This window comes from Falco punctatus (genome assembly GCF_963210335.1).
Source record: "Falco punctatus genome assembly, chromosome: 4".
NCBI lineage: Eukaryota > Metazoa > Chordata > Aves > Falconiformes > Falconidae > Falco > Falco punctatus.
Genome location: NC_137583.1, coordinates 111,579,715 through 111,708,456, shown reverse-complemented (window position 1 = coordinate 111,708,456; position 128,742 = coordinate 111,579,715). Strand labels below are relative to the sequence as shown.

General features: G+C 43.9%; 2 protein-coding genes and 2 long non-coding RNA genes across 9 annotated transcripts; 2 read left to right on the top strand and 2 right to left on the bottom strand.

The window, feature by feature from the left end:
* Window positions 1-32,278: 32,278 nt before the first annotated feature.
* Window positions 32,279-81,669, bottom strand: LOC308061780. Its single transcript, XR_013927352.1, has 5 exons — window positions 81,536-81,669; window positions 78,843-78,912; window positions 68,985-78,049; window positions 56,822-61,911; window positions 32,279-55,077 (listed from the first exon to the last, which is right to left on the bottom strand). It is a non-coding gene; the product is annotated as an uncharacterized lncRNA (long non-coding RNA).
* IL6 (interleukin 6) lies at window positions 81,537-94,402 on the top strand (the record flags this gene model as incomplete). 2 transcript variants are annotated; one of them, XM_080382208.1, is made up of 4 exons in its annotated part: window positions 81,537-81,803; window positions 81,894-82,007; window positions 82,228-82,374; window positions 84,599-94,402. In XM_080382208.1, 4 exons carry the CDS (start codon window positions 81,537-81,539, stop codon window positions 84,788-84,790), a joined length of 720 nt encoding a protein of 239 aa, XP_080238334.1. In that variant the 3' UTR covers window positions 84,791-94,402. The 2 variants fall into 2 exon arrangements, with proteins under 2 accessions (XP_080238334.1, XP_080238333.1); XM_080382207.1 differs by having other exon boundaries at window positions 81,537-82,007.
* A 144-nt stretch (window positions 94,403-94,546) lies between these two features.
* Window positions 94,547-99,655, bottom strand: TOMM7 (translocase of outer mitochondrial membrane 7). The gene is made up of 3 exons (XM_080382215.1): window positions 99,447-99,655; window positions 95,983-96,031; window positions 94,547-94,772 (listed from the first exon to the last, which is right to left on the bottom strand). The coding sequence occupies exons 1-3, from the start codon at window positions 99,628-99,630 to the stop codon at window positions 94,757-94,759; spliced, it is 249 nt and encodes an 82-aa protein (XP_080238341.1). The 5' UTR covers window positions 99,631-99,655; the 3' UTR covers window positions 94,547-94,756.
* Window positions 99,462-112,558, top strand: LOC308061779. Of its 5 annotated transcripts, XR_013927350.1 has the most exons (5): window positions 99,688-99,897; window positions 100,775-100,842; window positions 105,032-105,067; window positions 109,077-110,578; window positions 111,006-112,558. It is a non-coding gene; the product is annotated as an uncharacterized lncRNA (long non-coding RNA). The 5 variants fall into 5 exon arrangements; XR_013927347.1 differs by lacking the exon at window positions 99,688-99,897 and adding an exon at window positions 99,462-99,594 and having other exon boundaries at window positions 109,077-112,558; XR_013927348.1 differs by having other exon boundaries at window positions 99,677-99,897; window positions 109,077-112,558.
* Window positions 112,559-128,742: the final 16,184 nt, after the last annotated feature.

Sequence of the window (128,742 nt, the reverse complement as noted above, 5' to 3'; positions counted from 1 at the left end):
CCAAGTGTTACATGCTGAGGGAAGGGCATGAATAAAGAACTCTGAATACAACATTTGCTTTTCCTCCACCGTGGTAAACAGATGCCGTTTGACAAAAATAGCTGACATGGAATGCACAGGAGAAGGCTGGCATGCAAAGCGTCCCAGGTGCATGGCTAACAGCCTGCTATTGACTACAGTCCAACTCTTCTCCTCCCTATTCCTAAGCAAGCTCACAAAATAACCAAAGATGAAGTGTAGCCTTGTATAACTGATGTCTATATTCAGATCCTCTCAATGGATGTGAAACCATTTCAGTAGATGCAAAATCTCCTCTAGACACTAAACACCCTTTCTCACACTCCTGGAACTGCCTAAAGCATTTGATACTGTCTCAGAGACTCAGTTCTTTTTCCTGAGAAAAAAAAGCAAGGTCCAGGGTAGCAATCTGAAATGGTCTGAGCTCTTTCTGCAGCAGGGAACTCAAAAAGTAATGAGAGAAAACTGCAGCTTTATCACAAACTTTCAGAGAGCTCTTTTTCAACATCTGCAAGCAATGACTAGATCGAGCAGCTGGCAAACCCAGACTTAAGTTCCAAAGTTGTTACTTGGAAAGTCAGTTGTACCACCTTTCTGAAATCAAGACCTTGCATGGCATCATCTGACAGTCATTCCTGGCTGGCTGAGAAACTTGTCCCTGGTAGATTATCATCTGGTTTTAGTAAACCATGCTTTGATCCTCCATCATCTGGCTATAGCACGCAGTATATGTTGGCAGGAAACTACAGTTACTGTAAAACACCGCCAGGTATCTTCTCAGACACACAGGCTATCACAAGCGTGCCAGACTTTGCTACCACCAGAAGCCATCCTGTTGTACACAGGTCTTTCCTCAGGAGGAACACACAGTGAAGCTCACCATGGACCTGACGCAGTTTCTTCAGCACATTGTCAGAACGTACAATAGAGTTGCAGCTTAAGAACCCCACACAAGTGGCAAGGGGAACATCTACGCTCAGCTGAAGGACTGCGAGCGGTGACAAATTGAAATTACATTTGAAATTGATTCCAACACTTAATTATGCTCACAGTGAAAACTTTGCATTTTAGAAAGGTATTTATAACAACCATTTTAGTCATCTAATTAAAATGTGATTCAGAATACGTAAGCCTGAGAGCCTAACTTCCCTGCGTGTCCAAAGGGAACTATATAACAGTGTGGATACTAGCACATGGCTCAGAGCACCTAAACAGATGCACAGAACCAGACAGTGTAAATATCTATCTTTGCCTTCGTTAGCTTAAGATAACCTAGGGCCATGCTCCAGTTCAGGTTTGTCACCTTCACATCATCACTTTTGCCATAACAAAGAAATGTTGAAGCAGAGCAAATCTCGTTGTGGATGTAGTGAGGATCATACTACTGCAAGACACAACCAGCAGCACAGCTGGAACATCAGCCCACACTTCTGTGCCTTGCTGGCGTGGGATAGGCTTAAGAACGTACTTATGCCCCGCTCAGTGGGGCCTGTAGAAACAGATTTCAGCTGTTACAACAATGCCTTTGCCTCCGGCACGCATCCGTGCGAGGGGTTCCAGCTTCCATTTCCTGAGCATTGCTCATTTCCTGGAACATCTGGAAGTATCACAACCGTCTTCCCCGTTTCTCTGCCAGCCTGTCCTCCAAGGCAAAGGCTTCAAGTGGCTTTCTTTGATTCCCTTTTACTGAAGTTTCTCTGTTATTTCTGGGTAAATACAAACAACCCCCACCTATGCTTCATTTCTTGCCTACTGTCCCATGAAAAAACTTGGCATTACAAAAGATTTGCCTCATGTTTACCATCTACTGACTTGAGTGGCTACTCCTTCGGTCATAAAACTCTTTCTGCACTCTTCTTAGTAGCTGCACAGCTTTGCGGTAACTCTGCAGGCTGCTGTCCAGGATGCCATGCTGCTCTCTTCTCACAGCATCGCAACACTGGTTTGTGCTACTGTAGGCAGGGGCAGGAGGTGTTCACAAGCTGCTGGGACTCCCACGTTGCTGGCAATGGTTGTGCCCCCTCATCCTCCATCCTTGTTATTCTCCTGTTTCATCCCAGCATGAGGGTCAGGAGAAGAAACAACAGACTGGACAGGATTATAATAGGAGCAGAGCAGGCCCTCAAGGTCATCATGGGTAGACGGTTTGCTTTTGCTCTGTATCAATAACAGCACAACTGTTTCAGTTTCACATCTCACTGGCAAAATCAGGGGCAGAACACTGTGAGGCTGCCTTAGCTTTCTGAATGATTGAGCATGTGTTCTCTCTCTGCTCCCAGGTGGCATAAAGCACAATCACTGTCTTTTGTTGATGCTGTTTTGCTTTCTGAAAGACTGAATTCTAAATCCTGGCTTTCAAAAACCCAGTTCACAGCATTCTGCATTTGCTTATTCTGAAGAATGATAGAGGCAGTAATGAAACACCAGCGTGTCAGTCAGTGCAGGGTGACTGCCGGAGTTTTTACACTCAGCCATGCAGAATGCTTTGGTGGACACAGGAAACAGTTTTCTAACCCCTTCGCACACACTTCCCTGCTGGAAATTCTTTACAGGTTGTTTCCCTCACCTGAAGTTTTACAAATGAATCACCAACACGAATCTGAGTCTCCTTATGCAGCTTTTAAACAGCCCAGCTAGAAACTGTTTCATATTCAAGAGAGTCTTAATAGGGAGAAGAGTTAAAGTCTAACACCCATTGACAGGCATTTAGAAAAGCATGTCAGACTACAATGTCACCTTACCTTTGCCCTTGAGGCTGAAGTTTCTGAGAAAAACGCACAGATGTACTCACACAACATACGCACATTGAAACACAACATACGCACATTGAAAGTGTTATTTTTTATTTACTCTTACTTGGCTTTTTTTCAGTATATCCCTTTATGTAAATTCCCTATGTACACCTCAATACGTTTGCAATGGTATTTATATATTTTATAATAAATGGTATTTATTTCATTTTATAATGAAATTTATCTTTTGCAGTGCTATCTCTAAACCGTTGAGCAGTCTACCCATTACTGCCCCTATAAACTGTGTACAGAATATATAAACATCCTGGTTTGTAAATATGCATCAGCCTGGATTATGTCATGGGCAGCAATTAACCTCCATTATAAGCATTTAAAAAAAAAAAAAAAAAAAAAAAAAAAAAAAAGGACTGTCCAGTGCAAAGCTTTATATAAAAAATGGTATGGATAGAGGCACTAGGTTAAAAACAACTGAGTTCCTGTGGCACAGGCAGTCCATCAGCTGAATCACAATAATTGACCGTGTGCATGTTCTTAGCATGCCCCAATTGCAAAGTAAAATGTGTTAGTTTAAACCACCATGAAGGTGCCCGCACCCTCAAACAGTCAATAGGATGCAATGGGCTATTGCAACTTACACTCCACGCCACGTCTTAGGACAGGCTTAACCGTGACCTTGGTATAGCCTGGAAGCTTCCATTGTTACCTGCCAGGTCATAAAGAGCCAGAAGAGCCATTCATTATTATCAGATTATGGTACAGAAAAAAACAAGGATCAAGAACTACCCACCAATGCTGCTTCAAGCAATGAGGCATAAGTATCTGCACCACCTTGGGCTGCCCAAAACAGTGAAATCTGACTGCGTCATGAATTGTGAATCCTGGAATCACATGGTCCACCTCAGCTCCCAGTACTTTCAGAGTAAACAGAGTAAAACTACCTGAAACAGAAACTGACATTTCAAAACTCCCATGAAACATTCTTTTTTGAATTCCAGGTTCACAGTATAAAATTGTTTCATTTTGACTAAACAATTTATCAAACAGATATGCTGAGATTTTATATTAAAATAATGTTGCTACTGTTCCTAGCATCCTTTAATACAATCTAAAACAATGCTTACTTACTCATTTAGTGAAGTAGGTTATTTGATACTACTGAAAAATCTGCCTAATGTTGATAAATCAAGTAAAGCCAGGTGGTCCTTTTCAACCTGATCAAAAGTTTTCACAAAATTCAAAGGGTTTTGTGAGAATTTTTTATTTGGAAAAAAAAATTATGTACTGCTGCAGAGGGAGTGTATTATTCCTTAGTCAAACAGTGAAATTATATACAGAGAGTAGTAAGAGTGCTTATAATGTCTGCTAGCTACAAATGCATCTGTAGGTCTTATCCCTGTACGGATCCATACTTTGCTGGTCTTGGCTTCAGTCCCTTCACTTTAGGCTTTAGTCTTTCCCACACTCCACTTCCTCAAAGATTTCTGGAAACCCAGAGGAGATTTAAACAAGAAAAATAAACTCCTATTAGTCTGAGAAACACAGCTACTTTCTAAAAAGAGACTCAAAATGGAAAGCAGGCTGAATAATCAGAATCTGATTTTATTCAGACAGCTCATTAAATTCTGCAAGTCCTGAATATTCTGCTCCAAGTTATCTCCATCCCAGGAGAGAGAAGTGGTCGCAGACTTTATGCGTATTTCAGAAAGAACTAATACAAGCTGGATGAGAAGCTGGACCATTGGGTCCAAAAGACAACATTCAACAGTCAGTATAATTGGTGTCTGGTTACAAATGGTAGTATTGATGCTGGCACTGTTAAACGTCTTCGTCAGCAAGCTGGAGAGTGGGATGAAGGATGCACCCTCAACAAACACACAGGTCAGACCAATATTATAATCAGCATGTAGAAGGAAACAGTTTTTCTCGTAGGTGTTTGTGAAGCCACTGTGTCCAGTTTTACATCCCTCAGAATAGAAGTGAGATCAAAAAGTTGGAGTAAGCTCAGTGGAGGGCCACCGAGACAGCTGAGCACTTGGCCGGTGAGGCAAGGCTGAGGGAACAGGGCTTGTTCAGTGTGGAAGAGAGACAGCTTCAGGGGACACCTGACAGCACCTGCCGGCCTTGGGGGTTACCGAGAAGATGGGTCCAGGCTTTTTTTGGAGATGCACACTGAAGGGACAAAGAGGCAACAGACAAGTTTCGTCAAGGGAAATTCTGACTGGATGGAAGGAAAATAATTTCAGTGTGAAGGTGGTTAAGCAATGGAAGAGACTATCTGCAAAAAATGGCTGGTCTCCATAAGAGATACTCAAAATTAATTAGACAAGGTTCTGAGCAACCCCATGTAACTTTGAACCTGGCCCTGCTCTGTGCAGGGGCTAGGACTGGATGTCCTCCAGAAGTTCCTTTCAACCTAAATTTTTTTTTGTGATTCTGTGACTCTTTTCATCTATAAAATAAAACAGATTTCTATTTTAAAATACTTTGTATGAATTTGTAAAGGAAGGAAAGCGAACGTCTCAAAATGTAACCTTTAATTTGTACAATCAGGTGAAATGAAATTATTATTTACAATTGAATGTAGGAGTACTCCACAAGCCTTTAATCATGCAAATGACAACTAGTGCTTCCCTTCTTTACAGGTTCATAAGCTGCGCTCATCAACGCAGTATCTGATCAGCTTCTCACAGTGCTCTGAGCAACAGGACTAACATCTGGCATGTCGTTTGTTTCATGGTTACTGGCATTCGCTTCTATCTGTTTAGATCTTGACTCCTTTTGTTAGGGACATTCACATAAACAGGATGTTTCGCTTTCTGCCTGGACCGATATCTCGTACTGATGCAAGTTCTCCTGCAATAGCCATTTTTAGCAAGGTAACATTAAGGGCTGTGATTACCAGCAGACAAAATCAAACCTGTATTCAAAATGACAAAACAAAATGGAATCTTGTCCAGATCCTGCTAGAAAAACTGCTCTCTGTCTCCACTTGATCTGATAGCAGCAAATGTAATTTGCACAGCTGTTCTTCAGGGACTTACACAAAGGCTTCAGGCTCTGGGAAGACCTAACCTTTGTTTCTTTCTGGGCTGATTCTATCTCATTTTTATAAGGTCATAAATCAAGGCTAGAGAGAGAAAATATATTTGGGCTTTTGAATGCAAGAGGAATAAGAAAAAAGCGCTGTCATTTAAAGCAAAGTCCTCCCCCCACCCCTTTTTCTTCCCAAGTGCAAGCTCCCTGCTGTACAAATCAAAAGTATGCACCGAGACAGTGCCTAAATCTTTTATGAAATGGGCCCTTCACTTGCACTTCAATGGAGCTTGCTGTGCATTAGTATTTCTTTTAATGGCAGAAGGAAATAATTCTGTAGTTAGGGCACAGTGCTCCCTGCTGCACCTGGTACTTGGGTTGGAAGCGGGGTGGATGAACTTCTGAAGGGAAAGAGAATTGGTGTTGGTCCCTTTGCGTTGTCTCCTCATGGTCCCTACAGTCCTGTAAGGCTAGAAAACCCGCAGCCCGAGATCCATAAGGCCCCTATACGTAGTCCCTGCATAGCTCTCATGCCCATGCCATGTTGCCTGACCTGCAACGTGACCCGTCCTGCAGCAGGCGTGTGGCAGCATGGGGTAGTTAAGCAATCCAAATCTCAAGCCAAGGTGGGAAGTAAGCCAGCAGAGGTGGCCAAGGTCAACACTGCCGGGTTGCTGAGGGACACGGCTGCATGCCAGCATTCTCCCGCTAGCGGCACATGGAAACCGCCTGGGAAGGTACCGCTGTCTTCCCTGGAGGAAATGCCTCCTGGCATTCCCTCAGCCCCCCAGTGTGCTCGCCCCATGCCTCAAGGACACCCAGGGATTTGGACATGAGATAGTTCATGGACATGCACCAATTTGCCCAGCCATGGAGAACTGGATTCTCTCATGTCAGGCACACGGCTTTCTTACTCCGCTCTCTTCCTTCTCTCCAGCCACTTTGTTGCCTGCACATCCCCCTCCCCCCCCCCCAATCACGAGGCAGAGGATAGACAAGTACTACCTTGTTTCCCCAAATCCTCCTTCTTGCACAATATCCTCTATACCATAGCAGGCATCTCTGCCGTTCCTCACCCTTGTGCAGACATCTGAAGGTTGAAAGAATTGCTTCATGCTTTTCTTAAGTTGTTGACATTCATATAGCCCGGGCAAGACTCACTTCAGATCAATGCAACTCACAAGGGTGCATGCTCACAGACGTATTAGCACCAGCCTTCAAAGCAGCCCCTCAAGCCCAAAAACAACAGGAAAGAAGGCTTCAAAAGATACGTCTACCCCCTCCACAACATAATATCCCATGCTCGCCGCAAACAATAGTAACAGAAAAATGTGCCCTAACAAGATTCAGGGAAGACATTGAAGTAAATTCAGCTGGATTCCCTAGGAAGAACAGACTCCTCCAACATGGAAGAGAGGCTTTTTTCTAAAGGAATGCTTAATAATACAAAAGCTGCAGTACTATCATCCAAATATTTGTTTTTATCTCTGTGCAGGCAAGCCTGGCTCTGTTCAGTCAGATCTTGCTTTACTATATACTTCCAGCGTGGAAACCTTCCCTACCTGTTCTTGAGTTTTATAAACACTCACGCTACCTCTAATACGCATTTCATTGTATTCTTTAGGTATAAACTCCAATTATAGACTGATGGGTAGAGAAGGGAAAAGCCCTCATTTCCTTATACTTTAACCTAGCATATTTTTTAGTGTCTCAGTTGTTGCTTTGGTTTTACCTGGTATCAGTTATGAGATATAAACTGTGCTTAGAATAATTTTTCATTGCTGTTTCTTGAAGCCGCCAGTGAGTTTATTAAAACTGAAAAGGTAATACCCCATGTTATTTTATGTATACTGTTTTTTCTCTTCCAGTTCCTTTTGTCTGAACCAGAAGTCATTGAATCTAATCAGTTTTTAAAATACACATTTAAGGGAAAAACGCACTAGAGGTTGGGTTTTTTTAAGAACTAGATGCACAGCATGATAAAAATATTTCCAACATCATGTTGCAGTATGCTACATTTCTTCCTGTGCTGTTTTTTGTACATTCTGTATCTTATTTTATTTCAGGCTGTTTCTCCGTGTTCAGAAGCAGTTGCTAATGTCTATCAGTACTGAATGTTCTTTGAAGGCTTGTACTGAAGCACGGAGCTCAGATCAAAGTTCATTCATGCTTTCCAGGTGCTACTGCAATGAGGTATTTGTTTTGCTACTGATAATTGTTGAAGTTTGTAATGAGAAAAAATATGTTTTCTCTCTATTCCTCTGCATGTGTTTATCTGTAATATAATGGTAAGGCAGAAGAAAAGCTGTTAGAAATGGCACTGAATATCTTGAATCACAATTTGTTTTCATCTTGTCTACACAGTTTCTGCCCAATCGCTGAAATCTCATTTCCTTCTCTGAAAATTAACAACAAAGAACCACCACAATGTTGGGAAGCTACATGCCATAGCTACTTCCCGCAGTCACCCTGCATTCTCATCTTCTCATGCTAATTTACCCCAAGGTCCGACTGCACAGCTGAGCAATGACTGCCACACCTGCAGGCAGATAGATAGGCAGCCCCCCCCAATAACTTCTGATTCCCACATCTGCCAGTTTAAGGGCTCACTATCTGGAATGTCCTTTCCCGTAATCCTGTTCAGTAAAACATCTTTCATTCTGTTCCAACTTCAAAAGACAACAAAAAGGTATCTTTTAATCTACAGTGACTGGCAGATGGCCGTTCCTTTTCTTGAGTGTAGTTTATCAATGCTGCATCGATGCCATTCTCCCTTTGACATTAGCAACTTGAGTTTGCACAGTGAGGGTTGTTTTTTTTTGCCAGAAATCACATTCCATTGTCTCTGCAAACATTGTCTGTTCTCATTTTCACATAATTGCTGCTTTATTAAGCAAAGTATTTAGAAAGTTCCTCCCAAAACCTTTACACTGAGTGCTTTTCTAAAAACTAAATGCTAACAGAACAACTTCTCTCCCTTCCATCACTACAGGAATGTTAATTAGCAGGGCTGTTTTTCTCATTTTTCTCAATCTTCTCCCCTCATATCTGTATGTGCTAGTTAGACACCATACTGATGTGGGCAGCCTAAGAACCAGAATAGAATAAAGAAATATTAGAACAGCACATTGCCTGTCTTAGTGAAGGTACACGTGAGAAGAAGTTGCAGTGGGAAAGGCACGTGAAAGAGGAAGCAAAGAAATGGAAGAGAATTTTTATGGTTTAGTTTGGGCCTGATCTTGCAAACATCTGCTGCTGAGGTTATACCCTGCTGAATAATTCCACATGGCGCAGAATCATGTTAGAAGGTGACAAGAGTAGAACCAAGCCAATAACAATGCTGAGTCAAGTAAACCCCTGGAGAAAGTTCACATATTCAAAACTATTGTTTCGTTTCATGCGGACAACTGAATGATGCAGCACTGGCACTCACAGACTTTTCCTGGTGCTCTAACTGGCTGCTCAGCTTTAACACAGGCAGACATGGCAGGAACATGCATGAAAATGCAACCTTGGTTGCAGGGGTGCTTGGAGAGCAACTGTTCCAGCAACAATCACTAGCAAGTGACAGCCACCACTAGGAACATGACACCTTTCCAAAGAAGCTGAAGCCAAGAAGCCAGCAGGCTGCCTTGCAATGGGAACGTGGGCACAGAGAAACACAGGCTTTTCCTCCGCACAACTCCTAACGCACAGTCCAACGTCACTCGGGAGAAAGGTGTTTGGACAGGAGGTGAGGCAGCTCAGATCTGAAGGTCTGCTGAGCCAAACCACTAACTAGCATCAACACTTGGTACACCTGCTGCTGCGTGCTGGCTTGCACAACAGCCATCTCGCTCTGTGTGCATGGCTTTTGCGATCTCCCCCTGAATACTACACCTAGTAAATAGCCAGCATAACACTTAGTGCTTACTGCAGCTTTTGACAGACTGAACCCTGGCAAACTTGAGTACAATTCCTCTGAAAGAGTAGAACTTTGCCCACCGAGAAAATTTTCAGGCCATCTCTGTGGCACCCTGCATGCTCTGCTGGAGGGATGGTGAGAGGGAGATCCACAGCATCACAGAGCAACTTGTCACATCGGTATGAGTTCAGATGATGCCTATAGGAGCATTACTCCGTCAAAAGCATACTTCGTGGATATATATTGTAGAGGTGTACTGCAATATACACATGCACTACATACAGTAAACAACGTGGTGGGATTTCTTTGACAGATGTACAGCACTGCCATCAAAACACAGCTCCTTCCAATATGGTGTGAAGGTTGCATATAAATATCCTGTGTCACCTCAAGCGTTTGGCAAACTGCCAATCTTGAGCAGGCATTGTTATCCCCAATGCTGTATTTCTAAAATAATTTTTCGAGAGCACAGAACCATCACATTTCCAAGGTTCACAGTTCATACAATCACAGAGCCACTGAAGCTGGAAGGGACCTCGGGAGGCACCTACACAGCCTCCTGCTGAGGTTTTTTATGGCTCGGCCCAGTTGGGTCCACAGCTTCTCTGGGCAACCTCTTCAGGTTTAACTGTTTTCAGTTGCCTTCTAAAAAAACCCCAAAAACCAAACAAAAAAACCCCAAACACACAAAAGCCCCACAACTTTTTCCATGCTACACAACAGAAAATATTTTTTCTCCTGATTTACTGAAATGGTTTCAATAGATCTGACAAGTGTCAACCAGTCAAACGGAAATTCCAGCAGCAGTTACATAAATGCCTGAAAACAGGCGTGTTTAGAGAGGGAATGCTGATGCTGAGCCACAGCTGTGTCACTACAGGTATTCCTAGACTTAAAAGACACAGTGCTATGTTAGTAACCCTCATCTGAATGACCCCAGGTCAGTTCTACTTGGATGAGATTTACATTTAAGTATCTTCGCAGCAAAGAAAAGGGAGAAATAATTACATCTACATCCATCGCTTAATTTTTAAGCCAATTCATCCATTGTGGTTGTCTCTAATCAAAATGCTACCCCAAAAAAATTTTGCACTAGGTATATCATAGCAGCCAGAGCAATCCCTTCCCCACCTTGTGAAGGAACAGAGCATTTGAGACAGGAGCCTGGGCTGTGCTGAACGCAGTTAAATTTACAGCCAGTTCCCAAAATAGATGTCAAAAGCCCAGCAGGCTCCTCTTTCCTCCATGGTTGCCCACATTGTGGAAACCATTCCACCATCTTTATGCTCATTAGACAGCTCTTCTTCCACCTTCCCCAGCCCAAGCAGGAGTCCTTACCTTCTGAACCCATTCTTAGTCCTGCCAACGCATTCCCTGGTCCCCGAAACTGGCTGGGTTTACCTTGAGAATTTAGCTCTGGCAAGTATCTGCAATACCATGTCATTAATTTGCATAGACATATAGTATAAAATTGGTATATGGCTGCTTTGTAATTTCCAGGCACACATGCCAAGAAGAAACTCAGCCCTACCTGGGGAAGCAGATGTTAAGCCACCGGCATGTGAGCCTAGAGCTGACGGAACAGCGATTCCCATGTTCAGCAGCCGGCAGGCGAAAAAACCCCTGCACCCATCCGGGATGGTAATGAACAAGGAAGTTCTCCTCATCCTTCAGGGGCACAACTGGTGTTGGCACAGTCCTCAAGCCCCACAAAACCTTTCCCTCTCCCCACCTGCAGTATTGCAGAGGGGCTCCAGCCATGGCTCTTAATGTGGGCAACAGCTTTTTCCCCGAGTAAAGGGGACACTTGGGCTTCTAGAGATATTTTGCAGCACCCAAAGGCTCAGAAGCACTAAACACCTCCAGAGTGAAGCACCACGGAGGCGATTGCTACCTGAACCTTCTGCTGTGGTGTCCTGAGTTATACCATGTTCACAGTCAGCCAGCTGGCAAAAAACAGATAGGAATGTAGTTGGCCAGAGAGAGCAGAACTTGCAAGGCAGCTTTCTGCTTTGCATGTCCTCCGAGCCTTCTACCAGCATCACGCAGCTTGGTCTGAGGACAGAGCTGAGAGGAAGCCCTGGCCTCCCAGTCTCAAGGACACAACCCTTCAGCCGATGCAAACACCCCTTCAACAGCAGTTTGCTGCCAGGGGAACTGCCCAGTTCCTGTCATGCTGCAAGAAAATCCCTCTCTCTCTCCCCATCTTTTTCAGCGTGTTTAGAGTGTCAGTCTGAGGGTACCAGCACCCAGGCTTCCTCTCCCAGCTCTCTCCAAAATGCTAGTAATGAAGCAATCAGGACAGTTCAGCAATCAGTGTCTTGAGGTAATCCTTCCTCTTTGGCAGTCGGTAGGAAATAAATTGCTCGCTGGAGCCTGCTACAAATATACCACCCAGGCACAGATAAAATCCCTAAAAAAGGATGTGAAAGACAAAGATTAATCAAGGATCCTGCAGCTATCAGAGGAAGGTATTTTTAATGGGAAAGAAAATGGCTCATTTTCCTGAGCATTTCTCGTGTGATTTTACCTTGATGCAAAATGTAAACACAGAGCCTGGAACCCAAGAGATCTTTCAGAAATTTTCAGTATCGCTAAGCATAGGATTAAAAGAAATTGGAAGTAAATACCGTCCAGTGTATCTGTCTTACATGAAGGTTAGGTGAGGTGAAGGAGAGATAAAAGTGGCCAGGAGAAAGACCATATAAATTTCATCTTTTGACAATCTGAATGGAGAAGCTGGAATGGAAATCAAAAGAGTGAAAGAGCAGCCTCAAAGCACTTATTGACAGCAATAGGTTTAGCTTAGAGAAGGATTCTTGTGCTGCAGATATTTTTGTACATACTTCGCTGATGACTTAATGCATCACAATACTTGTTTTAACTTCCTCCACCGCCTTTTAGGGGAGGATGAACCTGATGCTGGAGCAAAGCACACAGAGGGTCTGGATCAGTGTTTAGGACAATACAGATTTGGAGGGTTTTTGTCTTGTTTGAGGATGAACTTTACCAATTCCTTTCTAGCTATTAGAGGCACCTGTTGGAGCTTGACATATGCATATTCACATTTAAATTCCAGTTCAGTAGGTTTAGAAACCTATCAGCAGAGTGCTGTGTTCAAAACAGTGCCTATTGCTGACCCTTTCTGCATTGGTTTCAAGAAGGCAATAAATGTATTTTTACTCCAACTTCTAACTGCTTCACTTGGCAATTTATCTCATCACTCCTTTAAAAAAGCTGATGAGACTGACAGCTCATTATTATTTTTTATCATCTTCCTAGTGATGATAGCATTAGAATTCATCACCTTGAGAAGACACAGGAATATTCAAGTTGCAGGAACTTTATGTTTAAGGTTATAATTTTGCTTTGAAGCACCACATCCTAAGACTTCAAAAAGAATATTCCTCTGCAGTAAGGAAAGGATGGAGGAAGAGAAAAAATACAGCCACAACCTTGCAAGTTATGGTAGCTGATCTTACAGTATAAAAATACTTCAGAAGCTGTACCTGAATTTATTTTAATATTTACTGAAGTCAAACCCTCTACTATCAAAGATGTAGTAACTGCAGTTTGCAAATGACTCCTGAGTCTTACATCACTGACTATACTTCATCATTCTTTTACTGTGGTACCTTTTTGTCCACCATGTGTTAAAAGCAAGCCAATTGAGATATTATAAAAGAATTTTGTAAGTTTGCTCCCTGGGCTTTCTGCTCTTATTCCCATCAGATGACTAATGCACAAGCAGGACAAACCAAAACCAGTCTCTAATTAGCTAAGCTAATTAGTTCCAGTAAAATAAAACCCAAACCTTTTCACTATTGTAAGGGGGAGGGGGGGGGGGGAAGTAATTTCACTTCCCACTCCTAGTATCCCCAGTTAAAACTGATCTCATCTCCTGGTATTCACACACCTGATAGCCTGCCAACGTTCATGAACCCTGGGAGGTTTAACAGAATCAAGGCAACAGGAAAATCCAGGGGCGTAAAATAGGCAGCAAATATCCAAAGGGATGCTCTCCTTCATGACGAAAGCATGTATGCATGTCTGTAGGTCACCTGTTAGTTGTTTCCAATTCCTTTGCTTGTAGAATGCATTATTCTGATATTATTTTTGCCAAAACCAAGCCTTTATATTTTATTTTTCTTTTGGCCTACATGAAAGGAAATGGAAGTTTTTAAAAATGAATGCTACGAGTCTAGTTTTCATTCATTACTTAGTAGTCAACTAGAAAAAAGGCACAGATCACCTGGATTCTTTGGGAGTTGTCTTTTCACCAGTGACGTATGTGTGACACGGACTGTGCTGCACCAGCCCTTCCCCAGGACAGCTTACACCTTCCGACGAAGCACAGGTGTTTCATCGCCACGTGCCCAGCTCCACCGTATCTGAGCCTGCTGCTCCCAGCAGAGACCCTGGGCTGTACTGGGGCAGAATACCAGCGGGTGCACAAGGGCCGGCGTGTGCAGGGGAAGGCAGCAAAGGTGGCCGGTGCCAGGGCATGGAAGAGAAGTGGTGGGGAGGGAGCCTGGGATCTTCACTGCCTGGGTCCAGGTGTCCCACCGCTGAGGGAAGGCTGTGGCAGGAAAGCAGGGGACTGGGCCAGACTGGGCAGGTGAGTGGACATGGAGAGGAGACATCAGACAAAGATTGCTTGGTTGGTTGGAGATACCAATGACATCTTCAGAAAGGCAGGGAAGGGAAGTTCCCAGAGCAGCCAAGCTTGTCTCCAGTTTTGTCTCCTTTGTGCTCTCTGCTGTGGCTGGGTGATGTCATTCCCTCTTCCTCCCCCCTCTGCTTTTGTAGTGAAGTGACATCCTCGGCTCCAGACCGGACAAGGGCAGAGCAGGCTGTGTGATTATTTCCTTCCCAAGGCAGGTCAGGTCTCCGTCACCGAGTGTCAGACTGGGGCTGTTATGAGACTTTTCAAGGCCACCAACACAGAGATGATGAAGGACCTCTGTCTCCAGTGGCAGAGGAGCTGCTGTGCTTCTGCTACGTGGCTTCGGCAATTTCTGTGCCCAACACATCATCCTGAGAGAGAGGAAAGCGGAAAGATGTGTTCACAAGGGAAACTCTGCCCTGTGGTCAGGGGCTGTCCCCATGGTTTGAAGAAATGGGAGACACACCTCTCCAGTATACCCAAGAAGCCAGCTCAGTGTTTCCTCTAGTTCGCCTGGTTTCTCTTCAAATATTAATTTGGAAATCCCGCATTCCTAATACATGTGCTTCACACTCGAAGAAGCCTTTACGAAAGGGGAAATGGCAGCCTGGCTAGCTGGGAGATGTGGAGGTTAGTCCAGCAGAAATGGGTTGGTAATTTCAGGCCAACTTTATCCTCAGCCTGACAAAAATTGCTGCTTGTATTTAGCATAAACCCAATATCATTTAGGTTCCCTTGGCTGGATCTGTCCTACACATCTGTGTTTCAGGCTGTGGTTGTAGCACAGAGCAGCTGCACAGCCCCACGTTCACCCTTGCAGGACTCATTTCAGTGGTTTTTTGTTTGGTTTGTTTGGTTTGGGGGTTTTTTTGTTAGTTTGTTTGTTTTGTTTTGTTTTGTTTTGTTTTGTTTTGTTTTTTTGCGGGGGGGCTTTTCAAACTAGTTACTTTCAGAGGAAACTTAACCAGGTGCTGTGATCCACATGTACAGAGAGGAAAATATACTTTAAGCCTTGATGGGAAAGCCAAATGAATGACTGGGGGCATTCATGAAGAACCAGACTAAGCCTGCTTTGGAGTAAAGGGGCAGATTGCATCAGTAGAGGTGTGGGGCTCCAGCACTGACATCTCTGATCTGTGGGCACACTCCTGTCACGCACACACACACACCCTAAACTGAATAATTCATAGAAGAGGGAAAAGGGCAGTGATACCTTTCTCTCCTTGTCTTTGCTTTGAGCTACAGCCTTGAGAACATAAAAAGAGCAGTCTGGGGAACAAGGCAGCTGTGCAGTTCAGGAGCAGTAAGTACAAAATAGGTAAGCAGGAACTTCTGGCACATGTGACTGTTAACCAGCCTCCTTTAGTTAGTACAAATTCAGCGAGCAAGCAAAGTAAAAAGACAAAGCAAGCCAAAAAAACCAAGGCAAGCAAAAAGGAGCATGGATAAGGGAGAGAAAGTAGGACCTGTTGCATCCCATAAACAGTGGTGTTAAGGCACTTGGGACAAACACTAAGATCATTACAGGAAAATTTAGCTGCTGAAGCCAAAAGAAGACCTGAGAACACATTTGAAATACCAGAAAGAAGCCTGCTAGACAACTCATGGTAGGAGAGACTAGGAGAAATAAGGATAAACTATCATTACCTAATATACAAACAGAGTATGAAATGCCGCTTGCATCCAGAAACATATTTTTAAATAATCTTCCTCATATTACACAATTATAAAGCTTTTAAAAAGCCTTGCAGTTCAGTGGTGTTTTTTAACTGTAAATCACTATGTGTGTCAGTAGCACTGCAACTGCATAAACCAAACCTCAGCTGTTAAATGAGCAGAATCCCATCCAATCTGATGTGCAATTTAACTTGTCTGGTGAAAGCCTCCCATCTGTCTTGTTCCCAGGTTACTGGGAGGCGACGGCTCATAACTACAGCCCTGCATGTGCAGATAGAAACGTGACTGAGTGATGCTTTAAAAAAGATGCCTACCAAGCCACCTTTCCTGCTGCTTGCAGCGTGTCTTGTCTGCCCCTCACCCAGCTGTGAAACCATTGCCCAGAGCAGGACGCACGGCTGGCCCCGAGGTCAGAGAGACGCGGGCAGGCACCCCACCGTGGGCTGCAGCCATTCCCCTCCCCCCCAAGACAGCTGCACGGTTTTTGCCAGGGCCAAGGATTGCTGGCATTAGCAGTCGGCAGGGCAGGAGGGTTGCTGAGCCCCAAAGTGCTGCAGGCAGCCTCAGGGGGTTGTTCTTGGTGTCAGGCAAGGGCTGTGTGCTGGGGAGAGGAGCAAACCTCACAGGCCTAAGCAGTGACCGGGAAGGACAAAAAGATTCAGCCTGGAGCCAAAGCTCAGCTAAATATAGCTATGTTTCAAGCATGCAAACCACTACACTAAAATACCCAACATACTGCAGCTAGCTGCACCATTCTGAGACAGGGGACAGGATACCTTTTCCTAAGACCGATGATTTTCTTAGTTACTTCTTTCTTTTTTCCATTTCTGTGAGAATTTGTGCCGTTTTAAACACCATTTAAGTGGAAATGTCAAGTACTAGCAAACCACGCCATGGCGCCTAACACAACGGAGGGTAAGGCTGGTTCTCCAGCATGTTGCTACACAAAAACCCTACAGCACTGTAGAAGAACAACAGTAATCAATAAAACACTATTGCGTGTGGCACTTAAAAGGCAGTATTCTTCAGAGAGCAGCATTTAGAGAATAGACTTCTTCCGTGAGCATGCTGGTACTCAGACTTCATCAAATAAAAGCACTATCGGATAAATTAGTTTATGTTTGGTGAAGCCTTTGAAGAAATATGGCATTGTGTATATGGGTGCCAGCTGTTATTTGTTTCAGGAGTAGTGGGGCATATTCTGCATTGGACTGTGCCAGTACAATCCCCTTTGGCTTCAACCATGAGATCTGAATAAAGACAGGGTGTAAGATCAGAACTAAATTTGGCCTTTAAACTTTAAGAATTCTGCTTTTACCATCTGTCATCTCCTCCTGACTTTAAATTCTACCCCAAAGCAGAGAAAAGAAACTTTTCTTATACAAACAAGAGGTATATCACACCCTCAGAAAGCAGTTCTCCCTTGCCTACGATTTCCACACAAGCCATAAACCAGTACAAGATATTCTGAAGGAGAAGCAAGCTCAGGCAGCTCAGAGACACACAAAACATGAAAATGGCAGAAGTACTACAGAACAGTGGTATGGACAACAGGGGAGTTATTACACTATGAAAGATGCGTACCCAGACTAAGCTGGCTCCTAACAGTTCTGCACAAAAATCGTCATTAGACACATCTGTGCCGATGTCAAAAGATGAGACAGATAAACACGCTAAAATGCAACCCATGCAGTCCCGTAAGTGTACTTGAGAGGATTGTGTTGAGGCAGGAAAATACTGGCTAGAAAGCTACCAATAAATATAAATCCTCCTAGAAAAATAATGTTAGATATCACCTCTAGTCTCCTTAGTATTTATACCCTCCTTTAAGCTGGCCTTCACATATTTCTTAGACAAAAAGCTGAGTGTAAAGCTCTCCAGTACACCTATAAAGCAGGATGCCGCAACTCCAAACCAAGTGAGGTGTCTCTAGAGGGTTCCCAGGCTTTAGGCTGGTTTTGTCCTCCAGAGAGGCATCGTAAGGGTGGGAACAGGCAGACACCTCCTTGCCAGCAAACATGGTGTCACCGGTAGCAGTCCCTACCCACACAATTGTGCCTCTACACTGTAGTGAGACCCACAATTCATCTAAGGAGGACACCACCTAAGCCATCCATTCGACATCTGCACACAGATGTTTGGAAAGCTCTGGTATTTCTGTTCCCACCATGAGTGGCAGGCATCCTTCTGTGCATGAAGTCAGTACAGATCTCCATTCTTCGGAAAGGACACAAATAATTATATATATTATTTCATCATAATTATAGAAGATACCTATATATACTGCACATTATGTCAACTGTTAACTGCTTAGAGCTTGCCTCTACTTGCAAGACAAGTGCATAAATTAAGAAAATTAAATTATTTAGAAAACATTGTTAATTTAAAATTCTATTTTTAATAACCCTAAGAAAGGACAATCTGATATCAGAGAAAGAATAACTTATTTCAAGATAAACCAGTATGGCTGATTCCAAAATAAAAGACTGGCCCTGTACAAAGTTTAGCCTGAGTATCCTAGGATTAATAATCCCAAAGGCTCTGCAAGTATGTATATACACCTCTCTGTCCATCCAGCTGCATAATCACTCCACAGAACCTCAAAGAAAGCAACATATTTTTTTCTAACAAATGCAAAGAGTGAAACCAATCAGATAATCCAAAAAGGCCAAATTATGAAAAATGTATTTCATTACTGAACCAAAAGGCAGGAAACTGGAAACACAGATTATTACCTTGGGAGACTCAAGAAGCCTTTCTTTTACTACATTGACTATCCCCATGCATTACTCATCACAGATGCCGAATTAGACAGTTTTCATCTCCGGTCACTCCTAGGCAAGCCGCAGCAGCCCACCGAGCCAGCGAGAGGACACAGGGCTGGCGTGGCACGGGTGTGCGGTGGGGATGAGGAGTGGCCCCAGCCCACCTCCACCTTTCTTCAACAGGAGCAGTTATCCCCGGTGAGCAGGCTCGGGGGCACAGCACGTTTGGTCTCCTGCCTGCAGGAGCAGGGACGAGTTTTGCTTCTCCCTGAAAGACAAGTTGTGCCATTTCAGGCCCTGATGCTTGCCTACCGTTACAAAAGCAACTCCTTGTAGGATTTTATTCTAGGCTTCTTCATATTCTTGCATCGCTCGGATGTCTGGAGGAAGGTCAGAGGGGTAGGAGCAAATAAAAGATTAAAGACAGATTAAAAGGCCCCGAGGATCCTTTACTAATCTGACAGATAAAGGCACATCCTAACACCATGCCTCGTATGTGCACCATCACCTGAGCTTTGCCCCTGTGGCCTTGGGTGCTGCTTGCCCAACATTTCTGCTGGTGCCCACACCCCCTGCTGCCTTCCTCTCCCAGCAGCTATGGTTCCCTTTCTCCCCTGCAAAGGCCTCTGTTATCATCCTCTTTCTTCTTTTCTTCCTGTTGCAGTGTGTCATTTTTAAAGGGCTGTCCTGGGAGTCTGGGAAGAACTAAGGCCATATCCATGTGTGCACATGTCCGCATGCGTGTGACGGTCCCCCGCTCTCAGGGGCGGAAGACATGCCTTGTCCTCCACTGCAATCTGAGTGAGTAAGCAGTGGAAGAGCGCCCAGCCTTGGCGACGTGTGAGCTCCTACGACTGAAGCAGGGGAGCAGCAGCGGTTGGGGGTTGAAGCCCCTGGTGAATCCCCCCCAGCATCCCAACAACTCCCATGTCCTGGGGTGTCAGTTCACAGCCCAGCACCCTGGATGGCACCAGCCCTGGAGATAAGCTGAGCAGGACACACGCAGGCCGGCCCATTTCTTTGCCACTGATATTTCAGAACCGGCATTTCCCCGTTAATTTTAGCTTGCTTTACCAGTTGATCCCAAGAGTGGGGGAAATTCTGTTTTTTCTCTTAACACTGTTATACAATATTGTGTTGAACTGCATACATACAGCCAGAGGGAAAACTAAGCTTAGCAAGTACTTCTTCTTGGCAATCAGTTCTGAAACAGATGTTCAGCTGTCGTAAGATGTATTGTGGTAGTGGGCTGGGCCCTAGTACAGTGCACAGCCAAGGATGTAGTGACAATTGTACAGGATTAATTAAACTTCCTGAATGACCTCACTTAAAGGCTCTGCAGAGGCCAGATAAGAATCACACAGCTTGGCCAAGAGCCTTAAAAGGGAAAGGAAAGGGAGGGAAAAGGACTTGCCGTAAATGTGCACTTCTTTCTCCGGTTCGGGTTGTGGAGCAGCACCTGCAGGGCCTGGCAGAGAGGGGAGCACCGCTGCTGCTGCTCTTGCTTAGTTTAAACAAAAAGAGCTGAAGGGGTCAGAGGTGCAAGCAGACGGCCACAGGCAGCCCTGCAACCTCACAGCAGCACGCGCAGTCAGGTCCCTCCCCCCACTTCCCCAGCAGTCCTGCTGCCCTCGCTCCGTGTGCTGCACTTGCACAGCACTCCCCATCCACTCCAGGATCCCAGGGCACAGAGGGACCCACCAACACAAAGCCAGGGGCACCTCTGCTGCAAATAATGTAGTGTCCTAGCTCGCTCCCTCATCAATGCATCGAACTCTGGCTCAGTCCAGCCGACAATCATCATCCCACAGTCTGAAAACACGAAAGAAACCATTAGAGAATTGGCTTCTTCCTCCTATATCAATCTTCCAACGCTACCCTAGTTGGCTTTGCAACCTGACAACACCCCACAGATGCCCACTTGCCACTTCGCAGGATACACAAGCCATACAACACGGCGTCATGCTACTAAAACCGCATCTGGCAGGTGGCAGTGCAGCACTTGGGCACCCTGAACTGCAGAGGTACTCCAAAAAAATTACATCTTAGGTCATGAAGGAAACACACAGATACTAGGGAGTTTAACAGGGCCAGAACATGAACTTGAGCACTGCCCATACTGTTAATGTTGCATTTTCAACAGGCTCCCTGGCCTGGTTGTGTCTCCCAGGCAATGCCCAGACTTACTTGAGGGGACACCACCATGTAGTGACTATTCTTAAGAGAGAAGACGGACAAGGCTGCCTTGCACTGGAGGGAAAGAAATCGTCCATCAGCTGAGCAGCAACGCCTTGGGATGAGCAGGACATGGCCCATTTTACTTGCACATCAGGGTGACCATGCAAGGCCCAGAGATGTCCCCTGGTGCTGTTCTCTGGACACGAGCCACTTCACACACCTTCACTTGGGAACAAGGGATGGCCCCTGGGGGCAGATGCCTCTAGCAGCATGGATGTAGCCGAAGGTATTCAAGTGCTCAGCTTCCTTTGATTTCAGGCACACAAGTGCCTTCAAAAATAGAGGCTGAATTTTACCATAATGCTGGCAGTATGATTTCATGTCACAGCTAATGTTATGCTCCACTGGGGTGGTCCTGCTCTCCACCACCCTCACATCAGTTTTGGTGGCTCCATTTTCCATCACACCAAGCAAGTTGCCAAGCAAGGGCATGATCACTAGGTGTCTGGCTAGGGAAGCAGTGTGGCATACAGTCAAAGACTGTGTGAAAGAGAAAGGGGATGCTCCTTTCCACAGCAGGCAACAGATGGGTTATCTTAGATGTAAGAAGTGCAGCTGGAGAAATGAGATTTGCAGTTCTTAGGGAATAACACAGCTGCTGCTCTTCTCTGCACCAGTGGTACTTGCTGTGTCCTACAATGCCTGGAGAACACATGCTGCTATAGAGCTTGGTTCACACACCTTTTCTTCCCACCAGCATCCTGTTACGGCAATGCGCACCAAGTGCCAAATGAAGTTCTTAGGCTCTACTCGCACAGCCCTGATGCTGACCTCAAAAGGGGGGTTGCCCACAGAAACTACGGAAAGAAGGGTTTGGAAAATTATCCACAGAATGGAAAATACTCTCCTGTGAAAATTACATTTCTCAATGTGGGAAATACCTTTGGCCTTTCCTACCCACAATCCTGAACAGGAAAACAGTGTGTCAGGAGAGTGATTACAGAGGAATGTTTGGTCGTCTTAATGTTTTTAATATTACACGTCCAATGTATGCACATGTTGTTCTTACTGTGTTATATGTAATACAAAGAGTTGTGAAATACTGCTGAGAAGCTCAGAGACTGGAAGAGTTAAATAACTTGTTGAAGTCCCACAGCAAGCTGCTGATAAGAATCAAAACCAGAATCCATATAAAACAGCAAAAAAAGAGCAGAAACCAAAGTGATTGGCAAGATGCCTATCTATTTCAAAGGGACCACAATTTAATCCCTGGAGTCTTGACTTCTAACCTGCCCTACTTGTGGCACAGCAGATTATCAGCTGGGAAACTGCTGGTTTCAGGCTGATCAGCATGACAAAGCATGTGACATGCATCTTGATAAGCAAGTTACGATAAATGTACTTTTAAATACAGTTTAACAAAGTAGGTCTAGTAGACACTAGAACCATCGGAAGTGTGGTGAAAATGTTTTCCTAGATTTATCTGCTTTATGTGATCCAGGATCTGAATCTCTGCCATTCTTACACAGCCCAAGAGTCCAGAAAATTTATCATTTGCTCCAGCAAAATACAGTAAGTTTCCTTCCCAAATAAGGAGTTTGCCCCATGGAATTTAGAACAGCATATTCAAATAGGGCTAAACAATTTCATTTAATCTTTAACGTGAGTTTAATTATTGCATGGCTTGATCTCCTGAGTTTTCCCCTCACAATTAGACACCACAAGGAAGTAACCAAAGACAAGAAGAAAGGAAGAGCTGTGGATGTCACCATGCTCATCATGGGGCATCGCTCCTCAGTAAAATAATAAAATAGCCAAAAAAAAGCTGTGCTGCTTCTGTGGCAAAATGAGACTAAGAGGAGAGCCATCCGTATTTGACCACACACATGTTGCAGGAAGGGAGTGGCCAGCCTGGGTACCAAAACACCCCTGCCCTTGAGCACCGCTGAAGCACGGGCAAGCAAGCCAGCCTTCCTCTCCCAGGCTGACCCTTCCCGAGCAAGAGGCAGGAGCAGAACTGCCTCAAGCAGCCCCAGAGAGATGCTTGCTTTGTCCCTGCCCTAGGCCAGCTCTGGCCCCATGCTGGGAACATGTGAGCCAAGCTGCCAGCAGGAGACAAGGATGGCTGGGGATAGCAGCAAACACTGAGCCCACACCAGAGGGCCCGATGGGCAGCGCTCCATTTTCTCTGCAGGATGGGAAATAGCAGTATCACATCCTCTGCGTGGTCACAAAGTAACCACGTCTGTGCCCTGTGCTGTTTGCTGTTAAAAAGATCCTATTCTTGGAAAAGAATGCTGCAGAACGCACATTTTCTACTTTGTTTTCCGCCTATTAGCTTTAATTCCTTTACAAGGACCCACACGGACACACGTAGTGACTTTGTACAGATTCACAGCCGAATACTTTCTGCACAATGCCCAGGCTTTACCTGTAGTAACATCTCAACTTTAAAAGTAACAATAGAGGGGAAAAAAATAATAATTAAACTATAAATCAGTTGTGAAAACAAGCACATTAACCTGCTTACAGTGGAGCAACAGAGCATGCTCTTTGCCATGGACAGAAGATCTGGAAGCAGGGTCCAGCTCCTGAGCAGGTGTCTCCAGCAGTGCCAACACACCACAAATTAATCCACTGTAAACCCAAGGTTAAAAGGCTGATCTACGTCCTGCGGCAGGACAACGGTTGCAGAGGCCCTTCTCAGTCTAGAGATTCAGGTGGAAACACCTCCAGGGTTTAGAGATCCTTAATTCCAGCTCAGGCCTGTGATTATAAATGTATAGTTTTCTGCTTTTTCTTACAATATAAAACCTCTGCAGTTCAAACAATTGTTTGATCCATAGGACTCACAGTGTACAAACATGATCCTTCAGGACTTATTCAGACAAAGTTCTCACAACCTCAACAGAGATTTTCACTAAGTGATTAAAGCAATTATTTGCCTTTTGTATGGTTTTAAAATTATATTGACAACAAAACAAGCAACAATAAAGTACATTGAAAACTCAAGGAGAATTTAGATAAAAAACAACTTCATCATCTGTGTTCAAATTGTCTTGCATGAGATGAGACAAAAACCCTAGGAACGGCCCAGAACTGAGCATTTTCAGATTTAGGAGAAAAAAAAGGAAAGAAAGAAAAGTTAAGTGAATTTCTTCCACTATTGTGTTCTGGTTTTTGGGGGGCTTTTTTGCTGGGTTTTTTTTTTTTTTTTCTTTCCTGAACTTTTTTACTTAAAAAAAAAGAATAATTTGATCAGTAAAAAAACCAGTTTTGCTAAGAAAATTCCATCCCAGACTTGACAAAGCAATTTTGATGCTATTTTGGACAAGCCCCTATGCAAAATGAATGCTTTCCTAACCTCCACCTCTGGGCTTTTCCATCAGCTTTCTGTGGCACACCGATGTCTCTGGCACGAGCTGAGCACACAGCTCCATCTGGCTGAAGCCTGCCCTGTGCTGCAGAGTCCCAGTGCTGTCCCTGCGCACACCGACTGCCAGGCACCACCGACAAGCTTCGGCTATTGCCTGACTGCATGCCACGATGCTGCTCCAGAAACCCCCGGGACTTTTTCAGTGTGTGTTAACACAGGAAGGCAGCTAAGTTCCCCCGTGATCATCACTGGCACCTGCTGAGCAGCCCCCTCTCTGGGGTGTCCCATGGATTTAATCTATCATTAGATAAGATCGGGCCCGTTCCAGTCAAGAAGAAAGTATTACATACACAGCATCCGCGTGAAAGATTCCCAGGTTCTCTCATGGCCGAAGGAGTCAACATTCTATTATACCAATATAATATTTTTGTAACCTAGAAAGCAATTATTTTAGTATTGAAGCCTGACATCATAGATAATAATCTTTAATGTCAAAAGCAAATTACGACAAATAGGTAAGGCACTAATGGAACAGATGCTCTCTGCAGGCAGAAGGAGGGTATGTTGCTCCAAGTAGCTATGTCCTCCCCCTCCCCCAGTAAGCTATATTAACTGCTCTGACAGCTCTTTGTGACAGATAACAACCCCACTAACAAGCACCTGACCCGAAGTACCTGTTAAAAGTGTCACTGTCACTCCAGTGGGAGCTCTGCTTAATGCTGCTCTCCAGGTGAGGTGGATCAGCTCAGCACAAACAGACCGTTTGGTCCGCTCCTCTCCTGCAGCCTTCTCTCAATGAGCCATGCTCCTGCTTTTCCATGTCCTACAGTGTGCTTGGTTTTCCTGCTACACTCCTTAGAGATGCTGGCAGGATACAGTCCCAGTTCTGAGGAACTGGGAAGCCCTCTCACATTTGCCAACAGAAGTTGTGGAATAGGGTATCAAAGCTTTTAAATTGACATTGCCTAAGAGTTCCCAAATGCTTTCACTATTTCAGTTAAAAACAAGAGTGAGGTAGCAAAATACTTCAGATCGCACTTCCCAGGAAGAGGCAGAAAGCACATTCAGCTTTTCCAGTCTTCCTTCCCTTTAACAGCACGTTCTGCCCCTTGGGGCTTGGGTTAGCAGCAGTACCCCGCTCACCAAACACGGGTGCAGTGCAATGCGTCTGTGAGAAGCTGTGACGAGCACGGTACAGGGTGAGGTGAGGGCAGCAAAAGAAGGTAGGAACCGACTGGGGTTTTATTCTCTAGGTATTAGTTCTGCCAGCTAGCATAAATTTAAAGAAGAAACAAAACAGCAGTCAGTCAGAGGGAAACACCTGCAGCTCTTAGGGAGTCCCTCAGCTTTGAAGTTGAACTTCTTTGTTTCACCAGTTTAAATTAAGCAATTAGTCAGTAATCTGCTGCCGATTTTTTTTAGCATGCCTCCCAAACAAATGTTACCCATAAGCCTTTGATAAGACTATGGTACAGAAAGGGCACATCAGAAATAGCTCCAAAATTTGTTGTTGTCACATCTAAGGGATAAAAAGCCTTTTCTCTGCTGCAGGGGTGGGGAAAAGCAGAGTATTTGAATCAAATTAGCCTGCTGGGTACCTAAGAAATATAAGTGCATGCGGAGCGTATTGACCACATACTGTTCCTGCAGGGGGTTGATAGGGAACATATGTGAAGACTTGATGATGCTGGAAGGATCTGGAGATTCCCTCCTCCCTGCCAGCGAGCTTTCTTTTGGCTGCACAGTTTGAACCTGATTCAGTCCCTCTACTCCCGTGATCTGCACCACCACGCCTGTGCAACCAGTGCTAGATTTCCCTCATGAAAGCAAGAAGTTTTACATAATCTGTCTCCTGGAAACATTCATCTCAGCAGTGCTCTCCCTCCCATGGGTGTCTTCTCAAAATCCTGCTGCTCTCGCTCTCCATTTGTTAATCCCCCAGATAATTCTGCATGTGCTTAAGTGATGCCTGGGAATAGGAAACTTTCTCCGGTGGGGAAAGAGAAAAAGAAGTTAAAGAGAGAAAAAAAGAAGGTAAAGCTTATTTTAAAATGTGTTTTTTTTTTTGTTAATGTCTGGGTGACAGAGTCCATTGAGACAACACTGACTGCATATTTCTTAGGCAGTAGCTAGCACCAAAGTCCCAGCCCTGTTCCCCTTAGACCAGGGAGCTTTGTGGAACAGAAGACTTTTCCCGTGAGACTCCACTTCTCAGGAAGGTTTATTTCCCCACAGACTGAGATCTAAGACCACATGCCTAGGAAGCAGAGAAGGGAGCCTTCCCCTCCGTCTTAACCCTTCATACCACACAAACCACCAACCTACTAACTTCCCTGACCTGCCGTGTTTGCCCCAGCTGCACATCACGCTTTCCAGGACACTAGAAAGACCATGGGAACATTTCATGAACATTTTGAGGGCATGTGCTGTGCTGTCATGTTTATGGCTTTAAACATCCTCAATATCTCACACCAAGCAAAAGCTAAACCAGGCCTCAGTCGCAGCATGCACTGTATCTTACTGTATCACAGACCCCACAGGGCCCACACAATCAAAATCAGTCGCATTCACTGACACCTACATCCCTTGGATACCTCCACACCAACAAAAGTCGCTCAGTCCTCTGTCTGCATTGAACCCACTGGGTTAATTTTAAAGCTATCTTTGAATTATCATGACAACAGCAAATGGAAAACCTTAAGCTTCTCTGCTGAGGATTTAAAGAGGGCAAATATGGCATAATTATAACAGGAGTCACAATTCCTAGCAGAAAGAACTTTTTAAAACCACAGGTAGGTGTACTTTTCAATTTTTTAAAAGCACGTAAGGATTGAAGATAGAGCTAGATTCACATGCAATGACAAAATAAAACTGGCCCAAATCCACAAAAAATGGAGACAGAGAAATGCAAAGTTACATCTCTGCACATCTGTTTTACCTCCCCAGGTGGAGGAGCCACTGCTGCCTCTGCCACCTCCCTCCATCACCTCTGTCTGCTTGTGAGAGATGGGCAAGTGCAAGCGGCTTTGCCAGGCCAGGTCTGAAGAAGCTCTGGGTGGCCTTGAGTGGAAGTGGCAGACACTTTCCTCTGCCTCATGCAGTCCTGCTTTTGGGTTTATGCCTGGAGACCTGGTGGACTTAGCCCCCGTGTCCCAGAAAGGTTGCATTGCATCTTGCCTGCAGGCCCTTGGCAGGGGGAAGCAGAAGATTTTCCAGAGGAAAGCCGCCCCAACAAACAGCCTCTTGGGAAGAAAGTCAGGCTCAGATTTAGGTCTGTGGTCATAAATCGAGAATAGAGGGGAAACTCAAAGAGCTGTAAGAGCAACATTTGCAGGGTAAGCATGCTGCATCCCCTGCTTCACCACAGGATAGCTGTCACCTCCATGGTGACATCCCCTGCAGCTTAGCCCACTGCTGCTGGGCTTTAGTTCTCTGTCTCCTTCTGCTAGTGTCTGGCTTAGGTGAGACCAGTCCTGAAAGTATTAGGGCACCGTGGTCCCTCCGGGACTCTCTTGCCCACCATGTGCCAATGCCGAAATGCCTGTCCAGCTGACACGTCCCAGGAGCGGGGCTCTTCGCTCCATGGTTTGCACCAAATCTCACCCACTTCCAACCATCTACAGGATGGCCATAGCCTAGTTTATCTGGTGGACAAGATTTCAGCACAAAAAGCACAATCATTTGTAACTGAGTTGATTGATTTGTACTTGACAACATGTAAATGGTTCAGAGTAGCTACACGGGTCTTCCTCAGTGCTGCACATAAAGGTCTTAACTGCTTGAAAGCTTAGCTCGGCTTCCTGCCCCCTCCCCCCCCAGCTAAACTCTCAATATTGACTACTATTAGGAAAATGGCTTCTCCTACAGCTCTGGGCCATATGGCTGCGTTATTATTATTACCAGAATTAAGGACTTCAGCCATCTGCCGAGCCATCAGCAACCATTCCCTGCCTGTCCCCTACCCCAGCTCCACCACTGCAGGCTGCTCCAGGAGCAGAGCGTGTGCCCAGGAGAGGAGAGATTTCTGCAGGCAGCCTCGGAGCTGTGACCAAGGTGGGCTGGCTATGCCACCAATTATTGCTTCAGAATGGGCCAAGCTTCTCAGGAAGCTGAGACACCTCCTTTCTCTGCATATGAGATAAGGCTGGCACCAAAGGCGGTGAACAAATTTGGCCTTGTTAGCAAAGCTGCCATTCCTCTCTCACTCCATTAAGACCAGTATTCCTGAATTTGAGGCTAACCACAAAAATCTGAATTTTTGCAAAGCCTCTTCTCTTATATCGGAACGAACAGTATCACCAACACACTTTGAAATCACCTGGAAATGTAAACTTCTGGCAAGGAGAAAAATCAGACCACATGATTTTATTATTTTTATAAAATCTCAGTTGCCATAGTTTGCAGGTGAAGAGTCTTCAATTTTACATATGCAAATCAGGCTATTCATAGGAGCCATTATTAAATAGATTGTACACAACACAGCCTAAATACAGTCCAGTCAGCATTAATGAAAAAAATTGCAGATGAGGTAAAACAGAAGGACCTCAGCCTGGCAACACAGAGAGCCACAACTAAGGAAGCACCAACATTGCATCTCAGGTGACCAATCTCTAACTTTTCAAATTTTGTTCTGCATTTAAATATTTTATTAATAATTTATTCTAATGCCATCTCAAGTGAATAATGAATGCTATCAGAATTGGGGTTTTAAAAGCCTCCAACAACAAAGGAATACCAGACTCCTATAGGTCAGCCTGCCCTGGGTATTAAAACTCAGAACACCTGTTTTAAGCAGAAAACATCTCTATAGTGGATTCCCCAAAGGCTATTCAGCCAACTACAGCAATTTTATGTTTACCTTGAAAGCAGTCATTAGTATAGGCTAATGATGTATAAAAACATCCCTACAACCTGTGGTTATGAGCTAAATAATTTCTATAGTCTCAAATGAATTCAGTAGGAAATCCTGTAATAAGAACAAGAGCATTATAAATAACAATTACATACAAGCAAAATGCACCAAAGGAACAGACAGGGTAGGATATTCCTGAAGGTCCCGACAACTTTTTTTTGACTGCTACAATTTTTCCTGTCCCTCCAAAACAGAATAATGGGTGTTTCTCAGGTTTTCTACATAACTTGCTTCCAAAGCAAAAAAAAACCCCACAACACCTCAACGAATCCGGTACATGGTCCTTTTATACCATCCTGCTTGCATGACTACAGCGTTAAACAAATCACACATTTTGGATGCGGCCATGCCGGATGGCCTTGTGGCTGTTGCTGATCACAAGTGTAACACTGCCAGGTTTTGGCCCAGCAGCTACTCAGGTTCTTTAACAAAAAATCAAGACAAGTTTCAAGTAAGAGTCATTCAGCCAAAGCATCATCAACGCATTACTGTTCTGAAAGGTGAAAAGAGGTGATCAAGGAAATTGAACCAAGAGACAAAAGGCTGCTGTCTGGCACTCTTTTCCTGGATGCAGTTGAAGCAGCAACACCCCTAAGAATTCAGTATTCAGTAGTGCAACCAGAACTGCCCAGCGTAACAGAGTATCATAAATATCCAATGTATAGATGGCTGAGATCTTACTACTGCAACTCTGCTTCTGCAAGGATCAAAGCACTCTGAAATGGATCAAATGAATAATTAATAACCATTGCCTGTACACCACCAGTATGAAATTGCTCATTTAGTTCTAATCAAAGTTAAATCTCGGTTTTCCAAGACCAGACTTTTTATAATTTTTACTGCAAAACTCCACTATTTTGAAGATGTTTTTCCAATGCCATTTACGGTTTGTTTTTCATGACATCCTGGAAAAGTTTCTCTTCATTGCTTGCCTCACACAGGTGAATTACACAGCAGTACCAATCTGCAGGATGCAAACCATAAACACAGTAGTCTGTCAGAAATGCAACAGCTGCCGAGCAACTTGACTGAGTAGCACCTACACCTCAAGACTGGAAGTATAGTATGTTGGCAGAAGCTATAGAAGGACATATACAAGACCAGAAAGCAAGACAGCGATGTATAGTTCAGACATGGATTGTCTTCACAAATCATATTAGTTTTCACCTCTTTAGACACAGTCTTTGCACTTCCTTTATGTGCACTCCCTCCACAGAGGAGGGTTAACAAGGGTTGTGTGTATGCCTTTTCACCTCCCTGGCTTTCCCCCAGGGTCCCTGGCTTTAGCACTCTCCACCAGCAGCCAAACAAGGCTAGATGCAACTCTCCAGAACCTGTCAAGGAAACCTCAAAATGCAGCCAGAAGAAATCAAACAAGCCATGAACCAGAAAGTTATTCCAGAAAAATTCTATATGTGGGTGCCTGGGTTATCTTAGAAGCTTTGTTGCCTTAAACACAGTTCACAGAGTCTGGCAGTTCTGAGTTCTGCCTCCACAAAGGAAGCCCACAGGGACTTTCTTCTCATATTTTCATTACTTTTTTACTTTGACCAAAGAATAGAAGCATCTTGCTGATAGGAAATACTAGACTCGTAGAGTTAGTAGAGTTTAAGTTTTCTGGACATGGTCCTTGGAGTCCTGGGAATATGATAACTTCCTATCGTATCACAGTGACCATCAGTAACATAGCTGACCTAAATCTTAATCTACTCTTACTAGTATCAATAGTATCACCTTAACACCAGAATGAGTTCTAGCATTAATCACACATCCTTGAAAGCTTCTGACCTTTAAGAATTGATTATTTGAAAGAACATAAAAAACATGGAGAAAGCAGAAATATTTGCTTTCCCAACTTTCCCAGGGACCTCACCCCTATCATGAAGCACTGAAGAAGCACTTCTGAGGGCTGCAACCTTCCACCTGCATTTTCTCCAGAAATCTGAGAGCCCAGCAGAGGACTGCAGGTTGGAAACTGCACTGACCGGGAGCCAAGCACTTGAGAACTTAGGATAACAAGAACAGTGATGTTTAATGACTTGGCCAACACCACTGAAAACAACTGCCTGTGTGTGTTTGTATTCCACTGAAGGCACACAGTGCGTATATGGCACATTAGACTTAAAAGCTGCCAGTGTACACAATGAATTATGCAGCAGTGTTTATTGAACAATTTAACTAATAAGCCATCTTAGATTTAAATAATAATAATAATAATTTTGCATGTAAGGCGTACAGTAAAAACAATTCATGCATTCTAAGTGCCTGGAGCAAAGCGTACCTTCCTTAGCAGAAGGCTTACCGGGAGCCAACAGCTGAGGGCTTTCCAGCTATGCAGAAGAACAGGGACAGGGAAACAACACGCTTCTAGTTCCTTCTGCCGTTTCAGCCATCCTAGAGGTGGGAGCTCAGGACTGTAAATATTACCGTTGTGAGGCTTTACCACTGAGGTTAACTAAGGACCTTAGCTGGCAGCTGCAGATCATTCTTTCATGGACATCTAGTGCTAAATGTAGCTTGAGATAAGCAGAAGCTGATGAAAAACAAGTGAGAACTGCAAGACAGTGAAGTGACAATATACAGACTTGGGGATCTTGGTGTCATTACGTGGCAATCACCCAAATATTCCAAGAAGCCTGTCAGGAAAGAAAACCAGAAATTTGCAGGACTGCTTTAGGGTCTTAATTACTTGGGTATTAGTATGGTACGTAACATTATGATTTGCTGCAATTATACAATTACAGCAATATTACAAAATATTATAATGCATAAAGTGGATATCCTATTGCTGCATAATTACAATCTGCAATATAATACATGAATTGATTTGTATACTATGTACCATTACAGTGTTACATTCCGGCATTTCCCATGTTCCAATTGCAAATTGCCACTTAAAGCATTCCCTTAAATCCCTGTCCACAGCTCACTTGTGCTTTCCAACCTGCCTTAATTTCTTTTCTATCTTCATCACATAGTTTCTGCCTAATACTTGTGGTATTCCAGTCTGGTCCTGATGGATTACAAACCATTTCAAATGAATGCACAATTGTTCAAGAATGTAACCACAAAACTACATAAAAATAAAGCTTCTCCATCACTTAGGGTCTGGCTTTGTCTTATCCGCTAACTAGAAAATAATAACCTTTTGGAACTATTAGCGGAGCGTAGAAACATCCTTTAGTTTGAGTAATATACTGTAAATTAGCTTATCTACATACTGATTGTTGAGCATATCTGGAACCAATGGATCAGTTACAGTCTGTAACAGTTGCCTTACAGCTCTATTTGTCATGACAGTGATAGAGAGTCTTGCCCTGGATCACCCAGGGACCTGCAGCCTCCTTTCCAGCTCTGCTGTCCACTTTGCACACTGCCAATCAATCTCCCAGAAGTAACAATCCCTTGCTTTTTTCTATATTAATTTAGCAATAATGACAAATAATGGGTAGCTGTTTTGTGTCTTGCAAATTTAAATCCAAACACATAACCCATATTACTAAGACCTATGGACTTTGTTCCAATTTTAGCTACCTTTAAAAATATGGTAATTTCATGTTTCCCCTTGAGTTTGCATAGGATTATCTATGTAAATAAGGGAGCAAATCCCAGAACTAGCCAGAAATTTTATTAAAACTTTTTTCACAGGTAGTTGAAAGGCTTTACCTTTTTATGAGAAATTTCTATTTATAGGAAATTATTACTTATACCCTTTAAAAAGTCAGGCAACATTCCAAATCACAATTTTTTTTTAAAAAAAGCACAACATCTGTTTCATAAAAACCAAAATTTTGACTACAGAAAATGAGAAATTGGGATTTCCTACAATACCAAGTTAATTTGCAGGTTGGGTGGTTGAATCTCCCCCCTGAATTAGAAGCTGCCACCAGAACACACTTGTCATCAAACATTGCCAAGGACTCCAATGGTGGTGGAGCCAAACAGCCAGATGGGGGTGATGCCATCCAGCCACAAAAACGATGAGCCAGATGCATTTGCAACAGCATTTTCACTTTTTGAAGTTTCCCATTTTAATTTTAACACAGTAGTAGTATTTTATACAGATGTTTTAAATACTGTACTAATTCAATGTCTTTTGCCTCCACCAGCTCCAGTAATCTCTGGATTAGCTGAAGCTAAAGGAGGGAGCTCCGCACCTCAGAGTGCTTGGCCAAATAAAGCACAAAATCTAATCATAAATGATTCAGTATTTGAACAAAGGGCATAGTTGAAAAGACTGTAATTTTGAACTGATCTCTGCTTAATTTAATTTGCATTCAATGTCTTTCTGTTGGTCTCCATTAATATAGCCTACTTTGCATTTTTGTCAAGTAAATCTTTCTAGGTTTTTCCCCCTCCTCCATCACTTACATGCTATTCATTGGAAGAGATATGGGCAAAAAAATGCTTTTCAATAAACCCAGAAGGTTTTGTTCAACTCCCTTTTAACTTCTCCTCCCTCTCTCTATTAATATAATGTTCTATAAAGCTTGGCCTAGATTTTGTGACTGGATCATATCTTTCAAGGAAAAGATTTCCAAAGCGCATTTGTGTTTCACTATGGGACCAGAGAGCTGCCTTGCTCCTCCTGCCCTTTGGGAAGCCATCCGCTCACACCATACTTGGATACCTTGGATAACCTGCTCTGCATGATTCTGGTTTCTGACCTTAAATACTTTAAAGGGGCTAAGTTATCCTGTGGAATATCAAACCCTTAAGATACATTTGGCCGAGTAACTCAATTCATCAGCCACTTGTAAAAATTGTCATCACTGCAGGCTGCTGTTTTAAATAGCGATTAGGACTCAAATCATACTGTTTAAAGTATTGTTTATAGCTATTTAATATTTAGATTCCTACCGCTTTACCGTAATGTCACTACCTGCTTTCTCGTAACCTAAATGTTCCATATTCTTGTTTACCTTTACCCACGGGCAGCACGCTCGGGTTTTAATTAAGCTTGGCGGGAGGAGCAGGGCGGCCGGCGAGCGCCCCCTAGCGCCCGGAGGGGCCCGGTGCGCGGGGCCCCGCTTTGGCCCGGCCACAGCTCGCCCTCGTTCCAGCGGGAGCGGTACAGGGGAGCACAAAGACGCAGCTTCACAAACACCGGGAAATTCTCTGTAGTCAAGAAAGAAAAAAAAAATAATTGACATTTAGGATGAGAACTAAACCGGCTTCAAGGTTTTAAATTAAAAAAAAAAAAAAAGTCTAGATTGAGGCATGAGAAACATTTCAAAAAAAGAAGCTCCCAGGCAAATAATTGAAAGACTGCTCCCCCGACAAAATGCTGGGGTGCTTTGGCTACGGTACCACCAAAGCTCGGGGCTGGGACGAGACAGAAAAAGCCTGGAGCTCCCGGTGCGCTGGGGCTGGAAAGCAGCTGCCATGGAGAAGCAATGCTGACAGCAAGCGGAGATGCTGGCTGCTCAGGGGCAGGTAGATGGATCCGCTTACCTAGGCGGCTGGGTTAAAAGTGAGCATACGGCCCCATGAAGAGTGGGGTTCGAAGGGTCCTGTCAGAAGGCATGTGAAGGAGGTAAGGTGAAATCTGCTCTCCTTCGTCTCCCTAAGGACACGTTACCGAACACCATTTTTGGGGAAGCTCTGCAGACCAGCTTTGGGAACTTTTTCCTGCCGTAATTACATGCAGCTGTATTTTTAGCCCCTCCATTAAGTACATATTACCTCTTAAAATCCCGAGAGCTTTTTTTAATAGATTATTAGAAGGTTTTTTCCATCCTTTATTTTATCTTTAATTAGCTGTTATTCATACAAATTGGGCTAATATCAAAAGAAAAATATTTTCATGGAATTCACTGCAGGCAAACTAAACCATCTTTTTTGAAGTTATTTCTGTAAAATTAGGGCTATTTTGTCCTTATTCCCAGTTGCTTTATTATCTGTGCACAAATTTGGCCTGATAGAACTTGCAGCATTCCCAGTTCTACCTGACACCTGAGGCATTGTCCAGCAAACCTTGATGACATCATTGTGTGGATGTGAGAGTCACCAGTCTGCACCATGTCTGTAAGCTGGTATAAAGCACATGTGTGAAATAAGTTATTTCCCCAATCCCGTCCTCTGAACACAATGTGCTGCTGTCACTCCCACACCATGAAAGGGTTTGTGTTTTCTGTCACCACTAGTTTTCTCTGATGTCAAAATACTTGTTGAGAAGATGTGGTGATATACATATTTATATTGCTATACAATATGGTGGGTTTTCCCCTAAAACAAAGACTGGGTCAGGCTCAGTGCATTCAGAACTGGGAGGTCTCCACTGGAACAGGAGGTGGGCAGAAAGTCAGTCACCTCATATCTTTCGACCAATTAAGGCTTTGCCCATAAAGGTTCATATAAAATCTTGATTTGGATTTGTACGAAGCTACTAAGGATCAGCAAAGCAGCTGCTACAACAGTTAGCAGAATTTAACAGGCTTTTGACAAAGCTCATTAACACTACACTGCTGCAGTCCGCAGGCAGGGCCAGCAAGGAGCGAGCAGCTGCTGCTGTGACACTCGAGGGTGAGCTGCGGCAGCTGTGCCAGGTAGCAGGTCCATACCTGGAAGAAGAGGGTTTGAAGCCGTTCCTCTGCAGCGAGAACTGTACAGCCCCAGCACGGACCTGCCGTGCAGAGGAGCCACTGCACAGCTGTATTCTGAGCGTCCCAGCTGGTCACCACCTGTGTGCAGAGACAGGCGGCAGGGACCCCATGCAACCCTGCTCAAGCTCCTGCCACCCTCCGCTGTCCTCCAGAGAGCTGTCCTGGCCCAGCACGATAGCAACTGGCGCTAGGGCTAGTAGCCATTTGCTTTTGTGTTAGAGGATGAGTGGACTGAAACTACTGAAAACCTACAATATTCCCTGCGTGTAAGAGTGTACGATGCAGCTCTGCATGCAGATCAGAAGAGACAGCACTGCGCAAGACTAGCATTTTAGCCATTCACACTGAAAGTAATATTATGATTTTGCATTCATATTTCTGTCCACCACTAGTTCCTTCACCACCTCACAATATCTTTTACAGTGAAGTGATGTCTCAGATGTCCCAGTTCTGGTTCAGCAAGGGACATTTACTTTATAGGAAAGCCCAATAACAGATTTGGTTTGCACTGAAACAACTCAAAAGCTCCCAGCTAACCCTGATGAGAGCTGAGGAGAGCTCTGAACTAAGTAAAGCCCATTCTGATATGCAGGAACTGAACACTGGAGAAGGGGCCCATGGAAGAGCCATACAGCTCCTGACTGAGCTCAAACGCAAAAGGAAAGCGCGCGGAAGGTAGAAGCAGAGACAGGCTACCCGGGAAGAACATAGAAGCCTTGTCTGAATTTGCAGAGTGAAGCCGGGAAGGCCAAAGTTCACCTAGGCTGGAACACATAGAGGTCATTTTGGCCAACAAGAATTATTTCTAAAAGCACGCTGGCAGCAAGATGAAATCTAAGGAAGACATGGCCTTGCTGTGTAGCAGGGCAGGGAACCTGGTGACAAAAGACACGGAGTAGGCTGACTGCTTTTCTCTCTGGCCTTACGTTTCAACAGTAAGGTCTGCCGTCTGGTCTCCCATTTCCCTGATCCTACTAGCCTAGTCTGTGTGAGCATGCCAGAGGGCAGCAAGGGGAGGGCTGCTTCACCAGGGAGGGTGAGACAAGGGTAAAGACAGCACAGGCAGGGATCCTGCCACAGGGGTACGGTCCCACAGCCCTGGAGTAGGAGCAGCGACAGCACCAGGTCCTATCAACCATCCAGTGATCATCAGGCAAAAGCAAGGTAACGAGTCAGATCCAAGGTCAACCCAGGAAGTCAATGAGTCATGACCACCAGGAAACAGGTCTGGAAATAGGTCCTACAGCTGCAACATAGCTCAGGAAGGGACTCATCGTCTGGACCTGGGCTCAAGAGAGCTCCTGGCCTCATGGTCAGTGGGGGTGTGGGTGGAGATCCCAGGTGAGGGTGGTTAAGGCAATTACAGCCTATTGGTGCACTCAGGGCTTCAGCAGAGTGAGGAGTTGCTCATAGTTGAGTAAGATACAGTTAAAGAGCATTGAAGCCAATCAGATAGAAACAAGTCTACAGGACCAGATCGGATGGGCCTGAAAGTCCTGAGGAGTTGTGCGGGCGCTCTCTATCATCTTTGAAAAGTCATTGTGACTGAGGGAGATGCCTGATGTTTAGAAAGAGACACATCACAGCTATCTTCAAGAGCAACCACCCAGGGAAATGCAGGCTATTCAGCTTTGTCTTAGGTACAGGGAAGGCTGCAGAGCAAATCCTCCTGGAAATCTTTTCCAGCCACGTGAAGGTTATGAAGATGATTGGGAGCAGTCAGCATAGATTGTTCACAGGCAAATCACGGCTGACTAACCTGATCTTCTCTGATAAGATGCCTGGTTCATCGAATCATTGAATAGTTTGGGTGGGAAGGGACCTTTGAAAGTTGTCTAGTCCAACCCCCCTGCAAAAAGCAGGGACCTCTTCAACTAGATCATGTTGCTCACAGCCCCATCCAACCTGACACTGAATATTTCCAGGGATGGGGCCTCTATCACTTCTCTGGGCAACCTGATCCAGTGTTCCACCACCCTTATCATAAAAAATTTCTTCATTATATCTAGTCCGAGTCTCTCCTCTTTTGTTTTAAAACCATTACCCCTTGTCCCATTGCTACAGGCCCTACTGAAATAGGGAAGGGCAAGATCCCAAGCCCTGGGTCTCAAGAACTTTTTCAAGGCATAGTGTTTCCTTTACACAACATAAACATGTTGAAAGACTTCATCTATGCTTTGTCTAGGCCAGCTTCCATAGGCCATCCCAGACAATTTTAGTAGATATATACACTCATAAACACTGGATTAGATGAGGCATACTGTTTCTGCATTGTGGCTGTTTCTGTGTTCCCCTCGAAGGTCTTGTGAGGTTTTATTTCTTGTTTAAAGCAGTAAATTACTTCTGCCAGTTTTCTTTTTATTGCCTTTGTCTGAGCAGCAGAGCAGAGAGGGAGGCATTCTTGGCTGGGGCTAGAGGGAAAGCCCGTGGGAAGTGTCATTGCCAAGACCTTGGGTTTCATGCAGTGTGTGTGGCATCAGGATCGTCTTCTCTCAGTCCAATACAGCTAGGCTCAAGGGAAGCACAGTCTCTCTTTCAATGAAATGTATGAATCAAGCATAAATATTTTGTCTCTTGAAGACAATAGGTTGTTACATGAGTGCAGTTCAGTGGGAGTATCTTTGGAGTAATGGAGGGAATAGTTCCTTTGGGGTCCACTGCTGAGCAAAGGAGTCATTCATGGGAATTAGCCCAACTGGGATCCCCCCAGTGCAGAATTCCTCTTTGTTGTGTACAGCTTTGCACGAAGTCCTGATGCTTTTCCCAGGTCTATTTCTAAATCTCACCAATGCACCCCAGACCCATAACTGATGCAGGTAAAAAATGCATTACATCAGTTAACTCTTCTTCTAGTGCCAATGCAGATCCACATTAGACTTGCAGCAGCTTTAGTGGAGCCACTTGTTAGAAGAGGAGGTGAGAACTGCCTTTGTTAAGTGCGAATCTGGGCATTGAAAATGAATGGCCTCGTTTCTAAAGGAATGGAATCTTCATTCATTAAATAAAACACAATAAACTGTGTTAATGGTTAACTGCACTGAGAAATAATGAAGTAATGCCTAGACACTATTTTTCTTATCCATGTACTAACATTTATCAACTCCTGAAGTGCGATGAAAATACTTCCCTTCACAAGTCACAATGCTTTTCAAAATGTGAAAACCACAACTTATGTTATGGCTTCAAAGTCCTCTAAAAGACAGAAAACACAAGTTCCTCTGGAGAACACTTCTACATTTAGGTGATATTTCTTTCGCATTTAGGTCATAAATGTGAAAGGCAAAATACACCAAAGTGGCGAATTATTTAGATAACAAATGGAGGACATCACAATGGATTGAAAATAAAGTCATACTTAGCTTTGTAAACAAGGAACTTACCAAAGAAAATTGTTTCCTGCATATAGTACTTTGCAGAATGAGAATAATCAGGATATCTAAAATTGAACACATGCACACCATTTCCTAAAAGTCTCAAACATGACTGAAATGAGCCTCAGTGCTATGACTGAACCTCTGATTCCTAGACAGGCTCTGGTGACTACTCATGTGAACAGTTTTAGCATCAAAATGTTTTTTCTGCAACCACCCTGATATCTGCTAGAAAGACAACACAGCTAGGCACACACAGTCCAGGAGGATCCTGCAGAGCACCGATGATAACTTTCTGACACTGGTGGTGGCAGGATCCAACAAGGTGAGGTGTGCTGCTGGACCTTGTACTAACAAACAAAGGACTGGCTGGGGATGTGAAGGCTGGGGGCAGCCTCGGCTGCAGTGATCATGAGATGGTGGAGTTCAGGATCCTGCATGCAGGAAGCAGGGCAGTAAGATTGCAGCCCTGATGGAGGAATCCCATGGGTTAGGGCTCTGGAAGGCAGGGGGGCCCAAGAGAGCTGGCTGATATTCAGGCTTCAATTCCTCCAGGCTCAAGGTCGGAGCTTCCCTATGAGTAAGGAATCAAGCAAAGGGGGCAGGAGGCCTGCATGGAAGAGCAAGGAGCTTCTGGCAAAACTCAAACAGACAGATCATGGAAAAAGGGACAGGCCACTTGGGAGGAACATAGGACGTTGTCAGAACATGCAGGGATGCGACGAGGAAGGCAAAGGTCAATTGAGAATTAAATCTGGCAAGGGATGTCAAGGACAAGACAGGCTTCCTCAAGTACATCAGTAGCAGAAGGATGACTAGGGAAAATGTGGGCCCGCTGCTGAATGAGGGGGGTGTCTGGTGACAAAGGACCCAGAGAAGGCGGTGGTACTGAATGCCGTCTTTGCTGCTGAGGCCGGACCTCAGGAACCCCAGATGCTGGAGGCAAGAGAGAAAGTCTGGAGACAGGAGGACTTTCCCTTGGTCGAGGAGGATCGGGTTAGAGATCGTTTAGGCAAACCTGACACCCACAAACCCGTGGGCCCTGATGGGATCACCCCCGAGCACTGAGAAAGCTGGCAGGCGTTATTGCTGAGCCACTGTCCATCATCTTTGGTGGGCATGGAGAACAGGAGGGTGTCTGAGGACTGGAGGAAAGCCAGTGTCACTCCAGTCTACAAAAAGGGCAAGAAGGAGAACCCAGGAAAGGACAGGCTGGTCAGCCTCACCTCCACCCCTGGAAAGGTGATGGAACAGCTCATCCTGGAGGTCAGCTCCAAACGTGGAAAAAAAGAAGGTCACCAGGGACAGTCAACGTGGATTGACCAAGGGGAAGCCGTGCCTGGCAACCTGACAGCCTCCTACGGCGGAATGACTGGCCGGGTGGATGAGGGGAGCGGTGGATGGTGCCTACCTTGACCTCAGCCAGGCTCTTGACACCGTCCCCCACCAGAGCCCCCGGGCAAGCTCAGGAGCGTGGGTCAGGCGGGTGGGCAGTGATGGGCTGAGCAGGGGCTGAGGGCAGAGCTCGGGGGCTGTGACCAGCGGCGCAGAGCCCAGCTGGGGGCCTGTAGCCAGCGCTGTGCCCCAGCTCAGCACCGGGTCCCGTCCCGTTCAGCTGGGTCACGGGTGACCTGAGGGGACGGAGCGCAGCCTCGGCAGGTCTCCCGATGGCACAAACTGGGAGGAACCGCCGGGACACCAGCAGGCCGTGCTGCCCTCAGCGAGGCCTGGGCAGGCTGGAGAGCCGGGGGGAGGGGACCTCGTGGGGTCCCACAGGGGCCAGCGCGGGGTCCTGCCCTGGGGAGGGACAGCCCCTGCACCAGCACAGGCTGGGGGGGGGCTGCTGGGGGGCAGCTCTGCGGGGAAGGGCCGGGCGGTGCTGGGGGACAGCCGGTTGCCCGCGGGCCAGCGGTGGCCCTGTGGCCGAGAAGGCGGGTGGGACCCTGGGGCGCGTTAGGGGCAGCGTGGCCGGCGGGTGCGGGGGGCTGATCCTGCCCCTCTGCTCGGGCTGGTGAGGCCCATCGGGAGTGCTGGGCCCAGCGCTGGGCTCCCCAGTCACGGGAGACGGGGAGCTGCTGGGGAGGGCCCAGCGGGGGCTGCGGAGCTGGTGAGGGGCCTGGAGCACCTCCCTGGTGAGGAGAGGCTGGCAGAGCTGGGGCTGTGGAGCTGGAGAGGAGAAGGCTGAGGGGGGATCTCATCAGCGTAATCAATTGTCTTAAGGGTGAGTGTCAAGAGGATGGGACCAGGCTCTTTGCAGCAGTCCCCAGCGACAGGACAAGGGGCAACGGGCAAAAACTGCAACATGAGAAGTTCCATCTGAGTATGAAGAAACACTTTTTTATTTTGAGGGTTACAGAGCACTGGAACAGGCTGCCCAGTTGAGGAGTCCCTTTCTCTGGAGATAATTCAAAACCCACCTGGATGCAATTCTGTGCAACCTGCTCTGGGTGAGCCTGCTTTAGCAGGGGCTTGGGCTAGATGATCTCCAGAGGTTCCTTCCAACCCCGACCGTTCTGTTATTCTGTGATTCCTCACAAAGTCTGTACCCATGGATCCTTCTGAAAATTATGCATGTCCTTAATACTGCGAGACCACGGCAAACAGGCACTCCCTTTGGTTCCTGCTGTGATCTGGGGACAGGCTCTGTGCCGGCACCAGCTCCAACAAAACCTAGATGCCTCTGTAGCCTGATTGACGGTGGCCAGACACCACTGTTCCTGGAGAGATCTTCTAGACAGCAAGGGTTGGTGTGCTGCGTGATCCATCTGCGCCCCTCACCAAAGCCACAACACACGTTACAAGCAGGCCCTTCTCTTGCCACTGTCTGGAGTGATCAGCTGCTTCAACTCCATGAATGTTTAAAAGTAGTATGGTTAAAAAGAGGCCCTTTGGGTTTTTTGTAGTGATTCGTGGAAAAAATGAAATTGTGATGATGAAAGTGCCATTGAAGTCATACTTGTTGCACTGCACTATTCCTTCCTCTACAACTGTATGCAACTTCTTTGATGGGTTTTTCTGAGATCTGATGTAGGCTGTTGTTGTTCTCTGGTATTTAGGGAAATCCCCAAATTAAAATTATTGCAGTAGCAATTTCATAATTCCATGAAAAGTTTCATAAAAATGCCATTCATGTCATTCCCTGAAGTCATCCTTGCAATTACAGGATATGTGGTTACAGTAGGAAGGGGAAATTGTTTGTAAAAATACATATAAACTATAACATGTAATTTATAATAATATACAATATATTGTTGTTATGTTATATGCACATGCTTCACAGCCACACACTGGCTATCATTTTTACACTGATGCAGGCAAAGACTGTTCACCTAACAAAAGCTGATCCACCAGAATCATGTCTCAGAAGGGCAACTGAGAAAGTCATATTTTCCTCAGTCTAGAAAACTTATTTCAGTGGATCATGCCATTGTTCAAAATAGAGGAAAAAGCACTTGTGTTTTGTGATCAAATGTTTCAGATAATTCAAAAGCAATAAAGTTTAGGACAGCAAAATTTCTTGAAAAGAAATCCAATTTTGAGTAGGAGAGTCTTAGAGATAGCTAGTGCAGTCTGTCAAATCAGTATAACTGATCAGCAATTAGGTATGTGACAAGACACTGTGCATTTTTAAAAATCTTTAAAGAATAAGATCTTTTAAGAGACTTAGAAAAACAAAACACCAGGCACAGAACTTTTTTCTTCTGCTAACTTGCGGTTTTATTTCACTATTGCTTTCTTGAACTAGTTGCAGAGTTCATTACCACACAGTTTGCTTTCATTTTCTTATATAAGCACGTTTTCCCTTGTCCCAAGTGAAACAGGATATCCATCTTTCAGGATGAAAGATGCAATACCTTTTGCAAGACCATTCATTCGTATGTCGTAAGAGCACAAGCATTTAGCAAATTACATTGTGGTTAAAGGAAGTCTGCAGATTTCCTATTGCAATAGGTTAAAGCTTTTGTTGAGCTACAAGATTGACTAATGTGGGACACTTCCTACTTCCCCTTACTTTGATGTCATATATTTAAGGGAAGAGCAGTAGAAATAATAACTATATTTTATTGTTTATTTTTCTCAGTTTGCCATGACACTGACTTTTAAAGGGAGCAGCTTTAGAGAGCACATAAATGAGCTGGAGGTGCCCCTTCAATCCCGTGCTATTAGGCAGACTACCCCAGCGTCATCCGTGCAAAGACTATGGGATCTGCCTTCATCCCATTAATGAAGTACAGTGATATTTTTTTAAAAGATAATGTTAACAGTTAAATGCCTATGCTGCATTGTCATTGATAACAAAAACTAGCTAAAAATCATGAAAAGAGCTTAAAAAATAAACTGATTTTGCTAAGGAGATTTTTCAATTATATGTAACTTAGTAAGACAACAACAGTATACATATTAATTTCTTAATAACTTGCTCTCCAAAATTTTAGTTTTATTTTTGAAAGAAAGGAGTCACCAAAGTAGAATTTTAGGGCCTGTTGCTCTAGGAAAATCCACAACGATGATAAGGTAACTAGGGAACTAAACACTGACACTGCAAAGTGTAAGTTGAGCAACTGACTTCTTTAGCTAGACTGTTTCTCCTTTTACAATTTTCAGTTTACCAACTTTCCAGCTTCACGAGCTGCTTAACTTTTGGTCTTGAAGAAGAGCAGAAAGGTCTGGGCCAGTGAATCAACATCTCTGCCTCTTCAGCATGAGACCTTGCAAAGCCTGGTCTCAGAGACATCCAAGAAATTCTCCACCAGACAGGGAAAACCTCAGCCAACCTGCTCCATAGACTTAATGAAGGTAAAAAAGGTAGGAAATGAGAAAAAAAAGAGGATGTATTTGAACAGAAATATCAGTTTTCCCATATTCATTAGAAAGGACATGGAAACCAATATCACTATGGTGTTTATTTAAAAAAAAAAAAGGAAAAAAAAAAAAAAAAGAAAAAAAAAGAAAAAAGCTTCCAGCAGTTTTTAAAGCATTTTCTTTACTTATAAAGGGACTTTGATTCTTCAAGTGAAATTACATGCATATGTACCCTTTAAAAAGTATTTTGTAGAGGTGCTATAAAGGTTTGTCCACTTCAAGTCCATGACTACTCTGTGATGAATATCACATCCCACTTAAAAATGTTAGAAGGTTTAGAAGGAAATTGCTTAGCAGCACATTAACAGGCCTGGTCACACTGGCTCCTGCTGGGTTTATATATTGTGAGATCGCCTTTAGTTCCAGGAACATGAGCTATTTTCTTCAGGGGATTCTCACCTCATGCAAAGTCCAGGATGAGTGCTGCTTAGGGGAGGAGACAGCTGCCCGGCACTTCCACTCTTTTTCAACAGACAATGCCCCTCTCATCTATCGCCATCCATGTCTTTCCTGAAATTTTCTACTCCAGGAATGGTGGAGTGGTGCTGACTGCAACAGGATTTCTACCACAGCCTTCTAATACCTCACATATATGAATTATCTGAGGTAAAAGATGACATTAATATTAATCCTATGGAAAACGGAAGACAAAGAGCTTTTCCTGAGGATATCTATAGATTGGATCAAAAAATACCAACATTTTTCATAAAATAAAATTACGTCACGAAATAAAATTATTTCAAGACAGCTTCAGCTACACAAAGTAATTAATGGCAGAGGAATCAGGTCTCCCTCTCTTCTGATACTGTCTCCATGCCTTCATATATCACAATTTTTTTGCTAAGATGCTGAAGATTGCAATGACTTTGGCTTTAGGTACTTGGAAAATGAAAAACACCACTGTTTAGCTTTTAAAGATTGGTCATAATCAGTGGCCTGCAGGGGCTTCTTATGACAACCAAGACATTGCCAGTGGTTTGCCTTCTGTAGTACAGAAGGTAACAAAAGGACCATGCCTGAGTCCTCCCCTACTGGCGGTAACTTCCAGTGCCAAGGAAGAAAAGGTTTTGAGCAATTATAGGAACTATTGTGTCTCTACAAGTTCTTCAGACTAAGTAAGGTCTTTCGTTTGTGTTTCATTTTGAACTAAGCATGTCTCTCAACATTAGGTTTAGAGTTCGACTGGGAGGGGGCCATTATGAACACCTTCATTTTATATCCTAAACCTTGGAGGGCAGTTGGCTTATCCTTAGCATGCAGTGTGTAATTACTACCTAAATGATTATAAAATACTTCAGGGTAGATAATATTTTAAAATGATCTGAGAACTAACCCTAAATAAGAATTTTTTTTAAAAAAAGGTTTTAAACATTGTTTTTAAAAGGGTCAAGTTCATTCTGGAGAAGCAAATCAAGCCCTGGGGACCTCTCTTCCAGTGAAAGTGGTTACAGTACAAGCAGACTTTCAAACACTGTCTTCTCAGACCTCATTCCTAATCTGCCTCTTCCGTTTCACATGTCATTTCCAGCAGTGAATAAAGCCCTGAGGAGAAATAAGCCTAATTATTTGTACATGGCCCCCCACAGTCTCCTATTTGATTATGTCAAGCAAGAGTCATTCTGCTGACGCACCTCTCGCCAGCCGGCTGTACAGTATAGCGATGGAGCTCCTTCCCTCGTTCTGCTTTCCTTCTCCACTTGGCAGAGATACGTATGTGGGATTTCACAGTGTTGTCTGCCAGCTTCGAAAGGAGAGATGTGTCAAACTACTATTGGTTGGTTTCAGTTTGTAAGGGCTAAAATAACAATATTTGAAGCTTCAGACAAATACCAGGAAGGAAAAAAAATCTCTGCTGTTGATTTACTGGAACACACTATCATTGAGACTTGAAGGGAGGGAATTTAAAAGGAACAAACTGCACGTATTGCGCAAGCTATTAATTTTACCATTTGATGAACAAGCCCAATAACGCTTGTCCTAATGTAAGAACGTAGGTAACACACTACAACTCACAGTCGTCATGCCTATTTTAAACTGATCTCAGCATAACTTCCCAGATTAACCAACTACTACACTTTCTCAAATAACAGCTGAATTCACCCCTTCTCCTCTGTCTGTTGCTTCCAAAATCATTTCTTGAATACAGTCAGAGCACAGCTAGTAAGACTTTTAGGGATTAAACTCAAGATCATTACAATATACCTAAACTGTCTGTTAATATGCAAACCCTAACAAGCACACAACAACTTTTTTGAAACATAAACTCGAGGTCGCATTTCCTATATATGGTATCTCACCTCCTTAATACAGCCAGGGCATGTTATTCGAGAGTTATCGTAAGATTTGTGTGGGTGCTGGAGCAGAAGGAAGAATAAGAGGTCTACTAAACACTGAAGGCAATGCTGAACTACAAAGCAGGACTTTGCACAAAGACTACGTGCCAGATGTGTGCACCCTGCTCATCAAAATTAGCAGCCAGAGAATTCACAAGCCTTTTAAAGCACATTTATAGAACAAATATTTTTTCCTAAAAATTGCTAGGCAGGTTTTGTAGCAATGTTGTGCAAGGTAAATATAAAAATAACTCATAAATATCTTAAGGCAAGAAAAATATTTCAACCTTTTTGGCCATCAGTAAGTTCTGCTATTTAAATTAAACTCAGGAAATTTTCTTTATTCTTGGGACTTCCTAGGCAGTTACAACTGAGAAGCCACAGAAGACCTCATACAAGTTTGATAAAGCGAAATCGCTCTGGCATAAAACTACTGATTAGCTGTTAGAAAGGTAGTAGGAGTCCATGTCGCTATTTTTAAAACCCTACTCTGTTGATCCAAAACACCCACGCCGTTCCCGAGAAATGTGAAATATTCTGAAAGACTGATAAACGGGTTTTTTAAAAAAAGTTTTCCTCCAAGCAATTTTCCACTGCCAAAAAATAAGTAATTTTTCAAACCAAGTAACTCATTTGGGGATAGTTGTTTTCACATTGTATCAGAAGATCATTTTACGTTGCTTGTACTCCAGACGGTCCTAAAAAGCTACTTAGTTCAACTCCGGTACAGGTAGGAAACTCGCCACCTTGCAGGTGCTTTACCATTTCCCCAAACTGGGGCTGTAACCCCATGCCCTTCATCTACTGCCTTCTCTACAGCCTTCCCCCTTGCCCAGTCCCATCAGAGCCACCTCCACTGGCTCCCCGTGCCCTTCTCTTGGGGCAGAGGCATTGCAGAGTTCCCGGAGAGCAGGCAAGGGACTTACCAGGTGGCTCCTCCGGAGAGCTCCCCTGCCTTCCCAGGAGGTGTTGGATGAACCATACATTCTGGAGGAAACACACACATTTGGTGGGGAGAAAAACTGAACTGCTTGCAAGGACCAGCTCTGTGGCAGAGCAATAAATTAAACCTGTGGAGGCCATCCGTGAAGATGGCTGCTGGTCTTGGTAGCCCTTCTGCATGGCAGCCTTCCACAGATGGTTCAGTCTTCAGTGCATTTCATATCCCTTTATTTTGGCCATGAATATCCATACAAAATACTGTTAGTACCAGAGATTGTCTGTGAATTCCCACAAAGGGGATGTTGACATGTGCTTCTCTGTTCCCTGCCCAAAGGAAAGACCACATACAGTGCTGCCGTTCTGTTCTAGCAACTTTTTTTTAACATAAGATATAGGGCAAGCGTCAGACCTTAACTCCAAAGAGGTAAGCTGATATTTTAGGTAGCTATATCCTGCTGTACCTAAGCCTTTAAACTAATTGCAGCAATACTGTGTTCAGGAGAAGTACTCAATTAACTCCCCAGCTTTCTAGGGAAGTTTTGCACTTTCTCCTGAGCCTCATGCTACCATAACTATACTGCCAGAAGATGCTCAAGAGAGCTACTTCAAAATGCAGGGACCTCAGTCACTACATTTACTGCAAAAATCACCAATATGGGGTTCTGGTGGAATCCTTTTATTACTGCTTTCAGTTTCCAGTAACCTCCATCTCCAGGGCCTTGAAGGCAAAGAACTGGGAACTTTTTACCCATGCTAAGTAGAGGTCAAAGAGGGTCAGTCTGGTCCTCTCCTGGCCTGCCCACAGGTTTGAGTGTGAACATGTCACGTTCTCAGCCCTCTCATTTCCCTGCAAAAAGCGCTGAACTCCCCTTCCAGAACAGGCAACACACACAGCACGCTTGTAGATGACTAATACGGTATTCCATGTTGCAAATATGATTTATTCTGTTGTCATTATTTTTATTACAGTCAGCCCAAGAATGATCCTTGTACTACTTTATCTCAGTAATGGGATAGTTTGGCAACAATATCACTGGTTTTCCTCTTTCTAAAGAGAGGAGACATTTTTCAAGTGTATGTTTTTTGAAAGCCATGGAATTGGAGGGGGGTGGGGGAGGGTGTGTGTGTGCCAAAGAAATGGGTGAGTCAGGCTGCTAACAGATAGAACATGCAGATCTTTTAGAAAAGCATTAAGCTGTTCCTTAGGCTGACTTCACAGACTGATACAGCCATCGTGGTCTGAGCAGAACACTCGTTAGCACATGAATCATAGCAGAACAACAGGTAGCTAAACGTACAATGTTATGGCACAGTTACATCAATGTCCAGGGTAATAAAAGAGAGAATAAAAATAAAGAGTCAGAATACAACTGTATTATTCAGCCTGATTAGAAGCCAAAATATTGTGATGAGCCAGCCAAAAAAGACAAACGCAGTCACACACACATCTTTCCACTGCCCCAGTAAACCTTTGGCAATCGAAGAGAGATTATTTGCTGCAGTTTGATTCTGCTAGACAAGAAAAAGAAGGTTGGAAAAAAGACAGTGCACATGGAAAGGGACTAAGGTAACCACCAAACATTATTAGGGAGCATTTTCTTGTCTGTGTAACTGAGACTTACATGGGGTGAGGACAGTAGGAATGTGTGGGAGCCTTGCCAGCCCCATGCTGCCTTGGTGCATGATTTGCTCCACGACAACTCTGATGGAGCAATTTACTCACTTCCTATCTGCTCACAGAAACTCCTACCTGCTTTCTGTGTGCCGAAACTGGCCAACTGTCTTCATGTCCACTCCACTGAGTAGAAATACCTGAGTATAATTTATTTTAGAGAAACACAATAACACATTCAGAAAGTGGAAAGATTTGCTTGTTGAGGGATGGTCCAGTGACCCAGTAACGTAACACTTCTGCTAAGTCACTGGTTTTTGAAAACAGGGGAGTGAGAAAGCCTTTCCTAAGACGGTAACTCCAAAATTTAGAAAGCTATTGAAAAGCAGATTTCTGAGGGGTGGGATTAACTGGAAGAGACACCATAAGGTTTTCAAAATTGAAGTCTAGATTGCCAGAGTTGTGCTCTTTGCTGTAATTAATCCAATCCAAAACCTAGATCCCTGTAGGACAGTTACCATTTCCTGTGCATTGAATTCTGCACCACCGTTTTATTTCCAAGTCAGAACAGGTAAAAAGCAAGAGCTGTACCCAGGCTGTGTATACAGGATACTCTTAAGACACTGAGACACAGTCCCCATCACTACTGAAAAAAAAACACAGCAGTCATGCAGGGAGATGTGACAAGTACCCAGCTTTCAGACCACTGCAGGCAGGAAAAGGTCATCCTATTTCAGAGGGAATGCTGGTGTGTGTAATTTGTTTTCCATTTCAATAGATATTAAGTTAAACATTATAAAAGACTTTGTGACCGGGTCTTTTCCTCCTGCATACTGCTGGGAAGCTGCAGCGTTTAGAGGCTGTGATCTCACCGACTCCAAGGAAATCCAGCAACAGCATCAACAGCCAAAGAGATGGCAGCAAGCCAGGCCAGTTTCGCTCAGAAAATTCTGCTGCTGGGGTATGCAGAGCTGTCAAAACCCTGGCCAGTGTCACCGAGCTGACATGAGAACTGGGGGAGTTTCACACCGCTGCCCAGTGCTGGGGAACCAGCATCTTCCCAGCCCTCTCACCCCACAATACGCTTTATTGAACTTCTTTTTCAATTAACCCTTGCTGTTGGCCATGAAGGAGCAGCCAGATTTTCTCAGTAAGCGTTACCCATAAGGACAGAAAAGTTAACATTTCAGCAGCAAAGACCCGCGGCGTGACCTGAGGCCAGCCAGTGCCGATACGAGGCACTCCTGGATGTACAGGGAAATTAGGAAAGATGACAGCTGTAGAGATAAGATGAAGAAATAGAACAACTTTCCTCACTGAAAGGGCCAAAGCCCCAAAACCAGTCTGGAAGTCTGTGGTTACATAGTGTGATACATGGTAAGGAGATAAGAGTGAGGCTGGAAGAAGTGATACTGGGATGAAGCAATCAGCCACACTCATAGGAAACAGCCATGTTCCACATTCTTCCAAACACATCCAAAACACTTGTAGCATCTTGTCCAGTTTTTGGCTGGTGTCTCTGACTCTGTTACATTACTGCAAAATAATCATTAAAAAAATAAAGAAAGATTAGACTTGCACTGACAGGCATCTGAATACACAACTGTACAGAGGAATGTGATGGTACCTGCAAGATGCAATATAGACTAAATATCTTCCAACTGTAACTCCTATAACGTTTTTCAGAGAGTGCCATTTCCACTTCTGTTCTAGCCTGCAAGACCTGGAAACTTAAAAATGAACTTGTTTGAGATACAGTCTATGTTAACAGAGAAAATTCACAAAGTTCAGTTTCTTTTAAAAGCTGTAGGGAGCAAGTGTGGCTCATAACAAACCCTGAAGCTGGAAGACTGGAGCATAGCATTTAGTGCTATGAAAAAACGCCTGTCACAGTCCTAATGAATATGTGTTTAAACTCCAAACACCTGTTGGTCAATTATAATAGAGCGCTGTGAATATTTTTTTAAGTGTTTTTGTAAAAAGTCCAAGTATAATGAGTCCTGCTCTGGGTGAGGCTGAGAAAAACCTGCTATGTAATTTCAATGTGCTCTGCTGCTGAGATCTCCCTTAGCCTATGCAACCAGGGCATAATCTGCAGATTTTTGAATGTTAATTTGAATGATAATTCCCATTCAGCAGATGAAACATCATAAGTACGGTTACTTCTTTAAGAAACCCTGATCATTGAAATATCATGTCTAGAAAAACAGAGAGCGAATTACCCATGGGTTCAGGTTCATTACATTTCATGATTAACCTCCAGGCCTGAGGTTTTTCTTAACTTCAATTCTAACTTTAGACATACAAATTCAAACTGTCACATGGCTTGAATTATCAGTAAAGACACATGCATGCAAAACAATGGTTAGGTACTTTTGAAGAAGTACATAACTGCTAACGTGGGTATTTGGCCTCAAGAAGTTTCACGTGGGCTTTGACACTAATTTACTGGGTTTCTTCAGACAAGACAGCTTTTGCATTTTGAATCCCCCGTGTGTACAATGAAGGGAATGACTGTAGTTAACCTGTTAGGGACTGCCGGTTTGATTAATTACTGTAGTATCACCACTGGCAGCAGCCGCAGAGTCAGCCAGGCGCTGCAGTTCCGTCTCACGCAGGCAGCACCCTGGTGCATCACGCTCTCCTTCGCAGAAAAGGGAAGTGGGACAGGCCGCTGCACAGTCCCGGAGAGCTTTGAACAACAGCTCTTGCCCTCGCTCTGGGAGAAGTCACCACCACGGTCTCTTGCATTTTCCCTGTAGCAGGCTTGCTGTTACACTGACTAGCCATGGCTCTCAAGAGGCACCGAACACCTTTGGGTCAGTTACTCAGCGAATCATCTTCTGCCTGTGAACAATCAGAACATAGAACTTAAGGAATTGAGAAGAGAGGGGAAGGGATAACATTCCCTTTTTTGTCTTCGCTGGTTTCCCCAGAAAAAAATGCCTTCAGCATTTCAGCCAGCTGCAAGGCTTGTGCCTTCTCTGTTTCATTCTCAAGAGGTACATCTGGTTTCTGGTCAAGGAATGGCCCTTCACCTTCCCTTTTTCCTCTGAAACGAAATAAAACGTGGACATCTGCAATGTAATGAGAATGAAACCACTTCATTCACTTTCAGAGAGACTAAGTGAAGTTTCCTGAAACATAACAGGATGTGAAAGCAGCAGCAGCACCCTGAGCAATGCTCCGTGAGTCCCTGCAGTGGCAGCACATCTTGTTGCAATGTCAGGCTGCCCAGGGAACTTCTGTTCATTCCACATACCTCTTCCGATGACATCTCGACCTAGTTCGTTGCTTTGAAATTATTACCTCTTGAAGTTATTGGTAGCCGGTCACAAGCGGCTGCGTGCTGGGGCCAGGCCTGTTTAATGTCTTTATCAACGATCTGGATGAGGGGATCGAGTGCACCCTCAGTCAGTTTGCAGGGGACACCAAGCTGGCCGGGAGAGTTGATCTGCTGAGGGCAGGAGGCTCTGCAGAGGGGGCTGGGCAGGCTGGGCCGATGGCCGAGGCCACGGTGTGAGCTTCAACAAGGCTGAGTGCGGGTCCTGCACCTGGGTCGCACCAGCCCCACAGAGCTACAGGCTGGGGCAGGAGTGGCTGAGAGTGCCTGGTGGGAAAGGACCTGGGGTGTTGGTCCACAGCCAGCTGAACGTGAGCCAGCAGTGTGCCTGGGTGGCCAAGAAGGCCAACAGCAGCCTGGCTCGGATCTGAAACTGTGTGGCCAGCAGGACTGGGGGACTGATCGTCCCCCTGTACTCGGCACTGGTGAGGCCACAGCTCGAATACCGGGTTCAGTTTGGGCCCCTCCCTGCAAGGGGGACGCTGAGGTGCTGGAGCGTGTCTAGAAAAAAGGCCGCAAAGCTGGGGAAGGGTCTGGAGCACAAGTCTTCTGAGGAGCAGCTGGGGGAACTGGGGGTGTTTAGCCTGGAGAAAAGGAGGCTCAGGGGGGACCTTGCTGCTCTCTACAACTACTTGAAAGAAGGTTGTAGCGAGGTGGCTGTCAGTCTCCTCTCCCACGTAACAAGCGATAGGACAAGAGGCAATGGCCTCAGGTTGCACCAGGGAGATTTAGACTGGATATTGGGAAAAATTCCTCCACCAAAAGGGTTGTCAAGCACTGGAACAGGCTGCTCAGGGAAGTGGTTGAGTCACCATTCCTGGAGGTATTTAAAAGAGGTGTAGATGTGGCACTTGGGGACATGGTAGACTTGGCAGTGCTAGGTTAATGGTTGGACCTGATTATCTTAAAGGTCTTTTCCAACCTAAACAATTCTATGATTTTATGGTTCTCTGACGTCCAATGTTTGGCAAAGGCAGTCTAATCCGAAAAAAAAAATAAATTAAAAAAACAGATCCGTTTCTTTTTCTGTTATTTGGAAATTTCACAACAGCTCTTGCCAAATTGCATTCACATTCCCCGCACCTTCTTGACCAGCTAACTTCACTCCAGACCTCAGACAGAGTGGATTCAGCTCACATCCAGACACCCATTCATCCTAACCTGTTTGCAGCAGTGTTGTGACAGCTGTTCTTTGTGTCAGGGCTGGCCGGCTGGGGAGAGCAGGGGGATGAGATAAATATGACAAAAGGGCTGTTGTGACACCAGCTTTGTACAAAGGAAATTAGGGATTTTGTTTCAAGTATGGCTAAATTGTGACGTCTCTCCAACATGTATACGAATGCTTATTTTTCAGTAACTGTGATTTTCTACTTGTACCGCTCTGCATTTCTTCAGCTTTTAATCAAGCCCAGACCACACGTCTCCAACTGAAAGTAACTTTGTCTTTTCCCTCCAGTGTCACAAGTGACAACACCTTCCACAAACACAAGCCTCCAGACCGCAATGTTTGGCCAGGCTGTGGTGCCTTCGGGTGCCTGACACATGCCGATGCCCTCTGGCATTAGTTATGTTATCTTATTACGGGTGATCTCACAAGCTCCACTGGAAAGGCTTTCCACAGAGTCTTAGCCCCCCCAAAATCAAAACACAACACTTTTATCTCTGCAACACATGATGAATGGAAAAATATATCACGGCCCCATATTGGCACCTGGTTTGTTAAACGCAGGATTTGAGCCTCATGGTTTGCTTTTCAATCTGACCTGCTTCAGCACTTACTGCTCGCTATTGCTGAAAATAGGTGCCTCATGCTCGGTGCCTCTGGAGGTCGGTGCGCTCATCAGTGGTTTTGCTCTGCAGAGAAGTGAGGTCAGCCCAGAGAAGTTACGAGTCTAAAGTGTTTCATAACACTCGAGTTAGAAATTGGGGCTCAGGACCTGGATTCCTGTCCCGGCTCTGGTGGGGCTGGGCTGAAGGCTCTCGAAAGCTGATGTCAGGAGTGATTTAACATGTGACGGTGCATGGAAACTGGCTGTGCAAGATGTTGCAACATGCAGTAAGAGCAGCAAAGGCAGCAGCAGTACTACAAGCACTTTGACACAACAGCAGTTCACCCCGAAGAAAATGCCCATAAAAAGCATTTACAGCCATCCTCTGGAGGAGTTGGTTAATTAGATGGATAGCAAGCGGGATAACTGGAGGTTTCCTAAGGCAGATGTGGCAGTTCCCTTACTCCAGAGGTAAGGCTGTGTGTAAGCAGGATGCAGGAAAGAGGGGGAGGTGGTAAAAAACAGAGGATAATTCACATTTTCCATGACCTGGGCACTTTCCCCAGGGCAGGAGAGAGCAGAAATCAGAAGCAGGTTTGCTGTTTCTTCCCTGGGTTAAAGAAGGGATTAATCACAAGGGGAAAATGCTTTGTAATACTGTGACTCAGCAGAAAACATTACTTGCTTGGAAGCTGCTGAAGGACAGGGCTGGGACACAGCAGTGAGTCAGGAAAACCTGGGATCTGGGCTGCTGCCATCACCCTTCCCTCTGGCCCTCATTTAGCAATCTGAGCATATGAGAACAAGGTGATCGCTTAAAAATACCTCATGTTGTCTTGTGTAGCCTGTGTGGATTTCGACTGCACAGCAAAAAGAGAAGTACAGATGACATTATTCTCCTTTCTGTGGAGTGCTTTTTGGCACTGATCTTCCTACGGCAGCTTCAGTGGCATGGTCCTAGCAAAACAGGATGGTCACCCATAGATGAGCCCTCCAACACGTACAGTCATCTAAATTCGTAGTAACACAGACCCATCTTTTCTACAGGAAAAAAACATACGAGGAAGAAAACCTCGTATCACCCCAGCTCTATACTATGTGGTGTTTTTAGGGGAAGATCCCTCAGAACAGAGGATGTACCTTCTAATAAATCATGTGTTAGCTTCTGTAAGAACTACCACAAGGGCACTGGAGCAATGACCTGTCATCTCATGGAGTCAAAAGAAGACAAGTGTCATCCCCAAGAAAGACATTGTGAGGGTAGGAAGCTATCCACTTGCTCTCTCCTGTCTGATTTACTTAAGTGGTGCTGCAAAGCGATGAATGGTACCTAATACCTGAGTACTAGCTCAGAACATGAGTTACAGGAGTTTTTCAGACTTTCAGGCTGTACTGCTCACCTTTTAGGACATGTTAATTTTCTCTAAACCCTTCAGATGGACCTACATAGTGGTTTTCTTCTCACCATTTGATGTTACATGACAATCTGGAGACCCCATCCAGAAGCAAACCTCACAGTCAGCAGCAGCCTATAACTCACCAGGAAGCTGACTTCCCCCCGCCAGATTTTATAACCCAAATAACAGGCAATAGGCAGTAGGTAAATAAGAAAGAAAGCATAAGTAAAATAAATAGCCTATATAAAATTAAATAGAAGACTAGGGAAATGTGATACACAGTGACAGTGAAGGCAGGTGTGATACATGACCTAGTCACCACAGAGACCTGGGTAATTACAAGCTGGTTCTGGATCGTTCATGTGGCAGACAGCATGAAAAAGTAGGATTTGGTGAAGATAAAATGATGCTGTCATGAATTTGAAATAGTGCAAGATGCAAAACTGCGAGGTTTTTTACTTACTGGATGGATTCATGGATTTACTACAAGTCCCTGAAACTTAAGCTCAGATTTGCAATGTTATTTTTGTCAGTCATGGTGAACAGTCATTCTTTCCCTGTTGCTATTCTCTTTTAAGCCTCATAGCTCAGCACTCAGACATCTTCTGAAAGATTAAAATGAGCAACGCTGGTGTGTTGTTCCCCCTAAATTTCTGCTGACAAACCCTGGCGACGTGTTAGAATATATTGTTGATGTTGGGCCACTGCCAGAGGATAAGCCAAGAAACTGCTGCAGGAAGCATCACCAGTCCTTACAGTTGAAATTATAGGAGTGAGTTAAATTCAACTTTGCAATCATTAGGCATGACTGCATACTTGCAGATGTAGCTAGGTCAGGGTCCTGGCTCAGGTCCTGGTTTCTGTCCTGCCTGAGCAGCACAGTTTCCAACCCAGGCTGCCAGAGGTCATTCAAGGACCACCACGACCTCACCAGTGTCTCTCCTGGGGACAGCTGTGCAAGTGAGCTCAAAGCTGCCCATACCCTCTCCCCTTAGGGGTTCTCTGTGAAAAGGTGCCCTCTTTTCAGCACTAGCTAAACCAGAGGCTAGAGTTTGCCATGTGTTAAGGAAGGATTTATGTCAGAATGAAAAGATAGCAATAATCCATCTAGTCCCACATTGCTTATTCCCACCCCTGTTCACCCCCTTCCCCCTCTCTTTGGCCCCTCTCCATCAGCAGCACAGGCACAAACCAGATCTGGAAACTGTTTCAGCTGAAATCCGTATCTCACTGTGTGTTTTGTTTGTTGGGGGCTTTCAGTTAGGTTGAATGCACGTCAAAATTCAGTCTAAGAAAAAACTTACCAGACTATTCTCCGGTCTAGACTCACTTCTGTTACCATTCCTTTGCTTCGGTCCAAAGGTGCAGCACTTCTCCCCAAAACCTCAAAACAAACTGCAAGAAAATACAGAGGAGACATAAAAAAAACACCCTTGAACTTCTCTACACAGACTTTTCTTTGATAAGTAGTTTGAAATTCACATGCTTGTGTAGTTCCTCCCTGTCACCCAAGGCTGGTGTGTGTAGTATATCGTCACAGGCTCACCGATGCAAGTGGCCATTCATAAACTCTGAAAAACGTGTCAGGCCAGAAGAAAAGAGACTGACAAACCATCTGCTTCTGAGCTGTAACAGGGTGACAAGGAGCTGAAGTTATACCAGATGCCCCAAACAGCTCAAGTCTTTAATTTCACAATTTGATGTAAGGGTCAATCCTTCAAGGTCTGTCCTAAGCAGGGTAGCAGCGCCCAGAGGATGAGTTTGTGGACTAGTGGGAGAAGGACACAGGCAGAAGGGCACAACAGCAAAGCAGCAAGCCATAATGCTCAGGTGTAAAAAGGACCAACCCGGGTGAGTTTAGGCTCCCAGTCAGCTCCTGGTCTCCTTCTGATGGCAGATCATCCACAATCTTGGGCAAGTGTCTCACCTCCTCATCTGTGAGGCTTATGAGGTTGTGCCAAGGAGAGTGCCCTAAGAAGACCAGGACTCTTACTGCCAGGATGACCACATCAGCCTGGGCAGAAGCCCAGAGAGGAGCAACGAAAGCACCCTGGTTTCAGAAATTTGATCAAGAACAGTTGTAACACACATGGGAGAAGGCCTTATCGCTGTTATTCATGCTTTTGGAAATCTCTCTACTAATTACCAAACACACTAGGAACATTACTGAATGGATCATCAGACTCCCTCACACAACAGAAGACTGAATGCAACCAGGAAGCAGAATTATACTTTTCTCGAGGAATTTTCAGTTCTTGGAAGTTATATGACTTTCATTAATCTTTACTGTGCATTAAGTAGCATGAATGGCAGAAAGAGAACAGAAAGATTTGAGATTTGACGGAGCAAACCCAGCCATACTAGCCTGATGGCAGCAAAGATGTTTCCTCAGCTGGAGGATGGCCTGAGGTCCTTATGCTTGCTTGACAAGGTGTTTAACTTTGCTATGCCAGTAGTGTTCCCTGCACGTTTTATATTGAAATAAAATAGCAAATCTAGCCGCCTTGTAATTTCCTCTTCAGGCAATTTATCTTCAGGGAGAATGACTACAAGCATGTTGAGGGCAAGCCTTTCTTTACAGTCTCATTCACTTTAGAGCCTCATGAGCTACCTGTACTTTATTAAGAGTTTCAGTATGGGTGATACTATTACTAGAGCCATAATAACCTCAAAGTCCTTCAGGTGGACTGGACTTTTACATATATTCTATGTAGTAGTAGTAGTAGTATATACATACATATAGTAGTCGTAGTAATAGTAATAATGACAACAATAACAAACCAATGTCGGGTCTTTTGATAGATAGGAGTTTGAAAAACATATAAATACACCCCAGAGGCTCAAAATCAGTAAAGCAAATGTAGGAATAAATATATATTTATTATGTATTTAGCCTCTTGCTCTCTGGGATGCTTGTTTAAGGCATGGTGTGAGGGTGACAACGCTGCTATTGTATCTTCCCAATTGGACTGATGCTGTGAAACCACCTGCAGTACAGAACAGAAGCGGACAAATGGGATTCACTAATTGAATTTCCTTCTTTAGGAGGCTGGGAAATAGAATAGAAAGGTGGCGAGTTTGTCTGAAGAGGCTTAAGTAGGGGGTGAAAAAAGAGGTGAGGATCTTTTTGCTCTTCCTATCTCTAGGCAGAATCCTTCCCTGTCAGCCCCTTTGGCAGCAGCACATGCCCCAGCACCCGGGCTGGTGCAGCAGCCTGCGCGTGCACTGCCAGTTTGTCCTAAGGGATGGGGAGGGTATTTTTTTTCAATTTTGGAACAGTGGTAAAGAAAGCATTTCCTTAGCTGACTTGCACAGAGACTCCTGTATGATATTTGCATCTTCAAGTCCAAAGGAGAAGGTACTGAAAATGTTTGTCACAGTAAGATCTGTTCAATGCAGGGCATGAAGTGGATCTTTTGTGTGGAGTGAGGGGCAGAGGGATGTGCTTTAGCAGCTCCAAGAAAGTCCAGGAAACAGTTCTTGTATTGTCTAAGTAAACTTCCTGAAATGACAGTGAAAATGGAAGAAAGATAAAGTGCTTTTAAATGGGAAAACCTTAGCTTCTTCACTTGCCAAGATCTTCTTTTCTAAAACTATGTAAGCAGACAGGCCAAAATGCGAAAAGGGTTTGATTGAATTGGTTGGAGGGATGTTGTCTTTTTTTTTTTTTTTTCCTTCAATTTCATTTTTAAGGTATGCATTAACTTACATTTCTAGATGAAGTGGAAAGAATAATAAGGAAAACTTGCTCTCCAAAAACATGCACGTAACATGCAAGTGAGTTTGTTTTGCGTTTTGCTTTTCTAGGTCCGGGGCCTGGAATTTGCATTTTCCTTTCTCAGAAGACTTAGCAATGCACTTTCCAAAAGCAGTTACAGTTTATCCTGTTTCTTTTTCAAAAGAATATGAAAAATACATTTTTAAGTGCCAGAAATCATTTACCAGCACTAACCGTTTAATTGCCAGACAAGAACCATAGGCTAGAACACTATTGTGAAGTCTGCAAAAAGAACAACATGAAGAATTAAGTGTTAGGTGGCTTATTTAGCTTACAGCTGTTCTGCATTCTTCATGTGGTATTGTATGTCAGAGAATGACAGTTTTAATTTCCTTTGCTGATTTCTCTGTTTAGATCACTTTGACACAAATTACTGCTTTTACAAAAACATAGTCCAGCTGGAGGGCAAACATCTCTCCTAATAATTTTTCTTTCGTTTTTTTCTGCTGTTCCTTCACTGTGTATAGCAGAGGTGCAAAATCAAGTTGTGTAGCTTGAATTTTTTACAGTTATTTTGATATTTTTAGGCATTCAGGTGTAAAGTCTGGTGCCTAAATTACAAGGCTGTGAGTCTAGCTTAGTCTGGAGAGAATGATTTCATGAGGTGATAAAGAAATAGTGACTGGACTAAGCAGGATCAAGAAAACATTTAAAGCGCGAATTCAATTTCAATGGATCTTAGGCATACATTTTAACTTCTGCGTGCATTTCACTGTTGTCTTTTTTTAACATTTTTATTTAAATTTATTTATATTATAAATATTATATATTACATATAATAAATATATAATAAAAATATTATTATTGTTGTTGTTGTTATTATTCTAAAATTTAAATTTAATTTAACTGCTTAACTGAAGCACAAACATCCCTGACCTTGAGGCTATGGAGTCTGTGCTTACTAGAGCCTATGCTTGCAACCCAGGTAATTACACTGAAGCAACTGATGCGTTATTATAATGCCTGTCATCCAGACATCAGCACAGCAAAATCTGACCCAGAAGCTCCAACAGCCACTTGGACTTCCACACCTGGCAGCGCATCCTCGACTGGCCCCCTTTTACAAGGGGATTTTGGCAAAGACCTTGCTCACTACATGTTCGCTCAGGCCGGAATCTCCTGAAAAAGCTCTGTGCAGCCAAACGTTCCCAACGTTTCAAGCTCCACACTGTCCCCTGTCTTCTTGCCCAGGGAGACTGTCCTGCACCCAGTGTCACTGACAGTCCTTCCCCCGAGAGACACAATGGGGGACACATCTGGCACTTTAGGTGATGCAACCAGGTCTCTGCTGGGTGGCATGAGAGGGGCAGGTCCCAGCGGTGGGTTGCAGACCTGGGTTGTGCCTTCTGGTGGTGCATCTAGGCTACACGGCACCCGTTGGCCGCTGTAGAGTGCCACAGCTGTAATTTGGCACAACTGGTCAGAAAAACAACAAAAAAAGCTGTGGCAGTGCATGGCAAAGGTGGTAAGTACAGGTCTGGCTTGGGGTGATTACAAGGTAGGAACCACACAAGTCATCACGGAATGCAGTAGATTGGCTCAATAACTTCATGCCCAGGCTTTCCCGTTTCTTAGGCAGTTTGGCCAGGATTTGCTCGCCCTAAGTTAGGTGCCAAAAACATCTAATGCTACAACTTTGCTGGTGATTTAAGCGTGACTAAAACCATTCTCAGGCACTGAAGCCCATATTCACATTATTAAACCATTTCACCTTCCAGAATGGGTGCTCACAAACTGCCTGTTAGGAGTGGTCATTGATTGGTCCTAACCCCCAAAACCATACCAAAAAACTGGTTTGGAAAGTGATATTCACCCTAGCCTGAAGTGGGGGCAGGTGTATTTTGATAAGTGAATGACACAGAGGCTTGAGTCTCCTTGCCCAGGGACACCCTCTGGCATCTTTACGAGTAGGAGCACACCTGCCATTTTATTCGTTCTTCTCTTTCCCTCAGCATTCAAATCTCTCCTTCACCTGAAGCAATGTTGGCCTCCCCCAGTGAATGCACTTCAGGAACACAGCTGCCATCTGTAGTAATTATCCCTGCTTGTTAGATGTGTCTGAGGTCCCTGAGGTCCATCCACCGCGCAGCCCACATGAGGTTGGTGATGCTGCCAATGGCTGAGTCTTCATATAGTGCTTGGATGAAACCTCCCCCGGTCCCTGGGGGCTCGCCTCCAACCTGACCCCCAGGCACTCCCTCCCCTTCGCTGCCTCTGCACACACCGAGTTCAGACCAAACATCTTTCTCTCTATTCCTCTCCACAGAGGACCGTGCACCGACCGTGACCCTTACCTCCTGAGGTGGCACTGGTCTTTGCAAGGCAGCGGCAGTCAGGTCCGGCACTGCATTCAAGCCCCTGCAGAGGAGTCCTTGCCATCCCAGAAGTAGTAGTTTTCCTTCACTGGTTTTTGGCAGCAGCACTGTCTTGCACGTTGCATCCTCCGCTAAGAGACAAGCCACAGCCAGAGGGCTCAGGAGTGGAGGACAACCAGTCCACCTGGCAAAGGTGGATCAGATAGGGGAAGCTCTTTGGGATCCAAAGCAGGAGATAGATGCAGAAACCACACTGCAGGAGATAATTGCAGAGACTTCTTGTGACGGAGCACTCCTAAAGCTGAAAGGAGATATTGGAAGGGGTAGTAGCAAGGATGTATTCAAGAGTTGATCCTCAGAGACCAGAGGGGTCAGAGAAGGATGTAAAGCAAATGTTTAGCCACCTAGAGTATCAGTCCTACCAACTCTAACTGTGGTGAGAAAGACAGCATGTCCTGACAGGAAACGTGTGCAATGTAAAGGCATTATCAGAGGTGAACATCTGCAGCTGACTGAGGTGCTTGCTTATGAGACAGCTACTCTGTGTTGACCATAGTGGAAAAAGGAAACAAGTGCATGAGAGAAGCAGAAGAAAGCATTTGAGAATTCCTCTTCTGTACAAGCATGGACATGATTTGTTTTCCGCTTGGCCTCTCTTGCAGTGTCCAAGTGCCAAGCTAGCATACTTCTCCCTGGCCATGTTCTCGGGTGTCAGGCAATCCAACTGAAAGTGCCTGATGCCTTCTGGGTCTTCGAGCCACTAGAGACATGCCAGCTCATGCGCAGCTGTCTGCCTCTGGGCTATGAACACCCAGGGCATTTCCAAACAGTTCAAAGATTTTCCCCGGGGAGGTTTTTGTTTCAATGCCCAGACCTGTCACCCTGCCCGTGACCGTTCTAGGAGACCAGGGCATCTGCCACCTCAGCAAGCAGCCCCCCTGTACATGGCCCCCCCACACACACAGTGTGCAGAGATCGCAACGCAGGCTGAGAGCAGTGATATTTGGGTGTGTGCTGCAAGTGACCTGGGTCACCCACGCAATGGAGACCTGAGAGGCAGCAGACTGCAGGGTACCAGGAGACAGAAAGCCCTTCCCTGGCTCTCCGTGAAAGGCTGAAGCAGTGCATTCACGTGCGAAACCAGAGAAAAGCTGCAGGGAGAGGATCCCGAATTGTACACATCTCTCGTGTTTTATACACTGTCTTGCACCTTGCAGGTGTACAGACATTAAGACTTGCAGCTTTTTAGGGTGCATCCCATTGGCCATACCAGGAGAACTGGACCATGACTCAATGAAGGTTTATACTTATATTTTGGATACATACCTTAGGGCATGCTGAGGCTTAGTCACTGGAAATCACACAACTTATTGTGTACCTCTTTAGCATCAGAAAGAACAGTTGTAGCTCAATCTACAGATTACCAAAAGCATATGAAATTTTCCTTTTCAGATACAAACAAAAGCAGTGACCAAGATAGCCTTTCTCATGAAAATATGTTTTACATTACCCAGTTTTTCACTTCTATGCTTATTTTTTGCCTGTTACTTCAATGTAAAAAAAAATAATATTGTTTTTAAAAATATTTTTAAATATGTTTTTTAAATATTTTTAAAGATGTTTTCCTGGGCATCCAATTATAACGTTTCTGTTAAGCTATGTAAAGTATCAGCCCAGTCCTTGTGCATGTGTTTCTGTGTTAATAGTAGGTCTACTAGCCTAGGAGCCAAATTGCCTGCATTTATTTCAGTGGAATGACACTGACAGAAAATTGAGTTCCTGCTGTTCTCAGGGATGAATGGGCCTGATGAATAAACTGCCTCTTTCCCCTAGCGATAGTCCTGCCAATAGGCTCACTGGGGAAGAGGAAGAGTTAGGGAGGGCCGAGTCAAATTGTTGCTGACTCTGCCCAGGCTAGTGCCCTGTCTTTTGCAAGATCTGTAATTCCATGATTCAAAAATAAAAGTCAGGTCAAATTTGCTTCCCAACCTCATTTCACTTTCTAAATTATTTGTGAGAGGCTGTGCCGTTGAACCTGCCAAAGAAATTCAGTTTTGCGCATCTCTTTAGCAAATCTGGACTTCTTCTGGTCTGCTCTTTCTCCTTCTTCCCTTTAATTCTCTTTTGATCCTCTCCTTTGCCCCCCACTCCTTTTTTACATCCTCATACTGCCTCAGCTGTACTCGTTTCATAGAAAACTAAGATTTTTTCCAACTCTCAGCACCTCTTTTTTTCATTACTTGGCCATTCTCAGCTGTCCTGCAAAATACCCTGCATCTTGTGAAAAATATGTTGAGGAAATGAGTGATAAAGACAACAAACAAATAATTTATGAAGTACCTCTGTATCAAAAAAATCTGAGAAGGCATTATTGATAAGCTGTGAGACCCAAATGCTGAAAGAGATGGCAAGACATGTTCTGTCTTGTCCCTGAACGTCTTCCATGTAAGGCCCACAGCCTGCAAAGAGCACCCTGGTCCTCAGGTCTCTTTCCTGCCTGCCTGCCTTGACAGCATTTTGGGTTTTGAGGACTTTTCCTTTCTCTCCTTCTGCTTCTCACTGATGTGTTGTGAAAGGTGCCTGGCAGCTTTTTCATTCTAATGGAGCACAGGATCATGCAGGTGGAAGGCACCTCTGGACATCATCTAGGCCACCCCCTTACTTAAACATCCCGTTCAAAGTGGGATCAAGTTGCTCAGTGTCTCGTCCAGTCAAGCTTTGTGCACCTCCAGGGATGGAGATTCAACACCCTCTGGGCACCTGTGCCAGTGCTTGACCAATCCTACTGTGAAACTTTTTTTCTAGTTAGAAAATTTGTGCCATGGTTGGAAAGCACTTTCTCATTTGAAACACACATTTCTATTCACAGCTAGGTTAGTCCCGTGTGTTCGTTGGTACCCTCTCTGGTATTTACACTGCTAATAGGAAGCAGTCTTGGTCCCCTCTGAGGCTTCTTTGCTCGACTAAACAGTGTCCACTTCCCAGCTCCTTCCCAGCACAGGGTCCCCCAGCTCCTTACCGGCACAAAGCTCTCCATCCCTCTGACCACCCCAGCCACCCTCAGTCTCAGTCCATCTTTGTAACGTAGGCAATTAGAAGAATAAGCAAAATTTAAACGAAATCTTACAAACGTCTTTGAATCAGGGCAGTAAGCTTCCCTCTTTCCTGCTGAATGTAGCTCACCAGACCACTTTAAGATCACATTAGCAGCACATCCACCTTATACACCAGGGTCCTCCCCTTCCACAATTGTTTCCATACAGCATATTTGTGCCACCACCACACCCAGCTTATGAATTCCTTCCTCACCGCTTACTTATTAACACTTCGCAGTGCGCTCTGCCTTTTAGCCAGCCCTGTGCACACCTAATCCCTGTTTTCTCACAGCTCCCTCATCACTGCATCCCACAAGACTGCATGAAAAGGCTTAACTGAAATTCCCAGGAAGGAAACATGTTTCCTTTGTGTAGGAAATAGATTTTCAAAGACTCTATTGAGCTGACACCATCCAACACTAAAGTCAGGTTTCACTTTATCCTGTTCCCTTCCCAACCTCTGCTTGTCCTTTCATTCAAAATTTTCTTGAGATCTTTGCATACTGTTGCAGTCAACTGTGTAAGATCCCCTGGGTCACTTCCTCTCTCCACCTGCTTAACTAAAGGGCCCAGGTCTGCTTTTCTTCATACAGATGGTGTTGTCCTCATGAGAGGTTTGAAACTAAGAATACTTGCTACCAGGGCTGTGCTTCCATGTACCAGTCCTGCCAAAATTCATAGGCACACTTTGCCTCACAATATCCAGGAGTTTTTTTCTGGAAAAACGCCAGACTCACTGTATCTTGAACAGCAGAAGAGGCAGAAAAGTGAGGACACACTTGAGATCCAGAATGACTTATGGTCATCCCAAAAGCGTGCAAAAAGAGACACACTGAGAAATACTGGCAGTATGTTCATAGCTGTGGAGGCAGTAATTTCTTCGGCTATATCTCTAATGTCAGAGCTTATCTGTTAGGTCACGGGGATCCAGAGTGCTGCCATTGCTCTGTAGTTTCATTTCTGGATTTACTAGGTGGAAAAACAGTAAGCAGATGTGAAATCATGGATGAGGAGTTAGCTACCAATAGGCAAGATTTCAGTTTCCTTCTAATCTCTTTATTTGTTCAGACATGTCTGTTTACCCCAGTTGTGTTATCCTTTTCAATCAGCATTCCCAGCAAAACAGTTACCAGCACTGCTATTATAATACCCGTAGCTAAAATAGTTTTGCAATATGGGGAATATCAACAAGATGGATTTTGTTGGCCTCTTCCCAATTTTCTTGAACTCTTTTTAAATACTTTTCGAAGTGGCAAAAATCCCTTGGTACAAGAGATGCCTATATAAGAAAGTCTTTTCTCCTGTAATCTTTAAGAAATGTACATGTAGAAATAGATTTTTTAAAAATTTTAAAGTCACATTCCACATTTAAACAGTTCCACTTTCTAAGTTCAAATGCAGTCTTAAATAAAATCTCTGACCCTCTGCTCAAAACAATCTATAATGTCCTATTGCATGTCGAGTGGAAATTCTGAAATGTCATGCTAACAATCTAAACCAGACCTAACTCTTTCATCTGCTCAGTCCCTTACAAAACCACCATTAAAAAACCCCCAAAACATTACACAAGAAAAAACTGCCAACAAGCATAACCCCAACCTTCTGTTGCAGCTCAATGGTAATAACCCTAAGCTTAAAAGCTAAATTTTGTGGGCATTGCTATTTGGTTAGGAAAAATGGCACCTACACGGTATGAATCGTCAAAAATTAGATTTATCAGTACTGTAAACTAACTGTAACGAATAAAATGCAGAAGACTGGAAAGTTACAAGTCAGCAGAGAGAAATGACGTAAAAGCGACAGGGTAGGAATGCTGCCGCTTGCCAGCTCCAGCTCCCCCTTGCTCCTGTCGCTGTCAGTATAGCTGACGTACAGCACAGCCAGCCACCTACAGTACAGCACAAATACTGTCTATAGCATATAGAAATGTATGTGCTATAATAGGAATAAATAAATTAAATAGGAAAAAATTATGCTCCTCTTCTGCATCAGGAAGAGGCCGGCTGTGTCACTGAAGGTGATACTGGGGATGACGGGAGCTGTGGTTCAGGATGTCTGTCACTGTGGCTTCTTAACTATCTGCTTTGGGGCAGCACTGGGCACGGAGCAGGCCCTGCAGCATGACGCAGGCAGGCCTCCAACCCCCCCCCAAACCGGCAGCCCCTGGCCCCGGGGCATTTACGTTTGAGGTGTAATGTCACCCACACAGCATTGCTACCAAGTTCCAGAGCAAGCGACATCATGAGCTGAAGGTCCCCTGCAGCCATCAGTTACATGTCACCTAATATACAGTAAGTTTGTAAATAGCCACCTCTTCAAATGTGCCCAATTTTAGCACAAAAAAAGCCCCAACATTCTGGGCTTTCATTTCTAATTCAGCTTGCAGTCAAGACAAGAAGGCTGAGCAGCCGTCACAGCGATCTGTCCTGCAATTTGGAGGTGCCAGGGACCACTCCAGATTTTTCAGAGCATTCTCAGCTAAAAAGGACTATTTTCTATTTCATGTAAATAACTTCTGGTTTACTAAAACCATTCCAGATTACTGAAGGGAAAAAAATGAAGCTGATGCAAAACTGTCACTCATATATCTTTTACAAGACTGCAGAGTAGCCTTGCCTTGCAGCAGTTTAACTTAAGGATGCTTTTCATGCGACCATTTTCTTCCTGATAAACTCTTGCTTGAGAATGGCAGGTTAGAAGTACGAAACCAAAGACAAATGAGAAAAATAAAACAGGAAAGAGCAGAGGTAGAATAAATACCTGCAGAAACTGCTCCAAAGGACTTTGCCAGTGCTTTACCAGGAAAAAAATAAATATTGTCTGATGCTAACCAAGAAAATGGCATCCCATGGCTTTTTCAGCCCAGGTCAAAGTCAGGGCTACCTGAAATTGTCTGCACTCTGGCGTGATGCTGTATTAACACTGAAAGGCAGCCTGCCGCATCTGCACAAAGAACATCCCAGGCAAAAGGTGATTTGGGGGAAAAGACATTCTGGTGAAAGAGAACCTAAGCGCGGGGTAGGGTGGTTGTTTGAGGTTGCAATAAACATACATATCAGTAGGGAATTAATAGCAAACTTCAGGAGTATCAAAAGACATTGTACTGTGGGACTACAGCTTCCTACAGATGACAAGAGGAGCTATTCAGGAAAAGGCCCTTATTGAACCAGTTAAAAATGTTTGAACATTTTTTTCAAATTAAAAAAAAAAATCATCTATTTCAAAACCTTTGAAAGAAAGTATCACTTCTAGCAAGTGGCCACAGAAGATTTATTTCAAAACAAAAAGCTTGTTATTCAAAAAAACCTGGGACTTTTGGAATTATGAAATGTCATGGTCCCGTTGTGTACTTTGTGACATTTAACCCCTACACTCTTCTTGTTACTCCAGGCTATGTCAAGATTACTGGCGCTTAAGGGGCTAACTCAAAGCAATAAGTTGCAGAACAGGCAGAGTGACTTTGTCCCCTGGCAAAGCAGTGTCCCACGTCAATGGCAAGCAAAGCTTTTCAAGCAGATATCATCTAATGTTCCTCCTTTTCTGATATGATCTGACTTGCTTTCTTCCTTGTGGCAGCTCAAAAAATTAGATCTATTTCTTCCTGTGCCAGACTTCGTGCTGATAGTACTACTTTCAGAAAAGTTTTCTCAATGCTTGAGAAGGAGATGAGGCTCAGAAGAGGGTGAACAAATTGTACAGAGTAGGAGGGCTAGAAGCCACTTCCAACTTTATCCATTTGTCTGTCTTTCACACAAAAAAAAGTGCCAGGTTCATAATGAGTTCAATAGAAAGAAATGTTGTCATTGAGTTTACCCTTTTACAGTAACTTTACCACACCACTGAGAAAGTTTTAAAACAGCTTTTCCTCTGTGTGACACTGATCTTTCTCTTTTGAGAAGCAGTTATTTGCATTACCCCTGTGACCAGTTCTCTGAAACAATATACAAGAATTTTCTCGGGAAGGCCACAACAAAGAAGCTATGAAACAAAAAATGATGGAATTCTAGAGATGTTAAAGGAGCCTCCCATGCATTTCTTATCATCCTCAGAAGCCAGAAAACATCAGCTTTGTTTTGCTGTTTGCAGGCTTTTGATTCTACAGAGTTTCTCGGTAGACCAAGAGCACTGGGAGCTCTGGCTACACCATCTATCTGCATACCAATGCTCCTCGCAAAAGCTCTGCTTTCCAGAGGTTAGGAGCTCATGAAATCTGCAGTCTAAAGGATCCTGCAACCCCATCACATTGCTTAGTAGAAAAAATTATCAGCTGTGGACTTACCCTTTCAGATGGCAAAGCATGCACTGACAGTGATCTGTGGCTGCAACACTCTTCTGCTTGACTCCCTTTTCTCTTTCATTAGGGATGAGAAGCCCTGCCAAAATCAGTGGAGTTACAACAACATAAAACATGTGCAATGTCTTTCCATGGGCAAGGGGGTAGGGCTGGCTAAAAAGACCATTCAGGGAACAGCAAATAGGTCCAAAATATAATCTGGAGCTGAAAGCAGGTGGGGAGACAAAAGTCCTCATGAACTGAAATTGAATTTGGCTGCTAGGTTTGCCTGGTAATAAAAAGTGATGAACAAGTCAATGTCTTAAAACTTTCCATTTTTTTAAATCTGATTTCAAGAGTACGTGTTGCTTTGGAGAGGTGAATGTTTTGAGATGAGGTGAAGCCCTTTTCATCTTCAGCACAAAGCCACAGTAATTTTAATTTGTTATTGATATAGCCCTAGGAGTCAGGCATTGCAGCTGCCTCCATCATACTGACACATGCATTTGAGCAGACACACAGTGACTCAGATCACAGAACAGATCCCAATGAAAACTGTTTTTTATTAAATTCCTTTAGTGGCTTAGTTTCAAACTACATCCTCTCCCCAGTCTGACACAGCTGCTCAAAAGCCAGCACTGACACACATGGGAGGTGGTGAGAAAAAGTGACTCGTGGCAGAAGTCAGACTATGGACTGGCAGTGACACTTTTTGGTAGCACCTTTCTCACGTTGGTACCCATTTGGAAGCACATTCCCACTCCCCAAGAGTTAGCTTTTGTTCAAGGGCTCATTGAAAGAGCTTTAGACTGGGTTTGAAGGGAGAAAGGGATAAAACCAGGCTCACTACAGATAAGCTTGGGGGGGCACACCAGTGTTGGAGGGACAGTGTGCTAGCTAGGTCCTTTGGTCTGCCATCTCAGTGGAGGTAGGGGGTGGAGATCTATGCGGTAACAAAGACGCAAGGGTTATTGATGCATTAGAAACCAGGGGAGCACCTGAGAATGGTAAAGCAGGAATTAGGGTTTCTGCCCAGAAAAAGGTGGCAGGATCAACAGCCCAACTGAAGTGCATCTACACCAACGCACACAGCACGGGCAACAAACAGGAGGAGCTGGAAGCCGTTGTGCAGCAGGAAAACTATGACATAGTATGACAGAAACACAGCGGGCTGACTTGCACAACCGGAGTGCTGCGATGGATGGCTGCAAACTCTTCAGAAGGGATAGGCAAGGAAGGAGAGGTGGTGGGTAGCCCTGTATGTTAGGGAGCATTCTGATCGTCTAGAGGTTAACGATGGTGATGGTCCAGAGCTTTGGCTGGAACTTGGGGAAAAAAGGGAGAATTTATGACCTTTGGAAGAAGGGGCAGGCAACTCAGGAGGACTATAAGGATGTCACGAGGTTATGCAGGGAGAAAATTAGAAAATTACAAGGGCCAAAGCCCAGCTAAAACTTAATCTGGCTACTGCCATGAAAGACAACAAAAACTGTTTCTGTAAATACATTAGCAACAAAATGAGGGCTAAGAAGAACTGCCATCCTTTGTTGGATGCAGGGGGGAACATAGTGACAAAGGATGAGGAAAAGGCTGAGGTACTTAATGCCTTCTTTCCCTGTAACTCCTTTAACAGTAAGACCAGTTGTTCTCGGGGTACCCAGCCCCTGAGCTGGCAGACAGGGACACAGAGAAGAATGAAGCCCCCACAATCCAAGGGGAAATGGTCAGCGACCAGCCACACCACTTAGACACGCACAAGCCTGTGGGGCCAAATGGGATCCACCCAAGGGTACTGAGGGAGCTGGCAGAAGCGCTCACTGAGCCACTGTCCATCATTTATCAGCAGTTCTGGCTAGCTGGGGAGGTCCCAGGTGACTGGAGGTTAGCCAATGTGATGCCTACCTATAAGAAGGGCCAGAAGGAGGATCCAGGGAACTACAGGCTTGTCAGCCTGCCCTCAGACATGGGGAAGGTTATTGAGCAGATCACCTTGAATTCCATCACGAGACATAGAGGACAACCGGGTGATCAGGCCCAGTCAGCATAGGTTTATGAAAGGCATGTCCTGCTTGACCAACTTGACCTCCTTCTACAACAAGGTGACGAACCTAGTGGATGAGGAAAAGGCTGTCGATTTTGTCCACCTAGACTTTAGCAAAGCCTTTGACACAGTTTCCCACAGCATTCTCCTGGAGAAACTGGCTGCTCATGACTTGGACGGGTGCGCTCTGCACTGGGTAAAACACTGGCTGAACGGCCAAGCCCAAGGAGCGGTGGTGAATGGAGCTCAACCCATCTGGTGGCCGGTCACAAGCGGTGTTCCCCAGGGCTCCGTGCTGGGGCCAGGCCTGTTTAATGTCTTTATCAACAATCTGGATGAGGGGATCGAGTGCACCCTCAGTCAGTTTGCAGGGGACACCAAGCTGGCCGGGAGAGTTGATCTGCTGAGGGCAGGAGGCTCTGCAGAGGGGGCTGGGCAGGCTGGGCCGATGGCCGAGGCCACGGTGTGAGCTTCAACAAGGCTGAGTGCGGGTCCTGCACCTGGGTCGCACCAGCCCCACAGAGCTACAGGCTGGGGCAGGAGTGGCTGAGAGTGCCTGGTGGGAAAGGACCTGGGGTGTTGGTCCACAGCCAGCTGAACGTGAGCCAGCAGTGTGCCCGGGTGGCCAAGAAGGCCAACAGCAGCCTGGCTCGGATCTGAAACTGTGTGGCCAGCAGGACTGGGGGACTGATCGTCCCCCTGTACTCGGCACTGGTGAGGCCACAGCTCGAATACCGGGTTCAGTTTGGGCCCCTCCCTGCAAGGGGGACGCTGAGGTGCTGGAGCGTGTCTAGAAAAAAGGCCGCAAAGCTGGGGAAGGGTCTGGAGCACAAGTCTTCTGAGGAGCAGCTGGGGGAACTGGGGGTGTTTAGCCTGGAGAAAAGGAGGCTCAGGGGGGACCTTGCTGCTCTCTACAACTACTTGAAAGAAGGTTGTAGCGAGGTGGCTGTCAGTCTCCTCTCCCACGTAACAAGCGATAGGACAAGAGACAATGGCCTCAGGTTGCACCAGGGAGATTTAGACTGGATATTGGGAAAAATTCCTCCACCAAAAGGGTTGTCAAGCACTGGAACAGGCTGCTCAGGGATGTGGTTGAGTCACCATTCCTGGAGGTATTTAAAAGAGGTGTAGATGCGGTACTTAGGGACATGGTAGACTTGGCAGTGCTAGGTTAATGGTTTGACGTGATGACGTTAAAGGTCTTTTCCAACCTAAACAATTCTATGATCCTATATCAGCTCATAACAGTTGTGGAACCACATGTTAAATGTCAGGCAGAAAAGAGCAGATTTTACTAAACAGGTATGTGGCACCCAGGCTAAATAGGAGACAAAGTAATAGCTAAGCAGATGCATAGCAGTATCCAAGGGATGTCTTACATATGACTTAAAAAAATGAGTAGAATATAAAATTTTTGAAAGTAGCAATTTCACAAAATGTATAAAACGTGCAGCGTCACACCAGAAATTTTGTATAGACTATTACAAGCACATAATGAAAGCACTGAAATGAAACACAAAAGTTAATTTATCCTTTCCTAAAAGTGCCTGCACTTCTGACCAAAGTCTTTGCTCTCTGTTCGCGTTTGCCAACGGTTACTGCATTCACACGGAATAAAGAGAACACACGTTGCTGTATTCACGTAGACATGTTTTGAAAGTCTAAGCACTTCATCCCGACAAGTCCAGACAAGCAGTATCAGAAGAAAGTAGACCATAGAAATCCCAAGATGTATTTCTAAATAACAATGACGAATATCAAAGTAAAAGCAGCAGGGAGTGACGCTTGATGCTGCAGAGCTGAAGTACAGAGGGAGATACCCAGCGTGTTCCCTCTCCGCACCAGAATTGCCATTGTCACGTAGAACTTCAGGCATAGGGAAGAGCCAGGGGGGTTCGGATCTGAGTGGTTCAGCTAGCCTGCTTCTGGTTTTTATTTTTAACTTTTGGTTTCACATATATTTTTAACGTCAGCGGGGAAAACGGAGTACATTCTGCATTCGGTACGAATGATACCAGGGACTTTACAGCGAGCAGTGCCTGGCTGGGGCAGGCAGAGCCACAGTGTTCCCCTGCCAGCCACGAGTAGACCCCCTGCCAAGGAGGGTTTGTTGAATGAGGAGATCTTGCACCAGTCTGCAAGAAGCTCCAGGGAGAGGAGCTTTTTTCCCTCAGAAAGCAAGCGTCTCTCCCAGGCAGCCAGGACCCTTTTCTGGGAAGGATCCAACACCCAACCCTCCTCGGTTTCACCTCACAGACCGACTCTTCTTCCTCTCAAAATGCAGCCCACAGAGGAAGCAAGGCCCTCACCCCTGCCCAGGCTTACCCAACCGCTCTGAGGTCAGGGTGCTCCCTGGGAATCACTTTCTATTTCTGCCCCAAGGGCCGAATTTCCTGCACTACATATTTGAGCAAACATCACTTGGAATCCGGGTCAGCCCACCAAGGTGTTACATGGACTCCTGACCTTCTCTTTCTGACAAAAAATGGTTCACTTTAAGAAGATGGATTGGAAAACATCTTGGCCAAGATTATTCTTAGGAGTTGGGGGACTTTCCTGTAAAGAAGCAAATCTGGGTTCATAATCCCTTTAGATAGGGAAGGGATATGATTCAACATCTCTCACATCCTGCTTGAGCAATCTAAAACGAAAACACCAAACCATCTAATTGGCCATCTGAAGGAAAAATCTAGTTGGACTTAGACCACTTGAACCCTCAGGTGATGGGATCAAAAGCCTTATAGCCAGCCTGGTTCTCAGGATACTTTTGCTTTAATAACAGCGGTGTGGTAAGAGTGAAGATTAGAGGTTACCTTTCACAAATTTAGTTTAGAACAATAAAGGAGTTTGCTAGAACTCACCCAGAAAGGAAGAAAGATCCAAAACCCCAATGATAAGGTACTTTCTGAGTAGTGATACTCAGGTTTCTCAACAAGATTGCAAGGCCAAATGTACGACCAAATTGACAAACTACAGCAGCTCTACCATGTCACTACAGGATCCTTGAGCTAGAAAACCTTCATGAAACCACACAATAATTATTGCAGGTGCATAACGCATTTTGGTTTTCGAGTTACTCATCTCCTAAGATAAATTTCCAACATATATATACTGCTAATGAAACGTTATCTCCCAAGAGGAATGTACTGAAGCCTTGCATCTGAATCTGGTGATGGAGTTACAATACTTTCATCAGTGGCCTTGTCAAGCAGTACTACCACATTATAGCACATGTAAAAGCCCTCCAGCTGGACAGTCTAGGTGTCTATTACATTCAGATGGGATATAAATTGCATCTGCCCACATCCAGCTTTATTTCCCTGTTCTAAGCTCTGATGTAGAAATAAAGCTCTCCGAAGCATGAGAAGTACTATCTCTTACGTCATTTTGCATACAGTGGCAAAAATAACCACTGACACCACCCAACTTCTGTTCTCAGTGCAGAAAGAAACTACTGCTATCCAGGAAAAAACACAAAAATATCATTAAGTGACTTGGGTTATGCGTAGGCAATTTATAAATTCACAGAAAGGCAGTCAACAAGAAAAGCGGAACGAGGATGCGCGGCTAAATGTCAAACTGTGTGAGACAACAGTTTGATAAAGAGATTATGGGCACCAAGAATTCAGGCATGAATGAGGGTAAACACATTTAGATCTACAGATGTTTCATTGAGCAACACATTGAACTTTTATGTAAGAGTGAAATAGATCCAATGGTTACTGAACTGAACTAGACTTGGTACATGTTCACGAGCGTGATTAGATGAACACTGACAACACTTCACTTTCCTCTGGCATTGAGCAAGCTCCTCAGAGAGAGAATTTGCTTTTTGAATGCTTTGTAAAACACAATCTACATCTAACGTACTATGTTAAATATAACAAACGATAAATATAACAAATACTTACACCATTCAGTACCTCCCATACGCTCAGGCTCCTCATTGTGTTCTCTTTCCAGCGTCATCATCTTCCTCTGGGACAGAAAAACTTCACACTTCTCTTTCGGCACACAACATCTTCAAATGTTCATCTTTCATCCTCCAAAGAGAGCTCAAAGGAAACCAAGAAGTTCCTTAAACACAAGTGGAATTTACAGTCAATTTATTTGTAAAAGGGGACAGAGATTTTTCATAGAAGCACAATGCAACAGTGATTTAAAACACAGTACTCATAAATGGGATCCTTGTCAAAACAGCGTGTTGCCATAGTGGGTGATGATCACAAACAAGCCAGATACAACAGTTAGCGTGCAAGTATCGTGCTTGTGAAAGGCCAGAGGCCACTGGGGTATTTCTAACTCAGGCAGTTCTCTGCTCTGGTGCCTCATGCAGCCCTACGAAGAGGCATCACCCACCACACCAGGCACACTGCGTTGTGACGAAGACAAAGCAAGAGCTACCTTCCTTCCATGAGAAAGTCTGCAGAATCACTTCCCGATGGTGTTTATCAGTGCAGCCACAGCAGCAAAGTGCTCCTAGTACAAATCTACATTCACTGTTGGGTGTTACAGTATTCCAGTTCTGGAGTTAAAATGCCTGCAATCATTTTGATTTGAAGGAGATGCATCTATTTAAAGTGTCCTGTGGCATTCAGATAGTCCCCAAGAACAGTTATCTCCAGGACGTCTTTCGCCTGCAGGACTGCATACCTGGCAGCCTGGAAGTAGACTAGAGAAGACCACAGCATGATATCTCTTCTTGAGATTAAGCAGATAAAGCCAAAAATCAGGGCATAACTTAAAGTTAAGTAAGATTTTTTTCCTCCAAACCTCTGATTTAGCTTAAGGCATGGAAATTTGTGGCATTTGCGTATAATGCACTCATGAAAAAAATATTTCAGTCTATCACTACACATCCTAGTCCTGTTGAAAAATAATGCAAGCCTGCTTTTAGGGAAGAAAAATGAGCAATTCCACAGCTTTTCATCAAAAAATCCCCAAACATCTCTGCAGTTTCCTGGCAAACAATCAACAGAGAAGAGAAGAACTTCCAAAGCTGCAAAAGCTCAAGGCCATCAGTCAAGTGCACCAGCACTCTTTGGTGATGTGCAGCTTCTCAAAGCGATGTTTGCTTATGAGAAACATGAACACAGGACATTAATGACCTGTTCAACCTGTTCACCTCAAATACAGCGCGGGGCAGCTTGGTTAAACATTCACACATTCAAGCTCTCAGTGGAGCCAGTGCTGACCATTAATTTGAAAATGCATGGGCAAAAAATAATTCCAGTTTCTGAAGCTTGGGATTTTTGATGGACTGCTGAAGATGATACTACTCCTAATGCTTCAGACCATGGAAACTCCAGAAAATGTAGAGACATGTAAGCATTTACAGACCTTGTAATGTCAGTGAATGCTCAATAGAAAGATTCTTAAAAGAAATGAACTCTAGAATGGGTGAAGGGTTCACATCTTGATGGACTACAAAGAACTCATCTCCCTTTTTTACAAGATCTCAAGATCCCTTATTCCAAGTTTTGAGGGATTCAACTTAAAATATGTCAGGGGAACTGGACATCAGCTTTCCACCTCATTCAAGACATTTGGAAGTTACTTCTTTAGTCATTCTCACGATCTCACTTGAACAGTCTACCAGCAATTGTCATTTTCTTCCACAGATAAACCTAACACTTTTTGTAGAGTCATAGAATGGTTTGGGTTAGAAGGGACCTCAAACATCCCTAGTCCCCATCCCCCTGCCATGTGCAAGGACATTTTCCATGAGACCAGGCTGCTCAAAGTCCTATCCAGCCTGGCCTTGAACACTTCCAGGGATGGGGCATCCACAGCTGCTCTGGGCAACCTGTCCCAGTGCCTCACCACCCTCATAGTGAAGAATGTCTTCCTAATATCTAATCTAAATCTATCTTCTTTCAGATTAAAACCATTACCCCTTGTCCTGTTGCTACAGGCCCTACTAAAAAGTCTGTCCCCCACCTTTCTTTTAAGCCCCCTTCAAGTATTGAAAGGCCGCTGTAAGGTCTCCCCGGTGCCTTCTCTTCTCCAGGCTGAACAACCCCAACTCTCCCAGCCTGTCTTCATAGGAGAGGTGCTCCAGCCTCTGATGAGTTTTGTGGCCCTCCTCTGGACTTGCTCCAACAGGTCCATGTCCTTCTTATGTTGGTTGCCCCAGAGCTGGAATGCAGTTCTCCAGGTGGGGTCTCACAACAGCCCAGCAGAGGAGCAGAATCACCTCCCTCAGCCTGCTGGTCACGCTGCTTTTGATGCAGCCCAGGATTCAGCTGACTTTCTGGGCTGCAAGCGCACACTGTCAGGCTGTCAGGCCGTGCTGAGCTTTTCATCCACTGGCACCCCTAAGTCCTTCTCTGCAGGGCTGCTCTCAATCCCTTCTCTGCCCAGCCGGTATTGATGCTGGGGTTTGCCCTAACCCAGGTGCAGGACTTTGCGCTTGGCCTTGTTGGACTTCATGGGGGTTGCACAGGCCCACCTCTCAAGCCTGTCAAGGTCCCTTTGGATGGCATCCCTTCCCTCCAGTGTGTCAACTGCACCACTCAGCTTGGTGTCATCAGCAAACTGGCTGAGGGTGTGCTCCATCCCACTGTCCATGTCACCAACAAAGATGTCGAACAGCACTGGTCCCTGTACTGACCCCTGAGGAACGCCACTTGTCACCGATCTCCATGTGGACATTGAGCCATTGACCACAACTCTTTCAGTGCAACCACCCAGTCAGTTCCTTATCCACTAAGTGGTCCACCCATCAAATCCATGTCTTTCCACTTTAGAGACAAGGATGTCATGCGGAACAGTGACAAAAACTTTGCACATGTCCAGGTAGACAACAACAGTTGCTCTTCCCTCATCCATCAAGGCTGTACCTCCATTGTAGAAGGCCACCAAATTTGACAGGCATGATTTGCCCTTAGTGAAGCCATGCTGGCTGTCACCAGTCACCTCCTTATTTTCCACGTGCCTTAGCATAGTTTCCAGGAAGATCTGCTCCATGATCTTGTCAGGCATGGAGGCGAGACTGACCAGCCCGTAGTTTCCCAGGAGTAGTGGTTTCCTGTTTTACAGAAGAACACATGTTTTTAGTTATATTCCTTCTTTTATCGTCAACAGTACAATTTGAAGGCATCATCTCAGAATAAGCTTTAGTGGTCTGTATTACTATTGTAGAATAGTCAAGATTATTAGAAAGAAAAAACGGTCAAACCAAACACACAAATAAATCAGTGGAATATACTGCAGCTCTACTAGTTCTCCTACTTTATTAAAATACCATATTTTTCCATCTAGGAGTGCCATTTATATAGCCATTTAGTTGACTCGGCATTCAGCAAGCAAGGTCTCCTGCTGCTGCCAGTAGCACTGGGTTTTACCGCAGCCCATGGTGGGATTGCTTGCAGACCTGCCTGATGGCTGAGAGAAGAGGGGTGACAAGCTATGACCGTGACAGCTCTGCAGCCTGCTGAATTCTTCAGTGGCCACTGCATTCTCCTGAAAACAGCCTCCTGTCTGCAAATCTCCCAGGTTATCAGCAGCAAAAGTGGCGTGGGCTTGCTCCCAGGCAAAACAATTCTAGAAGAAACAGCACCTGCTCTCGAATGGGTCTGTGAGTTGCCACACTCATCCTAGAAAACAGAGTTGGACACATGGGATGATCTGGATAGGCTCCCTGGCTACAAACTCACCTCCTCAACTAATCAGGAGTAATTTTCATGTGTGGACAGTCTGAGGAGATTTTTTACAACATCCAGAACTGGCCCCTCTGCTCCCACAGAAATGTACAATGGTAATGCTCATTGCTCAGAAAGAAGGAAAAGTTGAATAAACACTGAGAATTTCTGAGATCTCACCTTAGGAAGGTTTTGTATGTCAGGATGCAGCCATCTGGTTTATAGTATAAACGATAAGAAAAAAAAGCACCTGTACAGGGAAATGAAGAACAATAGCAATAAAAGGATACAAGAACAGCAATCGGCAGTATATATAATATATACTCTATGGAGGAAAGAGATTCCTCTGTATCTAGAAATCATACCTTAAGAGTCTCAGTGATACTACTTATACATTTTAAAGTACCAACAGGCAAATCTCCTGACCTGCAGCTAACTCACGAGCAAGTGCTGTTTGTTCGGAGCTTACTACATTTTGAACATGGCTACTGATGAATCGGAGTAACTCAGTGTAGTACAGTAGAATTAACCCCCTTTAAGCCCTCTCTAAACTTTAACCATTATTATAGATAGATCAGTGCCAAGTATTTCTTTTATGTGCAGCATCAATTAAAAAAAAGTAGTTTTCCGTAAGAAACTGTCTAGAGTAATAGCAGAAGTATTTTAATACTATTGTGTAAATTCCAGTTCCTCCTTCCCTTGAAAGCTATGCTTTGTCCTAGATTATCAAATTGAGTTTATAAGGCATTAATGAGCAACCTCCACTGGAGCATGTAAGTATATTCTGTACTTTTGAAAAGTCACGAGGACAATCATATCACAGAATAAGCAAAACCCCAAAAGGAGCCAATAATAACTGAAGGTTTAGAGACATTTGGATGAGGAACAACAGCAGAAATTTCCTTTTATTTCACTCGGAAGATGTAACTACGCACATCAGCAAGACTGATCCCTGTATAAGAGTCATCAGCACAAAAAGGTTCTCTGGAAATTGCTAAGGAACAGACATTGCCATGGCACAAGGAGAAACAGACTTACAAAATCAAAAATGACAGAGCCACAAACAAAGCTAACTTACAGAAGGTCTGCTGAAAAGATATTATGGAGGAAAGGTAGCCTTCTACTAAGTTTTGGTGATTTTAGGAATAGTATTTTCAGTTAGGTTAGGTAAAGGAAAAGTGAATAGCCTATGGGCCACCTGGCAGTGGAAGGAAATCTGTGTGCTATCACGGACGGAGAGAGAGGGAGGCAGGAATTGCCATCCCAGCTGCATCTGCCCCTGATGGCTATCAGAAGGCAAATATCGGACTTGTCAGGAGCATTGAGCTCATCTGGTCTGGCTGTTTTAATCCTTTGGCACCTTGCAATCGTGTCTTTTAATTTGATACTCGTCAAACATACCACTAGTGGTATGCTTTATTCTTATGCCCAACACCGCAGACCTGGCAAGGGTCTAACAGAAGATTATATAGCTATAAAGCTAACTATCCAGAGGTTATTGCTATGGCTCCCTTCTGCCATGCTCAGGGAGCTGGCTGAGATGGATTGCTGCCGTTGAAAACCGCTCTCTCACACTTGTGTTTCAGCACTAATCTCTCTCCACTGGGCAGAATTACAGCAGCTGCCTTTCCGCTGCTGGCAGAATGAGATACTAAGTAAAAAGCCAGTAGTACCCTGCTGCTTTCCTGAAGCTCTCTACCCAGGCTGTTCTTAGAAAATGAGTTAGCAGTGTCTGTTCTTTTGAAAGGGGAGAGTCCAAATGAGAATGCCCAAGTACAGCCCTTGCATCACCTCTCTCTCTCTCTCTCTCTCTCTCTCTCATGTCCTACATTCTCTTCTCCCCACTCTGTGCCCTCCTCTTAGCACCTCCAGAAGCAGAATCAGGTCTTCCTCTGGCCTTCCTTCCAGCAGAAAACGGCACCAATTTAATTTTAAATAAAAAAGTCCCTTTGGCCAAAATCAGTTCAAGCCATTCCAGAAGTTCAACGCCAGCGTGCCTTGCAGTTTGACTCGGTCCAGACTCTACAAGACTGAGCCAAATGAGGACACTTGCCTGGGGTGAAGAGTCCCTGTGTGAAAGGTTAGAATTCCCACCGCACCTCCCGGGCAGGCAGAGATAAGGTGGCAGATAACGGGGACCTTCCCGGCATTTCCTGCAGCCACCCTCCCGCAGGAGCTGGCTGTGGTCCATTCCTGTGCATTTAAAGTGTTCGCACGTGATGTATGTCATCCTACTCATACCTAGCTCACAGGGAGAGCGGCAACTTAGCACTTACACATCGCCAGCACCTAAACACATGCATTTAGTTTCACGTAAGTAATAAAACCAGCTAAAATATAGAGGTAAATGCACACAATACGACAGGTATAAAACATTAAAAACACACGAGAACACATGAAAACAGATAAAGTGTGTAGCTACAGAGGGAGAGGAGGGGAGGTATGGTTACCGAGACTTTCTGTGCGGCTAGAGTCGGCGGGCTCGCAGGCTGCCGGGGCTGCACCGGGGCCAGGAAAGCCGGTGGCGGCGGCGGGGGTAGCCCGGCCCGCGGGGCCAGGTGAGCCGGCGGCGGGGGTAGCCCGGCCCGCAAGGAGTTACCGTGCAGGAGCGCGATGACTTCATGCCGCCGCCGGCCTCTCGGCTGCCCCCCCGGCCCGTTTCACAATCCCGCCGCCCCGCTCGGACGGGCCGAGCGCCGTGTCAAGCCCCGAGCGCTGCGCCGCGCACACGCCCCCGCGGTCTCAACGCCGGATTTTCCCGGGCCATGAATAATCTCGAAGCCCCCTCGATAAATACACGTTCAGGGATGCCCGGAGCTCAGTCAGCCCGCCAGCCCGCCCGGCGAGAAGGGGCTAGAGCCGAGGAGCCGCACCATGAAGTTTCCCCGGGGCCGTGGCTGTGACCGTGACCGTGACCGTGCCGGCCGCCGCCCGCCCGCCCTCCGCGCCGCCGCCGCCCTGCCGCCGCCGCTGCTGCTGCTGCTGCTGCTGCTGCCACGGGCCGCCGCCGCCCCGCTGCCCGCCGCCGACTCCTCGGGGGAGGCCGAGCTGGAGGAGGCGGCGGCGCGGCGGGCGGCGCTGCCCGACTGCGTGCGGCTGGCGCGGCTGCTGCACGCCCGGGCGGCCCAGCTGCAGGAGGAGGTGGGTAGGGGGCGGCCGGGGGCCCGCACCCGCGCGCTCGCAGCCGGCCCCGGCCGAGGTGCGACCCAAGCTCTCGGTGTCTCTCCCCAGATGTGCGAGAAGTTCACCGTCTGCGGGAACAGCATGGAAATGCTCGTCCAGAACAACCTCAACCTCCCCAAGGTGACGGAGGAAGACGGGTGTCTGCTCGCCGGCTTCGATGAGGCAAGAAACCGCTCTCCTTTCCGGGCTGGCCCTATACACCTGGGGCGACTCCCGCCTGCTCCAAAACCCGTGGAAGTCGACCTAAAGATCTGTGCCGGCTCCAGCTGGCTTCGGCACAGCACAGACCTCCACGCTCCGCATCAGCATCGTCCGCTTAGCATAACTGCGACGGAGGCGTTTCGGAGCTCTAAGTGACTTTCTCACCTTTCTCTCATTTCAGGAGAAATGCTTGAGGAAAATCTCCAGCGGCCTTTATACCTTTCAGACATACCTTGCACACGTACAAGAAACTTTTACTAGTGAAAAGCAAAACGTTGAATCGCTGTGCTATAGTACAGAGCACCTGGCACGCACCATAAGGCAGATGGTGAGTTGGTTTTACGTTCACCCCAATAATTGTTGTGGCTTAGCACTGACGGGTACGCAGAGAAACAGGAGGCAGAAACAGAAGCGGAACATTTCCCACTTTCATTTCTCTCAGTGGAAGCAGGTGATGGTGCCTCCCGCTCAGATACTTACCCTTATGACGTAACTTACAGGCTTTACAAGGTTTTGTTTTCTTTTCTAAAAGCAACGATTCTTCCTACTTTCTACTGTTATTTCTAATTTCCAAACCAGCAATGAAACGCATCATTGTTTTAAGGACAAATATACTGATGCTGCCTGGCTAACAGAAATAAGATTTCTCAGGGAGCCTGTTCCTAATTGTGGAACTGCAGTTCAGCCCAAGCCTTCTAACGTTGCAACCACCTGAGAAGTGGAAGTTAACTTGGCTTTTATTTAAATGGTTAGGGGTTTTTAAATACATTTTTACAAAATTACTAATCTTTAAAACTCTCCGAAATTTAGCTTAAAAATCAAGGAAGCCTGTTAAATTCAGAGTGTAGGTTAATGACTAAATAAAAGGTGCTGCCTATTGAAAAGCGCACATGGTGCTGGTAATAGATTCTCTTCATTCAGTAAACTAAATGCTGCTCATTTCTGACAGTCATTTGCCATGTTTTAGAGAGCTCTGAAAGATCACACTTCAAAAATTCACTTCATTCTTGCAGTTCTTCCTTATATTAGCAAACCCTTAACATGAGTGCGTACTTTGTCGTCAGGGAAACTATTTGCCTGAGTATGAAGCAGCCAGGTGAGTAAGGACTGCAGAAATCCCAGGGCATTATTTCCTTCAAGGTGTTCTTTGGCCTCCAAAAAGCCCATTGTGTGTTTGCCATACCTTTCCTAGCATCTTTATTTATGTCCATCATTTTTTAAGTGAAAGGGAGCTGAGCTGCTTTTTGCACACTGTGCTAGCTAAGAATAATAGTCCCATCATAAGACTGCAACGGACCACTGGCTTCCAACTTGATATATTAGTTTGCAGAAGGGTTCACTTCCTAACTGGGGGAGACTGATTTTTTTTTTGGAAAATTAGTAGGATAGAGGTAATTGGAACAGGCAGAATTAAACAGTGATCAAAAGCAAAACCTGTACTTCTAGAATCTATGGAATTTTTCAGGAAGACAGGAGTCTTGATCTCCAGGCTGGAAATTTTTCTTTGAGAGAAGTCTATCTGCTATTTTAAGGCATGGAGAGCAAGGACAGAATCTGTCACTTGTGGTCAGATAGAGCCAACAGCCCAATACCTGTGTGAACATCCAGATACAAACTTTTAGTGTGCAACGAGAAGCTGGATGTATAAGTAACTGGGTGTGTGATCAGAATCTGCTTCCAAGTAGTCTGGACAGAAAGAATATCCATCTCTAACTGAATTTCACAAAAAAAGATGTTCCAGAAGGAGCTGCACTTGTTTTTGTCACTTGTTAAAGGGTAGGAGAGATCCTAAAACCAGGATGAAGCAGACACTTTATTGTTAGACTTCAGATCCGAAGTCATCTACAACAGCTCCATGATTAGGTAACTCCCCTTTTCAGAAGTCACCTACCCGCTTCCTGGGACAAGTTCTTAAAAGGCATTTAGGTACCAGGTACCCAGCACTGTCAGTCAGCACTGGGTACACAACTCCTTCTACTCATCTTGCAGTTAGAATTCCACACATGAGTGAAAGCTGGTGACAGAGTCCCACATGCCTAAATGCCTGGAAAGTAGGAATTAAGCAGCTAAACAAGTCTGACATCTTTGGGAGCTGTTAATCCACTATAAAATGTGAGAGTACTCCAATGTCATCTAATTAACTTATGACTCAGGATGTAGCAGCCAGTACAGGTTAGGACAAATCATGATCAGCATCTTCCCAACTAACCACGCAGCCGGCAGACAGCAGAAGTGCGTTGATCTGTTCAGTGCCGCGTGTGTTGGGCTGCGATGTCAGACATTGCATTCAAACCAGAACAAACTGTATAGATCAGATGAGATGCTCCGATTCTTGCACAGTGATCGTAGCAGGCATCAACGTACCTCAAACCCCACCGTGGAAGCAGGGCTGCAGGGAAACACAGGTCCCAGGGAGGTCTGTCATCTGCAGTACAGAAAGTGTGGACACACAGCTGGTCGGGAACATAATTATACATATCAAGTGATGCTCTCCAACAAGCTCAATTACATGTTTTAACCAGGGCACCCCAATGCTGTCTTTTTTTCCACAGGTGATCAATCCTGATGAAGTGATCATCCCGGACTCAGCTACCCAGGAATCCCTCCGCGCAAAGCTGAAGTCCGATAAGATCTGGATAGAGAAGATCACCACCCACCTCATCCTCCGAGACTTTACTTCATTTATGGAGAAAACAGTGAGGGCCATTCGCTATTTGAAAAATATCAGGAGTTTCAGTGTTTGAATGTTTTAATTCAGGCACAGTCCTTTGTTACAAATCTGTCACGTGGCAGACGACAGTGTTGTTCTGTTTTAAGAACCAGAGATAGTAACAATGGTTTGCATTTATATACATTCCTGTTTCCTTCTAGGAACCTATTTATTGTATTTAAAATATTTATTCATTTCTAATGTTTCCTATTTATATTTTCAATATTTAGAAATAATTTAAACAAAGGATGTATTTTATATCATTTCTAATGGTACTATGCAGAATATCAACTTATTTAATAGGTATTTAACAAAAAAATACTTTCAGAAGCCAGAAAAATTGTTGTATAACTTATGCTTTTTAAACTATTTGAGAGATGGTATTTATGACTTATTTATATTTTTAGAACAAATAAAAGCTGATTTTACAAAAACCTGTATAACTTGTCTGAACTTTAAATAAGACTAAGGAACCCTAATGTATCCCAATTTTTAATACCTACAATTATCAAAATAACAATTCAAGAATTTAAATTTTATCTCTATAATCAGGTCAGTTACCTACATAATGCATACATACATACATACACAGACAGCTAGATCAACACAGAATTCTTAAAATGGGATATAAAGGAATCAGAGATGCACTAAACACCGGCACTTCAGAATGAAACATGATAAAGCATCACTGCTCTCGCGAAACGAACAAACAATGAGTCCCCTATACTTAGTAAGGAACACTCCATAAAATCCTAATTGTAGGCATCTGCTTACAAGTCAAACAACTTCTTTCAAACAAATAAAATGGCAAGATACCACATTAACAGCTTTGATGTGAATATCATCGCTTCAGACGACTCACTGATGTCATCCAAGGGAATTTTCCAAGTTTGATTAAGTATTTCTCCCCTCTCCCCCAAGAAGCAGGAAAAAAAAAACATCTTAGGTGCTCTCCTCAGGTGATATAAATCAACATATTGCTGCCGAGATGTCAGTGACTGTTGGCAGTTTAATGCATTTGCCTTTTGTTATTTATATTCCACTAGCATGGACAGGCCACATAACAGGAACGAACATTCTTGAATACTGTAAAGGAAAAAAAAAAAAACCAGGTCCTTAACCCGAGTACCAAACCGCTGAAACATTCCTGCGCTGTATCATCTGCTTCACCGCAGCTGCGCAGGTACCTGGCATCCCCAAACTCAGGGGAATTCGCAGAACACACAAGGGATGCAAGCAGCAGAAGCCCCTGGAGCTTTGTCCCTGGAAGCGGTGGAACGCTAATTACCCTCTCTCTTTCTTGCAGCACAGTGGTGCAGATGAGGAGATGAAAGGCAAGCCCTGGAATGTGGATAAGGATGTCAGTAAACTCTCCTCTTCCTCTGAGTGATCTGCTTGTCCACACACACATTCCACTGCTGGGGATGCCAAAACAGTGACCAGTCCACCCAGAACCCGCATCTCAAGAGGCTCAAAATAAACCAAACCACAGCTTTGCCCAATATGGTAGAACCAACATCTGAAGTTGTGCAACATCTGCAGAAGGAATGAGGCAGCCTCAAGGTGGTCACTTCCAAGACATCTGTGGCGAATGGGGTTTTCTCACAACATAGAAGATTCTGCTTTAGCAGTCCTGTCATGTGCTCTAGCGGACGTAGGAAAGCCTGGTTTGGCTTTTTCCACAGCTTACCTTCAAGGAGATTTTCTCAGTGACCATTTGGTTAGAGGCCATTCTGGTGCTTATTATGGCTGTGATAGCTATGAGACTCAAATGTGGATCCCACATTGGACCTTTAAAGGCCTTCATTACTACTACGCAGTAGCCGGGGAGGGGGGGGGGGGGGGGGGGGTGGGGACAGGGAGGAGGAGAAGAAAGAGATCAAAAAGAAAGGCATCCCCGGGTCTCGCCTCTCCCAGCAGTGGGTGCCTAGCCCAGATCACCATTAGTTACTATGTACACTGCAATTACACAAACTCACACCGATTTCCTCCTTGAATGCTAGGAAGCATTTAAGACAGAGGGTACTGAAATCCCATGCAATCGACAGACAAGCATCCACGCTTCCCACTGGCACCCTTCAGCTGATGGCCACCCCAGGCTGCCCACAATTCTAGTAAGGATACAACTGCTACTACATCGTAGGATGTAGAAGATGAGCAAAGATTACCACTTGCTGGGTGGGGAGGTCAACTTTCAAGTCCTTCCCGGAGTTCAGAGTATCACTGATGCTGCCACTGTGGTGCCATCATTCTACCTGTGGCTCCTCCACAGCCACCTGCAATTCTCTGGGTACTTGGCTGCAGCAGCTGCCTGGCTGGCCATCGTCCTGCTGTCACCGTGCCAACTTCAGGGACTGCCCCCAGGATAAGCATCACTTGCTGAAATCTATAATCGTTGGTGTCTGTGGCACATGAAGACCTGCAGCGGGGAACTCATACGGCAGTCAGAGGAGAACTTAACACTGTTTAGTATGTTGTGGGGCCACTCAAATTAACCAGCCTAATATCCGTTTTCCAGTTTGTTGTGTAGAAAGTATTTTACAGCAATCAATAAACACACGTGGGCTTTCATTTTAGTTGGCAGACCACTGCAGACATACACCCCCCCCAAACAATAGTAAAAGTTGTGTTCCAACCTTCTAAACCAATCCTCAAAAGTAACTGTGCTACTTTTAGCAAAAACGAAATACCCTAATGCTTCTACTGAAAAGCGCTCCTAACTGACAAGCTAACTCACTGAGCAAAGAGTGAGTAGGGAAAAACTCCAAACCAAAGACCTATTAATAATTGCCCATAAATACTACGAAACTACCCACCAAAGAAGTGTTTTGGCTGCTGCTGTACAAGACCAGCCTCGCCCTGCAGATCCCCTTCCCCACGTTCCCACTGCATCCCTACCTATTAACCTCACAGAGACTTCGGAGTGCTTGACAGATTACTAACTCCCTTCATCCTGAATTTGCTTTTCCTTTGCAGGAAGAGGGTAAAGCTGTTAAAAAACATGCATACACTCTACAGTATGCAAGAAAAAGCTCATAGTATTAAAAGATAGAGTTAAAGATGAGAAACAAAATATTCCTCAGTGCTGTAGCTATGACACTAAAATGCTAGACGAGGAATGAAAAGGCAGAATGCAACTTAATCTGTAATGCCAAATTACCTTTTTTTTTTTTTTTTGCAATTACAGTCTCTGAAGAATCACTTTTCTATTTTTAACTACAGTTTTCCATCAGATGTGTAAGAAACTTTAAAAAAGAAAAAAGGAAAACATTTCAGCCTGATCCACTTCCCAGGCTGTGATAACATCTCCTGCCCAGTAACCTATGTACTGATGGAAACACTGAATTTTGGCAGAAAAAACAACAGCTACTTGAAAGAGACTGTCTGCAGTTCTAGTACCTTCACAGATTTTTATTAACAGCTGATGGCAAGTGAGGTTAGCAAGATAGAGCTGATGCTACACGAGATGAAAGAGTTAGGTCACCAGCAAAGCAAGGGAAGCAGGATCACTTTTCAGCAGTAATGAATCATCAGGTTTGTTTAGCTCAATGGGAAACTTCCCCCTTAAGTTTGCCACTGTACCTTGCAGCTGAGAATCCTTTCCACATTAAATTTAAAAGATAAAATGGTGGAAAGGTAAGTATACATCAAAGTCAGACCCCTAATGGTCAAGAAATGCTGCCAAATATATTACTACAAACCTTGTGATACTGGGTGGAAAGCTTTCTGTAAACCCTTTGCTTCTTGAGTAGAATGATTAAGATAATTTCTGCTATCTCTCTCTGTGAATTTTTGTTCTTGATAGGAGGGAAACCAAAACCCACACCCTCACCCCCAGAAAATGCCACCTCTGAGGGCTCCAACACCAGAATCCCCCTTCCTCCCTGAACTCTAAAAAAAAATAAACTGATTTCTGTAATCTAAACACATTTAACAAAATCTTGGTATACTTTCAAGACTGACTTTGGCAGGAAGACACACTGCAGAAATTTTGCAATCTGAATTTCAGTGACCAGAACCTGAGAAGATTCAATCTTTCACAAGAAAATCTGTTTTAAAAAAATATATTAAGAAATCAAACATTAATCTTCAGATCAAGAAAACTGAGATTTGATTTGCCCTGCCATAATTATTTCTACCAGACAGTGCTTACCTAACAGTATTTTCAAGATTTTCATTCATTTCAACTATACCAAGGGCAAAACCCTGACTGGTTTAAATAACAGCAAATGTTTTTGTGGTAAATTCAAAGGGATTAAGAGACAACTAATCATGTATTATCGGATAGATTTACATCCGGTACCACATAAATAGGGTCAATATGATGTATAAGCAAATTATAGTAAAAGTTTTATTACCCGAGAGAATCACTTACAGCTGTTAAACACACAAAAAAAATAAAAACACCTCAGGAAAGCTCAAAGTCCCATCCTCAGCTCAAAAGAGAAAAATTAGCTACTGCACTACTGCACAGCAACAGCCTTTGTCTCCTCTTCCACTTCTAACAATCTGGGAAGAGAGGTAAAGGGAAAAGGGACTATATATTGACTACACCTGTGGATCCCGCCTTAGCATGTGTTAACAAATACAACAAAGTTCAAAGACATCCCTCAAACTGCAAGACCTATACTGCTCCTAATCATATAGCTCAGTGACCTGGGCCAGGACTATAAAAGAAAATGAAATTTGTTAGAAGAGAAACCATTCGGGGTGAAGGCAGACGTACAGGCAATCTTCCAGTCCGGCTGGAAAGGGATTGCTTTCAGGTTGCAGTGTCACAAATTGCACCATTTGGAGATCTGTCTATAAGAATAAAGTGGACCCTGATAAACATAACTAGAACATAATCCAGGCTTATCTCACTTCCTAGGCTAGTAGCTGCTCGCTGCTATGCAATGCAATTGCTTGAACTTATTTTTGACAGAAATTTGGCATTTCTTAATCAGCAGAAATAATGAGAGTAAGTATCTTTTCCCAATTCAAAGATAAGCATCCCCTCTGTCTTACCCACCTCCTAATCCTGAATTAACATGAGCATAACCAAGAAACAATGCACATAACCCACAGTCTTAACCAAGACACAGCTATTGCACTGCACGCCATCACGGAAAAGTATTTAGAAATTGCAATTAAGTAGTCACTTGTCAAAATTAGTCTTATGACATTTAACCAGGATGTGGTCTCTTCTCCTGTGGTGAGAACACATATAATGAGCTTGTATTTCCAAATCTATCATCAGTATCATCATAGCTTAAATTCCAAGTCTGTAACAACATATTTCCAAAAATACCCAGGGTATAGTTTGATTTAGCTTTTTTCTTTCCTGATAAAAACGATGTGTTAGATACCTGTTTCCCTTACAACACAGTGCAGAAAAAATACATCTCAAGAAGTACTTTGTCTTTTACCGCCATTGTGGAAGATGGCTGTACAAAGAAGCAAAGAACAGATTTTATACGTTGCCAACAAAGGCCTGTTATGACAAAATTATGAACGTTGTTTTGGTCTGCAGAGTTTACATGTTTGAAAGCTATAAGTGTATGTTAATATGAGTTTTGCTGATTAATTAATTCTAGGACAAAAAGCATGTATCCTCTGTTTCCTAACTCCAATGAGATACAGTACAGTGACTTTATACCAGCTGTGTCTACACCAGGAATTTGCAGCAGAATTAAAATAATTGTTCCAAACTTCCTACCAGCTTCATTTCTACCTCCCAGCTGGCCAGGCTCTGAAAGAGTTTTTGGAGCAAACAAGTAGCTTCCTTTGTAGTTTAACTTAATAACAAATTTATACTAACAGCCAGTTGTCTTTTTTTTTTCTCTCTCCTTTGTTTAGTGATATTAAACAGACCAGTTTTTCCACACCCTACTACCAGATTACCAGTCCACACACCAAGACCAAGAAAACCGTCCAACTTGCAGGACTCCATCAGCATCACACACCAAGCATCACAGGGCTCTGTGGCTCCTTCTCTGATGTGCATACCTTCTTCTCACTTACTGCATTTTCACCTTTTAAAGTCTTGTCCATTTTTCCTACTCTTTGTTCTTCTCCTGACTGACCTCCCTGTCCTTATTCTCTTTTCATGACCCTAACTTTCTCCCTCCCCATCTCTCAACCCAACATCTCTGCACTGTCTGCTATGCCAACGCCCGAGGGCAGCTCCTCAGAGTCGAGCTTGCAGGAGATGCTTTGCTAAAGCAGCTGTCACAGCTGGGGGCTGAAGAGTTGCTGCCCACCACGATTACCCAATTGTACCAGGTCGTAACTGATCTTCTGACTCCAGTTAGATACAATGATGGGAAAGGCAGTTTTAAGAAAATACAGAAATGATAGAACATATATAAATTGTTCCATCAGCAGTTGCGGTCAGCGTGCCAGTGAACAAGATAACCACAAGACAGGATCCCGTATTGCTCCTTGCCAATCATAACCCCCGACACTTTGCTAGCATTTCACACAGTCTGGCTGGAGGAGGAGAAACCACCCATTTCTCCAGTCCTGGGTTAAGGACGATCCCTTGTTCATAGACACCCTCTCTGGAGACCAAACAAAAGCCATTGTTGCCATTGTCACTCTTGCACAAAGCAGCCGAGAGGCAGACCACCACCTTTTGACAAGGAGAAATGTCTTCCTGCTGTTAAGGGACCACGGGCATGGGAATGCAGCTCACCTGAGACCGAAAGCAGGGCATTCTTGCATTAAAATCCTCAAGATGCCCTCATTTTTGGCAAGCAGCATAGTGAGCACGGCAACCGGTGATCTTCCTAAGACTGATCCAGGCTGAGGGTCCTCTGCCCCACCTGCACTTGTTTGCCGCCAGGTACAACAGGCTCCAGCCTGAGCAACAGCCTCCACCTGGGGTATTTCCCTGACACTGAGGCAACCACAGCCACACTCCACCTCCACTTTGCAGGCACAAGGCACACAGCCAAACAATTCTTATCTCCAGGTAAGATCAGCTGGATACCTCAAAGTTCGTACATACAATCTTCCCAGCACACAGGAAGGGCACAATGATTTTATCTCACACATCTCGGGCTGTAGCCTTGAGCTCAGCTGTGGAAGACACAGCTCAATTTGCAGGAAACTACACTCATCAACTTTATTCTAACACTAAGAGTTCATGCATGGTCCTCATCAAATCCCATGGCAGGAGAGAATGCATACCTGGCTGCAGAAGCCACTGATTCACTTGACAGAGATCAATACAGTCAAGCAGGGAAGCTCACATTTGTTCTTTAAGTGCCTCCCATCCAACAGTAAAATGAAACTTTCTCAGGTTTTACTGGGAGAAAGATGAAAGAGCAAAAATTAGAGATTAAAACATTTGGAACAAATAACACCTAACTTCAAGTCCCTAGCCCACAGCCTTGACAAACATGAGAGTCCCTCCACTTCACTTCAGAGGCCTGCCCTCTTCTTCCCCGCACCACCAGAAAAACCCAAAACAAACCCCAAGTCTTGTTAAAAGTAGCATATTTGCCGAAGTTCTGTCAGGGAATTAAGATTCTTCATAGGAATCTGTTTAATGTATAGCTTCACAGAACACTGATCTGCTTTCACAAGCAAATCTGAATTTTGTGAAAATTACAATAACTGCAAAGTAATTTTAAGACATTGCTACCAAAGATTCCCTCATTTTTAAACTTGAAAGAAAAAATTCTGGGTTTTGCTACCTTACAGTTAATTACCAAGAACAATGGTTAATGCTTATTCTGTTTTTTAAGAGGGCGGGTGGGGGGGTGGGGGGGGGGTGGGGAGGGAAAGTACTGTTTATTTAAGGAGTTTCTTATCTTTTAGTTACAGAGAGTGAGCTATACTGAATTAAACTGTCTGGTTGCACAAATGAAAAATGGTGTACTACATATTGGCATTTAATTTAACTTGAGTTAAATATACCACGAAAGACCTTTTCATCAATTTGAAAATCCAAAGATTCTATGCTAATGACTCTCCTGAACCACACCTGGGTGTGTTGTTAAGAGACAGTAATTTCACTTGTTTCCATAACAGCAGTGAAATTACCAAAAATTTGCTATCCAATGTGCATAAAGCAAAATTTTAAAAGTAAGAACTATATAAACAATACTTATCCAGTAATTCCAAGTCTCAAAAAAACCTGAACTACAACTACTTTTAAGGGAAATTTTCAGCATGGTAAGGTCACAGAATCTGGCCTGTGCTTGATATATCCACACTTATGTATGTAAATCTTTTAATGAAAAAGAGACAAGCACACTTCCCTATTTCTCTGCCTCTTGCCAAATAAATACTATTGCTGGAAAACAGCCAGAGCAACCATGTGGTGGTTAAGACCCACAAACCACATCCCCAGATGTCTGACACACAACACAGCGCATGAAATACACTTCTGCAGGTGTTTGGGTCCACCCTCTCACTGCTGCATTTTGGGTACTGCATACCCTTGTCAGAAGCAAAACCCAATTTTGAGATATTGGAGTTTACACTAAATACCATACCTCTTCATACTGAGTATCTCTGGTCATTCCACTAGATTCAATATGAGAAAAATGTTCCTGATCACGGTTAAAGCCACTATCAAGTACCAACAGATTATTTCATTACTATTTTAATCAGGATCAGTCAAGAAAAAGGATCAGAATTTGAAGTCCTTTCATAATTTAGGACATATGAGCAGTTACATTAATCTGAAGTTACCATCAGAAAAAAGGCACTAGAAAAGCTGCACTAGCAACAGGCTGTAAGGTCACAATAAAAGTGTTCTGCATTCAGTCTTTGCTCTGCTCCCCTGGCAGTGGTCTATTATCATTAGCTGTTTCACTATTTCATGACATTTGATTTAATTACCGTGACTAATGGAATTTTAAGGAACATGCTGGTTTGCATTAGCTCTCATAGATGTTTCCCACTTTTTTTTTCTTCCCAGTTCTTGTTTTTCAATTTAATTTTTTGCTCATTTGCTTTCCAATCACATCTGCCTTTAAACACAGTAACACTTTACCATGAATTTTCGTAACAGATGAGAAACTAAGGAATCTCCTATTCCTTAAACATTTAATTAATGTAGTAACTGTCTGAAAAATCTATGGGGTTAAAAAGAAACCAATCTTAAATCTAGATTACTTTTGTTGCAACAACAGTTTGGAGCCAATAAGTTTTTTAAAAATCACTGCACAGATGCAACCTAGCCTGTACAGTTCTAGAGGTGAGAGAGTAATCTACCCAGTGCTTGAATTTCAATGTTGTAAGGGAGAAAACCAACGGAAGCCAAATCAACAATATTCCAAAAGGCAAGACTTTGAAGTGAAAGCAAAGCATACATCCTGTTATGTGTACTTGCTTACTTCCTTCAGTTATACATTAACAAATTTCTCTTACAGAACACTTTTGTTTGTCCTCCCACCCCATCCCAAATTATGGAGAATGTACATAGTGTTTTAGGGTAAACTTGGCTGAAAAGTTCACCTTTTTACTATCAGATTATGCTAGGAAAAAAGTACACATCTCTCAATTCTTAATGTATCCAGAAATGAACTAATATAAGAGGAAGGAAAACAAACAAAAAAATAATAGGTCAGCATAGTGACCAGCTGTAGAGGCTTACCAACATTTAGGCAAGAAATCTTTGAAGAATATTGAAGTATTTAGAACATGAGCTCAGTTTTCTCATAGCAGGGATAAATATGGTGATCATATGTCATCATATTTTGGGGAAAAAACCCAAAACCTCACACAACGGGTTATCCTTCGTGTAATAAAAATTGCTACATTTTAATTATGTAAAGACTTAAAAACAAATGCGTAACCATTCAAATTGTATTTATTTAATTACACTGTAATGCAAATAAGTTAGGTCCATATAAATTCCATTTTGTTGTATGTACAACCTATGTCATTAGCAAGCTGATTGAGCCAGCTGGTGTTAAGTGTCCACCTCATCCTCTGGAATGTACGTATCTTCAGACACTTTCTCTGTCCATCGGCTGGTTCTAGAACAGGACCACCACATCCTTCATCCCCAAAGTAGACTGGAAGAGGAGGGGGGAGGAAACCGAAGTCAGATTCGCAGCATGTACTCATTTTTAAATGGATATTTGTAAAATACAAGCCTGGAGGAACAGCCCTGTAAACGTACGGAACAAATGCCAGCCCCCAAAATACTGAAATAATGCCACCTTTAAAGTAAAATTTCAGTCTACAGAACATCAATGTGCTTAGAAAAATGAGCATCTGTAAGCTTCAGATTAAACCAAACACATTTCTGGTATCTGCGTACATACATTCTGGTATGCAACACATACTTTACTGTGTGCAGAGACACGCCCAGTGAACCAGGAAAAAGTCTCAAACTGCTACTGAAGCTAAACATAGAAACAGTGTCAACAAACAAAAAACCTCCAGCAAGGTAGTCCTTGAGACAACAGAGGATTTTAATGAAACTGCAACATGATCTTGACGCCTTTTTCTGTATTTGACTGTTAGAAGTAACTCCCTTGAATCACTGAATCCTAAAAAGGGGTTTTCTATACATTATAACTATGTGAAGCTAGAACATTAATATATGACTTTGCAAACAATACAGTCCATCAATTACTTGTCTTAGCAATACCTAGCTCTGCCCAGTAACCAAAATTATTTCAAGAAAAATAGAAGAGTCACACTTCAAAACTTTGTCTCACCCATGGAAGTCATCCAGTAAAACTCAAATACCACAAGAATTCAGGTATTACTAATGTCATGACGCTGCAGCACTAAACAGTTCCAGAAGGAAGAGGCGATGTGAGCAAATGCACTTTGCTTCAAGACAATGATTAACATTGAAGGATACAGCCCTTTACTTCATGCAGCTTTTATGCAGTGTTACTACCATGTTTGCAAAGGCAAGAGATTGGGTTTTGTTAAACTCATGCTAGAAAGCTGAAAAGTTATTCCTCAGTGCACAAACTTGCATAAACTGTTGCTCTACAACAGACTAGTGTCCACTCAAAAGGTACAGGATGTCCCATATAGTAAAAGCCATGCAAGATTAAGAGAAAGGCCCTCCCAATAACTTGTATTCTGCTGTCTTCTTGTCTGGATTTCTGAAGAAACAAAACCCATGACCTGCTATGCTTTCACCCTAAACAATCAAAAACAATGGATGAAAGCAATGTGTGCAACTGTTGCTGTCCAGAGGTTACACCCAAAATGGCAACTTCCTGCACTGGGTTTGCATGTACATTAGGAACCAATACATACCTCCAGATAGTTGGCTCAGGCATTCCAGGATCCGCACCTCTCTTAAAACCTGAAGTGAAACATACATATATATAAATATGTGCAAATTCTGACATAGTTAAATCATTATCAAATTATTCCAGCCCATTAAATTGCAATAAAAAAAAAGAAGACCTCTTGAGAACTGTGATTCATGAAGCTGTGTACCAACCTGAATAAAAATTGCACATTCTTATCAGGGTTAGAAAGCAGAGAAAATAAATACAAGTGTACAGGGCAATTTTGTTTTGCTTTTAATTCTTACCTGCATCTTTATCTGACTTAAAATTCAGGGCCAACTAGCTATGTGAGATGGAGAAAGTTATCTACCCCAAAGATTAAGACATACATACCAACACAACACAAAACCAGGCCGATTTTTAAATGTTGGTTAGAAAACAACCTAGAAAGGCAGTACCAACAGTGACACCTACAACTGGTATAAGCAAGCATCCTGAGTCCTAACAGGCAATGTTCTGCAACGACATCCAATGCAGAACTTAGAAGAAATATTTCAGTAACAGTTCACTCAATTTAGGCTGACAGAATTCTAAATGTCAAATACAATTGAACCTAACATCTCCCATTTTTACTGGCACTTTTTGAAAAGCTATCTAGTACTAAAGCTTGCAAAGAAACACAGTATTTATCAACCTACTAACACCCAGGAAAACTAAGACAGAGTTAATAACAAAGAGCTCATCCTCAGCTAATGACTCGAGTACCAATTCACTAAAGCAAACTAATGCTAGAGAAGCAACTGAACGTTCAGTGTATAAAATATCTTTGCCCTCTGAACTGTGTCTTGAAGTGTAATCACGCAATTCATGTACTGTTCAACACACTCTCTCCTACATCTGCTATCTAAAAATGGATGTTACATGAAAAAATACATTATTTCCCTTGTTTACTGCAAATAAATAATTAATGCCAGTTCACCTGAAACACAGGCCATGAAGGTTAACGAAAAAACTTCTAGTAATTTCATGGGGAACAGGTTAACTCTTTGAAGACAACCTTGTGTGATCTGAGAGTATTCAGCACCCTCACCCACTTTCTTTGCTTGCCATACTGTCCAGCAAAATTGCTTTAAAATTCCTGAAGTTATATTAAGAGTTACACTTTGTGTGTGTGAATGTTTCTGGCTTTTCTTCCCCCCCAGCACCTTCAAATAAGGAAGCCAGGTTCAACAAAACTGTACTGGTCTAATTTACCTACTTAACAGGGGCAGCCACTTCAAAGCAAAAGAACTACAACAAAATACAACAAAAACACTCAAAACCTGACCAATTACCTATAATTGCACATGCACATACCAGGCTCCCTTATACGTCCCCTGAGCATCCTATGCTAACCTAGAAAGCCTTTCAGAGAAAGTTAAAAGCTCAAAATTTCCCAAAGTTTCCTTGCCTGTGTTTAGTTTAGCATGTATTTCATAAACACAGGGGTCAATACAAAAATTTACCTTGAATCAGTGACACCAAGGACTGTGTAGCCTCGGCCCTTCCACTGCATCACACCTTCCCTCCCAGATTCAATTGTAATCACAGTACAAAAAAAAGTTCTTCCATTTCTAGACTTTGAGTAAATGCCACCTCCAAATGTCTATGGCAAGCTAAAGTGGCACCTGCACATCTCCTTCCCATCTGCTTACACTTAATGTCCTTTCATTACAGCAGACAAATTCGTAAGAAGGCAATGCAGATGTGGAACAGCACACTTATTTTCTGGAGTTATGAAGCTAAACTACTACAACTTAGTTTCTCACTGCTACGTAACAGAAGTATACAAGGTACCCTGATATCAGTGCAACTTCAAATATAACGACATGGCTTTACATGACTTAACTTACTTCTTCTGATGTCCCTGAGAACAAAAGCATATTTCCCATATTCATAGATACCGTCATAAAAGTAAAATCAAAACAAAAATTCAGCAAGAGCAAAATCAGGCCACAAAACACTGCTGCAATTCCCACCCAAAAACAAGTGACAAACTAAAAATGGAAGTGCAATTAAACTTAAACCTAATACTGCCAATTAGTGTTTTTCCATAGTGTTTGAAGTGGCCTCTTTTACCTGTAGTTGTTAAAGCCTGTATGCGACTGTTGAAAAGACCAACTTTCTCCTGATTGCTATCTACTATGTGAACAATCAAAGCCCTTCAAATTGGAGGCTGCATTCTCCTCCATTAATTAAAACAACCTATCAGCTTTGACTGTAATTACATTAAGCTCCCAACCCTCCTTCAGGTTTGCATTCAAGGCAGAGGTGCCTGCCTGTTTTAGATGCTCTTCCAGAAAGACCCACTGGAGTTGGGCAGAAAATAAACCAGGTGAACCACAAGGATTAGCCTTCCTGGGGCCCCTTGCCACGGAAGAAAGGAACAAGCGTGTCACGGCTACTGCACATGTGCTTAAGTAGCTACATCCAGGATAGTCTTCCTCGGCGGTTTTTAAGGATTCAGGCAGAACTACTCCCAAGTGGTGGTTGTGGTGGCGGTGGTGGGAATCCAAACCCGCTTTCTAACAGGGAGTGGAAGTCTTAAGTAGGTCAGGCCCTGTAACACGGACAGCTGATGGCATACGGCCCAAACTCTGCAGGACAGCCATCATGTGGCGGTGATGCCCAGCCAGACCCATGACAGGAGCAAGTGAAATACACCCTGGGCACCAGGCATGATACCAAAGCATCCCCTGAATGCTCCACAGCAGTTCGGAAACAGGAGCCACGCCATTTCGGGAGAGATTGTGACCTGCACCTAGCTGGAAATTCAACCTCGGGCAGAGGCCGGCAACCCCCGCGGCACCACGAAGGGGCTCCTGCCCGCAGACAGCTTTCTCCTCGCACACGGACGCCCTACTGCCAGAAACACACAGCCTGGCAGCTAGGCCGGTCGGTCACCGATAATCACGCCATGATTAAATCACGGCTCCGTTCGCCGCCAAGCCGCCCCGGTGGCGCAGGCCCGGGCCGCTCCCGCGGGGCCCGCCCCCTCCTCACCGCGTACGCGGGCTCAGCGCGCCCCAGCGCGGCAACAGCGCCCAGGCAGGGGAGGGCGCAGAAAAAGCTTTTTAAAGGAGAAAAAAAAAAAAAAAAGAGAAAGAAACCAAGCGCCCCAGGGCCACCGCGCAGCAGGGCCAAGGGCAAGGCCCGTCCCTGCCCCACGCTTCCCACAGGCCGCCTCACCGGCGGGCCCTCAGCCCCGCTCCGCCCGCGCACGCGCGGCGAGGCCCGCACAGCCCGGGGGCGCCGGGCGCCTCTCCCCGACGCGCGCGCGCTCCCTTCACCCCCCCACCCGCCCCGAGCACCCACTGCCGGGCCGGGCCGGGCCGGGATGGGGGGGGGGGCGCGCCCGGCCGCCCCGGCCTCGGCCTCGCCACCGGCCGCCGAGCGCCACCGCCACCCCCGCGCCGCAGTACGGCCGGTCCCCCGGCCGCCGCTGACCTAAGTAAAGCACGACGGGGATGAAGCCCCAGCGGATGGCGAACTGGCCGCCCTTGAAGAGCTGCTGCAGCCGCTGCTTGGCCTCCTTGCTGAGCTTCGGCATGCCGGCGGCGGGGGAGAGCGGAGGAGGAGGAGCCCAGCCGCCCGGGTAGCGCTGCGGCAGCGGCGGGGGGCGGGCCTCCATGGCGCCGCCGCCGGGTCGCGGGGAGGAGACGGCCCCTTCCCTGAGACGGGCGAGAAAATGGCGGCCGCGGGGCCCCTCCGCTCGCCACCGCCCCCGGGCATGCGCGGCCGCCCGCGGCGTCCGGCTCGCCGGGCGGGGGGTGCGGGGGTCGCAGGGGGCAAGGCCGCCTTAGTGTTGCCTCTGGGCCCCGCGTTCGTGTTTCTTTCCCGGAGGTGTCGAGGTACGCGCGCTGCGCAGGCCCCTCTGGAGGCTGGGACGTGGCGTCTGGTAAGTGACAGGTGGCGGTGGAGGGAGAAGAGAAGTGTTTCTGGACGGAGCGGGACGTGCCTGTGCGGGGTGTGCGGCCTGTGGAAGCACGCAGGAGGGTCGGGCAAGTTCTGGCGGTGAAAGCCGGGCTGCCCGTATGGGGAGAGGCGTTCTGCTTTCAGACCTGACGTTGAAAAAAGCCAATATAGCGCTGAGAGCCCGTTGTCCTTACAGACTCAGAGCCCCCGTAAGTACCGAGGCCCTTCCTTGTCTATCTAGTGACTGAGTGGCCTCTGCCAGGGCCCCTTGCAGTGCCCGAAGCACCGAGCTCTTGTCTGTTTGGCACCGCTGCCTGCGGGGCGTCGTGCTGCGTGATGGCGCTGCCCTCGACTCCCTGAGTTGTGTCGCAGTTGTACCGTGTTCATTCTTTCTCAGGCCTCCTGCTACCTTCTGCTGTAGTGCCAGAGCCAGGCCTTCAGGTTCCTAGTATTGCTGATGGGCTGAGTTACTTAACAGACATGATACGGATTGCCCGTGTTAACTACATCAAACTCCAGTCATAGTTTAGAGGGAATTTTATTGCATATGGAAACTCTGAAAAAAGTTTTTAGAAATCAGTCCTTGTGACGCTGCAGAAACCTACTCAGTTTTGTTCCTAGTCGTGATTTATTGACCAGACACAGTTAAAGCTCTGCATGTTATGTATTGGTTTGCCTAAGGCAATTACTTGAAGTTCTGTAGCCATTTTGTCGGTGCTTTTAGATCCAAAATAGAATCCAGGGCTGTAATAAATATCTCTTACACAAATACCACATTTCCTCTTTCAGTCTGTGGATGCCTGCTCTGCCATTCCAGGATGATAAAAACATGAGCTTACAGCTTGCTCTTTGCTTTCCAGGTATGGACAGGTAGCCAGCTGCAAGCCATGTGAAGGATTCTAGCAGTCTGCGGCTTGCTTTTGCCACGGTAAGTCTACCAATAATCAAAATGTGGGGGATAAAGAAGTATTTTGGTGTTGTGGCGGCATAAACATGTTGCTGTGTTACCAAATGCACAAATAGCCTTTCCTTTTGTAAGCCAGTCCATATGCACTGTACTTTCATGCGCATTAAACGTGTTGATGAGATACATCGATATTTCTAGTCATGTGACAGACACATTTAATATCTAACAAGTAAAGCAGAGGCTTAGAGTTTGTGAGTGGCATCTTTATAAACGGAATAGCTTATCCCTAAGCAAATGAGCAGATGAACATCAGTAGGAAGCCTGGACTGTGAACCTACACCTTTCCCAAAAGAATATGCCTTCGTGTCAAATGGCATATGACATGACCATGTGACATATTTTCTTTATACGTTCTTAGCCATTAGGGGCAACAAAGTGTGCTCCAGATAGCGACAGATGATAATGGGAGCACGTGTTGTGTCAATTGACTTTGTGAGGGTTAGTTTTGCTTGATGAAGTTTTTGATCAGTTTGGCTTACTCCACTCTTCCTGCAGCAGGTAAGCTGCTGGGATAGGTAGAAAAATACTTGCTAGTTATCTTCATTTCGCTTTAAAAATGAAGTGTTGCCAGTATCATCTTGCAGGTAGGGCTTTTTCCAGTTCATTTTTTGGCAACCAAGGTGGTGTTACTTCGAAATAGTACCTTCAGATTAATGGAATACTTCCATTAACGAATCCAGAATTTCTGGAACATACTAATGAAGACTTTTCTGTGGCAGGCATGGGCAACTAGTAATACAGATATTTCATCCATAAAAGACAGAGCTGCCTCTGAAGTGCTGTTTGTTGCTTTTTTCTGCATGGTATTAAAGGCGAGTTTGTACTTACCAATGTGGTCACATAACTCCTACTTTGTCGTATCTGGCCTGGTACTTGTACATCAGTGGATTGCTGTATTTCTGCTCCTGAAATTGAATATTATATAACTATTGTTAAACTATTTTAGGGGTAGTCTTGCATTTGAGCTGGGAATTCTAACTTGAGGTAACAAGTCTTTCTATCTGTAGGTTTGCATTAGCTTTCAGGTTTTTTGGTGTATCACTGTTGTCAAACTTTTCAAACTAGTACACTCATGAGTAGAATTGTGTACATTCAAAATGACAAATTTACTATTCTTCCAAAAAAGTGTAGTGCAAGTGGCACATTCATTTGTCAGTAATGGTTTGTCATACTCAAAAGAGAAAAAGGTCAAACCAACGAGCTCTCTTTTCTGACCCTTGCAAAGGAAGAGAAGTGGTTGCTGCAGGAACCTATTTTTCAGCAGTTTGTATTACATTGATTTTCCTTTCTAGATGAGACTAAATCAGATCTGCTTCCACAGTGTAGTTAACGGTGTGTGTGTGTTACAGCTTGTTCTTTCTAAATGTACAAAAGCAACTGTTTGTTACAGCACACAGCTTGTTCATGATCTCTCACAAAATATTACAGTAAAATGTGACCCACCGCATTGGAATTAAATTTGAAAGGTATTTTTCTTTAAAATGCTTGTAATTTTAGTGTAAGTAGGATTCAGATGGTCAAATTTACTGAACAACGGTTAGACAGCTCTGTCTCCTTCGAGTATAAATTGGTTTAACAGTGTCACATGTGATACAATATATTCTTATTGTGGATGTTCTCGAGAAAGGATATTCACAAGTGTGCCGCGTGTACCAGGTGATTCTCTTGTTGCCTTCACATAAAGTCAAGGAGTAATTTTCAGAGCACAGCAGCTTTCCTTGATAGTTTTCATTTCTCATGTTTGCTAATTCTGACGTTTGACTAAAAGCTTGTAGGTTATTTCCTTTATTTAACTATAGAAGCCAGGAAATCAACAGCAAGAAAATAAATATTTCTTTGCCACAGTTCTCTTGCAAACAAAATCATTGCTGTGGCCTAGAAAAGCACAAGTACATGTGTTTTGTATGCAAATAAAGCAGTTTATTCTGTATAGCTAATGGTCTGAATTTATGTAGTGTTACAGACTGAAGCTGAGAAAGGGTATTTGTAAACTAAGAAAAGTGACTGGAGAACAGCATTTCTTCCATCATAACGTGCATCTGTATCATATCTGCAATAAAAAAAAAACCACAACCCACAACCAAAACGCAACACACATACACACCACCACCCCGCAACAAAACAAAACCAAACAAAACCCCAAACAACACAAAAAAAAACCCAGAGCATGCCAATAGCAAAGGTTTGTACTGACTCCAGAAGTGTTCTGTGCCTTTATTTGGCTCTGGTGGCACCTAGGATCTTAGAGGGTCTGAGAGCTCAACGGTCCTTTGGTGAGCTATTGACTCAGCCAGAGGGTTAAGAGAACATCAGTCATCTTCCCTGCAAGTTCAGTCTGGTGGGACAGCACTATTCAAATAATTGAAATATTGAAAATTAGCCCCTAAAACCAAAGGTGCCTATGCTTAGGTATGAAACAATAGCTGTTTTGAAGGGAGAAGTAATACCCAAAGAAATGGGCACTCTAAGAAATTGATAGAGGCAGCTTTGCCTGGAGAAGATAGAAGTAGGATGTGGTAGGCATGCTGTGGGCACTAGTTCACATTTGTAATTTATTGTAATGCTTCCGTGAAGGATGTTGGATTTATTTTATTCTTTTTCTCTTATGGCTGATAATGAAGACTTGAAATGTTTTCATTAAAGAAGAAAAGAAAGAGCCTTAATTGCTGGAGTGACAAAAGACAGTAATACCATATATGTTGACATTTTTTTTGTTACGAAAAACCTCTTTGAATTTCTCTTGCCTCATAGTTTGTGTGATCAGCAGCAACAATAAAATAAAATCACAGAGGTTTTAACTGGGACAAGAACATGAATCCCTCCTGTTTTATTAACTTGATTAGCAGTAATTCTGCAGGTGCTGTGTTTTCATAGCATATTAATACCACTAACACTCATTGTAAACCAGATTAATGTTTCGGATTTATGAGTAAAGGAGAGAACTGAGATTCTTATAAACAGGACTGAATCACTTAAGCATGAGTCTCTGGCTCAGGGAAATAATGTCACTCAGTCTGATGACTTTAGTTGTCTGGTTTTGGTGCCAAGGGTAGATTTCACATTAAAGAATTGCAGACCTCTAAAGCTTTATGTCAACACACTACAAAGCCGTGCAACAGTGCATGCAACTCAGAGAGCTGAAGAGGGAGGCAAAGTGAAGTGGCACATTAAAAGTTTGTGGAAAATTTCTGTAAACTCTACACAGGAAGTCACTGCAGAGCTCCATTATACTCTTACCACTCTCACTTTTCAGATTTCCCCTTCAAGAAACTGCATTAAATTCATCTGCTTGGGAACAAACTTTGAGTTTATCCCATTTAGGAGGAACTTAGATTTCAAAGATACTATGGTAGGCATTTCATACTTCAGGATTACACTGTAAATCAGTATAAATAATACAAGGACACAAGCAAGATGTATTTAACAGATTTCCATTACAGGCTGAACCTTTACGTTGTCAGTGAAATTGGTAGTATGTTATGACTACATGTTCTATTTCATGTTATTATTATGATTAGCCTTTCTGTTTCGATTGTGCCCTGTTTAATGATGGTCCTTTTCTTCCATTCCATTTGAGTATTCCCATTCATTTAGTATAATAAATCACAGCTACTCTGCAGTACTACGGGTCTGGCAAGTGTTCCTTGCTCCTTTGTTTCACAGAGAGACAAATAAAAATGGAAATCCCTTTAGTCAAAATAAAAAAATACTAAGGCTGTCCAATTATGTCATGTGGGAAATGTCAGAATTCTAAAATTTCTCTTGAATGTTGTTAAGACCTAGATTACTTGGATCTGAGTACATGAGGTTTTGTATTTCACATATTTTCAAAATATACTTGAAATACAGAGCAGTGATGCATATAAAAAATTTCTGTCCAGATTACAATCCCTTTTATATGAATTTCTGTGTGATACTTGTTGGCTGTACTCTAGTCACTGTCTGATACAGGATATTTCCAAGAAAAGTGGTATTGTCGGATGCCTATAAAGAAAATTAGTAAAATGACCAGAGTGGTAGGAACAAAAAGCAAAGTGTAGTAATTCTGTATATTCAATACAAAATTTATTTATTTAAAAATAAACGAAAACTGGGTGGTAATGTGGAGTTAACTACAAAACAGTAATAATTTCATTATTTTTCATTACAGCTCCCAAGGCCAGTGAAGGAGACACAGCAGTTTGAGGTGAGACAGCATTCAACAGAACCTCATCAAATGCTTTTAGAGACCTTTGAGAAGAACTGCTGTTGTGCTTGAAAATTGAGTATTACCTGTTGCAAAACTTTGTTGTTGTTTGAAACTTGACTTTCCCATTCTTCCCATCTTCATTTAATAATGAAAATTGTTACATTTAAAGATACTGCTACCTTTTACTATTGGTAGTTCCTCTAAAAACACAACAGTTCTTAAATACATGTTTTTATGATTGCAGTATTTGGCCGAGGATGAAAACAATAATCTGATTCCTTGCATACTTTCAATGATACGCAAAAACCTGATGGATTAAAGGATTTTCTGAGGCCAAAACTAATATTCATATTTATTCAATCTTTGTTTTTAAATTAAGCTTTTTTTGGCATCTGAGCAGTGAAGGTTTCAGTAGCTCTAGGAGGATCTTCCTCTAAAGATACTAAACCTTTTATTTGTCAACAGATCTCAAGTAGATTTTTGTTGCTAAAGAATATGTTACTATAACAACACATAACTACAACGATTCTAAAGGACTTAAGAGATGCTTGTTCTAGGCAAATTTTTACTGTGATTGAAACAAGGTGAGGAAAACAGTGAATATATTCTGATTTCCAAAAGTCTTTGCTCTTAGTATACTTATTTTTGTACTAATTCTGGCCTTAGTACATTTTATTAAGGTGAGCCAACCATGAAACCAAGAATGTATGTCTTTGCAATCAGTTGACAGCATTGCACATGAAAACGAAATAGTTCTTTTTGAAACAGAACATAAATTGGAGTATTTGAAAAATAAGAGTTGTAATTAAAAGTCAAATTCTGCTTCCTGTCTTCAATGAGCATTTGTTGTAATAGTCTTTCTTAGCATCCATCTAAAAAACCAAAACATGCTGCTGAAATGACTTTTTCTGACAGTGAAATACTTAAAAATAGTAACTGATTGATGCACAGCATTCACTTCACTGATTTACAATAGCACTTTTGGATGCACTCTTTCAAATTTTACAAGCTAAATGTTTACTACAACAACAACAACAACAACAAGATACTAATTAGCCCCTGATCATAAGCAAAGAGAAAACAAGTAGTAAAGCAAAAAGAAGGACCTCTGAGTTGAAATGCACCAGGTGGATGTTGAACAGGTCTGTCTGGGTTTTCTGCTAGAATATGAGTTTGTTCTGGTTTTTATCTTGAGTCACTGCTAAAAAAAATAGTTTCAGTTACTGTGTATATCCTTAAGTTTCCTTTTCCTTTGGTGCCTCCAAAAGAGGAAGGGTGTTTGTTAAGATAAAAGTATAAATTAAATTTTAATTTAGCATAGTTTTAATTTAAATAAAATTTAAAGCATAGCTTTAATTCTTGCTTCAAAGATAGTCTAGGTTTTAGTGTTGTCATTATAATATTTTTTAACAGCTTGTAATGCAAATTATGGAGTCCAGAGCATAATACAAGAGGTTAAAATACGTATATTTTCAGATCTCGGGTAAGATTACCCAGTCAACAAAGTAAATGTCATGTATATGTATAAACTGAATCTTTCTCAGTATAGCTAAATATTGAACAAACCAGTTAGATAAACTGAACGTAGGTATTATTTTATCTTGATTGTCAGCTTTGGGGGAATTGACTTCAGAAACTTAAGGACAAACCTTTAGTCACGTTCCTGATTCAGCATGGCCTAACCATCACCAACAAGGCAAGGAGCAGTTCACACCTCCTTTCGCCCAGCTCAGGATGCATCGTATGGGCTTCTGTTAAAGGTGACCCTCCAGGAAGAGCTGCCTTCCAGAACCTGAAGTCAAACTGGTACTGACAAAAGTATCAGCATTTATGCCTGTCTTTATTTTTCGCTTTTCAGTAGCTCGGATTTCCAGCACGCGGAAGGTTACAATCAGTAATTTAGTATTATAATGAGGAGTAATTAAGGCCTTTCACAGATACCTGGGGGTTGGTGATCAAGGAAAGATCTTCCTTTGCAAGTCTTGTGTAGCGCTATCAGGATTAAATGAAGTGCAACTCATGGTTAATGAAGTTTTTACTATTCTGTGAACATAAACCTTAATCTCTTAAAATGCTGTCCTTTTTGTCTTTCATACATAATTTCTGTCCAGACTCTGTCGATTCTAGCATAATCATATGCCATATTTAGCCCAGACAAATGTTTTTAGATTTTATTCATTTTAAAATATTGTCAAGTAGGCACACAAGTATCTCTTCTCTATGTATTGACAGCTTAATTAACATATCTGTAAGTTCATCTTAGACTCCTTCCACTAACACACCAGAACACCAGTAACCTTTCAGGAAAAGAATCAGCGTTTCAGTGTGGCAGTGTTGCTGCTTTTCAGTTAGGATTATTAAAAATCTCAAACAGTAATCTCCTGGGAGTGCAGAAATCCAGTTTAAGAGCACAATCTGTACCAGCACCCACTGGAGTGATTAATGAGATTTCAGTAGATTTTTGTATAGCTTCCTACCTGAAGCAAAAAAAAAAAAAAAAAAACCCAAACAAACCAAAAAAAACCAAAAAGAAACCAACTACACAAAACAAACAAAAAAAACCCCACCACAAAACAGTGAGGACAGATTAGTTGTCTTTCACCGCTTCCTGTAAAATGTTATAGGGACTCCTAAAGGTTCTATATTGAATGATAGCCATTGCAGCAAGAATTTTAGCAGAGGACGTTCAAGGAACCCCTGCAAGTTCCTTATGTTCTGCTTCATAAAGTCTGTTAGGCACACAGGTCCAAGTAAAATGGAATTTCCGTAATAGTTTAATTCTTTCTCTTTTTTTTTTTCAAGTGTATATTAAGTAGACATCTGAAGAAACCATATTTTACTCATTTTAAGGTAGCAGTCAGAAGAGATTAGATGCTGTTAAGTGTAACGAAGCATGAAGATGACAAGATAAATGAATCTGAGGCTTTTCAGCTTGATCAAATCCTCCAGTGCACAATGGTATAGATTCTGTATTCCAGACACAAATGTCACCTAGGGGTCGAAATCATGCTAGATGAATCTATGTGAGTAAGTATAACTAAGACAACTTCCCCCATCCCCCCCAACTACCTTCCTATTTTAAATATAGAAAGGAAAATGAGTCCTCCTGAGTTAAGAGGCGAGTTAATTGCCTGTGGGATTTGGGATGGGAAGTTCTTTCTAAAATAAACACGGTAATAAAAGTTGTTCTTCCACATCTTAGGGGGAAAGACTGCTTCTAGTGACAGAGGACTAGACTAGAGATACTGGTCTCTTTTAGGACATTAGTACTGCACTACTACGTATAGCACTATGTATTAAAATCGTTAATTGTATCATAGCAAAATATTTTTCTGTAGTTTTTCTATGAAATGTCTTTAAAACCATGTGCAGAATGTAACCTCCCATGTTGTGTATTAGTTCCAGCCACTGATATGCTGGTGAGCTTTGAAATCCTGAAGAACAAGTATCTGCCAGGAAGCCTATATAGGACTTTAAAAATAAATTTTAAAATTAAACTACTGTTAAAAAAAATTTAAAAGAAATGCTGACTGAAGTTCTCAATCAATAAATTGTATCAGTTTCTGTTAATTTAGTTCCTCCACTTCATTACGGGAAGATGCTATTGATGCAAAATTCATCAGCAGTGTTTCATTAAAGCCAGCGGAGGGCAGGCTTGAATTGGAAACTGGTTTTGCTACTTCAGTTACTTGAACTTAAAATACCAGATGGGCCCTCAAACTGAAAGCTGGTGACGATCTCATCACCTTTACTATTCTAATTACGCTTCTGCTGGATAAAAGCTTTTTTTTGCAATTGCTGTTAGACAAAATGAGTGTTTTGCTATGTTGCTGTAAGAACAGTGAACGTTTAAATAAAGATGCTAATATGAAAGTGGGTAAGTCGTATTAGCAGCTGTGTGTTACTTATGAGAGAATCCACACTGCTTGATAATTAACAGTGTATATTCTAAAATGTTTTTTAAAAGCTAGTGAATATTATTATTTTACATATTTACATTTTACAGATGAAGAAACGGAGGAATAAAGTGATGGCCTTGCAACTTACCCATCTAAGGTGACCTACAGAAGCAAGAACAAAATCCAGATTTTTGAGATCTAGCTCAGTGTTCAAGCATATCTTTTGCACAAAGAAACTATGGCATGTCTAACTCTTGCAAACATTATGGAAAAGATTGCTAGCAGCCCACATTGCTGAGGTTGAGGAGCTTACACTGATGAAATAGGCCGGGTAGCCTGACAGGCGGGTTGTAATCTTGAGAAAAATATTCTCAGGAAGGTGGGTGGTGATCAGATTAGGTGGCTAAAGATCTGCTTTAAGAATAGTATTGTATTATTAAAACAAGTACTCTGCATTTTTATGTATGTTTGTCATTCTTAAAGTTAGGTTGTGCTCTTACAAAGGAATGAAGAGCCTTTCTATGTAGACCTTTAAAGCCAGTCCAATCTCAGTACTAGGAAATGTATAGTTAGAAAGTCAGTTTGCATACAGGTGAAGGATTAAGATGCTAACTGATTGTTCCTCCCTTCCCTTCATCTTTCATTACAAGGATTTCAAATTATGAGTGGTTCAATAGGGTTCCTGCTAACTCACCAAGCCCACTCTATGTACTGTACCTGTGGTCAGTAATATTCATGGGATTATCTGTTCCATTTTCTTTGTATTCTTAGGAGGTCATTACCCATCGTAACAGATTTTTAAATTATAAAAATACACTGGTTTTTTTATCTATAAGCCTTAAACTGTTCTTTCTGTTTCTAGAGAAGACTGGAGGCATGCTGTTACAAAGCTTGCCATTCCCAAGGCTCATGTAAGACACACCACAGAACATCTGGTGCTGCATATTGAAAGCTCCATTTGTACAATGAATGAGCACATTGCACAGTGTATTTTTTCCTTTTTTTTCTTACTGCTGATTTGTAGTGGACATTTGTTGATGGTGGGAATTAGTCACTGGTTTATATGACTCCAGTGAAAAGGACAGCATTGAAAATCATAAATTAGAATGTGAATGGGTGGGCACTTAATAGTTTGGACTCAAATACTGTATAACTTATGACTGTGTTACTCATTTTTGGTATATTTCCAGACAAATCATGTTAAAATAGGAGTCAAATATCTGGCAGTGATTTAATGTAACTTAAACCAATGTGGGAGTTATTCCAAACCTTATTACTGTAAATTGAAGCAATGAATTTCAGGTTAACCTTCAGAGAAGTAAGTCCAGAGACAGACATGTGCAGGGAGGGCGTTCAGACAGCCTTTGTGATAGCCTGTTACTTTTCAACTTTAGGATTTTCTAAGTACTGTGTGAAGGTTTGTAAGAACAGATTTCAGGAGTCTACTTTGAATTCCGTTACGATTCTTGATGATTTCTCCTTGTACTTTATGATTTTACACCTCACAAAGAGCTGACATCTCCAAATAGTCATCGCTTCCTATAACTCACAGAGGCCTGGAAATGCAAGTACCTCAAAAGAGAAAAGATAATTTTCTCTTCTGCAGAAGGTAAGCTCTCCTCTCCTCAGAGTAACACTAATTGAAGGCATTTATTTACAGACTAATTATATAGACTAATTTATATCCCTTAACTCAAGAAGAAGCAAGAAAGATAACAGTTTAATTAACTAAAACTGCTGCTTTGAGAAGTATGGTTCCTGGTGTCAAACTTTTTTAATTCATCCCTAACAATACATTGCAACCTGTAAACTAAAAGAAATAAATATTATTTCATACTCTCAGGGCAAATGCTATGATTTTGTGAAGGATACATTTAATATACCATATTCTGAGTCTAAAATTAAACCTTAATTCCAGAGTAGCACCAATTCCATCCAGAATTTTTTAGATTTGCTGTATTTCAGCGTGAGGAGGCCTTAGCTGTCTTGTTTAATTCCCTCTCTGTTTCTTGCAACATTCTTCATTCTCAGAGCAGAAGTACAACACACTGGAAGAACTAGCACATTCTCCAGCAAGAGCACAAAGCTGTGGGTTCATGGGAAGGATAACATCCATCTGCCCCCCTAGATAAGCCAAAACCCATGTTCCCAGCTTATAGGTGGCTTTTTTTTACCCTTTTGCTCCATGGTAAAAATCAAAACTTTCTGTGGTAAAATTGCCTTTATATCAAAACCACAGATAAATCCACTCTACACTCTTAAATTTTTTTGACAGACAACTTGTAAGCTATAAACATTAAAATCATATATAAATAGGGAAAGTTTTGATAGAGTATTTATGTAAAATAAGGTGTATATGAAAATTAATGTTAAAAATGTCCTGAATATGGGGGAGAATGAGAGTTCCAGCACGCCAGTTACAGCTGTTCGATACATGGAGTTAAAGGAGAGTTTTACATTGTTATTGTTACTGGTGTAACTGATTACATCTTCCAGTTAAAACCATTATCAAGGGGAAATAAGCCTGAGCTTTTGGGAGCATGGCAAGTTTTTCCTGCTGTAAGCTTCACAGGTTTACAGCTCTACCTCCACAATGGTCTTTTCTTACACTAATCCTAGATGGTGTGTATTCCTTTTTGTTTGTAACCAACTTTCCCTTTTATTTGTAATATGTATGTGAAATGATAAAAAAATTAATGATTTAAAAGCAGTTAAGATATTCCTACCTCAGAAACACGTCATTGTTATGTGCAGTTGTGCTTGTTCTGCTGAGCAGGCCCATCTCAGTTGCAGAGGGAGTTGCAGATAATGCAAAATAACTGTCTTGGAGCAGCAGCTGTTGCTATAGGTAGACTGACCAAAAGCCTGTTGTTGTATTTCTTTACATGGAAACAAATGCATAGATATATACTGTCTGAATAAAGAACATGGCATTGTTGTGTGGCTGTGACAAAAAATAAAATAGTATTTTATTGGCAAAGTATACTGAGTTTGGATTTAAAAAAAAATGAAAGAAATTCACATATGCCGTGCATAAAGCTTGTACAACTGTGTTTGATCAAAATCAGTTATTCTGGTAGTGGTACTTTCAGAGATGGGAATTTTAATGACAGTGAAAAGATACTTCTATGGAATTAAAGCTTGCTGCTGTCAAGTTGCCAGCATCCTTACATGTGTGCTGAAGCGACCTTCCCCCTTCATAAATCAAGTATGTTTATACCTACTGTCACAAGTTGCACAGACACCAATGATTGCTTCCATGTTTAGAATTTTGTGGAGTCTGCTACCTATGAGCAGACTCTGCTTAAATGATCTGAAACGACTAATAGCTAATTTTGGTTTTGACATACTTCAGCCTCCAACAGTGTGCTGCATCTTCTGTTACACCTTCTGGGAATCTATGTGTAACAATTTCTTTTTCTCCCCACTTGGCTCCAAGCCAGAAATACATCAGTTTGCACAAATGGTTCTTAACCTTGTTCACGCTGGAGGCATTTTTTTTCCTTCCTGCTTCTTTGGTTGTTGCATGTTTTTATAGTAAATTTAGTACTTGCAGAGTTTCCTGTATAATAAACCAGTGGTTACAATGCATTTTCTCCATGGTCATTTTGTGGGTGTCTTACTGTAACGTAGGAGTCCTAAACATTAAGGCATTTAATCGGCTTTCTGATGAGGTCTTATTCTTGCCACTCGCTAGGGTAGGCGGCCCAGCTGGCAGAGGCAGGCTTCAGCATTTGCAGAGTAACCAGCACTTTTGAAGGCTGATAAAACATGAGGGCACCAACCTTTCTCAACAGCTACCTGGCAAGTTGCAGTGTCTCTGCTATCAAGAAACTGGTGTATAACTCATGGGAAAGGTTGTGCTTGCCGCAGGAATTAGATTGGTAGCCAAACTAGCTTGCCTTAAGTTAATTCTGGAAACCCTGCAGCATATATGTGTGCATTATGTGTGTATAAATGTACATATACAGTACAGAACTGTAGGTTTATCGGAACAAATTTAAAATGAGCCAGCTTTGATATCAGTAGTGTATATGTATATACACATATAGCAAACCTCAGCTGCAGCTTGGGAGTCCTCAGCGTTTCAGCTACCTAGAACCACATAAGCAAATATTTGACATTAGAAAATCAGGAACATTTTGATTGAAGTTATTAGGTTGATACATGGGTGTTCTGTGTTAGAGGCAGGAAAAAATCTGATTGCAGAAAGAACAAGGTTACTAAGAACAGATTTTAAGATTCTACTTCCAAGCAATAGTGAGTAGCTAAAATAAGGCTAAAAGCCAGGAGCATGCAGGCTCCTGCTGGTCAGTTTTCAGTTGATCAACATTGGTTTTTAATAACTAGCTGCAAAAGACTAATTGGGGACCTTACTGCATATCCTTCGTTTCCCTGTCTGACGCTGTCCCGTACAGCTCGCTGTAACACTGGCCGCTACGTGCAGCCTCAGCACCTCTTGACCCTGGACCCAGCACCGATCAGGGCCAGCAAACATCAGCTTCAAGATTCAGGGTAACGTTAGGATTCTGCCACCTGTCAGCGATAACATATAACTTCCACTGCTGGGCATAAGCCAGAAGATACTAAACTCTGAGTGGTTTGGTTTTCTCCCACTAACAACGGGGAGAAATTTAGAGCGGTAACTTCACAGCACCAAAACTGTTCAGCACCCGTCATGGGAAATACTGTCAGTTCCATTTACTATTTTGGCAGGCATAATTTTATTTTTCAAGCTCTTTATATCAGCCACGTCAGTGTTTTAATTATTTCATACCTACTTCTGCATTTTAATAAGTCTGTGCTTCAGCAGCCACGGAAGATGGAGCCCCCCCCAGATTTTAGAGGGTTTTTTCACTGGATGCGATACCTTAACATTTACAAGCTTCATTTACATTTCAACAGACCATTCATCTGCCTGCTGTCAGAGACTGTGTGTGGCATTAGATGTATATTTTAGAGAGATAATAAATTCTAGTAAAAGGGGATCAGGAATACCTACAGCAGCTGTAGACATTTGTAACAGAAAGTCGTACTTTGTATGAACGAGGCACGAATGGCAATGTGTGCAAGCACCAGCAGGAGCAGCAGCACAGAGGGCTAAGAGAATTGCCCGTTTTGTTGACACAAAAAAAACATTCCCAGCAGAATAATTAAGGGATTGCTCTTTATGTCAAGGCCACAGACCTACGCTTTGAAAACAGCCGCAACACAGACAAGCCGCCAGCGTAAGACCCAGCGCCCTGGCCCCAGGGGGACGGCAACAGGGCTGCAGCATCAGTTAGGCCGCTCCTGTGAGCCCCGCGGGAAGCACGCCGAAAACTGAAAACAGGCAATGGGCCGCCACCCGGCCTGTCAGTGACGAAGAACAAAGTAAGCAGGATTCCGAGGTAAAAGACGACCACAAACCAGCTGATGGGTCCTAAGGGACAGGAAAGATCCATCCAGAAGTCACTCCGTTGTCTCCAGACAAGGGGAACCTTGGGCTTGGCAGTCGGCGTCCCGGCTCCTTTGTGTCAAGCATGAGCGGTCCTGGCCGGGCCATTCGGTCTCGTGTGTCTCGGTGCTCGTGAATATCTGAAATATATGAAGTGTGAATGAATTAAATATATAGGAGAATGAGTGCGAGTGGATAAAACCAACTTGCTGAAAGATTTGGTAAATCAATACTCCCTTCCTCTTCCCTAAGATCTCACACTGGCCTTTCTCACGCCAGTCTCCCCGTTACAGTCATTTCCCGTTGTTACACAAACGAAGAGTCATTCATGTTGAGGACCATGTCATAACTCCCCCACAGAGAGAGGGGCAGAAGTATTCATGACTTGATCTAGCTCTTGTATTCTTTCCTAGATGTGGCATAGTTACAACCTGTAGTACATAGATGGTAGTTTCCTCCCATTGCTTAATTAAATGCCTGGTTTGCTCAACGAAGAGGGACTTCGTACAGCATTTCATGCCATGGAATTTAAGCTTCTCTGAGGATACTCGTGCACTGCTGGAGTATAATAATCATAAATCATAGTTGAGTAGTTATTGACCATGGTTACTTTATGGAAAGCCACATGAAAATAAAGGTTAGAGAGAAAGTGAAGAAGGAAAGGTAAAAAAAGTCTGCTTTAAGTCCTTCAAGAATGAAAATGAGGAAATAACATGTTGGCCTGAGACAAGGATGATAGGGACTTGGCCAAAGTCACAGTATGACTCAGAAGTTGGTAGGATGCTTGAATAACGCCTTCCAGCACCTCACGGATCCTGACCCATAGGGCCGGAGAGGGAGGCTGCTAGGGGGGCTCGGTTACAATGAGGCTGGGCTGTAGGCACGCAGAAATGGAGATTTGGATGTGTTGCTTCTTTCATAAACTTCAACAGACCACAGATCAAGTCTTCTAAACAACAAGATTAAGGCAACAGGCTACGCTGCCTTTTGCACTCTCCAGTAAAAATCTGGTGGAGAAATAAGTATCTTTGTCCTTCTGTCTCACCATAGTAGCATTAAAAGAAGCTACAACGTGTACATCCATTTAGCTGGTCACCCAGACGTCAGTGAGGGTCTTTGTGTTAAGTACTGCAAAAGCCTTTCTCAGAGAACTAAACACATCAGATGTTACCTGTGAGCTAGCAGTATTTAATCTTAAGACACTGACCACAGAAACAGCTTAGGCATTTGATCTGACTCAATTATATATTTATTTGTTCAAATTTAGTTTGGGCTTTTGCAGAAAGCCTACTGGTAGCTCACCAGCCAGTTGGCTTCTGCTGTCCCCAGAGATAACCGTGAGCCAGTCTTTCTAAAACGTTTATTGGCAATATTACACTTGTTAGTTTAGCAAAGACTGGTAACGTGTTCACTGCTGTGCTGCAGACTCCCTCACAGCTAGTGAAGGAGAAGAGAGCAGGTGCTGTAAGGAACTGATGCTGCTTAGAGATCAATGCCTGACACTATTAACCAAAGGCCTGATAACCATGAAACCTTTCAGAAACCAGGTTTGTTTCCAGACACTCAAATGTTTCACTATTGACATCACAAACTGGATTTTTCTACCCAAGTAAAATATCTTAAATCCAGAGCAATCTCAAAATTGCCTTTTCTGGAGCACCTCTAGATGTACAGAGCTCAAGAGCAGATTTTTGCTCCATATTTGTTCTCTTAAAATTGGTGTTAGAAGGCTTGCAGAGCTTCTGTCTTGGCATACTTCATCTCAAATCAAAAGATAAGCACTGGGGAGGGGGAAGCCTGGTTTGCCAAGAGCCATGTCTGCCAGATTATAACCAATATGTATTTTGGGGGGAAAAGCGATGTGCAAAAGTAGGTTTAAACCTCATTTGCCCCCTCACAGAGCTGGACCATTTGTCACCAGGGTAGGTGACCTACGGGATACTCTCAGTCATGCTGGTTACCAAGAGCTGCTAGGGCAGGAGATGACCTGACCACAAGGGACTGCAAGAGGTACAGCCTAACTCGGGGTGACTACAAAAGCGGCTCCACCGGTGGTCCTCAGGACCTCCCGTGCTGCATCTGATCCCTCACCACCAACCACAACAACTTTTGAGTTGCCAGGCAAGACGGGTCATAGCAGCCCAGCACAAAGATTAATCCACTTTCTACATCATCTCCAGGAGTGAAGAGGCATTGCTAAATTACAAAGCCCCAAAAATCACACTGCTGAAGTTTAAGCAAGCTGCTGAAGCAGCCAGGCACGAGGTACCGACAGTAATTCAGCCCCGTCACGTGTGCTCAGCCTTCTGTGCACGACTGCAGCATCCATAGCAGGCAGCAAGGCAATAACCAAGAGCTGAAAGGAAGAGATGCGTGAACCACTGCCAAAATGCAAACAAGCTGTCATCCAGCTGCATAACAGCTGTGCTTTGAAGCCATCACAGGATTGTTTTCATTGGACAAACCTTATTACCGTTCTGAAAAGCCCCACGAACCTGCCTGCATAGAACTGCCTGCAAAGAGGCTGGCCCAGGTATCACTTGCAAATGAAGTTTGGACTGTCAAATCTCCAAGAATATGAGCCACATGCTCAGGAAAAGTTTTGTGGTGTTATTCTAGCTACAGAAGGACGAGTTCTCTATCATCTGCTGATAGGTACATGCTACATACAGTTTGGGTTAACTAGTTGCAGAGATAAATCTAAGGGAAGCGAACCAAAAGATGGGGGCGTCTAACACTTGTCTTGTGAAGTTTATGGGAAGCAGCGATACAAAAAAAGTCATGGGCAGATCTTTGCCCACGAGGGCCAGAATTCAGCGACATGCACAGACATCTTTGGGAACTGGCAGGAGTGGCCAGGAGATGGAACAGGGCACAATTTCCTGTTCTGTGTTTTATCTAGAACACATACAGGGACAGTGGAGGAGATCTGCTGCTGTGTCTGACACATTTTTCCTTGTAAAAGTCCCATTTAGGAATTAAGCAATTCAAAATGCTGGCATTTCTGTGTAAGAGAAGTTCATGCTCCCCCCAGCCCTGTATAGATGGGGAGCGTTTCTCAGATCGCAAAGTCGTGATTATGTCATGATCATGTCTGGCAAGTGAAACACACAACATCAGAAAAACACAGCACTGCTCAGCAGCAACACCCTTTCTCCTGGCCAGGCCAGCGAGAAGAAACTGCAATTGCAGAGTCAATGACTTGACACTATAAGACACCTTTAATTAGTGAGATGCAGTAATTAGAGGAAGGTTCCCTTCCTCAGGCGGCAGGTTTGCACGGCAGCCAGCAGCTGTGGTTTGTTCTCACTCGCATCAGGGCGACCGAGTTCCTGTCAACACAGAGGGAAAGCAAAAAGTTTGATAAACACTACCAGAAGACCCTGTCCGATCTGAAAGCACGCAGCCCATCATGTGACGAGAAGAAATAAATTCCTTTTACCTCAAGCTGTCACACTGCCACGCCTGTGTAGGCTCTCGGTGGGTTTAGCGCTGTTGCGTCTTGCTTTTGGCTTTAACCTCTTCTGCCTGGGATATTCCGTTGCCCTCCTTCACAGGAACTGTAAATGGCCGTTGTTCCTTACGCAGAAGGACTTATTTCTGTGTTTTCTGCCACAGCAGCTTCCAAGGAAGTCTACAAACAACTAGACGGAGGCAGCCACCGCTAACCCAAGAACAGCTATCAGGAAAACCGTCCTAAGTAAAATAAAAAAGGCGGAATGGTATTTTTGTTTCTACCTGACAAAGTAGACCATACCATAAATACACGAACACGGGAAGTGGTACGTGCAAACATTTACATTTTCAGCTCAAATACCAACATTTTTGGGCATGCTGTCCTGAGCAGCCTGGTGTTTGAGTAGATACCAGCTCTTGGATAGATTTCTGTACTTTCAGAAATAAAAATGCCTCTCAGAAATGACAATCATCTTGACCTTCTGGAGCGGAGCGCCCCAGAACGGTACCCATCGGGCCCCTGCTTTTCTGCTTTTGGCTGCCTAAGAGGGCCAAGGTGAGGGGGAGTAACCCAAGGCCAACAGCAGCTAAATCAGAGGGCTTTTATGCTAGAGGGTGTACATGACCGGTACACCTTTTGTGCAGCCACCATATAACCAAAAAGCAAGCTCCAGAGATGCTCCAAAACCAGAGCCACAGCACCAAAAACATAAGACCAAGCAGAGCAAGCCGCTGCAGAAAGCTCAGAGCTTGGCTGCTGAAAGCTCTGGTTCCGTAAGGTATTTCAATGCTGGCCTGAAAAAAACAGATTTGAAAGCCACTAACTTCCAATTAATAATCTGCATGCAAGGGATGCTTATTTATGAAACTGCGTACCCAAAGAAGGAAAGGTAAGGTAGGTGCAATAAAAGCACATAGTCTGAGACAAAGGATGACCTTCTGCTCTCACCACCATAGCATCAACACCATCACTCTTGGTGAATTCAGAAGTCAAGATGGTTTGCTAATAGAAAACAGAACATGCACCTTCATTTCAGGTAAGTGGAAATACCGTGAAAGGATGCCAGAGCCTCCCATTAAGTGATGTAAACAGCGACAGAAGAAAGCAGCGCAGTATCCGAGCCATGCTGTGCTGATGTGGCCGAGTTAATGAAATGTGGTTTTCCTGCCTCACAGCGCACATGCTGCAACGCTTACAGTTAATCAGGTCAATGCTGTGCTGTCCTTTCGGAGAAACCCTTCCGCCTGCAGCTGTCATGAGTAGAATGCAGCATCAAAGGCTCTGGTCTAAATGGGCAAAGCATTTATTATCCTTTAATTTTCCATCCATGCTTTTGAGTCCTTGGAATAGGCTGGTACAAGCATTTAGACAGGTTAAGTGGTGTACTCTCTCCACTAGTTGAAGGTAGCTGGATGCTTTCTCACCTTCGAGCAATCACATGTTGTAAAGATTCGACTCCCCTTTTCAGCAAAATACTTCTGGTAACCTACCAGGTGGTATTTTGTTAATAGGGAATAAAAATAATTAAACATAGTGGCTACCGTATGCGCAGTCTTATAAACTGGACTAATAACGGTTTTCCTGCCACCACGAAATGTCACATTTTTGCGTGATGTCTGACATCGAGCTATTTGAAGTGGAACAGAAGACACAATCGGTCTGTGTTGGAAAGCGCCTCCCTTCCGCAATTAGCCCAGCTAGCTTCATTAAGCCTACATCTCTACCACACCATATTGCTCTTTGTGGCAAATACATACTGTTACAGTTGGGTTTATCCTCGCAGATGAAAATGTGCAGACACGGGGGAAAGCTAGAGGAATGTCTAGCAGTACATCCTAGCGTAGAGTCCTTATTGTCCTTTTTAAATACCCCGATAAGTGCCACCATCGGCAGATCCCGGCGGCTGCAGGTTGTGGCCCCGGACCCTGTTGCAGCAACCGGCCTCTCGGGCTGCGTGGGCACTGGTGTCTGTAAACCACCCTCCTCGAGTACTGCTGGGCTCACGGCGGGGGGGCCCTGCACAGGAGGGGACGCCCCCCCCCCCCCCCCATACCCTCGAGGCAGTCCTACTGGAGTCAGGGTTTCAGAGAGATCCTTCCAAGTGATTGTCTGCTGGGGACAAGTGCCGGCTTAACAGGACTCGATGACAGTAAAGGTCTTTTCCAACTGAAACGATTCCGTGATTCATTCCCACACTCATTTGTGGTGTCTGTGCCTACAGAGACCCGTCCTCTGGCCCGAAAAGCCGTCAGGAGAGATGAGGTGGAAGGACATTTTCTATGGGACACTAATTTGAAAACCACACTTGGTTTCTAAGCGGTACTTTAAATCAGGCACAAGTATATTACCAAATAGAAAACAAATATTTGAGAAAAGCAGTCCTTTAAACAACTTTGCATTTCTTAGTGAGCAACCAAAGCTGCTATAGATTAAAAGTAGCTGATTTCCAGATACCTGGAGACATTAAGTCTGTTTGGGACAGCTCTGCTTCACTTCAAGAAGGGTATAGAAAAATTGTACTTGGCAGTAGCACTTTTCTCAGTAATTCGGTGCCTGCTCCTAGGGGATATTTCTGTCACTTCATCTATTTCCTTTTGTATTCAAGTCTGTTTACAATAAATAGTAATAATAATAAGAAGAAATAATCATACGCTAATACAACACACTAAATGTATGTTACATTCTGGTAGGCTATTTAGCATAATTTAAATTCCTACACTTTGAATGAAGATTAGTTTTACGCAACACTGAAACCAATCAGCCTTTTGTAAGGGGTGTAGCGAGGGGTACAGCAGCTCTCGGCTCCACCAGAGCAGCCATCAATAACGTGACACGGTACTGCGATGCCAGAGCAAGTGACACGCGGCCATGTAGCTGCACATTATAATTAACCACTGATTTACAATATAAAGAGGATAGATTGTTACATTCAATTAACTTGCCTTCCTCTCAGCTGACAGGCAGCTGAGTGCTGAACACTTAATATACTTTTTGCAAATTTCCTTCTCCACAAGCATTATAATTGCTGTAATTAGCACAGATCAACTATGACAGCAAAACCCTCATTTCATCTATACATGCAATAGCTTATAAAAAGTTTCGATTTCTCAGTTTTATGAAGTATCTAACCAGCATTTCTCTTTTATCATCCCTTCTCACATAGTTCCATGTAGTTTTTTCAGACAATTCAGTCACCTTCTACATAACTGTACAGAAAAAGAAAATTTTCCCAAGAAATATGAATTGGGATGAGTTCGGCTGATGACAGTCACGTGTAGAGTGACACAGGTGTCCCACGTTTTCTGTTGAATGAGTTGGTATTTTCTGTCATGCTGGTTCTTTTTCTACGGGCTGTGTATTAGCCCATCGGAAAAAGGCTGCCCAAGCGCTCTAAACCTCCTTTTTGCTTTCTTCTGTTTTCTGTGACAGCCTGCTGTCATAGGTGCTCAGTGGTTTATTTGACTTGACATGTTGATTTACCTGTCAGAACAGCGCAGAGGGTGGAAGAGGTGTCGGGCGAGCCTAGGGGAGCTCAGGCGAGCCCCTAACGTGCCCACTGAGCAGATATTGAGAGATTCGAGCAAATGTGGTCACGTCAGATCGCTGTGGGACCTCTTCCTTCTGAAAGGGACCCACAGGGTGACTTCGGGGCTGTAACCCTGCCACGCTTCACAGCATCTGTCCGGCTAATGAAAGCTGCAAACAGAAAGTTCAACGCAAGGACTTAGTCTAGCACAGTACAGCCACCCACGCTGAGATTTCAAGCCCACGTAACAGAAGCCTCCAGGAGATGCAATCTGCTGCGACTAAAGGCGACCAGCCACTGACCTTGGGAGTCACTGCATCCTTCTTCTTGGCATAAGGAGTCCACCTCCAATTCAGACCACTCACCGTAGCATGTAAGCAAGCCTGTGGGGGGGTTACCCCAGCCTCTGAGGTGGGAATGACCAGCAGCTCCGGCTGTGCACTGCCCGGGACACCTGACCCTTCACTGTCAGTTCAGGGAGGCAGTTGTGACACCGACTGTAGGCACATAACGCTCCGTACGTTTAGCTTTAGCCTTCGGATGTGCGTTGCTACATCCTTGTACTGACTGACCATGGGGCGGCAATGTCAATCTTGTTGAAAACGTTTTCTTACACTTGCTGGTCTCAGCCCCTGTTCCTGCTCCTCCCCCTTTGCGCTTTGTCCTTGTTCTGTTTTTACAGTTGAGGAATCCATACATGTATTTTAATTTCTTCTGCATAAGTTGAATTCAGTTTTTTTCTTCCAGCAGTTCAGCCCACCACAAAGACTTTCTGATCCCACCAGACTGTACACTTTCTTCTGCTCCACCTTCATACAGTTCCTTACAGGCGCTCAAGTCCACTCTTTAAGGGAATCACATGTGCAATGCCAGCTTTCCATACAAGATTCCTCCCCTTCTCAAGATGGCAAATGCTAGACACTGTCCTTTGACTGAAGTTTCTTTGAGTATTTTGGGGTTTTTTTTGCTTTCCTTCAGGCCAATAAGCTTCGCTGTCCAGACATCTCCATTTTGCAACGCTTGCCCTTTTGAAATGAAAAGTCCTTTCATTCAAGATCTGGTTTTTGTTCTTTGGCTAAAACCAGAAAAAGTTATTTTCTATAATTATCTCTTACTTCACTGTAAGTCTTGCACAGCGGCATGATGAAGTCTTGTGCAGAAGCACCAGAGCCCCAGCTGAACAAGGACATTTATGCACCAGGGCACCCTCACCAGCAGAGTCCCATCTAGGGCCAATTTACTTTTTTTTCCGTTTCGGGAACCCACCGTTCAGCAGTATGCAATGTAATGATGCTCAGAGCCTGAAGCAGCACACCAAATGTTCTTGGTTCAGGAACATTTTGTTGAACAAGGGTGTGAGTTAAAACTTCCAGAAGCAATAAAAGACCTGCAATTATTGATGGAATTTATCCTCCAATCTATAGCAAGAAAATTTAAGTCCTTCTTAATGACAGTTGCTGTTAGCATCCCTCTGTGAAGAATACAAAAGTCTCACCAAAGGATGATAGCAGACCTGTAACACTATCCCACTGGAAATGTTTTTACTACTCTTTTCCCAAGGGATTTTAGCTCAAAGGCAATAATTTCTCATTTTTTGAAATCTGACAACAGCGTTCATGTGGTGCACTAGTCCACCAACCCTTTTACCTGTGCCTTTTCTCAGTCCCATGGATCCCTCCATGCTCATATTCTACTTAGAGAAGTTATTCCAGTGTATTATTTCTACAGCAAACATTTTCACACCGCTGCACAAGTGGTATCAGTCCTGTTATGCAAACTCTTTGCATTATCAAAAAAAAAACCCAAAACAACATTCTAAGTTGTATCACACTGGCCATATCAGTGAGGCAATTGACAGTTTTTTGGTTGGGATCTCTTGCAGAGTTAGATCTGCACCTCATTCTTGCTCTGGGTGGACCGATCCGCTATGCCATGCCGCTTGGGCAGCTTGGTTCCTCCATCACACCAGACCTGCCGTTTCCATGTGCCTGGTGAACTGCAGGCTCCTCGTTCTCCTCTTTGGTTGGTACCTGTAGACCTTAAGATGCAAACCGACTTCCAACCCTCCATCCTTATGGATACCTCCTTCACACCTTGTAAGGTCAGATCTGACCAAAGGCTGCAGCCTTTGCGCCATCTCTTCCAGAAACTCCCTCAGATATCCAGTTGATGACTAGTACGTTCACCAAGTCCTCTTAATTCCATTGTCTCCTCCAGTTTAAGGGGCACCTCGATAGCCAGCCTAGTGGCCACCTCCTTTAAGAAAGGAAACAAACAAAAAAACACAAACACCAGCCAAAACCCCAAAAATATTCTTCACGCCTATTCGTTGTCTCTTCTTTTCTTTAACCCTCTGCCAGCATCAGTCCAGAAGTTCCTGACAGTTTGGCTTCAGGTACCAGTCACGCATTTTTTGACAGCAAAGCACGACAAGAAAATCATCAGCACTTAAACCAAAGGAGCAGAACGCAGCCGCCAGCGCTGCCCGCAGATGCTCTCCTGGTCCCATGCGGGGTTATTCCAGCATTATCTCCCGTACGGCCCCTGTGGCAGTGCCAGCACTCAGGTGCCTCTCCAGGCAGACAGAGGCACGAGTTTTCGGCAGCAGGAGGGAAGGGGCAGAACTCCGTGGCACAAGCCCTGCCTGACAGACCCTGCCCTCGCAGTGGGGTGGGAGCCCCAGGAGCAGCGGTCACCTCCAAAAGCTGCCCCCTCCCCTCCCCCCCAGCGAGCTCTGGGCTGTGTGCCTCTCTCATTTTGTGCAGCTTCTTCATTCATTCAAAACTGCCTATGGAGACGGGCAGAGGGGAAGCCCACCAGACATCTCAAACTGCTTTTAAGCTGCTGGTTTAGCCTCCCCTTCACCTCCTTTCCCACAGCTCGGCACAAAGCGTGCTTTCTGTGACGTGTTCCTCCTTTCAAGCAAGAAACAAAACTACCCCTCAGCACTTGTGCTGCGCGGTGCCTGCTCTTATTGGAGTAGGAATAATTACAGGGATTATGAATGTGGTACTGAATGTCAAAGAGTACTAGAGCTGTTCAATATGTCAAGACTGAAGAAAGATTCTTCCAAGGCATTGCTTTCCTGCCTGAAATTCAGTTATGGCATCAAATACCTTATAAGTGGATCTATCTAGTAACTAATTTTATCAGCATATTTAAGACGTTACTCATCTCACCATTACCAGAATGAATCAAAACTCTTTGTGCTCGCAAGCATCACAGAGTTTTTTATCCAATACTGCTCCCAAGGTACAAAAACACCCTGTCATTCATCGAGAACGGAGCACACGTATCATGTGCAGCATGTATCACGCATGCCATGCTTGATGAGAAAGATGGATTATGCAGTGTGGGATCTCAGAGAAATGTATCGCTCAGTATTTTCTTCTTCAAGTTATTTCTCCACAAACACATTTTATTTTAGGTAACAATGCCAAAGCAGTAAACTAATCCATTTAGAAGCTGGATGAGAGGGTTTCAGGGGACGGGCAGCTGAAGCACTGCTTGGGCTCAACAAGGTCCAGTGTGAGCCTTCTGAAATTGCCTCTCCGGCCGGCCCTTTGGCCACGGACAGCCTCCTGCTATTCCACACCACGGGAGGCTGCCCACGCAGGGGCAGAGCACCCCAACAGCCCTCCGGCCGGTGGTCGCGCTTGCCCCTGCCCTCACCCCTACAGCCGCACCAGGAACCAGCTGGCACAAGGCCGGCAGCGCTGCAGCAGATCTGGTGCCCGTCAGCAAACCTGGGCGACACCTGGGCAGGTGGTGGAAACGTCTCCTCAGCCCTTCACCGAGCTGGGGTGGTGAAGGTGAAGCTGCTGAAACACGTGCAGGTTCATGCTAGGTTCAAGGGCAATGCTTTTGTAGCACAGCTCGCTCCACTGACAGTGGGAAAAAGCAAGTTCTCCTGGATAACCACAGCAGATTCAAGTTCTGATTTTCACGCAGTGTGCGAGGCAGCTGGGAAGCTCCTTCCCAGGCTGAACAGTTTTGCCTCAGATTTGTCAAGAGTATTCAGCTAGAGCTGAACAGATACGATTCAGTTGTAAAGAAGCTTTAAACAGCCTTGCCACTATTCTACCTTTAAATTCCAAAGCTGATAAAGCTATTACATACTTCTAAGTGCGACCCTGAAGCAAGGATGTCAGAAGCAGGAATGGTATCGGTATTTGTGCTCCAGTTCTTCCCTCCTTCCCCGCTTTAGACATTTAGAAATGCAACTACTTCATGATTACTCAAATAATCCAAACAGATGCAGTTTGAATCTTAAGTCCCAGCATCTGTCCACATTATTTCAAGCTGATCTTCACATCCTGGCCAGCAGAACTACTAAACCAGATCTATTCTTCCCAGACATCTGCCTGCTTGTAAGGCCTTTAGTAAAAACAGGACAGCTGCTGACATTTAGAGCTATGCTGAAGCGACTGCTGCTATAGCTAAAGCTTATTTTGGCTTTACGCAGCGAGAAGGGGGATGTTCAGCAGGAAGCAGTAACGAAGCAGCAACGCTAATGCAGCTCAGGATGAGAAGGAAGCAAGAGATGGGATGAACACTTTTCAGGTATCAAAGAGGACATGCTGAACTGACAGAGCGCGTATCTGTCTCCAGTCAGTACTGTGAGAGCCAAAATTAGCTGAATAGAAGTTGGATTCGTTTTCTTTAATGGCTGAAATGAGGAATATAAATCCCCATGATTTAACAAGTGAACACTCTTCTGGGGAATATTAATGATGTTACCTTGCAAAAGTCTTTCCACTTCGTGATTTATTATAGCAGATTTCTCAAACACCAACATTTTAGGGCAGGACAGTTGGCTGAAAGCTGACATTTGGTATGACAGTTGGCTTGCACTCGATTCCAAAATGTTATCATATATAATGTTATCTCAATTCAATTATTCAATCCAAATTACTAGCAAAGTCTGTAGGTTCTTAACAACAATGAAACCACAATGCATTTTAAAAAAAATAAAATATGGGCACTGATTTTTTTAAACATATTTAAGGAATAAGCGCAAGATCTTTTACCATTTATATTCAAATCCATTTACTCTTAGCAGATAACACCCCTAGGAAAACACAACAGTGACAGTACAGCTTTTTAGTGCCTAGCTATGATTATTTTAGGTGCTATCATAGGTTACTGACATCAGTGCTACTCGAGGTCTTTGCCAGCTCGAAGTCTCCCCAAGAGTTCTACAACCTCCATACCTTGACTAGCTGAAGAGGACACCATATATATGTGTGTATATATGTATAAACGTATATACATGCACACATATAACAGATACGGTTTTATATGTATGTTTTAAATGTGCCATTGTACTGTTCCTACTTTGACAAGAACCAAAGATGATATTCGGGTTTCACGCAGGACCCAAGTATCTTTTCAGAGAAAGCACCGAGCGTTTGTTCATTATTTTGTTTCCGCAATACAAATAGTGAACTAGCAGAAAAATCACACCCACACCGAGGACTCCTGGCAGTACTGGGCACTCCTTCATTTACTTTGTTGTGTGTTGTGAGGGCCAAACCCCCTCTGAAATCTATCCTCTCACACTGGAAGTCCAAACCAAGAAACTCTGTACTGAGGACCGCCAGTGTTAGCATCAGTGATGAGAACAACAACTAGGTAGCTTGTCAGAAGTACGGTGCGACTCACACCAACTTCCTCAAGTCTTTCCGCACCATTACATTTCAGTACTGTCCCAACACATTTAGAGTAACGGATGATTAACCACCACCTCATTTTAGGAATCAAGTCAATGAAGCGAGCACCATGCAATGTAAAGGCTTGTTTCACAAAGGTTTCTTGAGTTACAGTGACGTTTTTCCCACTATCCTTAATTAGCAGATGTATTTATTACCTGGCAGCTGTGGGCTGGGAGAAAACCCCCATACTGAAGTCATCTTTAATACTGAGCTAGATTAACATGGAACACGAAAAATAATTATCACAAGCTCAATGCAGGCAACCAGCTATAAAGTCCGTAGAAACAAATGTAATTTCTGTAACTCATTACTAATTGCTTGCAGTACCTTCAGACGTTCCTCCTGCGGTGAACAGTCCAGCAGGTTCCCAGACACTCCCGTGCTTCTGTAAGGGCTGTATTTTGGAGTACCATGCCTTTCTTTTGTACCCTTCCCTACCACATTTTGGGAAGAGAGGAGGTATTCAAATTCATGTTTTCTTTCACAAATCAGTGACAATTCCAACCTGAAAGCACGTAAGATCCCGTTCGAAGCACTGCTTTTCACCCGCAAATCTTAACACACTCACAGGACATCAAGTCTAATTTGTACCTTTTGGAAAAGGAAGATTTTAGCCTGTTCAAGTGAAATGTTAGGAAACTACAATCTCCTTTCTCACCCATTTGTATGAAGGGAAACTGAGTTTTGCACATCCAAAAGAACAGGTTAAAGATTGACATTTGAAAAAAATTTACAAATGCACAGTGAGATCTCCCACTGCTGCCATCTCCTCCAGCTCTTCCATTCATTCAGGTTTCTCTACAGCATTGCGTCGGAAACTACATTTCAAGGGAAAAGGAAAGAAATGTTGAACAAAATGCAGGATCACAACCTGGCCGTACACAACAGAACTTGCTTTGTTCAGGGAATCTGCTCAGTAGAGCCCATGGCAGACCATCCTAGAGAGAAGGGCCCAGGAGATCTGGTTGACGTTCAAGAACCATCTCCTCCAGGCTCACGAATGGTCCATCCCAACGCAGACACACAAACAAAACAAAACACAGAGGCAGAAGAACTGGACCCATGAATAAGGAGCTCTTTTGAACCTTGATATGAAAAAGCAGCATACAGGAGGTGGAAGCAAGAGCAGGGGACCTAGGGGGTTATAGATGCACTGTCCAAGCACACACAGATGGCGTTAGGAAAGCCAAAGCCCAAATGAAATGGAATTTGGCAAGGGCGGTGAAGGGTAACAAGAAAAACTTTGGCAGGGTTATCAGCATCAGGAAGACAAGGGAAAAACAGGGCTCCCCAGCTGGGTGGGGAAGAGGACCTGCTGGCAGGAGATACGGAAAAGGCCACGGTACTCGCTACCGCCGTTGCCTCTCCCGTCTCCAGCAAGAGCAGCCCCCAGGAACCCACCTCAGGAACCCCAGGCCTCCAGGCACAGAAAACTGCCACAGCTGCCAGGCCCAGAGGGCTGGGACCAGCGGCACGCGGCCCAGCTGCAGACCGGGCCTTACCGGTGCGCACCGGGAGGACGTACCCGCGCCGGGACGGTTTAAAATCTTCATGAATGGAGGCGGGTGACGGGACAGAGCTCACCCTCGGCACGTTCGCAGGTAACACGAGGCCGGGAGAGGTGGATACCCCCGCGGCT

Bases quoted from the DNA above. Each gene is read 5' to 3' on its own strand.
- TOMM7 (XM_080382215.1), bottom strand. From the start codon at position 99,630: ATGGAGGCCCGCCCCCCGCCGCTGCCGCAGCGCTACCCGGGCGGCTGG. The intron at 96,032-99,446 runs GTCAGCGGCGGC...GTTTCACTTCAG, and splicing joins CCCCGTCGTGCTTTACTTAG to GTTTTAAGAGAGGTGCGGAT.